The sequence below is a fragment of the Mustela erminea genome, chromosome 15 (genome assembly GCF_009829155.1).
Source record: "Mustela erminea isolate mMusErm1 chromosome 15, mMusErm1.Pri, whole genome shotgun sequence".
Taxonomy (NCBI): domain Eukaryota; kingdom Metazoa; phylum Chordata; class Mammalia; order Carnivora; family Mustelidae; genus Mustela; species Mustela erminea.
In genome coordinates this window covers 68,547,121-68,691,299 of record NC_045628.1, presented here as the reverse complement: position 1 = coordinate 68,691,299, position 144,179 = coordinate 68,547,121, and the positions used below count along the sequence as shown (strand labels likewise).

The 144,179-nt window shown below is 38.7% G+C and overlaps 2 protein-coding genes across 2 annotated transcripts; one reads left to right on the top strand and one right to left on the bottom strand.

Annotated features, from left to right (window-relative positions):
- The first annotated feature begins 42,128 nt into the window (after positions 1-42,128).
- RFXAP (regulatory factor X associated protein) lies at positions 42,129-51,029 on the top strand. The gene is made up of 3 exons (XM_032314812.1): positions 42,129-42,901; positions 47,377-47,484; positions 49,574-51,029. Exons 1-3 carry the CDS (start codon positions 42,419-42,421, stop codon positions 49,682-49,684), a joined length of 702 nt encoding a protein of 233 aa, XP_032170703.1. The 5' UTR covers positions 42,129-42,418; the 3' UTR covers positions 49,685-51,029.
- Positions 51,030-58,793: 7,764 nt separating this feature from the next.
- Positions 58,794-133,767, bottom strand: SMAD9 (SMAD family member 9). The gene is given in 9 exon segments (XM_032314649.1): positions 58,794-62,744; positions 67,802-68,058; positions 74,540-74,761; positions 76,329-76,397; positions 76,400-76,423; positions 80,282-80,545; positions 86,561-87,196; positions 123,376-123,585; positions 133,363-133,767. Coding segments are annotated over 7 exon segments (1,392 nt in total). The 5' UTR covers positions 86,973-87,196; positions 123,376-123,585; positions 133,363-133,767; the 3' UTR covers positions 58,794-62,600.
- Positions 133,768-144,179: the final 10,412 nt, after the last annotated feature.

Genomic DNA, 144,179 nt, shown 5'->3' with positions numbered 1-144,179 from the left:
CTTCCCAAAAGATGTCCATGTCCTAGTCACTGGGACCTGTGAATGCTATTTTATTTGGGAAGCGGGTCTGTGCAGATTGAGATTAAGTTAAAGATCTTGAGGCAGGGAGGTTACGCTAGATTATCTCGGTGGGTACTAAATGCCATCACATGTAACCTTGTAAGAAAGGAATGAGAGGGGCAACTGGTTGGCTCAGTTGGTTAAGCGTTTGCCTTTGGTTCAGGTCATGTTATGAGGGTCCTGGGATCAAGACCTACTCTGGGCTCCCGGCTCAGTGGGGAGCCTGCTTCTCCCTCTTTCTCTGACAATCCCCCTCCTTGTGCTTTGTTACACTCTTTCTCTTAAATAAATAATCTGGGAGAAAAAAAAAAAAAAAAGAAAGAAAGAAAGGGACAAGAGACAGATACACAGAGGAGAAAGTCATGTGAAAATGGAGCAGACCCTGGACTGATGCAGCCAGCAGCCAAGATTGCCCGTTGTCACCAGAAGTCAGGAGGATTAACGGAGGGTTCTTCCCTAGAGCTGCCAGAGGGAGTGTGGTCTTGCTAACACTTTGATTTCAGACTTCTAGCCTCCAGAACTGTGAGAGAATTTCACTGTTGTTTTAAGTTATGCTGAGCCACCAACTTACCGGCAATTTGTTGCAGCAGGCACAGAAAATATGGTGCAATTTTCCCTCAAAGAAATTATAGACAAAGAAGTGCAATAATGCACATTCATACATAACAACAGTATGAAGTAGCAAGTCACAAGTACAAAGGGTTATTCTTGAAAGTTTACTTTTGTAGAAATGTATAAGAAGGGGGGGTGGAAACCCTAACTGGTAATAGAAAGATCTCTTTGAAAGGGGATGAGTATTAACAATGTGATGAGCACTGGGTGTTACACATAACAAATGAGTAACTGAATACTACATCAATGTAGATGTACCATGCGGTGGCTAACTAAACACTAAAAAAAGTGCAGTTTTACTACAACATACTAGATGAGTGCCTAAAACTTACTATGTTCAGTCTGAAACATACTAACTGTAAAATGTTGGCAAGACATACACATGACAATGAAATTTGGGAAGCAGGAAATGTGGGATGGCCCAAGAGAGAGGTCAGGGCTGGACATGTAGGTGGAAACATCATCCATAGATGTGATTGTTACAGCCAGTAGATTGGGTAAAATTTATGAGAGATAGGATACAGAATACTCATTCTTAAGTAGAGAGGGAAGTATGGAGAATGTGTCTCTGGGGAATGTAACAGAATTACCCTGGATTTTTCAAAGACATGCCATTGTGAGTCAAAGTGTTACTGACACATCCCTCAGATATGCTAAGGAGGAACAAGGCTGAGAGGAAATGGTATAGACAGAGGTTCCCAACCAGCATGTCCATGACACTATGCCTTAAATGGGCTGCAGGTCTATGGCAAGAAATTAACCTCTACAAGCTTCAGTACAGCTAGTAGATTTTTTTTTTCTAGTAGATTCTTGAGGGGTCAGAGGTCTCCAGTCTCTGTCAGTCATGAACAGCTTCACTGTGAAACTCCTTGCAGAGTGGCCAAAGCAGAGCAGGATCTGATGATGTACCCTGTGGAACCCTCATGGTTTCATAGTGGCCATCAAGAATTTGAAGAGATCATTGGGGCACCTGGGTGGCTCAGTGGGTTGAGGCTTCGGCTCAGGTCATGATCTCAGAGTCCTGGGATCAAGCCCCGTATCAGGCTCTCTGCTCAGCGGGGAGCCTGCTTCCCCCCTCTCTCTCTGCCTGCCTCTCTGGCTACTGGTGATCGCTCTCCCTGTCAAATAAATAAATAAAATCTTTTTAAAAAAAGAATTTGAAGAGATCGTCATTTTAAAAGTCTTGCTTAGGGGGCGCCTGGGTGGCTCAGTGGGTTAAAGCCTCTGCCTTCGGCTCAGGTCATGATCTCAGGGTCCTGGGATCGAGCCCCGCATCGGGCTCTCTGCTCTGTGGGGAGCCTGCTTCCTCCTCTCTCTCTGCCTGCTTCTCTGCCTACTTGTGGTCTCTCTCTGTCAGATGAATAAATAAAATCTTTAAAAAAAAAAAAAAGTCTTGCTTAGAGGAAGACAAACTATAAGAGGCTCTTAACTATAGGAAATAAACCGAGGGTTGCTGGAAGAGAAGTAGGTGGGGGGATGGGGTAACTGGGTAATAGGTATTAAGGAGGGCACATGATGTAATGAGCACTGAGTGTTATATGTAACTGATGAATTACTGGACTCTACATATAAGACTAATGATACAATGTATGTTAACTGATTGAATTTAAATAAAATAAGTTATAAAAAAGTCTTGGTGAGGAATTGCAAGCCATCCATGTTCATTCTATGAGGTCAGCATTAACCTGATACCAAAATCAGATAGAGACTCCACTAAAAAGAGAACTATAGGCCAACATTCCTGATGAACACGGATACAAAAATTCTCAATAAAGTACTAGCAAACCAAATCCAACAGTACTTCAAAAGAATCAACCACCACAATCAAATGGGATTTATTTCTGGACTGCAAAGGTGGTTCAGTATTCACAAATCAGTCAATGTGATACACAACATTAATAAAAGAACCCATATGATTTTTTCAATTGATGTAGAAAAGGTATTTGATAAAGTACAACCACCATTCTTGATATAAAACCAAGTATGGATAGAGGGAACATACCTCAATGTCATAAAGGCCATATTAAAAAACCCACAGCTGATATCATCCTCAGTGGGGAAAAACTGAGAGCTTTTCCTCTGTGGTCAGGAACAAGACAGTAGTATTTAACATACTACTGGAAGTTCTAGCCATAGCATTCAAACTACACAAAGAAATAAAAGACATCCAAATTGGCAAGGAAAATGTCAGACTTTCACTATTTGCAGATGACATGATATTCTACATAAAAAACCCAAAAGACTCCACCCAAAACCTATTAGAACTGATATGTGAATTCAATAAATCCACAGGATACAAAATCAATGTATAGGAATCTGTTGCATTTCTAAACACCAATAATGAAGCAGCAGTAAGAAAAACCAAGGAATAAATCCCATTTACATCTGGGCCAAAAACCATAAGATACCTAGGAATAAACTTAATAAAAAAGGCAAAGGTAAAAAGATCTGTACTCTGAAAACTAGAGAACACTTATGAAAGAATTTGAAGATTACATCAAGAAATGAAAAAATATTTCATGCTCATGGTTGGAAGAACAAATATTGCTAAAATATCTATATTACCCAAGGTAATCTACATATTTAATACAATCCCTGTCAAAATACCAATAGCATTTTTACAGAGCTAGAATAAACAATCCCCAAATCTGTATGGAACCACAAAAGACCCCAAATAGCCAAGGCAATTGTGAAAAAGAAAAGCAAAGCTGGAGACATCACAATTCCAGACTTCAAGTTGTATAACAAAGCTGTAGTGATCAAGACAGTACGGGACTGGCATAAAAATGGACACACAGATCAATAGAACAGAACAGAAAATCTAGAAATGAACCCACAACTATATGGTCAATTAATCTTCGACAAATCAGGAAAGAATATTCAACGGAAAAAAAGACAGTGTCTTCAACAAATGGCATTGTGAAAACTGGGTAGGAACATGCAAAAGAATGAAACTGGACCACTTTCTTACACTATACACAAATTCAATATGGATGAAACACCTAAGTGTGAGACAGGAAGCCATTAAAATCCTAGAGGAGAATACAGACAGTAAACTTTCACATCGCTTATAGCAACTTCTTACTACATATGTCTCCTGAGGCGAGAGAAACAAAATCAAAAATAAACTATTGGGAATACATCAAAATAAAAAGCTTCTGCATAGCGAAGGAAAACAATACACACAACTAAAAGGCAGCCTATAGAATGGGAGAAGATATTTGCAAATGACATATCTGATAAAGGGTTGGTATCCAAAATATTAAAAGAATTTATCAAATTCAACACCCCCAAAACAAATAATCTAGTTTAAAAATGGGCAGATGACATGACGGGACGCCTGGGTGGCTCAGTTGGTTGGACGACTGCCTTCGGCTCAGGTCATGATCCTGGAGTCCCGGGATCGAGTCCCGCATCGGACTCCCAGCTCCATGGGGAGTCTGCTTCTCTCTCTGACCTTCTCCTCGTTCATGCTCTCTCTCACTGTCTCTCTCTCAAGTAAATAAATAAAATCTTTAAAAAAAAAAATTAAGGGACGCCTGGGTGGCTCAGTTGGTTAAGCAGCTGCCTTCGGCTCAGGTCATGATCCCAGCGTCCTGGGATCGAGTCCCACATCGGGCTCCTAGCTCCGCAGGGAGCCTGCTTCTCCCTCTGCCTCTGCCTGTGCTTACTCTCACTCGCTCTCTCTCTCTGACAAATAAATAAATAAAATCTTTAAAATAAATAAATAAATAAATAAATAAAAATGGGCAGATGACATGAATAGACATTTTTCCAAAGAAGATATACAGATGGCCAACAGACACATGAAAAGATGCTCAACATACTCATTATCAGGGAAATACAAATTAAAACTATGATGAGATATCACCTAACACCAATCAGAATGGCTAAAATTAACATGGGAAACAACAGGTGTTGGTGGTAGTGGTGAGGACGTGGAGAAAGGAAAATCCTCTTATATTACTGGTGGGCATGTGACCTGGTGTAGTCACTCTGGAAAACAGTATGGAGGTTCCTCAAAAAGTTAAAAATAGAACTCTCCTACAATCCAGCAATTACACTGTTTACCCAAAGGACACAAAAATATTAATTCAAGAGATACATGCACTCCAATATTCATAACAGCATTATGAACAATAGGCAAATTATGAAAACATCGCAGATGTACATCAACTGATGAATGGATAAAGAAGATGTAGATGTAGTATATACACAGACACACATATACATGTACACAATGGAATATTACCTAGCCATAAAAAATGAAACCTTGCCATTTGCAGTGTTTTCGATGGAGCTAGAGACTATTATTCTAAGCAAAATAAGTCAGTCAGAGAAGATAAATACCATGTGATTTCACTCATATGTGGTATTTAAGAAATAAAACAAACATGGGGGAAAGGGGGAGGAAAACCAAGAAACAGACTCTTAATTACAGAGAAAAAAAACTGATGGTTACCAGAGGGACAGCGAGGAAGATTAAGGAGGGCAATTGTAATGAACAGCACACATTGTCTGTAAGTGCTGAATCACTAAATTCTACATCTGAAACTAGTATTATACTGTATGTTTAACAAACTGGAATTTAAATAAAAACTTGGGAAGAAAAAGAATTGCAAGCCATTCAAGCATAAAACTATTGTAAAGAAGTTACAATCACAGATGCAGACTCAATAAAAAGTTTGAAAATGCTCTGGAAGGTTTTCATTCTATTTTTCTTATCATACATATGTAATATGAAGAAAATACAAGTTGTTTTCTGCTAAATCTCCCACACAGCCACCTCCAAATCCCCTCCTGTTTACCCTCAGTGTCCTATATTATTATTTAACTGTGTGGGCCATGATATAAAAAAGTTTGAGAGGCACTGATAGAAACAAGCGCTATAAAATCAAATCTTTCTGGAATATCTACATTATAAGAGAGGAGGCAGTGAAGAGTAGGTATCCAGCATTTGGGAGCCAAGCCCTGCCTCAAAAGGTATAAAATTCCCCAGAGGAAATGGATTTAGATGCTGGGCCATCAAAACAGATAAGACTTGTCCAAAATAGGTGAGGACTGCCAAATGTCACAGAAAAGTAGAAACAAAGAAAAACATCTACTGGATTTGATAATTAGAAAGCACTACAAATATTAGCAAGGTCAGTGACAGGAAAGGTTAGAAAAGGCCACACAACAGGGAGTTGGGGCACAGATGGGAGAAGTTGTAGACAGGAAGAATAAACTGCCCTTTTAAGAAGGTGATTGCTAGAAAAGTAGTGGAAGTGGAAGGGATCAAGATCAGGGGATGTCAGACTTGGGTATGTTTCTATCATAAAGGTAAATAGCCAGCCCAGAGGCAAATTTAAAGATGAGATCTTTGTAACTGCATACACTTGATAGACAAAGTTCCTGAAGAAGCTGGAGGAAATGAAATTGAGCCCAGGTAAAGAATATATCTTGGATAGATGTCCACTGGTGCAAGAGAAGGCAGACAAGGATGGTGCAAATAATTTTATCAATCGGGAATCAGGAAGTTAAGGTGGCTGTGCCTGGGTTATCTCTTTTCTCTGTTTTCCAGGGATATAGATAGAGACATATTAGAAATGGAAAAACTGGGTTTGGCAATTAGAAGGTCGTTCATGACCTCCGCAAAGGCAGTTTTAGTGCTTCATTGAGCAGCAGTGAATGGGGTGCTAGACTAGATGTCCTGAGATAGAAGTCCCTGATTTTAGATATAGCTTTTTACTGAATTAGTTCTTCGTGAGTGAAGATTAACTTTTTGGGACTTATTTTGGGACTTATTAACTTTGAGACTTATTTCCTCATAATGAAAGTGCCAGAAAAAATGATGACTTCAGCCATGTCCAACACTTACAATATTGTCTACTATATATAAGGCACAGGGTTGGCCAAGTATGAAACAAAAAGATATAATAAGAGGCAGGGATTGGGTCCTCAAGGGCACTGTCACCTCCAAAAGCAAATTAATACTAGTAATAAGTCATCTTATTCCAAGAAGTGTTTCTTCCTGGATCAAGGTCAGCTGTCACTTGAAAAGGCCTGAAATTTATATTTGAATGGAAAAAGAATGTGACCAACTTCTAGCATGATTTTTAGATCTCCTCATTGAACTGAAAATTTCAAGACCTTTGGCTACCTAATAAGGTTATTTCTCAATGTGAGAAATCTGAGAAAGAAATGAGTCACATATTTAGAGATCGAAAAAAGTGGGAAAACTTGGTATTAATTTGAATACCATGAGTATTTTCTGACTCTGTCCCTTGGATGTTTAGCACAACATGCTAAATGGAAAGTTGTGACTGCACAATGTTACATTTTTTTAAAGATGAAATAGACTGTGCCAACTCCTGAGCTAAAGGAACAGAAAATAAAGACACACATAATAAAGACTGTCGAAATTTGGTATAAAAAAAAAAAGATGTATTATGTTATCTGATACATCTTCCCATCAACAGGTTCATTATAATGCATTCTTTTGTTCCATCCTATTCAGAATCTCTAGCTGTCTGTTTGTACATTGATCTTGCACTTCCCACCACAAATCTTCCCACCACAAATCTTAGAAACATTGACAAGCATCTTCCCATAGTCTAAAATGCTTCAGTATGAGGAGGAGGACATTTCTATTGCTTTAATCTTCATTAAAAAAAAATGCTCACATGGCTAATTTGTTCAGTTATTAGTCTTTGGTATCTTGTCACTCCTTATGACTATAAGGATGTCTATGCTGAGTTCCTGTACCCAAAAAGGATCTTTAGTATAGCTCCGATTAGATTCAAAGTGCTACCAAGCTCTTTGTAGAAGAAAAAGTATGTTAGGAGTACAGATTATTCCAGAGGTGTGTCCACACCATTCTAATCCATTATTATCAAGATGTACGATCACCCACAATTGGTAATCAATTCTCTATTGTGGCAAGTTAGTTTGTGATCTTTTACTTCACCTCCTCCCAAAGTCCCTGCTTCTATGTCAAACACTTCTAAGACTCTCCCTAAGAGCATCCAGTTGCTTCCCTGTTTCATGTCCAACACATGACTGTGTTGAATGAGAGGCAGCTGGGCAGCCAACGGACTGCAGAATTGAGTTCAGAAGACCTAACTGTAAGCCCCTCTCCTGCCACTTATTCGCTGTGTAATGTTTATCAATTACTTAATCAGAAGCTCAAATAATTCCTCTATAAAAGAACGATTAATAAAACCCACCTGATCTATATCATGGTGCTGCTATGAAGAAGAAAACGAAACAGATGACACAGAACATTTTATAATCTGTTCTTACGACCTGACTTGCTATGGTGGGACAATAAAGGCAAGCAACCTGAGCACTGGTTTTCTTCCCAAAGTGGACCAGACCTTTCCTTCTGCCGGGACTGCTTCCTCTTTTAAGCAAGACCACCTGGGACTATCCCTTGAAGGTAAATGGATTCAGGGGACAACCCTGCTTCTTACACATCTATCCTTACATTCTGGTATCTCAGGGTGGGGCACTGGGGCTGGGATTTTTTCTGTTCTGGAGCCTTATTAAGTATGGAAGTTAGAACAGCAATTTTAAGCAGGTTTTTATTTTCTATATAAAAACACTGTTCAACAAGGAATTATTGGTGTTCACATCAAACAAAATTATGACATTTAAATTGATCAAAGCCTCCTGTTTCTGTTGAATGTACATATTAGTCAGTGCACAACTCCATCTCATTTCAGAATCTGATATGAGACCAAACCCAGTCCAAGAGTAGCAGAACATGACAGACTACTGGAATTTTTCCCAGCAAAAGTCACTGCTGTTACCTCTATATAATCTGATGAGCTTCAATTAAAACTCCTGAAATAAATTTTCAAATATTCTGAACCCACAGTTATTCCCTTAGTCAAATTAGGATTCCAGTGATAAACAAATTTCCTATGCTAGTCAAGATCAGTTTATGACTATGTATCTGTCCCTGGAGTAAAAACTGAACCATTACAACTTCAGAAAATAGCATCCAGTATCACCAGTATGAATTGCCCTATTAGTATATACCTGACTGCAAAGATAGAGCTATCTCCTCAAAAATCAATGTTTTTTTAAAAAAGTTACCCTATATTAATCTTTTACAAATAATATGAGACATTTTATGATATATTACAATACACAATTACTTCTTTTAGAAAGTATTTTTATTTTTTTTATTTCATTTTCACCACATGATTCAAAATAAATAGCATTCAATTACAAACAATGTTGTCAGATGTATTACCCCATTTTAACTTCAAATTACTGTCCCTATATCACAGATAAGGTCTCCAAGTCGTAGCATAATGCTAGTGCAAAAAAGATTTCTGAAGGAATCAATCAATCAATTAATCAATCAATCAGTTTTAAGTGACCTGCCCAAACTTTAATAGCTAGGAAGGTCAGATTTGAGCCTATATAATTTTGGCCCACTATTCTTTACACTGCATCATACCCCCTCTGCTCTTGCTAACAAAAAAGTTTAAGCTAATTGTCACATACCTATAGATTCACAAGCACTTGCTTATGCTTCCTCTTGAGCACATATGGAAGTGTTGATTCCAGATTCTAAGAGAATATACTCAAATGTAGTTCATTATGATTAAGAACTAGAAATTCTCGGGGCGCCTGGGTGGCTCAGTGGGTTGGGCCGCTGCCTTCGGCTCAGGTCATGATCTCAGGGTTCTGGAATCGAGTTCCGCATCGGGCTCTCTGCTCAGCGGGGAGCCTGCTTCCTCCTCTCTCACTCTCTGCCTACTTGTGATCTCTCTCTGTCAAATAAATAAATAAAATCTTTAAAACAACAAAAAAAGAAAGAACTAGAAATTCTCTTATCTTTATCTCTTCCCTAGATATGCTCCAAAGAAAGTGTAAATTTTACATTTCAAAACAGATTATTCCCTTATTCCAATACTAGAACTTTTACCATTGTTGGGAATCCTATCAAGTCACATGGAGCCATGCAGTTGCAGGCTCAGGAGTTAGGTGGGAATGTAATTCATCAATAATTGCTTTAGAAATCAGCCAGATATGTTATATACCTTGTGCATCCCTTTCTCAGTAAAATATAGTGTAGGAAGGATATAGCAATCATGGAATAAAGAGACATCACTATCCTTCCCACAGAGCAAAATTTCTTCCAAAATCTGAAGGCCATAATTGAAAGGACTCCTCTATCAGGCTATTGCTAGATGTGATATTATAATATCATCACACTAAAGAGAGAGAATAGAGTATAAAGCATGATGAGGAATACAATGACCACTAAGAAGGCCAAGAGTCCAGTTCTTAGCCCTCTTCATATTTTAAGTATAATCACAAAACAAACTGGGCAGACACCAAAGTGAAATAAAGTATACCCTGACATATCTTTATTATTACATATCTTTATGTACCACATATCATCCACAAAATAATGACCTATTTTCTCTTGCACTAAGATCAGGAAAAGCCAAATAGCACCACATTACCTAATGAGATCACACCCTGAAGAATATAACTTCTAGCACACCCCATTTGTTGACTGGCACTGAAAAGCCGGTAAGATTTTACCTTACGAAAAAAAAGATAATCAAAAATTTGTATGTATTACATTCATTTTTCAAAGCAACAGAATGCTGAGATCAATTTTCACGTTTTTACTCACACATTCTTAGACTCAGAGTGAGGGTTAGGACTCACAACCAATTCTTGAAACATATGGGTCGAGTGGGGTATTAATGAAGCCCTAACTATGACATTGATAATCTTTATAATCAGTCGCCAAACACATTGGATCCACTGCGATGTAGTTATTAAAGACATTCAAGAGTGGAAATGTATGATTTTTCATTTTTCCAGGGAACTTATAAGAAATGTATCCTCTATCCCACCCTCTCTGCCACTATAAAATGCAGAGAAACACTCCATATTTCTGTTGCTCACTTCCATGTGATGTTACCCTGAACACTGCAAAGCCTTGAGCTGTACATATATTTTCAGGGCTCCTCAAAGGGGTGGGCTGTGCTGGGAGAATGCATGAGAATCACAGAGCTATGTAGTTTTCAACTGAAAATTCCTTGCCAGTTTCCTGGACTGGGGATGTGTGCAGCCCTATAGTAAATGAGTGAAAGGGCTATGGCAAGTCTAAACTGGATCCTCACTTCCATACGGAGTCTCCTTTCCCTGGCCCCCTACACACAGAAAAAAAGGAACAGACGTCATACTTAATATTGGTTCATCCCTGATCTTTTAAAAACCGATGCTGATTGTCAAAATTGTAAAGATTTATTTTTAAAAGTCAAAATCAGAGATTAAGTTCATATACCTTTTACCAGGAACAAGGGTTTAATATGCTATGTCCTAACTGAGCAACTTAAAAATATTTATATACACTTAGGTGAAAGATAAATTACTTTGGTTATGATGTTTTCTAGCCAATTAAAGATTTAGCAGAAAACTTTGTTTAAATGTTTGTTGTTTTACATAATTTTACACTCTATGAGTTTTTCCCTACCTTAAAACATATGGCATATTAAAACTGCTCTATGACAGGATTACATAGTTCACAGGAAGAGTAGGAGATGGTACTGTGATGAGTATTATACAAGGTGTTAAGAGAGTGTAGACTAGAAGCAGAGGATGCCCATCAAATTCAAAGGGGGTAAAGGTGCAGGTAGAGAGTTTCTATATTAGTTCTTAGTGGTTCTTAATGTTCTGATGTCTGTGAATCCCTTCCCTGCCACACTGTATACACAGATGAAATTCTGCATATAATTCCATCTGAAGCTATCTATGGAAACTGGGTCATGTATTCTAAACTCTTAAAGTTCCTTTATTTACGAAATGTATAAAAACTAATTTACTTCCCATTTCCCATTTCTCCAAAGGGTGACATACAGGAAACAGAAACAACTTCCTATCTTCATTTCTAATTAATAAAGCATTAATTTTAGTCTTGCATTTGCTTAGTTATTTTTCTTCATAAAATATTTATTCAAAGATGCTTTTTAAATTCCTCTAAGATCCCAAAAAGCAGGTGGGGAAAGCAGTGTTAATTTATACTTCATAGGTCAGGCAACAGAGAGCATGGAATTAATTTTCAGAGATAAAACTAGAAACTCTTTGCCCTCTGGCTTCGCTTTCTTTCTGCTAGCTCAGCTTTCAAACTGCCCTCTGAACACCCCTTTGGGAATCCATGGAGATGGAGAAACTTGGTGTTTGGGTTTTACCTAGGATAGTTACTTGTTTCTTGGTTTTACATGTTGGGTTTCTGTTAGTACTTGGATAAAGAGCTAAAGTTATTTGGTTACATTAAACATTTCTTAAGTAGTGCACTTACTTCTTTATTCCATACAGTATTTATTATTTATTGTATAATGTAAAAAATGTAAACACTTGGGTAAAATATCAAACCTATGATATGAAAACTACATAAAGTGTCATCATAAAACCCCAGATTAAAAGAAGTTAGGCCCCTTCCTTGGTAAGATTCCTGAACTTACAGGAATGAACAAGTTGAAATGAAACAAGGACTGGTCTCTGGGAGCAGCGTGTACTGAAATAATGGGTTAAGTCTCGAGTAAGAGCTCAGCTCTCTTTTCTGGATGGAACAGACCAAGCCTACAGAAGACAGCAAATGAACCAAAACTGAATAAAGGTTATTAAGAAAAGAAGGGAAAGTTCAGGCAACACTTAAGCTGGTGTTGGGAGGATGGGGGAGTGTGGGAAAGCAGTGCAGAAAATTGTTGAAAAGGAAGAGAATTGAAGAAAAGAAAATATAGAAAAATATATAAGGAATTAAACAAGACAGATTTATGTCTCATTGTTCATGGGAGGGAGAAGGAAAGAGAAAGGAAAAGAACGATTTCCCCATTTTCAGTACCACGGACTAAGTATATGCTGACAATTAAGACTGGAAATAGCAAGTGGAAGTGAGTTTAGGTCACAGAACATGCAACTAGACGTGCTGTTGGTATGTATACAAAAGATGATAGGTGATGAGGATGAGATGTGGAGGAACTTGACAGGAAGTAGGGATGGAACTGACTGGTCCTCAGCCTCCCAACACAGGTTGTTTCAGTATCCAAATGGACATAGCATCCCTCATGGCTACTGGACTCAGAGGGGCTGGGAGGGATGATGTGCCCCTTCTAGTTGCCTGACTGAATTTCCATGCTTCTGACCCTAAAAGAAAATGACTGGAAGGAGAAGTGAGATTTTGCAATAGGAAGTTTTGTCTCCAGGATGGCTAAGTAGAGAACAGTATAAATAGAAAACAAAGGTTCATCTCAGCATTTGCACATTCTTTCTATTCCCTTAGGTTACCTTTTTTCCTCCTTGAATCACTATCATGACAGTTTTTCATAAAACTGGTTTCCTTTGCCAACATGGCTTCTTTGAAGTCAATAGATGATATATCAAGTATCCATCCCATCCTGATTCCCAGAAGCCAAGGAACAGTAATTGACAGTGATGGAGAGGGAGAGCGGAAGGTCAGTTGATTCCCAAGGGGATGGTCTAGATGGGGAGATGTCATCAATAGAGGTACAAAGTTTTTTTCCTTCATTCCAAATTTTTCATATTTTACTGCAATAGGGATCAAGAAAGAGTTCTTGCTACTCTTAAGAGTAGCTTTTCTCATCAAGCCTTTTCTTCCAGAGTCCTCAACAGTTGCCCACCAACCCCCCTCCTTCACGCATACCTCCATACTCACTGGGTATTTTTGCCTGAGTACAGCACTGAGCTCAATGCTAAAGGGAGCATATCACAATGTCCTTAGTGTAAAGGGGGGCAATGACAGCTGAGAGGAAGTGGGAAAATAAGAGCCCTGGAAATCAAGCAGGAAGGTGCTAGCCCTCCTACACCGTTTAGGGACTTTATAGACTGGGACAAGATACCTACTGGATTACTTCAATTTTCTCATTTATCCAATGGAGATACTAATATGAATTTCAGAGGGATTTTATGATGATTTAATGCCATGTACTTTTGAAATTATAAAACCCCTACAATGGAATATGGTAGGTGGGGGAATAAAATTCCAAACAGAATTGTTTGGATATTCATAGCAGATAGCACACTCCCCACCACATGTTACAGCTGATACTTTCCTTATGCTTTTACTATTTATAACAGATATACAAAGACCTAAATTCACAGTTCCATGTAAATAGTCTCAGAATTTCTTCTCAGGTAAAGTAGGCCAACAGTCAGCTCAGTAGAATTTTGTAAGCTAAAATTTTAAGTCACAAATATTAAGTCTTTTTTCTTAGAAAAGGGCTTAAATCAGGCAAGATTCAAATAAATAATTTCATTTATTGAATCATGGGATAGACCAAAAACTTCCCATAGAGATGGGAAACTCTTATATCCTTAGCCTCAAAAAACTTTTGATTGTAACCATATAAATGTCATTGTGAGAACTGAACTTCTTCATGTATTGCTATCCTAAAACCCCTTACATCACTGTAAAGTCCCTTCCAACTCTAAAAATCTGAATACATGAATAATTTTTGAATGCAGCAAGTTTTTAGACTTGTGAAAAAAGCCAATCTCATTAAAAGATTGCAAAAGAATACTGATTCCATTCCAAGAAAGGCATTTTATCTGAATTGTTTACAGCACTCCTTATTCATACTCGTGAATAATGGGTGTAAAAATATAGACCCCCCCCAAAAAAAAACCAAAACCTGTCAAAAAATGTGAATGTCTTTAAAAACGCCTTTATGTGAAAAATCGTTAATATAAGTTGGTGAGGCATGAAGTAAAAAAGAACTGCACAGATAAGGATAAATAGACATTATTCTTAAAGCAACTTATGTAGGATTTGCATTTATTTAAAATTCAATGATTGCTAACATGTATTGGCGATTTGCTTTATAGTAGGTGTAATAATAGCCACTATATCTTTTTTAATGGGCTAAATCCTCACAACAACCTTCTGGGTTTGACAAGCAACCAAGCTATTTTCCACAGTGGCCACATTTTTTTTTTTTTAATTCCTTTTAAGGTATTCAGTTTGAACTCTGTAAATAATGCAACATAGTACTTTGATATTACAGTATTAACATAGTGATTGGTTAAAGATCTCCAAATCTTTGTAGTAACATATTTTAAGTTGAAAAATTATCTCGGAAGATACATATGAAATTGCCAAACTCATAGAAGCAGAGAGTAGAATGCTTGTTGCCACAGGTTGGGAGCAGGGGTAAGATTTAGGGAAGTATTACTCAAAGTTCCAGTTATACGCAATGAATAAGTCCTAGAGATCTATCATACAATATAGTGCCTATAGTTAACAATACAATGTATTATATACTTAAAAATTTGCCAATAGGGTAGATTTTATGTAAAGTGTTCTTATCATACACACATACAAAACAGTCTAATAGTAAATACCAACGGCAGGAGAAAATTTTTGGAAGTGATGTGTATGTTACGGCATAGATTAAGGTAATGGTTTCAAGGCTGTATGCTTACTCCAAACTCATCAAGCTCTATGAACTAAATGTATATAGCTTTTTGTATGTCAATCATACTCAATAAAATCATGGCTTTGCACTACAGGAAGCAAATAACCACAGTAATTTCAGGCATCTAGATGTTCCAAATATGAAAAATTTTTGTAAAAATCAGGAAGTTACAAATATACAATCTTAATTTTTTTGAGGGGTAGAGATGCTTCTAGTTACCTGAAAAATTCATTTTATCTCCTGTCTTGACTGTTGATATCTCCTGGTCCTTCCAAGAGAACACTTGTTAGAGGAGAAATAAAATTATTCTTTCAAGGCTCTGAGGGCCTCATTACAATCCAAGTCTGTTGTACATGACTACTATGAGGGTTTTGACAAAAATTCAAGATCTCAGCAGGGAAGTGTAGGTAAGGAGAATGTTGCCTGTTTCTTTCTCTTTCTGGCATTCCTACTCTTTCACTGCTTCTATGAAATCCCAACATCCTTCCCATAAACTGTTTCCTATAATCTCAACCAGAGTAGGCTTCTGCTGTTGTCACCAGAGAAGTCACCATTCTCCTGGCCAACTCCAAAAATGTTCTTTCAGGCTTCAGCATAGATGCTGGAATTTTTATTCTGCCTTGTGCAGGAAGCAGAAATTCATCTGCCTTTACTTCCATTCCTTTCTTCCCCTACTTCAAATGGTAATGAAAGGAATGAACCCATTTTACTTATATATAATTATTCATTCTCATAACCCTGAGTTTCCTTATTTTCAATAGTTTCATTTTATATGGAATTTTGTGATTATATTCATAGTAGTTATTTATGCCTCAAACCCTGTACTTCATTGATTTTGGTTTTTCTACTCTTTAATTCTTCATTTTGAATCCCTCAGTCAGCAGGGCATCCACAAGCAGTTACTAGATCTTAGTCTTTGCACAACATACTTTGGCTGAGAATGAAATTCTTAATTACATTTCCTCCTTTTAAAATATTACAAATTTTCCATTATCTTTAGGAACTCAGTATTGCAAGAAGTCTGAAGAAAATAACTTAATTTTGGTCTCTTTTAAAGGAAAGCTCTTTTCTTCCTCCCCATTGGATATTTGTAGGATATCATAAATATTTTTAAATATTTTTGATGAAACATGTCTACTTTGGATATTTAGAATTTAGACTTTTCTTTGACTATAATGAACCATTTTTCCAAACTGATTGCTTTTTTTTTTTTTAGCATATTAGAGTTATTATTTCTCCTGTCTCAGTTAGGATATAACCAAAGATGTAAAACCAGAGGGGATATTATTTATTACCGGGGCAGGGGGAGCTTTAGAGTCTCAGGAAAGTCTTTTCTTGAAAGAAGCAGCACTTCAGATGCATTATTTCTCTGTTTCTACTATGGTTTTTCACCTAAGTTGGCAAAGATAGCAAAGTTCCATGTGTTTCACAGACCAATGGCATAGGAGCTTCAAGCTTTAAATTGTTAACGTCAGGGTCAAGTAAGTATTACCAGATCTTACTTCCTAAATTCTATTCTACATTCAGGGCAAAGGAGGATACTTTAGAAAGATTAACCTTAAATTCATGAGGGTTGTCAACAGTCTTGAATCACCCCAACTATGCAAACTCAACTTGGCCCCAAATTTGTTAATTCCATGAGTTCAAACTCAGGTTTTGAATTTTAGGTTTCATACTAAAATTATGAACTCAACCATAAAATGATGATAGATTTTATTAACAAAATAAAAAGAACAGATGAGCATTATTATTGAAAAATATGTCAACTTCTTAGATTACACTAGAGAAATAACTGGAAAAAATTATTGCTTATCCAAAGAAAATAAAAATTCTGTTTTAGAATTTTGTCTCTAAGGAAAATGACTGCCTCAAGTACCACAGAAGAGCAGAAGAGAAATTAAAATAAAGAAAAGGGGGGCGCCTTCGGCTCAGGTCATGATCTCAGGGTCCTGGGATCGAGTCCCGCATCGGGCTCTCTGCTCAGCAGGGAGCCTGCTTCTTCTCTCTCTCTCTGCCTGCCTCTCAGTGTACTTGTAATTTCTCTCTGTCAAATAAATAAATAAAATCTTTAAAAAAAATAAAGAAAAAATAAAGAAAAGGAAGAAACAGGTTAAGATAGAGAGAAAATAGTTTCTTAGAGTAAGGTTGAATCTTCAGGAACATATTAAAGAGAAATTAAACTGAAAAGGAGATCGTAGTGGCCTTCAGATATAAAAGAGAAAGGAAAATGCAGTAAGTTCTGATATTAAAGAGGATCTCAGATATAGGGAAAATGTTTAGTTATTATTAGATCAGAAACAATGAGTCCAAAAGTTTCAAAATTACCCTAAAATCTGTTATGGACTGAAATGCGTCCTCCTAAAATTTATATGTTGAAGCCCTAACCTCCAATGTGACTATATTAAGAGAAAAGGTCTTTAAAGAGATAATTAAGGGTAAATGAGGTTATAAGATAGGGTCACTGATTCAACAGGACTAGTGTCCTCACAAGAAGAGGAAGAGATATCAGGGTTGCAGGCACAGAGAAAAGGCCATGTGAGGACAAAATAAGAGGAGATACCTGAGAACGCATGAGCTCTCACTCTCCCTATATATAGAATAGACTGTGTGAACACAAAGCAAGATGGAGCTACCTACAAGCCAAGAGAAAAGGCTTCAGAATGAAATCTACCTTGCTGAATCTTGATCTTGGACTTCACAGCCTCCAAAACTTTAAAAAATAAATTTCTTTTGTAAAAATCACCCAATCTGTGGTATTTTTTATAGTAGTTCTAGCAGACTAATACAAAGTCTGAGGGGTGAAAAAAAGTACTCTAAAATAACACTCTTGAGAGACCTAGAGTCCAGAAAAATATTAAAAAGTAGATTCTTATAAACAATGAATCTTGCAACACTGAAAAAAAAAGTAAATTCTTAAAATTGCTAATAGAAAATCTATGGTAAAATCAATGGATTTTTCTTGCATCCCCTTCGATACCTCTCTAATCCACATATTTCTAAGAATCTGATTGTGTCAGTCCCTTATCTAAACTCTACATGCACACACACAAAAGCCCAAACTAATTAGCTTGGAAGATAAGCCTTTTCAATACTGAATTGTTTCTTGATAGATCCCAACCCTGTACCCTGGTTTCCAGTTGTACCAAACTACATGCAGACCTCTGAGCATTATTAATGTTAACATGTAGTCCTTCTGCCTAATAGGCCCTCTTATCCTATTCTGCATGGATCTTGGAAGACTCAATTTAAGTACCAATTTTATGAAGCTCTTCTTTACTCATCCAGATAGAATTATCCGTGCATTTGTACCACCTATAACATTTTATTTTTCTTAACTATTTCTCACATTACATTTTAAGCCAGTAGTTACCAAAAGAGGTAATACAGCCCTCTAGGAGGCATTTTAAAATACAAAGGGCACTTTTTTTATTTTTAAAAATATTTATTTATTTATTTTTATTTACTCAATATTGTACTCAGTTAATACAGCACAATATTGTTTTTTGGAGTATAATTCAGTGATTCATCACATATATAACACCTAGTGCTCATCATAAAAAGTGCCCTTTTGAATAGCCTTCACCCATCTATCCCATTCCCTGCCCCCCATCAACCCTCAGTTTGTTCTTTATCGTTACAGTCTCTTATGGTTTATTTCTCTCTCTCCCATCACCCCCCCCCTTTCCCATATGGTCATCTGTTTTCTTTCTGAAATTACACATATGAGTTAGATCAAATGATATTTGTCTTTCTCTGACTTATTTCACTTAGCATAATACATTCTAGGCTCCATCCATGTCATGGCAAATGGCAAGTTTTGATTTCTTTTTGATGGCTGAGTAATATTCCACAGCAGGCATATGTACACACACACACACACACACACACACCATTTTTATCCATTCATCAGTTGATGGACATTTGGGTTCTTTCCATATCTTGGTTACTGTTGATAATGCTACTATAAACATAGAGGGGCATGTACCCTTTCAAATCTGTATTTTTGTACCCTTCAGGTAAATGCCTAGTAGTGCAAATGCTGGGTTGTAGGGTAGTTCTATTTTTATCTTTCTGAGAAACCTCCATACTGTTCTCTAAAATGGCAGCACCAGTTTTCATTTCCATCAACAGTACAAGAAGGATTCTATAAGGGCCATTTTTGTTATCATAAGGGTCAATTTTGTTATCATAAGATTGGGGCTTGGAGGACCACTATAAACATAAAGTGGGATGTCTCGGGGATGCTAAACATCTTACAATCTGCAGACAGTCCTTTATAAAAAAAAAAAAAAGCATCATGTCCAACTTTTGAATATTCCTTTAGATTTCCATATAGGTGAAAAATTTATAACTGTCTGAGCTGAGATTCAAACTCTGGTTTATATATCACCAAAAATATGACTGCACAGGAATATAACCACTACATAAATTGAGGAAAGAATCTACTTGGGTTTTGTTCAGAACTTTACAAAGTTGTTCCCATTTTCAGAAAGTCAGGTCACTGACAGTACCACTGTGAGCGGTATTTGAATCACCAACACAACACAACTAGATCAGTCTGTATTTGTAGCCTTAGAATCATGGTGATTCTAAGTATATTTACAAATTTCCTTTTTTGGATCTTATTTCAAATGTCAAACATAACTTTAAAATGAAGGCAAATTTTCAGTTAAATATTTGAAATTAGGTACAGCTATTTGAACAAATAAACAGTCACCAATGTGCTTACTTTGCCAACTCATTTTCCTAATCAAGCTAATAAATCCATCAAGATTAAGTGAGTATTTTACAAAGGAACATGCTCATCAAATTGGAAAAGATACATATATATTTTATACATACATATATTGAAAAATACTGAAAACTGCAATACCATCACTGGAATGTTTGATAATGTTCTACACAAAAGAAGACAAGTCTCAATGTTTTCTTCAGAGCAACATAAATGATCACAAAATATGGTATGCTACACAACATTCAAGAAAAATTAATCTTAACAGCTGTATAAAAGATGATAAAAATACATCATATTTAATGATTTCCTCTATTCCAGTGCACTGTTGCCTTAAGAAGTTTACAAAAGTTGAAACCAACTGAATAATAAATCTTTATTACAAGTAGATGAAAGCATCCTGTCTCAGAGAGGCTTTACCACTTGCATATGTCAAGTTTGAAAGGACAGAAGTTGTAAAGTGTTATTTTCAAGATTACTGACATGAATAAAAAAGAATTGTCAATTTTGAAACCTTCAAAATTACTTAAAAGAAAAAAATACTTTTCCAACATCATTGCTTATATAACAGATAACAGAGCATGAGTAATGATCGTTTAGAACCAATTTAAAAAAGATGCACACATATATGCACAAAAACCTCATAGAAAAAAAGATCAGGACTGTGGTGACCCAAGGCAAGGGACAAGAGAAGGGGGAACTGGAGGAAGGAAGGTGGTCAAAAGGTACAAACTTCCAGTTATAAGATAAATACACATTAGGGATCTGAAAGCAAACACAGGCAGTAATCTCTTATACATGGGCCTTAGCAACATATTTATGGATATGTCTCCTCAGACAAAACAAACAAAAGCAAAAATAAACCATTGGGACTATACCAAAATAAGCAGCTTTTCCACAGTAAAGGAAACCATCAACAAAATGAAACAACAACCTACTGAATGTGAGAAAATATCTGCAAATGATAGATCCAATAAGGGGTTAGCATCCAAAATATATAAAGAACTTATACAACTCAACACCAAAAAACAAATAAAAACAAAACAAAACCCAACAATCAGATTTTAAAATGGGCAGGCACCTGAATAGATAGTTTTCTAAAGAAGATACACAGATGGCCAACAAACATATGAAATGATGCTCAATATTACTCATCATCAGGGAAATGCAAATCAAAATCACAATGAGATATCACCTTATACCTGTCAGAATGTCTGCTATCACAAGGACAAGAAATAACAAGTGATGGCATGGATGTGGAGAAAAGGGAACCTTCGTGCACTATTGGTGGGAATAAAAATTGGTACAGCCATTGTGAAAAATAGTATGGAGGTTCCTTAAAAAATTAAAAATAGAAATACCATATGATCCATTAATTCCACTACCAGATATTTACTCAAAGAAAACAAAACTACTAATTTAAAAAGATACATGCACCCCTTTGTTTGATATGGCATTATTTAGAATAGCCAAGATATGGAAGCAACTCAAGTAGCCATCAATAGATGAGTGGATAAAGAAGAGGCAGTGTATATATCTATATATTTTTATATAGAGAGATATATATCTCTATCTATATACATGCAAACACAATGAATGTTACTAAGCCATTAAAAAATGAAATTTTGCCATTGGTGGAACATGGGTAGGGGCCTAGAGGATATTATGCTAAGTGAAATAAGTAAGACAGGAAAGACAAATTTCATATGATTTCATTTATAGATAGAATCTAAAAAACAAAACAAACAAACTTAAATACAGAGAAGAAACTGGTGGTTGCCAGAGGGGAGGTTGATTGGGGGATGGGCAAAATCAGTGAAAGGGATTAAGAAATATAAACTTCCAGTTGTAAAATAAATTACAGAGATGAAAATTATAGCATAGGAAATATAGTCAATAAATAACACTATAATAACATTGTACAGTGACAGATGGTGACTACACTTATGGTGAGTAATGCACAGAATTGTTGAATTACTATGTTGTACGTCTGACATACAGCATACAATGTACATAACAATGAATGTCAACTGTACTTCAATAATAAAAAATAAGTAATATGGATGTAAGTACAACATGTGACTATAGCTAACACTGCTGTATGTATATAGGAAAGTCATTAAAAGAATAAATCATAAAAGTTCTTATCACAAGGAGAAAATTTTTTTCCTTTGTTTTCTTCTTTCTTTCCTTTTTATTGTATTTTAATGAGAAGATGAATGTTAGCTGAACCTCTTGTGGTAATCATTTCATAATATATGCAAAATAAGCCATTATGCAGTATACTTTAAACTTTATATAGTGATGGGCCTTAGCAAAGGCCCATCAGTATATAAAGTATACTGTATATAAAGTATATAAACTTTATACTGTATATAAAGTATATAGTATATAAAGTATATAAACTTCATATAGTGATCAATTATTCTCTCAATAAAACTGGAAAAAATATAAAGCACAGACACTCCTAAGTTTCCTTTTGCTTTTAAAACTTTAAAATGCTGTTGGTTTTTAAATTGTGTGCATTTAGTTCATTAGAAAATAGTATGACTTTCCATCTCCACACATTTAACCCTTAACAAAAGGTACAATTATATTAAACCTGTATCTGTAGAAAAGATGAGTTCAGGAAATAAATTTAACAACAAAAAACAGTGCGCTTTCTTTGGGAGTAAATAAAATGATATATGAAAAGGTACTCTGTTACTCTTACTTTCCTCAACACGGTTCTGAACTTTGCCTACCTGTCAGGAATACAACTGAAAATGATTTTAATATCTGAGATATTTCCTCATCTTCAGTCATTCTCATACACTCCCACAATGTATACCTTCCTGGGCTACCACCTGGAATTTTTTTTTTAATTCAACTCATGTTTAACTCAGCATTTATGTTAAATGGCAAGTCTTAAGATCATGAATTTGATGTACTAAACTTAAATTACTCATCAAAATAAAACTATTACTATTAAAGTAAAATAAAAAAATATGTAGGTTAAAAAAACACAATGGATTGAAATGACAAATAAATGACATATATTATCTTGGGTAAAAATACAATTTTATAAGTTTATTCATTTTTCTAGTAAATTCACATTAAAATAAATTCTAATTTTGAATGCCATATCAGCATAATTAAAAAGTGACACTATATATATTGAAATATAGTTCTCTACAAAACTAAACACAATTTTTCTTATAAATGTTCCTTACTTCTGCTCAGGTAATTATAATAAAATTCTTAATTTAGTAGGGCAATTTATATGTCAGATTTTAAAATTATATATAATTGTATAATAAATATATAATATGCATCACAAATGCATATAGAAATAATTTGTTTCATACATATATTTCTACTTTGTAATGTGTTCTGATCTGATTTACTATGTGTCATTAGTATTTCCAATAAATATCATAGTTTGCAAATAATAACTGAGGTGCATCACATATACGTAATACTTAAATTGAAGAACTGATTTTTCACAAAATGTTCTAGATAGAAGAATAAAAGTATGCCTTTATATATACCTTATACTAAGTGATAACCATATTTGCAAATGTGAATATAAAAGGACATCAGAAAGAAAGAAGTACCAAATGTATTTAAAAAGTCATTTTGTTATTCATCAGTAATACTTACTGAGAATTATTGAGATAAAGTCCACTGATCAACTAATGTTCAAAAGTAATACCTTCAATGACAGATTACCCACAATCTATCAAACGTCTCAAAGAATCTGAATGTCTTATCCAAATAAGATGGTTCTCCAATAAATTAAAAAAAAAAAAAAGATTTGCAAGCGACTGGGTGGCTCAGTCATTGGGCGTCTGCCTTCAGCTCAGGTCATGATCCCAGCATACTGAGAGATGAAGCCCCACATCGGCTACCTGCTCAGCAGGAAGCCTGCTTCTCCCACTCCCCAACTTGTGTTCCCTCTTCTCAATGTTTCTCTCTCTCTCTGTGTCAAATAAATAAATAAAATCTTGAAATAAATTAATAAATAAAAATTTAAAAATATTTGGGGTTCTGTGGAATGTTTGATATAATCAATGAAAAAAATAAACATCAAATCTGAAATAACGCAAAAGAGTGAGGTATATCTTCCAAGCCATATTTGAAAAGGTCCTTCTCTTTATTTAATTTATAATTATTTTAACTTATATTTTATATTTTAATATGTATATTTTTAAATATGCAGAAAAGCTGAAAGACCAGGACAATAAACACCTATATCCCCACCACCTAGATTCAACAGTTATAAGAATTTTCCCATAATCCGTTCCTATGTTCATGTATGTATATTTTGCTAAAACATTTCAAAGGAATATACAGATATCATGCTACTTTATGCCTAAATTCTCAAGCATAGATCTCCTACATATAAGGATATTCTCTTACATGGCCATAACAGTATTATCACATCCACAACAATTTGGAATAATTATCTAATGTCATTTTCAAATGTCTCCAATTGTCCCCAAAATACCTTTTATAATTGTTTTTTGTTGTTTTCAATAGGGATCTAATCAAGGTTCACACTTTGTATTCGTTTGTTATGCAACTCTTTCATTTCTTTAATCTAGAAAATTTCTTGAATCTATCTTTAAAAAAAAATAAAGTGACCACTAGGCCACTTGCGTTTCACAATTCCACATTCTGGATGCTTCTGATTGTCTCCTTATGGTGTAGTTTAACTTATTGCTCCCTCTCTCCTGTAAACAGGAAATTCATTCTATGGGCTTAATTAGATTCATGTTAAAAATTTTTGGCAGAAAACATCATATAATGCTTATCCTTCATATTCACTCACATAGGAAGTAGAAAAGAGCAATTCTTATCCTATTAAACTAATGCTATCACGTGGATCAAGGGGAATCATCAGATCTCTCCATTGGAAAGGGACATTTAGAGCATCAATGACCTCCTTCTTAAACCTTAAGGAAAGGGGACCAATCTCATTAAAATTGAAGGGAATTTTCTTTTTTCAATAAATGAAATACTTAAAAATAACCTTGCTCACCGGGGACTTTTACAGTTTTCAGCCTTGCAGTATTATCTATCTAACATGAAGACAGATTAAAAATACTTGACTCAGAAATATATTGCTCTCATTTGGATGCAATAATAATTAGACTCAGTTAATAAGCAGACAGTTAACTTTTACAATAGAAGATTCTGAACTTTTTAAAACAGTTTTAATGGTTTTAAACAGATGTGAAATATGTCAGCAAGCATTTCCAAAAGAAATTAATTGATCTTCAAAAGGACTTTTGGACAAACCATGATTTAACCAATCTTTTTAAAAAGGTTTAGGATCTAGCTAAGACTTTCACACCCACCTATTTGAAAATGACCTATATTTTGGCAGTATTTCCTGCTATCTTTATAGCTGAGAGTGGCTTTAGTGTGCTCATTGTCATGTAAACCAACTGCAAAGATGTGACAGGACATTTTAAACTAACTTTAATAGACAATACAAAATATTAAAACAGGGGCGCCTGGGTGGCTCAGTGGGTTAAGCCGCTGCCTTCGGCTCAGGTCATGATCTCAGGGTCCTAGGATCGAGTCCCACATCGGGCTCTCTGCTCAGCAGGGAGCCTGCTTCCTCCTCTCTCTCTCTGCCTGCCTCTCTGCTTACTTGTGATCTCTCTCTGTCGAATAAATAAATAAAATCTTAAAAATATATATATTAAAACAGACATCTCATTGAATTTCAATGAAAGATAGTTTTCAAATATTTCATACTTTCATGTTAAAAATTTTAAGTACTCTTATAAGACATACATGTTACAAACTTATGTTTTGAAACTATGTGTTAAGTTTTTGGTTACTTGTTTTGTTTTGTTTCTGTTTAACTCTGATATTGAGGCCCCAGAGAGAGGCGTTATCTCTCCATAGCCTCTTGTATGACTACTTCTTTTACCAGTCTATTTTTATTCATTGTTGCTTATTAAAAAATAGTCTTTGACATATTTTTAATTTCTAGAAGCTGGATATATAACTTAATAAATTATGGAATTTTTGATAGCGTAAAAGTTTTCTGAGATATCTTACTACTACTTCATGTCATAATATAGAAAATAATTTCCCCTTTCATTTAAAAATAATGCCCAGGAGCGCCTCGGTGGCTCAGTGGGTTAAAGCCTCTGCCTTCGGCTTGGGTCATGATCTCAGGGTCCTGGGATTGAGCCCCACATCGGGCTCTCTGCTTGGCGGGGAGCCTGTTTCCTTCTCTTTCTCTGCCTGTCTCTCTGCCTACTTGTGATCTCTGTCAAATAAATAAATAAAATATTTAAAAAATAAAAAATAAAAATAATGCCCAACTTATTCTTCGTCACCTTCTTCCTTTGACAGCCTGCAACTTCTCTTCACATGTTTTCCCTACTTCAGTTAAATGTTTCTCCCTCTTTCCTATCACATACAAACTAATTTGGTTTATTTTAGCTTATCCTAAACTATTCCTATTCTGGGGGCCACCATGTCTCTGCTCTTTTTTTGTTCTTTAACCCTTGTAAGGAAAGACTTCTAATCTTCTTATTCATTTTAGTAGATAAAAGCATCTAACTACATCATTATATTTTCCAGGCTAATTGTCCCTGAAAATTAAAATGTTAGATACATTATTTGCTTATATATTATTTTTTGTGTATGTATCTCTTTTTTTTAATTTTTTCAATTTATTTATTTTCAGAAAAACAGTATTCATTATTTTTTCACCACACCCAGTGCTCCATGCAATCCGTGCCCTCTATAATACCCACCACCTGGTACCCCAACCTCCCACACCCCCGCCACTTCAAACCCCTCAGATTGTTTTCAGAGTCCATAGTCTCTCATGATTCACCTCCCCTTCCAATTTCCCCCAACTCCCTTCTCCTCTCTAACACCCCTTGTCCTCCATGATATTTGTTATGCTCCACAAATAAGTGAAACCATATGATAATTGACTCTCTCTGCTTGTGTATCTCTTTTATATTGCATTTAGGATAAAGTTGATTCTTTTAAAATTGTGGTTGAATATATATGACATAAATTTTCCATCTTAACTACTTTAAATATACATTTTAATAGTGTTAAATATGTTCACATTGTTGTCCAACCAATCTCCAGAATAATTTGGTCTTGCAAAACTGAAACTCTATACCCACTAAACATCTCCCCATTCCTCTCTGTCCCAGCCCCTGAGGACAATGTTAATTTTTAAATTGTGTATACAAGTAAATTATATTAAATGTTAATTAAACTAAATTAAAATTTCATTTTGAGGTAGAGAAGGAATTTTACAAACTATTTTTTAAAAGAAAGAAAGGTCGACCAACCTTGGGTCTAATAGAGTGTGATGGTGAATTTTATGTATCAAGTTGACTAGGCTAAGGGATAACCCAGATAGGTGGTAAAACATTATTTCTAAGTGTGTTCATGAGGGTGTTTCTGGAAAAGATTAGCATTTGAATCAGTAAACTGGGTAAAGAATATTGCCCTCACCAATGTGGGTGGGCACTATCCAATCCCCTGAGGGCTAAACAGGAAAAAAAAAAGGCTGAGGAAAGGTGAATTTGCTCTGTTGAGCTGGGACATCCATATTCTCCTGCTCTAGGACACTGAGGATCCTCGTTCTCAAGTCTTAGAACCTAGAGGGAATTACACCACCAGCAAGCCTGGTTCTGCAGCTGGCAGCTGGGAATCATGGGACTTCTCATGTATAAGCCATTTCTATAACAAATCTCAAGAACTCTGACTAATACAAATAGTCAAGGACCATTACTCTAAGCTACTTGAACGAAGAGTTTCTTATTTATCTTGGTATTTCCAAGGCTTATAGCACTGTGTAAATAACACAAGTTCAATAAAAGTTGTTAAAAACAAAACCACACACCCCAAATGGCATCACTTAGATTAAGATAGACATCACAAGGTCCCAAACTTAGTATCTAACTAGTTTCAACCCACCAGAAATACATGGGGATTTCCTGGTCAGCAATAGGAAATTTACAGACAGACCCCTTAGCAAGGTGACTTTGCCTAAAACCATGAGGTTAGGGGAAGGCTCCATAGCTCAGGGGTTAGGGCACTGGTCTTGTAAAACAATGAGGGGTTTTTGCTAATAATTTCTTTTTTCCCGCTCCCTACCATTAAAAACTTTCCTTTTCTGTAGCTCCTTAAAGCTTCCCTCTACTTGCTAGATAGGAGGCTGCCCAATTCATGACTCCATTAATAAAGCTAATTAAGACTTTAAAATTAGGGGTGCCTGGGTGGCTCAGTGGGTTAAAGCCTCTCGGCTCAGGTCATGATCCCAGGGTCCTGGGATCAAGCCCTGCATACAGCTCTCTGCTCAGCAGGAAGCCTGTTTCCTCCTCTCTCTCTGCTTGCCTCTCTGCCTGCTTGTGATCTCTGTCAAATAAAGAAATAAAATCTTTAAAAAAAGATTTTAAAATTACTCAGTTGAGTTTTTATTTAAAATTTTATTGGAAAAATTAATTACTGATATGCTGAGTGAAAGAAAACAGTCACAAAATACCACACTTTGTATGATGCCATGTAATGAAATGTCTAGAATATGAAAATCAATAGAAAAAAATATATTAGTGGTTTCTTAGGCCTGGGAGAGGGAAGTGAAGAAAACGACCTGCCAGTGAGGACTATAAACCACTGATGAAAGAAACAAAGAATGGAAAGATAACCCCTGCTCATAAATTGCAAGAATACTGATAAAATGTCCATACTACTTGAGCAATCTATAGATTTAATGCAATCCCTATCAAAATAATATACCTCAATTCCAAGATATACTATAAAGTTGTAGTAATTTCAAGATATACTACAAAGCTATAGTAATCAAAACAGTATGATACTGGCACAGAAACAGACATATGGATCAACAGAACAGAAAGCTCAGAAATAAACCCACCCATATATGGTCAATTAATCTGCAACAAAGAGGCAAGAATATGCAATGAGAAAAAGACAATCTTTTCAAAAATGGTGTTGGGAAAACTGGATGGCTACATGCAAAAGAATGAAACTGGACCACCTTCTTATACCATATACAAAAACTCAAAATGGATGAAAACCCTAAATATAAGATCTGAAACCATAAAAACCCTAGAAGAGAGTACAGGTAGAAATGTCAATTTCTCTGACATTGGCCATAGAAACATTTTTCTAGATATGTTTCCTGAGGCAAGGGAAACAAAAGCAAAATAAACTATTGGGACTATATCAAAATGAAAAGCTTGTTCACAACAAAGGAAACAGTCAACAAAACTAAAACACAACCTGCTGAATTGGAGAAGATGTTTGCAAGTGACATATCTGGAAAAGATTAGTATCCAAAATATATAAAGAACTTATACAACTGGACACCAAAAAACAAATAATCCAATTAAAAAATGAGCAGAAGGCATGAACAGACATTTCTCCAAAGAAGACACACAGATGGCCAATAGACACATGAAAAGATGCTCAACATCATTCAGCATCAGGGGAAAACAAATCAAAACCACAGTGAGATATCACCTCATACCAGTCAGAAAGCTAAAATAAAAAACACAAGAAGTAACTGTTAACAAGGATGTGGAGAAAAAAAAAAAAGAACCCTCTTACACTGTTGGTGGGAATGCAAACTGGGATAGCCACTGTAGAAAACAGAATGGAGGGTCCTCAAAAAATTAAAAACAGAAATACCATATAATCCAGTAATTCCCCTACTGGGTATTTACCTAAGAAATATGAAAACACTAATTTGAAAAGATATATGCATCTTATGTTTATTGCAGCACTATTTACAATAGCCAAATTATGAAAGCAACCAAGATGTCCATCAACAGATGAACAGATAAAGAAGAGGTGGCATATATCTATACAATGGAATATTACTTAGCCATAAAAAGAATGGAATCTCACCATTTGCAACAACAAGGATGGATCTAAAGGGTATAATGCTAAGTGAAATAAGACAGAGAAAAACAAATATATGATTTCACTCATATGTGGAATTTAATAAAGAGAAAATGAATAAAATAAAAAAGAAACAAAACAAAAACAGACCCTTAAATATAAAGAACAACCTGATGGAAACTGGAGGGAAGGTGGGGGGATGGGTGAAATAAGTTAAGGGGATTAAGAGTACACTTATTATGATGAGCACTGAGTAATGTATAGAATTGTTGAATCAATATACTGTACTGCTGAAAGTAATACAACACTGTATATTATACTGCAATTAAAATTTAAAAAATAAAAATAAATAAAGATTCCCAAATTTAGACACTTACCAGCCATTCATCACCTAAAAACATACTAGTTCTACCTAACTGTCTGTCTCTGCTACCTGTCCTTTTTCTCTCACGAGGAGGCTGTGACATTTGCTTAGCTTGAAGACTGACACCATAAAAAGTTTCAAAAGAAGGCAAGATTGGTTTTCAGTGCTCTACTTTTCACAAAAAGTCCCCTAAAATTTTGAAGGCAGATGCTTTGATCCACAAGATAAAGGGATTTCCCTTACTTTGCAGGAACACTCAAGTTGTATTTAGACTGAAACCAGGTCTGTGGGTGGTATGAAGTCAGTATTTTGGTTTGGGTGTCACAAGACCAATTCTATTTATGTGTTTGATGAATTCCAGAAAACTCTCCTCTTCAATTCACTCTCCGGAGAGACATTTCTGTCAGTGGGTTGATTCCACCCTGCTCTGTCTTTCAGATTAAAAATTACATGTTTTGCACATCTTCTAAGTCACCATTTGTTTGTTCTCAGCTCCCTGAGAACAAATATTTCTGTAATTGACCTTTGATCACCTTCATCTATACAAGATTATTCTCTAGTGCTCAGACCTCCTGGGTGGCTTTAGAATATTGCATTTCAAACTTTTATCCTTGGTCACACTACTTCCTTAGGGAGTCCATTATTTTTAGTCAGAAGGTCCCTATCCCCAGTTTAATTTGTTAAATTGTGTCTCCAATCTAGCTTCATATTCTCAGCTTTTCTCTTGGAATCACTGTATTCAATGACTACTGCTTTTGTGTCTTCTGAAAAGATAGTATCTTCCTCCTTAGAGATGAAGGTTCTTTTCCTAAACACCTCTAATATGTAACTAATGAAGAAATGAGGCCTTTTACAGTATGGTTTCTAGGCTCAGTAGGCAGGGACTCTCTGATGGCAATGAGGGGTCTAAAATAGTTTTATTATCTTTTAATTACTTTCAAATTCAGTATTATCTCAAACTATTACCTACCTATTTTAGTGCAATTCATACAAAGCTGTCTTCACAGGTTTGATGATAATGATGATGGTAACGTAAATTGAAGGCACTAGCGATTGCTCAAGGTAATGGTACAAAAACTGGGTTGATGAAGGGATGACTTAGAACATTTCTGAATGAAAAATGGCAGGGATGAATGAGAAAATAACAGCAGACCATGAAAAAAATATATATGGACAATCTAAGTGGCACAAGTTACGACTTCCAAAATTAAAACTACTTTCCTTCCTATTGTCTCACAGTTCTCAGTGAGCCCCCAAAGATGAGAATAATATATGGTAAGTGCCCGTACATAGGTGCCAGGACACCAGTGTGGCTCCAAACTGGTTCTATAACCTGAAACCCATTCCCCACTATCATCATCCCTTTACATATAAGAGAAGTTAAGAGTGTGACAAGAATGAGAAAGATTGAAGAGGACTTTTTTGAAGGGAGTTGCAGGTGAACTATGTGTTTCCCTCATTGCATCTTTCAAGATGAATGTGCTGAGCTTAAAAAGAACATTTCAGAGAAACTGCACATATACCCTAGAGTTCAGGGGGGTGACAGGTATTGTTAACAGACTCTTCCTTAAAAATGGATGAAGCACCCATAACCAGTAAGGAGATTGAAACAGTCATTTAAAATCTCCAAACAAACAAAAGCCCAGGGCCAGATGGCTTCCCAGGGGAATTCTACCAAACATTTAAAGAAGAACTAATTCCTATTCTCCTGAAACTGTTCCAAAAAATAGAAATGGAAGGAAAACTTCCAAACTCATTTTATGAGGCCAGCATCACCTTGATCCCAAAACCAAACAAGGATCCCATCAAAAAAGAGAGCTATAGACCAATATCCTTGATGAACACAGATGCGAAAATTCTCAACAAAATACTAGCCAATAGGATTCAACAGTACATTAAAAGGATTATTCAGGGGCACCTGGGTGGCTCAGTGGGTTAAGCCGCTGCCTTCGGCTCAGGTCATGATCCCAGGGTCCTGGGATCGAGTCCCGCATCGGGCTCTCTGCTGAGCGGAGAGCCTGCTCCTCTCTCTCTCTCTCTGCCTGCCTCTCTGCCTACTTGTGATCTCTCTCTGTCAAATAAATAAATAAAATCTTAAAAAATAAATAAATAAATAAATAAATAAAATAAAAGGATTATTCACCACGACCAAGTGGGATTTATTCCAGGGCTGCAAGGTTGGTTCAACATCCACAAATCAGTCAATGTGATACAACACATCAATAAAAGAAAGAACAAGAACCATATGATACTCTCAATAAATGCTGAAAAAGCATTTGACAAAGTACAGCATCCCTTCCTGATCAAAACTCTTCAAAGTGTAGGGATAGAGGGCACATACCTCAATATCATCAAGCCATCTATGAAAAACCCACCGCAAATATCATTCTCAATGGAGAAAAACTGAAAGCTTTTCCGCTAAGGTCAGGAACACGGCAGGGATGTCCATTACCACCACTGCTATTCAACATAGTACTAGAGGTCCTAGCCTCAGCAATCAGACAACAAAAGGAAATTAAAGGCATCCAAATCGGCAAAGAAGAAGTCAAATTATCACTCTTCGCAGATGATATGATACTATATGTGGAAAACCCAAAAAACTCCACTCCAAAACTGCTAGAACTTGTACAGGAATTCAGTAAAGTGTCAGGATATAAAATCAATGCACAGAAATCAGTTGCATTTCTCTACACCAACAACAAGACAGAAGAAAGAGAAATTAAGGAGTCAATCCCATTTACAATTGCACCCAAAACCATAAGATACCTAGGAATAAACCTAACCAAAGAGGCACAGAATCTATACTCAGAAAACTATAAAGTACTCATGAAAGAAATTGAGGAAGACACAAAGAAATGGAAAAATGTTCCATGCTCCTGGATTGGAAGAATAAATATTGTGAAAATGTCTATGCTACCTAAAGCAATCTACACATTTAATGCAATTCCTATCAAAGTACCATCCATCTTTTTCAAAGAAATGGAACAAATAATTCTAAAATTTATATGGAACCAGAAAAGACCTCGAATAGCCAAAGGGATATTGAAAAAGAAAGCCAACGTTGGTGGCATCACAATTCCGGACTTCAAGCTCTATTACAAAGCTGTCATCATCAAGACAGCATGGTACTGGCACAAAAACAGACACATAGATCAATGGAACAGAATAGAGAGCCCAGAAATAGACCCTCAACTCTATGGTCAACTAATCTTCGACAAAGCAGGAAAGAATGTCCAATGGGAAAAAGACAGCCTCTTCAATAAATGGTGCTGGGAAAATTGGACAGCCACATGCAGAAAAATGAAATTGGACCATTTCCTTATACCACACACGAAAATAGACTCAAAATGGATGAAGGACCTCAATGTGCAAAAGGAATCCATCAAAATCCTGAGGAGAACACAGGCAGCAATCTCTTCTACCTCAGCCGCAGCAACATCTTCCTAGGAACATCGCCAAAGGCAAGGGAAGCAAGGGCAAAAATGAACTATTGGGATTTCATCAAGATCAAAAGCTTTTGCACAGCAAAGGAAACAGTTAACAAAATCAAAAGACAACTGACAGAATGGGAGAAGATATTTGCAAACGACATATCAGATAAAGGACTACTGTCCAAAATCTATAAAGAACTTAGCAAACTCAACACCCAAAGAACAAATAATCCAATCAAGAAATGGGCAGAGGACATGAACAGACATTTATGCAAAGAAGACATCCAGATGGCCAACAGACACATGAAAAAGTGCTCCATATCACTCAGCATCAGGGAAATACAAATCAAAACCACAATGAGATATCACCTCACACCAGTTGGAATGGCTAAAATCAACAAGTCAGGAAATGACAGATGCCGGCGAGGATGCGGAGAAAGGGGAACCCTCCTACACTGTTGGTGGGAATGCAAGCTGGTGCAGCCACTCTGGAAAACAGCATGGAGGTTCCTCAAAATGTTGAAAATAGAACTGCCCTATGACCCAGCAATTGCACTACTGGGTATTTACCCTAAAGATACAAACGTAGTGATCGAAAGGGGCATGTGCACCCAAATGTTTATAGCAGCAATGTCCACAATAGCCAAACTATGGAAAGAACCTAGATGTCCATCAACAGATGAATGGATCAAGAAGATGTGGTATATATACACAATGGAATACTATGCAGCCATCAAAAGAAATGAAATCTTGCCATTTGCGACAACATGGATGGAACTAGAGCGTATCATGCTTAGAGAAATAAGTCAAGCAGAGAAAGACAACTATCATATGATCTCCCTGATATGAGGAAGTGGTGATGCAACATGGGGGCTTAAGTGGATAGAAGAAGAATAAATGAAACAAGATGGAATTGGGAGGGAGACAAACCATAAGTGACTCTTAATCTCACAAAACAAACTGAGGATTGCTGGGGGTAGGGGGGTTGGGAGAAGGGGGTGGGATTATGGACATTGGGGAGGGTATGTGCTTTGGTGAGTGCTGTGAAGTGTGTAAACCTGGTGATTCACAGACCTGTACCCCTGGGGATAAAAATATATGTTTATAAAAAATAAAAAATTTAAAAAAAATGGATGAAGCTATCTTCATAACACAATGAAAAGCTAGGAGCAACAGAAACCAGCCACTCTTCCAACCATGATGGGGCAAGGTAGCTGGCCTTGAGTTATTCTGAAAGGATGAGGTATATGGATCCCAGCAGAAAGATGCATGGAAATGGTATCACCAATATCAGGAAAACAGAATTCATTGAAGTATCCACCAGGAATAAAGCCAGCATTAGGGCATCTGCTGCATGAAGGGTTATAACTGTGGACTACAAAAACACCTGCCACATAAGCTTTCGTTCTTCAAAAGTTCCCCTTATCCCTATGCCTGACTTAGAGGGTTCAGAAATAGCAATTGTAAATAGGGAAGAAAGTGGAGGGTGGGAGATAAAGAAACCAAGCCCACCACCACCCAGTCAGTTTCAAACTTGGTCAACCTTGAGTTATGGTGGAGGAGAGAAACTTTAAAGTAAATGGAGAGGGGCACCTGGGTGGCTCAGTGGGTTAAAGCCTCTAACTTTGGCTCAGGTCATGATCCCAGGGTCCTGGGATCAAGCCCTGCATACAGCTCTCTGCTCAGCAGGGAGTCTGCTTTCTCCTTTCTCTCTGCCTGCCTCTCTGCCTACTTGTGATCTCTGTCTGTCAAATAAATAAATAAAATCTTTTTTTTTTTTTAAAGTAAATGGAGAAGAAAATGAAGTTTTGATATATTTCCCTGGGGTTTTTTAAATCTTAAAATGAGTCTGTTTATTAGTAAACAGAAAAATAATGGGATATTCCCAAAAGATTGTCTGGGGGTGAGAAAGAGCAGATGCAACACGTTTAAAGAGAACAAATAAATTCTTCCAAACCCTACCATTTCAGCTCCTTTAACAAACTGCTTATCCTGATGTTATCCTTAATTGAGCACTTATTAACTGCCAGAATCTTATGTCCTATAATAGAGTAAATCTATGAGACAGGCCAGTTCTCACTGTCTCCTGGTAATTTAGGAATAATATTCTTTTGGAGCTTATTAGAAAGAAATTCTTAAGGGATTTCATAAAGAAAATGAAAAGATGAGCTCCAATGATTAGAAGCCAGCACAATCGCATTTTCAAATGTTTGGATAATAGGTAATCCTTTCCCTAAGATAATTCTAAACCCAATCCTCCTAAGTGGACCCTTAAAGTCAAATAGAAGATTTCTTCTTTGAGAGGCAAAGTACTTACTGGAAAAAGTACTAATGAACTGAGGTAGATTTACACACAAATGATGATGGTTAAGCTCCTTTCTTCCTGTCCAAGGCTGGGAGGGTGGCAGCAATGTATTGACATGGGCATGTGCTTTTGCAAAAGAAAGTAAGCGACTTAATCTTGAGACCCCTGTCTCTTTCTACTTGGACCTCCCTCCTGTCACATTTCTTCTTGTGCTTGGTGGTGTTGAAGAGAATCTAGACATGTGGAGACCTGACTGGGGGAGGATGAGTTGGGGTTGAGGATGAGTTAGTTTGGGTTTAGTGGGATATATTTATGTGGTTCATAGTCAAAGGATTGCTAACTCTCTCTCTCTCTCCCCCACTCTCCCATGTAGTCCAGGTTTTCAGGAATGTTCCTCCTGCCTATACTGTACTGACTTGCTGGGCATCGAGACAAGAAAAGTGTACAATCGGAGGTCGAATCACAATATGAATGTGACAAATGTCCTGTGGCTCTTAACATGAGACACTGGAGAAGAAAAGGGGTTTGAAAGGTATGGAGCCACAAACCAACTCATAGAAAATTATTCTAGTCATCAAATGTGTAAGATCATAAGCACAGATTTGGTTTCCATCAATAGCTACTCAAAAAGAAGTTCTATCCTATTATATGGCATATGCAATTATAAACATAACATGTATTCCCCCCTCTTTTTTTGATGGGAATTGTGCAAGACAGAATTTACCAGAATACCATGTTTTTAGGCATAAACCTAGCGGTACTACCAACAATACGTACATCAAAAGGCAAAATGCATGTTTTATGTACCATATGATTGTGACTCTTTCCTTGCTTCCCTATTATATATCATGTGTCCTTTAAAATCATCTCAAATTCCCTTGATGAAGCTATCATGCTAAGACTTGTGCCAAAATAGAGCTTAAGGCCACCAGACTAAGGTGTCTCAGAGTGAACATTACTTCATACATTGTGCTACCAGAGTTAGCCTCTTTAATCGGTCATTAGAATGTTGTTTTGTCTAAAAAACTATCTACTAGAATGGACTTTTGATAAAGTAACCTACCCACACCTCTAAGATCTCTCATCTCTGGAAAAAGTAATGTTGCTATAAATTGATGGGATGTAATTCCTTATTTCAGTTAATCTTTAAAAAAAATCCTAATTAGAAAAACAATTTAGTTGTATAATTTAAACTAAACCATGAAGCCTCCAGGAGATTTTATGTCCTCCCTATCTCCACACATAGCTCAAGAAGGATGAAAAGATAACCTGTTTCTCAATGAAACCCAGACGTTTACTGTCATAGCAAATGGGTCCAGATGCCAACTCTATGTTCATATAGATCAAGTCTTGCCTCTCATTGTTCTTCCAGTCACACTATTTCCATGAGAACAAACTTCTCTGACTTACTTAGAAATAGTTTGAAAAATGTTTCCCTGCTTGGGGTGCCTGGGTGGCTCAGTTGGTTAAGCAGCTGCCTTCGGCTCAGATCATGATCCCAGGGTCCTAGATGGAGCCCTGCATTGGGCTCCCTGCTCAGGGGAGACCCTGCTTCTCGCCCTGCCTCTCACTCTGCTTACTTGTGCACTCTCTCTCTCCATCAAATAAATAAATAAAATATTTATTTTTTAAAGTTCCCCGGCTTATGTTTAAATGAGAACTCAGTTTGGTAGTGTGAGCATCTAATAACATCACAAGTGTTATGAATACATATCACATGGGGATAGAGGAACTCCCTTGTTGTAAATGAACCAGCAGAGGTCATCTTATAAATATTTCACTGCTGTTCTGTATTTTATTTATATTTAGGTAAGGCATTTTGTGACAACTAAGTTAGATTCAAGGATGACTGGGGTATGAAAGATCAAATACATAGGCATTTAACCTCTGACTAAAGTCAAAACATCACACACTAATGTCCAAGAATATTTCTTCCCATAGAAGTCCTCTACTCTTACACTGATAACCTTATCATCAAAGTATTACATACCCAGCAACTCTTTGAAATCCTCTTTCAAAGGAAGTTATCTCCTGGCTTTCCTAAACAAAATGCAAACAATGTATGTGGAAGTTAAGCATAGTCTGCTTTTTGTTATAGTCATGCATTATCTATGGACTGATAGATGCAAGAAATACAAATACAAATACAAAGAAATACAAATACAAAAATGAACTCTGTGTTCATTTCATTATCTTAATATGCCTTTTACCATTCTGGAAGCAAAGAATAAATAATTTTTTTTTAAGATTATTTATTTATTTATTTGACAGAGAGAGATCACAAGTAGACAGAGAGGCAGGCAGAGAGAGAGAGAGGCAAGCAGGCTCCCTGCTGAGCAGAGAGCCTGATGCGGGACTCGATCCCAGGACGCTGAGATCATGACCTGAGCCGAAGGCAGCGGCTTAACCCACTGAGCCACCCAGGCGCCCCAAGAATAAATAATTTTTTAAAAAATAATTGAATGGGGGCACCTGGGTGGCTCAGTGGGTTAAACCGCTGCCTTCGGCTCAGGTCATGACCCGAGGATCCTGGGATCGAGCCCCTCATCGGGCCCTCTGCTCAGCGGGAAGCCTGCTTCCCTCTCTCTCTCTGCCTGCTTCTCTGCCTACTTGTGATGTCTGTCTGTCAAATAAATAAATAACTTCTTTAAAAAATAATAATTGAATGAAAAAAATAATATAAAATATAACATGCAATATAGATTATCATAAACAAATTTCTCATCTCATGATGATTCATATCATCAACAAAGTTCTCATTGGGAAGAAAGAAGATACTAGGTGGAATGGGGGAAGGCAAGAAAGACTACTGGGGTAGGATCTTAACTGGAGTTATTAGTAATCAGCATGAATTTATGATTACATATAGATACATACATAAATATATATATATATGTGGATTTTTTCCCCTTTACCTCTTTCTGCTAAAAGTGCCTACTAAAAATGAGCACACCTAGCACCCAGATCTTGGTGTCTAGACATCATTCTCCATGAAAAAGAATCAGAAATCCTAGGAGAAAGGAGAAACGAACTGCAGCTGGAAAGGTACAAGACAGGTCTGGAATGCCTTTTTGTGCCAGAAAGTAAGGAAATGCTCAAAAGGATATAGGATGCAACTTGAAGGACTACTACCAGCCAAATCTAGAAAGTCCAGCCAAATCAGAACAATTTGAGCAGCAAAATCAATAAGGTAAGTAAGAGATTGTAATTGATTAAATAAAATAAAACATTAATCTATGAGTCTATACTGACAGTATATAAACAATAAATGAATACGTAAAGTAAAAGGGAAGGCTCTTCTTTACAGTAAAATACCAACTCATAAATACAGAGAAACGGTAGAATTGAAAATTATTGTTTTGTAATGATCGTAACATTCATTCAATCAATATCACAAGCATGATATATGGTACAGTTAAGTACTTTATTTTCCTCTGAAATAATAAAATAAAATCCAAGACCTAAAGACTTATTTCCATACAAGAATTCTTAGATAAAAATGAGGGTCATAATTGCTTTTAAGACCATTCTACTATGCTGTAATCACAATGGTAAAGTTCTCTTCTGGTGAAAATTGGTACTGTGTGAACACCAAGTTTCATAATTTGAAAGGACACCTAGGGTGACTGAAAAAAGGAAATTAGAATGATTCTTTTCATAAACTCCCAACACATAGCATATATTACTCCTCAGGGAAGCATAGAACTGTTGTCTAAAAGCAAGAAAGGAAGAAAAAATAAGCTAGAGAAGGCAAACTAGTCTACAGAGTTTGAAAGAGAGGAAAACAGATGGGGAATTCTGGTTCCAGTTGTATAATAATTTTATTTGAATTACAAATTACATAAAAGCCATACATCATTTTTTTTTTTTAAATTTCAAGTCTTTATTTGAGTTCTAGTTGGCTAACAAATAGGGTAATACTGGTTTCAGGTATAAAATTTAGTGATTCATCACTTACATATAACACCCAGAGCTTGTCACAAGTGCCCTCCTTAATATCCATCACTATACATCATTTTCTTAAGCAAAGGAAGAAGGCTAAGTCAGAGTTAAATACAGTAACACTGAAAAATGGAATATTAGGAGGAGTCAATTGGAATATTAGGAGTCAATTGGCTCCTGCTGGCCTATATCATTATACTGTATGCTTACCATGGGTGGGTTTCATGATATGTAATTTATCTCTCAACAAATTAAAAAGAAAATCCTGTTGTCATTTATTAAATACCATAACAGGAATTTGTACTAGGATTTAAATAGCACTGCCCTCAGTGACATGCTGGTAATTTTTTTAAAAAAAGAGTTAACTGATAGAAAAATGTTTAGCACACGATTTACAAATAATGATAAAAATCACAAGTCACTTTATTGTAAATTCCATACACCCACACATCAGTGACTTGTTACTTGTAAAACCCACTGTCAGTTTTATAATTATTTCACCAACAGCAGTAACAGCAGTGTCATGAATTCAAACTATAAATAAATGCTTGATTTTTATCCAAATCAGCAAAGAAGTTGCTCACATCACTGACAGAGTGTAGTTCAGACATGAATGTTGGCTGATATTTTTGCTTATATTTATGAGTAAGACAAAAGTGAAACAATGAAAATGTATGCTAGGACTTCACTTGTTCTTCATTGATGTAAGCAACTACTTTGCTGAAGTCACGGTAGTTTTCAAATACTGAAAGAATATTTATTTCCTCAATTTTGGGAAGCTATTGACAATGTGACAGCCACAGATCAAATGTTTTAAGTTGAATCTTTGTTAACATTTTTACAATCCCTTTAAGTCTGAAGACAATCGGACATTTAGTAAATCGAGATCCGTTTTGTTTCATTTGGCAATTTCCATTGTGTACATACTCTTACCATGGCCAGTTTCAAGCAACCACTGTGACATCAATGTATGCAGAGCTGAGAGGTGCAGTATCACATCACTCCATAGTATTTCCACATACAGATACAATAGACATAACTATTCTTATAAGCGTTGCTACAGTAAAACACTCTAACACAATTAGAAAGTGATAAGTTTTGAGGCTTTTAACTTTTGTTTTGAACATAATTTAATTGCTGATGCAATTTAATTTTTAGAAATGAAGGTGTTTAGACTCCCGCTCATTAAACTCCTGATATTTTCACAACTGGCTCTCATCCACCGGGTCTAGCACACCACTGACCGCGCCTCTGGCCACCGAGAAAGCCACAGCTCACACAGGCTCTCACTAACTCGGCCTGGTCACAACAGGACGGTGCCACCCAGGTCTGTCGAATTCCAAACTTTCTCCCATCTACCGTGCCTCTCTTTGAAATGTAGCTGGTGATCTACTCACACATGCACACCCAAACACCTTAATGTGAGTGGGCTTATCATTGGTTGGAGAGCATTGCTTTCCTTAGCAACAGGTGGAATGCAAAACCCGACTACGCAAGGAGGAAGGAATACTTGGAAAGAGCACAACTACTCGACGGCTTCGTACAAGACCTCGCAGGATCGGTCCCCCCGCGAGATTTGGCTAATTTAAGATTTAACAACCAGCATCTGTGCCACAACTGGTAAAAATGATAGATCGTCTATTGAGGGGTTGTTTTTTTCTTGTTTGTTATTCATTGCTGCTTTTCGCACATTTTCACTGAATTTAATGAAAACAGTATTAAAGGCTTACCTCAGCGGTCATAGCCAAGGATAAACATTAAAAATCAAATAAATACGTTTCCAGGAGAGAAAAACATATTTATCGAGAACAAATCGCTTAGCTCTCAACACAAATAGAACTTGGGCCCCAGTCTGGCCCACTCCTTCACCACTGTATCATTTTCAAATCGGCCGCCTCTGCCGTCCCTGACTGCTAACAAGCGGTCCCAGGGTGTGACATCACCACATCCCGGCTTCACCTCTCCCCCTTCACGCAGCTGGGGACAAAATATTAGGACAACTAGCGTCCGAACGCCACAAGTCATAAAACGCTCGGGAACAACTTTAATTTACACTGTGGAGTTCCAGTTCACAAGTGGTTTTGAAACTTTTTGAACAGTAGGTTTCAGCAAAAAAAAAAAAAAAAAAAAAAAAGCGCCGTCTTACCCAGCGCGCCCGGGACACTTCAACTTCACACAGAGCCTCCACAGCAGCGGCGGCGCCAGCGAAGCGAGGCGTCTCCCGCCAGCGCCAGAGCCGCACATGCGCAGCAGTTCCTTCACTGGCGGCTCAGCGCCGCCCCTCAGAAACGCCAAGTTCCCTGAAAGGCACCCGGCGTGGAAACGCTCACGCGCAGGCGCAGTCGGGCTGCTTTAGCGGAGCCGGAGATTTTTTTTTTTTTCCTCTCGCGTGTCCTGGGTCTTTGGTTTGCGAAGTGCCGTTGGGCCCTACAGGTGCTGAAGGGCCGGGGTCGTGGACCCCCATAAGGTGTCAGCAGCACGGAGGTGCAGGGTGTTGTCGAGGGTGCGGGGCCGGGCGCTGCCAGCGGCGCGCTCCGCCCCGGGGCCCCGGCCCCTGCTCTGGGCCAGGCCCTGGCTCCGGCCCCCGTCCCGGCCCCGGCCTCGCAGTTTACTCTGCTGGTGATGCATCCCTGCGGAGGGCAGGACGACTCTGCGGCCGAGGGCGTCCTGAGGCAAGCTCCGGCCCTGGGGGACGGCGCCGGTGCAGGCAAGTCCATTAGGTACCTGTGCGAAGTGGCGGGGACTGGAGAGGAGGAGGCAGGGGAGGACGAAGCCGACCTGCTGGACACTTCCGACGCCCCAGGAGGAGGCGAAAGCACCGCTAGTTTGGAGGATCTGGAGGATGAGGAGACCCACTCTGGCGGCGAGGGTGGCAGCGGGGGAGCCCGGAGACGGAGCAGCGGCGGGGGCAGCATGAGCAAGACCTGCACCTTCGAGGGCTGCAGCGAGACCACGAGCCAGGTGGCCAAGCAGCGGAAGCCTTGGATGTGCAAGAAACACCGCAACAAGATGTATAAGGACAAATACAAAAAGAAGAAAAGTGACCAGGCCCTTAACTGCAGTGGGTCCGCCCAGCCTGGCAGCACGGGAAACGTCAGACTGGAGGTATCAGACCTTAGATGGGGTCTTGGGCAGTGGGAGGTGGTTAGAAAAAACTCTAACGCGAAGCGCATTTCCAGCACTACCCACCAGGTTGCTGGGTCTGGACTTGTGGTTGAGAATTAGTGAGCGCTTGTCCTAAATTAAAGTTTATACACACATGTGCAAAGCCTTAACAGTTCTGTTGCATCCTTCTGATAGATGAATAAATGTCAATGGAAATGATGTGATACATCAGCAGATCTGTCATTTCAAAGATCTGGGATACGGGCTGGAAGGACAGATAGTAGGTGATTGGTCTGGTTCATTGCTAAAGAAGCAGGCCAAGAGACTTAGGAACCTAGATGAGATTGTACTTTGGAGAAGGTGATCTCTTCCTGGCTTTATTACCCTCCCTATTCACAGCTTACTTTTATCAGTATGCCTATTCTTAGTAAGCCGCTCCTAGTACCCCTATGCTTAGTAGTACTCTGACCTTAGTGTCCTGTTCTCTGTTAATCTTATTCTTTGTAGTCTGTACTCTGTACTCTGTTCTTTGTACTCTCAGTAATTCTATTCTCAGTAGCCTTATACTTAATAGTCTTGTTCTCAGTACTCCCATGCTTAGTACACTGTACTTAATACCTTATTCTCAGTATCCCTGTTCTTAGTACCCTGTTCTCATTAGCCCTTTTCTTAGTGCTCCTAGAAAAGAAAATGGAATCATAAAGGGGTGTAATTCTCAGGAAGATTTTTGGAGTTTTTGCTTTGAACTGTGTTGAAGGTTAAAGCCAGTGCTTTGGTGTTGACTTCTGGCCACAAATCTCCATTCCATCATTTTCTGTGTGTGACCTTGAACAGGTTATTAAACTTTTTTAAGCCCAGCTTCTTCCTCTGTAAAATGGGTATTAAAATGGTACCTGGTTCATAATGCTGCAGTGAATATGTGAGATATTCCATATTGAGTGTGCACACAGTGTCTAGCAGATAGTAAGTCAGTAAACCTTAGCCATTATTATGGTCATTATTAATGCTATACTTTGAAGTTGTTATAGATAAGCAGATATTTCATCCTGTGTGCTTTACTCCTTCTAATAAAAGCTATAATCCCTCTGTACATTTTCATTGAAAAGTTGAATTTTATTAAAAATGATCCAGAAAACTTTTTAAACTGAAAGCTATCCTAGGATATATTCTAAAACTCTTTAAAAATTTTTCATAGTTTTTGCTGGACTTGAACAGCTGCCTCATTGCTAAAATTTTAGAGTTTGGAATTGCTTACAAATGTGAAGTCCTAAATATTTTTAAAATCTATAGTATTCAGCATGACTATAGTACCTATAGTAATTACTATAGATTAGTATTATTATAGTAATCTATAGTACTCAGCATCACCTACTGATTAGGGTCTGAGTGACTTCTCTTTCCCTTTTATCCCATTGAATCTTAATCTGTTTAGTGTTAAAGGACTTATTTGAGAATCTGATGAAACCTAATGAACTCTTTTCCTAGAAAAATACACACAGGTAGGTATTTAATTTTGCATACACATTACAAAGTTAAGGACCCCTGTGGCTTAAAATCTGTATCCACATTCTTGTAAAATATATTTTACCAAATCTTGGATTATAAGTAATTATGGAAATAAACATTTCACTTATTACAAAATGAAAGTTGGTAAGAGTCATGTTTGCCCTCTGTACATTCCAAATTCACTTCAGAATACAGAGAGAGAAAATGATATAGTTTTTTTCAAGAAAGAAGTACTTTATCTATAGCTACCTTCTTTTAACTGTCTAGCTTTTACATCTACTGTTTAAGGACAATGTATAAAAGGCAAATAGATACTGAATTAAGTCTCCCCCTCTACCTCCCTCAAAAAGAACCTTAATAATTTTCCTATTCTAAAATAATTTGCATGAAGAGAAATAACTGCTATAAGCAAAAATTAATACCCAGCTATACCATTGTCTTATGTAATGGGGACACTTTACCAGTTCTGAGGAGATATCAAGATCTGTAAGTCTTTATCTTTGTCCAACCGAGTGTAAAGAAAATAACCAACAGTTACCATCAGGATATAATAAGAGCGAACTATATAGTTTTACTTTACTAGCGGAGAGGAGGATAGATCCTTACCAGCTGAGATACTCTGGAAAGGTTTTGCAGAGAAAATATAACTCAGTAGACACCAGAAAGTGTGGCTAATAGTTTAAGCTTAATCAGCTAAGTTTCTTATGTGCCAGGCATGGAGTCTCACACCCTTCAGCAGTGCTACACAGATGCTATATTTTACACACGTGGAAACTAAGGCACAGAGAGAGTAAGTAACTTAGCCTAGGTCATATAGCCAACAAGTACTCAAACCCAAGCAGTCTGATTCTAGAGCCTTCATTCTATCCCCACTCTATATTGCTTCCCTCAAATTTTGGTAGATAAAATAAAGAGAAACACATCTTAGTAAAGGAAGGGAAGTGTGAATACAGAAAACACTTTTGGGAAGAAGCAAGGGGACCATTCTAATGAAAGAATATTTATCTGGAAAATTCATGGAAAATAAATTTGGAAAGAGAATTTGAAGCCAGTTTTTGTATGGTATTGAATGTCAGACTATGGGGTTTGGGTTTGGGGTCTTCAAATGAAGTTTCTAATTAGGAAGTAATAGAGACTCTAATGGGGTGGATTAAAGTTGAGGCCTAGAGATTTAGAGATTATTTAGGAGATCATTATAGTAGGACTGATGAGTGGTAATAGGGGGTCTTTTGTAGTAATCTAAAAGCAAGATTAGAATTTAAGGTATTTAAAATCATTTACATAAATCAAGTTAAATAAGGAACAAATGTATATGACATTTAGTCATGCATCTAAAAATTATGCTATAGGAAAGAAACATAAAGGAACTAGGGATAAAAGAATAGACTATGGGAGTGATCATTACCCATAAATATCCTTAAAAGGGCATCATTTGGAAGAAGCAGTAGGTTTATTTTGGGTAGCTCTATGTAAGTAGGACATTTAAGTAAAAATCACAAGAGATATGTATTTCAGCTCAGTCGAAATAAAAGTTTACCTAAATGTTGGACTTATTTAAAACTAAACGGGATGCCTCAAAAGTTGGTAAACTCCTTAGGACAAAAGGTGTTGAAAATTTTTGAAAAGGGAACCTCAACATTGTAGAAGTTTGGACTAGCTGACTCAAGGTTATTTTTACTACGAGTTTTTGTGATTTTGTAACATTCACATTGTGAATCTGTGTAGTACTTTGTTTGGAGTTGTGAGAATATAGGGTACTCTGCCATCAAGTCAGTTTCATGATTCCACTTCTTGTGCATATAAAAATGAAATAGTGCCACACATAGTTAATCCTGTGGAAAGAGAAGAAGAAATTATTTTTGGTTTTTTTGGGTAGGAAAATGCTCTTTTTATAGTTTTGTTTTTGTTTTTTTACATTTTTCGGCCTAAAATGTTTAGGGATTGAACATTTTTGTCACATCGGGTTGATAAACTTCCTATAATGAAGAGATAGTGGCTATTCTAACAGAACTCAGAGGCCAGTAGAGGGAGGTCAAGAGAAGGAAAGAGCTTCAGTAACCACCTGAAGAGCAAAGAGAGAAGAATAAATTTACATATAGCATGAGTTTATGTAAAACATTTATAATTTTATATTTGCTTAGCCATCATTTTTGGATGTAATCAGTATTGTATCGTGGTTTTATAAGAGTCAGAATATATCTCAGTTAACTCCAGTATTTAGTTATGCCAGGAAAAATGTGAGTTTCTAAGATACTGTCAAGGAACTAGGGATACATATTTGGTAGCTAGGGCTGCTGAGTTTGTTTGGGTAAGGATATCTCAAAGTATGGTTTTCATTTTAGGATCTAGCTATTTTGTCTATACCAGTGGCAGGAGATTATTTATACCAGTGCTTTCCAGTTTTTCCAAAGCCAGTTTGTCATTTTTCTCCTAGTGACTTACAAATTTTGAAAGCCTGTCCATCAGTTGCTTCTTTAATATTTTACTGCCTCCCCCCATTTAATTGTTGTTGTTAACTGGATAAAAAACTATCAGTGTTTCTAGCAATAGGTAGATTGCCTTTGAGTATATATTCTACCCAAAGGAGGCAGACTGTTTTGGCCTGGATAGCTTTATCTGAAGAGAATGTTCAATTTCCACTTGGTATTTTTTGTAATACTGAAAACAGCTCACAGGTAACTCTTTGCTCCTCCCACCTCTACCCCATTTTTGATTTTGAGACCTTCAAGAGACTGGAGATCTGAGGTTAAAGAAATTGTAGAGGGGTGGGAGTGAAGAGTGTTCTATAAAATTAACTGCCAACGTCTTATCTGTGACTTAATGAGGGCTTTCCCCAAAGTTTTACAGGAACTGGGCAAGAAGGAAGAGAAGCTGAGGACTCATTCATTACATCATTAAAAGCGTACAATCATGGATTATTATATTATGTGAACTGTTAATCCTGTTTGCATTTTTATCGTTTATCCCAGGAAAGTACAGATAACATACTCTCCATTGTTAAACAAAGAACAGGAACCTTTGGGGATCGTCCTGCAAGACCTACTCTTTTAGAACAAGTGTTAAATCAAAAAAGACTGGTAAGTATCTGTAAAGTACTTACAAATTTATTATCAGAAGTTGTTAGAATTATTTAGATTTTTGAGATTTTAAAACTTGCTCAACTGGTCATCAGAATGAATTGTTCCTTTGCTAGTACACCCTGGAATCTCATAAAGCTTTCCCAAAACAAACCTTTAATCCTTTATCTTCATAGACTAAACCTTGAATATCTGAGCAAAATGGGGTTTTAAAGCAGACTCTGTACTGAATTCTGTGGTTTGTGGAAGAATGCATTAGTGGTATGGAAATAGAATGAGACCAACATTTAATAGGGGTTCCTATTATAAATTTGCTAGAAGACATCAGAAATCAATCAAAAAGCAGAGATTTTTCAATAAACATGGAAATAATTGGGTAATAATTTGAAGACAAAAAGAGAATTTAGCTCATCATATCACTATACATCAAACTAAATTCCTGATAAAGGAAAAAAAATACAATTGAGACTTAATCTTAAAAATCTTTTTCTAGCTTAAAAGAAGTAGAAGTATGAGGTAATGAATGCTGTAGTCAAAAATGGTGATAAAAATGCAAACTTCAGGCAGCACCTGGGAGGCTCAGTCATTTTGGGCGTATGCCTTCTGCTCAGGGCACGATCCCAGGATGCTGGGATAGAGCCTCATAATGGGCTCCTTGCTCAGTAGGGAGCCTGCTTCTCCCACTACAGCTCCCCTGTGCATGTGTTCCCTCTGTTGCTCTCTCTCTGTCATAAATCAAATCTTTAAGAAAAAAATGCAAATTTCAAACTAACATATTGGAAAAATATTTGCAGCACATATAAGACACTGTGGTTAAGATGGTTGACATTTTTAGTTTACAAAATATTCATAGAAATTGATGAGGAAAAAATGTTGGCTTCACTACATTGCAAAAGTATAAACAGGAATAAAAGCAGAAATGCTACCATGAAGTGATATGAAAAGGTATTAAGTATCAGTAAAAATCACAACAATACAACAAATGAAAACTATTTAAAAGACATCACAGTGATATTGGGGGTTTCATGAAATGGGCACTCTCATTCTATTGGTGGTATTATGTATGTATCAGAACTAGAAAGAAGTTGGGCAATGGTATCAGGAGTCTCAGCAGGAAATAAACCCTATATATGGGTAAAGTTAAGCATGAAGATGTTGCCAGAAATGTAATTATCACAAATAGTAAAATAGTAGTTAAAACAACCTAAATGTTCAACAGTTTGATAATAGTGGAGTAGATTATTGTGCATTTACTTAATAGGATATTGGTACATCTTTACAAACAATTTTTTATTGAAGTATAATAAATAAGTTTTAAAGAAATAATTAGAAAATGTACTGTGTTCTAATGTTAAGTTTTAAAATCAGTATTCAACGCTAGTATTTCTACCTTGCTCGGTTTATCTTTTTTAATTTGGGGGATCCAAAGTTTATTTCCCTCATCACTTTATAGAAGTATTTTATTTAAGTAAAAGCACACTAACTGTATTCATTATATGACTATATTTAAAAATGGTAGGTGTACAAAACTGTATTAGATCAGTCATATTCTGCCTTTTCTGAAATTTTTGTAATATGCTAATACTATTTTCATTAATACCTGTACACACACACATTCTTTTTAATTTCTTCAGAAAGACTTAATAGGCTAGTGGAGAAATTGAATCCTTACATGGATTTCCAACCTGGCATCTAATTGCCATTTTCATACGTGGCCCCTTGTTTTTCTTACTGTGACCTTGGACCAGTGCTCTTCTTGGCTGTTTGCTCTTATGTTTCATAGATAGTATATATGCTGGCATAACATAAAGCATTTCATTTCCTTTGTGTACACAGTCACCGATAAGATTAGGCTTCACCCATTACTGTAGGTTTTAGTATTTTGATGTATGACATCGAATTTTATTATTCTAAGTTTGCAGTTTAATGCAGTGCATCAGGTGCAAGTGTGAATTCAGTTTGGGCATATTTTGTTTTGTAAGCATATTGTGCCTTGTGTAGAGACATCAGAGTAATTTTATAACATGAAGGCAATCTACTCCCATAAGAATAATGCTAATAAATATATTTTTTTCCTTTTTTTCCCAAGTCATTACTAAGAAGTCCAGAAGTGGTGCAGTTTTTACAGAAACAGCAACAACTATTAAATCAGCAAGTTTTGGAGCAAAGACAGCAGCAGTTTCCAGGAACATCAGTTTGAAGGAATTTACCAAGAAGATCCACATTTTTTTTTTATTTTGTTGTAGAAGATGGACATATTTTTATACTAAAGATAGATGGGATTAGATATGCCAGTAAAACATAAACAGTCATTTCCCTGTAAATATGTGTGTACATTTTGGGATAAATAAGTATTGCCCTTTGTGCATCTAATCCTTTCAGATTACCATGAATTTGAAGAAACAGTTTATCTTTCCAAAATAACATTAAATTACGATTTTTTTTAAAACAAAGTATTCCTCTTCAGTCATTGTTACTGAAGGTAATGAAGCAGTTACTTTCTGTGGAAGTCACAAAGCTAAGAGATACTAATTTTTGATCATTTAGTTCAGTGGTCTTAAATGGATGGATATGTTTTTAATTGTCACAATGATCTTAAAAACTTGGTATTTAGTGAATGGGTCAGGAATCCTAAATGTTCTACAGTGTCTGGAATGGCCTTTCACAACTAATAATTATCTCACCCACAATGTCAGTAATCCTCCTCTTAAGAACACTGATAGTTGTGATACTACTTGTGATGATAAAATGTCGTTGGAGCACCTAAAATTGGGTTCTTGAAATAACTTTTTCTTTACAGTTAAGACTGGAGCTGTCAGAGAGGTAAGCATATTTTAAACGTATAAGGAAAATGATCATTGTTAATTATCTATGAAATTAGGATGTGCATTTCTTTTCAGAGATGTGCTGGTAAAACCTAGGAGGGGGTTAACTACACTGGAATGAAAGCATCTCCTAAAGTTGGCTTCTCATTTCATGTTACCTATTAGTGTTTTCTCTTTTAAAGCAGACTTGTGTGTTGAATTTGTAAACAGCATAGGTGTATCTCATTCTACCAATGTCAGGGCAAAAACAATTTTTTAATATTAATTTCCTTTTCAAAAAGAAATTCTGAAAGTAAGAATAACACTTCAGCATTTTGTCAATGTTTTTCAAAATTGAGCTTATTTAATATCGTGTTATTCCTAAAGTAATGTTCAAAGAATGATGATGGGTAATCTGGGTAGATACTTTTTTTCTTGTGTTGTCTCCTAGGAAAACTTAAAAGGCAAACCTACCGATAAGAATAACAAATCAAATGTCAAGAGAGTATTTCCAATGTTAGATAATAAATTTATGTCTCTTAGGTGTAACTGTGCAAAAATGTCTTCATTTCTTGGGTTTTAAACCCTGTAATGTATATTGAGTTAACCTTAGTCGCGGCTGTTCTAAGAAGTACTTAAGGAGAGAATCTTTTTATATTTTAGGTGTTTTGTACCTGTATATCTGTGCAAAAACATAGATTTTACCAAAATTATTCATTAAAGCCCATTGTAGACCTTTCAGTTGTCTGATTCACTTATTCTGTTCTTTAGTTTTTTCATTCTGGATGCAGAGGAATTCATTTATACTTGTTATTAACTATTAGTTCTCTTACTCATGGTTTTGGAACCTTTATTGAATCCCTACAGTGTTAAGTTAAACTTTATAGTGTGGAAAAAAAAAAAAAAGTAAGGGGCACCTGTGTGACTCAGTCAGTTAAACATCTGCCTTTGGTTCAGGTCATGATCTCAGGGTCCTGGAATCAAGTCCCACATGGTGCTTCCTGCTCAGAGGGGAGTCTGTTTCTCCCTCTGTCCCTTCCCCTGCTTGGGCTCACTTGCTCTATCAAATAAATACACAAAACTTTAAAAAAAAAAAAAAAAAGAAAGAAAGAAAAGAAATCAGCTTATCTTTCAAGTGGAATAAGAGGGATAGGAAAGGAGGGGCAAGTAACAGGACAGAATGCTGAATTAAAGTAAGAGGGATTGAATTTATGTATAAATAAACATCTATCTCAGTATATGCTTACAGATAGCTCATTAATGAAACAGTACGGTTTTTACTTATTTGGGGTAGATTTACTGCAGTGTGTCCCCACGTGTTTATCCCTTCAGGTACTCCAGACCTGTGCAATATAACTGACACTTCTCCCACCCAGAAGTTGACTTTATTCCTCTATCCCTTAAATCTGAAGGACTGGCCTTGTGACTTGTGTTAGCCAACAGAATGCAGAAAAAATAATATATGCCAGCTTTGAGTAGATTTCCAAGACTTTGAACCCTTCTACCTGTTCTTTTAGAGACCTACTCCGCTGCTGTGGTGAACAGCCGGACATGTGAGTGAGGCTGTGCTCCACTAGCTCGCCCCCAGCCACCCTGCCAGCTGACTGCAGATGCATTTGAACCCAGGCCAAATCAACCAGACCTAGCCCAGATTTGCAGAACCCCCCAACTGATCTGTAAACTTGTGAGCAATAATAGCTGTTTCTGATTATAAGCCACAGAGTTTGGGGGTCCTTTGTTACACAGCATTCTGGAGAGCAGGTAACTGATAGACCTAGCTATATAGTTATTGCTGCCTAACAAATGACCCCCAAATTTAGTAGTTTATTAATTTATTATTATCTCTCATAGTTCTGGATATGATTACTATAGTTTTAAATAGCTGTACAAATGCTATCAAGCTAGGTGCTTTCTTTTGCAGTTTATAGGAAGAAATGTTTTTACTAATAAATCTTCATTTCCATATATTTAGCACTTACTTATAGTGCAGTTTCCCCCTGGAGTTTCCTGCCATCCATTCTGAGGCCCAAATGTAAACTTCCCTCACAGAGGTGCATGAAGAAAGTAGATTATAATCTAAAGACAGCATGACAGAATGATACCAATTTTCTAGCATTTTATAATTTTTTAAAACAATTCTGGTTACTTACTCTTCCAACAATCCCATGGTGTATGCACAACGGTTATTGTGTGGATGCAGAAGCAAACTTGCAGAGGTTGTCACTTGCTCAAGATTGCACAACCAGCTGGATTCAAATCCAGGACTTTTAAGTTACTCACTGCACACTGTTGTACGTCGTGTGAGCCGTGTACGTAATCATGGGGAGGCCTGCGCAGTTTTGAGCATGAACTTCACATTTGACCGTGGAAGTACTATCATAAATAAATAAAGCCTTTGTACACTAACCCTTGAGTTTTGGAATATGTTAAAAGACAAATATTACTTACACCCTAATTATATTACTTTAGAAAGTACTTTCATGTAATAATTCATTTGAACCTCAAGATATGGCAAGTATTATCCCTGTTTTTGGATGAGGAAAGAAAACTCAGAGAAGTGACTTGTAAAACAGGTCTAACTGTTGGATGTAGAGCCAAGACTTGAATTAAATCTTGTCTCCAGAAATGATGCTCTGCCCACAGTAGAGTGTTGTTGCTAAATTAAAAGCTAACACTTCCAAGTGCCTAGTTTCAAACACAGTAGGCACTTAAATATATGCTAAATTTTTTCAAGTCTCTGTATGCACACACATATAATTTTATATAAATACATCAATGTAATCCTAACGCATGTACTGAGGATTTCTGGTTTAGGTTCTCCCTTTTGTTTAATTTTTTGGTTCCCCACCATCAGTCTTCCATGCACTGCTCACCTTCTAGATAGCCCGTGTCAACAACCTAGCATGTATTCTTCCTTATTTTTACTGTTTTGTGAATCTTAAACACACATATATACACATATAGCAACTTGCAGTTACATAAAAATGTGGGCATATTATACACGTCAGCATATTACTTTTTTATGCTCCAGTACTCAGAAGTCCCCCCAAATCACTTCTGTGGCTCTGATTCATTCCTTTAGATGGCTGCAGAGCATCTCATGATAGGAATGTGTCATCACATTCAATCATTCCACTGTTGATGCCATTCACTTGGTGTCCAGTTGTCTGTCACTATGAACAATGCCTCCTCCCTGTAGTGTATCCTTACGTACTGGTGTGCACTGGCAGTTCAATGGCCTTGGAGTAGATTTTCATAATTGGGATTGCTAGGTGGAGGGAAATACATAGATATGTGCTTTCTTAAGATACTACATTTCTTTTTCCCCCAGTCTCTATCACTGCAAATGTCTACTAGCAGCAAGGGAGAATTTCTTTTCCTATTTTTGCCAACAAGAATTACTGTTCTTTTTTTTTTTAACTCTTCCTTGATAGATATGTACTGCTAATTGTTACATTTATTAGCATTTCTCTGAATAGTGGAAAATTTGAGTACCTCTTTATATATGCTTGTTATTTAGATTTGCTCTTCTGTGAATCGCCTAGTCATATATTTAGGCTCCGTTTTTCTACCCAATGTGCAAAAGTCTGGTGCATATAATAAAAAGCCTGTATTTTTTTCAAAAGATTTTATTTATCTGAGAGAGAGAGAATGAGTGGGAGGCGGGGAGGAGCAGAGGGAAAAGCAGTCTCCCTTCTGAGCAGGGAGCCTAAGGTAAGGCTCGATCCCAGGACCCTGGGATCATGACCTGAGCCAAAGGCAGGAAGGAACTTAACCAACTGAGCCACCCATGCAGGTGCCCCAACTCTGTCATTTTTGTTCATATTTCCCCAAATCTAAAATTTGCCTATCTACTTCTTTTGTGGTATTTTTGCCACACAAGGTTTTAGTTTTTGTAGATTTCAACATATATGACATTTCTTTTGTGGCTTTCAGGTTTCCAGTTTTGGTTTAAAAAATCCAATTTGGGGGGCGCCTGGGTGGCTCTGGGTTAAGCCGCTGCCTTCGGCTTGGGTCGTGATCTCAGGGTCCTGGGATCGAGTCCCACATTGGGCTTTCTGCTCAGCAGGGAGCCTGTTTCCCTTCCTCTCTCTCTGCCTGCCTCTCCGCTTACTTGTGATCTCTGTCAAATAAATGAATAAAATCTTTAAAAAAAAAAAAACGCAACATATTTTAAAAATCCAATTTGGGATCTTTCAAATGATTGTTGATTTATAATGCGCTGTTTCTTTGTCTAGAATTAGAAAACATAATTAGTGCAGGTATTGCCAAATGGTCCTAATTTCTTTTGTGTAACTAACTGACATGGAAAATTTCGTATTCTTTTTTTTTTTTAAGATTTTATTTATTTATTTGACAGAGAGAGATCACAAGTAGGCAGAGAGGTAGGCAGAGAGAGAGAGAGGAGGAAGCAGGCTCCCTGCTGAGCAGAGAGCCCGGTGCGGGACTCGATCCCAGGACCCTGAGATCATGACCTGAGCCGAAGACAGCGGCTTAACCCACTGAGCCACCCAGGCGCCCTTGTATTCTTTTTTTTTAATCATTGTGACTCCTTCAGCTTCTCATTTTCTTTAGCTATGAAAATAAATATAATCATGACAACAGGTGCTGTTGAATGGCGCATAACATTTATTTGTGTTCAGACAACCATTTTTTTAAAAAGGTAACAATTTTATTTTAAAATGGGCTGAACTGCCCCACTATAGAAAAAGGTCTGATTAAAATGATTTTATTGAGTTTAAAGTTAACAAATTTCTTTTAAAACTATTTTAGTGAAGATATTTAATAATTAGAGAAGTTGATCTCATCTCCTACTCAGGACATGGACTACTTTCCTCTATCCGCCCAACATTTATTACTTGCCCTCCGAATAATCATTTGTAATGTTCAAAAGCATTAGAGACTAATGGTTTTTGTTATTGTATATTGCAGCAAAAGAAACAAATCTTCCATCTTCATAGCTTTACCCTAGTGATACAGAAATACAGGCAAGCTTTCTTTTCTTTCTTTTTTTTTTAAAGACTATTTATTTATTTATTTATTTATTTGACAGACAGAGATCACAAGCATGCAGAGAGGCAGGCAGAGAGAGAGAGAGGAGGAAGCAGGCTCCCCGTGGAGCAGAGAGCCTGATGCGGGGCTGGATCCCAGGACCCCGGGATCATGACCCAAGCCAAAGGCAGAGGCTTCAACCCACTGAGCCACCCAGGCGCCCCACATGCAGGCTTTCTTAAGATTTGTAAAACAACCAGAAGTTATAACTAGTGAGATTTTGTTTTCCTCTCTTATGATTGTACTTTGTATCATTTACTGTCCTCAAATTGGAACCACAGTCAGCACTAATAAGATTTTATACCAGTTGCCTTTGAAGATCTAATAACAAACAGGATATATTAATAGTATTATATTAATATTAAGCATTTGCACAAAAATGTATTACTACTTATTATAATTATATAAAAATACACATAAATACCTGAATTTCCTCATCATGTTGAACAGACTCATCTATGAGGGAATTGTAACTGGGACAGCATTACTTCCTACAGACAGTGAAGGAGTCTGAGTCTTGGAGAACGATCAGTATTTTTCAAAGAGCATCATCAAAAGTTGTCTGCTACTATGAAAACTCAGGTTTGCTTTCAGCAGGGTAGTACTCAGAGATCCTTTTTTCTAGGCTCCTATTATATTTACAAAGCTGATCTTTGCTTTCCAGGAGAGACTTTGGCGGGGGGCGGGATGTGCTGGGTGGCTCAGTTGCTTAAGCAACCTACTCTTGGTTTCCACTCAGGCCATGATCTCAGGGTTGTGAGTTGGAGCCGGGTGTCCAGCTCTGCAGCATGGAGTTGGCTTGAGTCTTCCCTCTCCTTCTCCCTCTCCCTCTGCTCCTCCCCTGCTTGCACTCACACTCTCTAAATAAATATATATACTTTTTAAATAAAATAGACTTCATGGCATGAACACCTTGCCTTTTGTGTTAGTGAGTGGACCCTTGTGTCCAGGAATGTGCCTGAGAAAAACCAAACATTCCTCCCATATCCAAGCACTCTTTTCTCTTCCTTACAATGAAACAATATGTTACCAGGTTTCCTGCGTCTCTTCTATTTATCATTCATGCAGCAACAGTCAAAACTGTCCTTTACTCACTAGTCCCACACGTTTGCTGCCTGTAAATAGGGCATAAAGTCCATCCAGTATCTCATTTCTTGAACACTTCTGGCTTTGTCTGCAGTTGGAAAATGACTATAGCCCCTGGCCAGAATGGGCATTGCCTATTCTAAACCAGTATGAGAACTTAAAACTGAGGCACGTGGAGCAACTCTCACATGCTCACTTTGGAGAGGAAGGCTGGGTGCTTTCTGACCAACAAGCACTTGGGCCTGAACTCCACTAGATGCAAGGTGAAGGTCAGATGCTGGGATCACCACAGTGACTGTGCCAACACAGCAACACAGGACCAGCAGTGTCCTCAGACACCAGTGCTACTTTTCTGTCTACACTGTACCCTCGCTGTGAAATGGAATAGCTCACCTCTGCCATTAATAATTGGAAGCAGGAACTGATCTATTTCTAGCATCCAAAATAGCAAGCCTTCCCACACAGTCTAGGAGACAGACACAAGTATTTTGAACCGAGATCTCCTATGTAACTAATGAACTGGCATATCACCTTGAGTCTGAATACTCATCAAAACCAGAGTAGCAACCACACCGGAATACATGGGAAGTGCTTTCAGACAGGCATGTCCAAACTTGGTGAGAAGCAGCTACTCTCACCTCCTTTTCAGCTCCTCCTCACCTCGCAGGCAAAGTTGGAGCTGAGCAGTTGCAACTCCTGGTTGCCCCATCAGAATTCCTTATGCTTCTTTCTAATCTTTACTGAAATTCACATTTGAAAATAAGTGCTTGGACTAAAAACAATGATAACTGTTTGTTTAACTGTCAAAGTTACCTTTCTTTGCTACTGCAGGCAACTGAGTAACTATTTCCAAACTAAATCATACGCATTCTTCTCTTACCCCACCAGTAGAGCAAGGTCACTGGACAGGCAATTGGAGGTTTGCAATTATTTTATTTCAAAGAGAAATGAGGGGAGCCTTGGTGGCTCAGTCAGTTAAGCATCTGTCTTTGGCTTAGGTCATGATCCCAGGGTTCTGAGATGGAGCCCAATAACGTTGGGCTCCCTGCTCAGGGGGAAGTCCGGTTCTCCCTCTACCCTGTACCCCCTGCTCATGCTCGCTCTCTCTAGCCTGTGCTCTGCCTCTCAAACAAATAAATAAATAAATATAAATAAAATATTTTTTAAAAAGAGGAGAAATGAAATAATTGCTGATTTTTAAAAAGAGGAACTGGAAACAAATATCATTTCTGCTTTTACAATGTGAATCCCAAATGCCTTTCTAAACAATAGCTGGAAAATGATGAACATGACTAGATACAGTCCTTGCCCTTCAAGAGCTCCCAGTCTGGTAGACAGTTGGACAAGTAAACGGTGTGGTGCAGGAAGTAATAACTGACCACTGAAGAGCACAAATATGATAGCAGCACAGAGAGCAGGCATCCAACCAGGCTTAGGAGGGTCTTGGGTTACTTGCTAAGGCAAATGATGGGGAGGAAGAAAGTTGGATTGGCCCAGAAGCCTTACCAGGTACCCACCCAGGGCCTGATGGAGATGTTGCTGTTTGTTCCCCCAGCAAGCTGCCACAACCAACAGTGCACTGACCTTGGCTGGCATACTCGTTCATCTTCCTCCACAAACTTGTAAATTCCTTTTTTTTTTTTTTTAAAGATTTTATTTATTTATTTGACAGAGAGAGATCACAAGTAGACAGAGAGGCAGGCAGAGAGAGAGAGAGGGAAGCAGGCTCCCTGCTGAGCAGAGAGCCCGATGCGGGACTCGATCCCTGGACCCCGAGATCATGACCTGAGCCGAAGGCAGCGGCCTAACCCACTGAGCCACCCAGGCGCCCTGTAAATTCCTTTTAAAGGCAGAAACTGTTATCTGTCATTGCATCTATGTTGGCTGACGTATATGAACCATCTGATAAAAGAATATGCACAGGTTTCTAGGATGAAAATATCCCTTCTCAAAGATAAGTCAATGTTTAAAGATTGCCTTGTATGTCTAGGCCATGATATATTAAAAACAATCTGTATAGTTAGTGTTTGAAATGCCAATACCAAATATTAGAGGCAAGAACAGGGTCAGGAACCATGAAGATGCAAAAGCAGACAAGATGTAATCATGGTTCTCCATAAACTCACAGCTGAAATGGGAGGTCTCATAATCCCTGCCTACATCTGAACCACAACAACCTTTCATTCATTTACAGTTTTGAAGTCCACAAATACCTCTTTGAATAAAGGGTGCATTTCTTAAAATGATAAAAAAAAAAAAAAAGGAAAACTTTGATCAAGTTTAATGAGAAGGCTAAGCTTTCTTGAAATATTGACACATTTTTCCCCCTCCATTTTAAGACTAGAAGAAAATGGAGGGAATTGAGAATTTCCTCCTGGATTTTATTTTATTTTTTCCTCATTAGTCATTTTTAGCACCTTTCCTGATACATAATATGTATGTACAACGAACAGATGTTTACAAGAATAAAATGGTTCTTTCCTTTATATCACAATATCACTTAATATTTACCACTACCCAGAAAAAAAGCTCCTATGATAGCCTCTCTAAAATTACCACAAAGGATCTCCAAGATTCTATGCTTAATGCTGGGGACACCAAGATGTTTAATTCAAAATCATTACTTAATTTCTCTGTAGCATACTGGATTTTAAAAGCATCTCATTTTCAAAATAAGATGGTTTAAGATCACCTAAAATCCATAGGCAGTGACCTTTTTATGATGTTTGTAGGGAAAAATGAGCCAGAAACATATAGGTACAGTATTGTTTATTATAAACAATCACATAACAGTATGAGTGTGCACTTGAAGGATAATTGAAGCCTAGATATGATCGACAAAAGCACTATTTAAACAGAAATAGTTTCTTGTTGGTTTGTGTTACATTTAAACATATGTCAGGATCCTCCAGTCTTGTCATACGGTTCAACTGCTAAAATCATAACAGGGGAAGACAAATTTGGAATGCACGTTATAGTTTGCTTTAGTTGTTGAATACATATATCCAAATACTCAGGACATATTCAAAATTAAACAAGTGCTTAAAGTCTAGCAGGTGATGTTTATAAAATGTTTTTGTTGTTGTATTTAATCCCTTAGAAGAAAATGAAAAAGGGATTCTAAGTGCTAGTGCTTTTTTGTTGTTCAGCTTTTCCTGATTTATACTGAATGTTAAAAAAACATAAAAATAAAAAAGGTAACTGTTGAAAAATGACATCTTTACAGTTCCAAAACACTGGCAGATAGTAAAATATCATCTAACTAAAACAAACTTCTCATATCTCAATTTTTAAACAGGAAAAGAATAGAAAACAGGCTTAAACAACACAGAAAATGTTCTGGGTCTCAAGAGCAGGCTAAAACATTGTTCTCTACTGCATGACCCTTGTCCATGGCAACCTTAAAAATGTGTGGCGTGGTTGGTGCCTTTAAATGGCTTAGCACGTCCCCTTCGCTAATTATCCTCTAAAAGAATGTTATCACATTTTTGGGGGGACTGTCCATCTCAAGAAATGAATACTACATGAGCAAACTTAGAAGTCTGAAAAAAAAAAAAAGGTACATTACAACTTTGGACAATTCCTGACAGCAAAAACGTTCAAAGGCTGATGAGAAGGTGACTAGTTACAGTGACCAAAGGGTTAACTTTTCTGAATTTCACTCCTATCCGAATATGGACTTTTGGAGAGACAGGACCAGTGATGATGCAAATGTACCACTTTAATCATTTGTTTTTCAAAGGATGAGCACAGGCTTCCTGGAATATTTTGTCCTGGTTTTACCAAACCTGCATGGCCATCCAGGTTACTTAATTTTTAAATGTAATTTGTAAGCAACCAGTTATGATTAATTCTGCAAAGGCATAAGGTTATCGCTACCAGGGGATGAGTTTGAGCATTTGTGAAGAGATCAAAAAAGCTATATTCGCTCTCTTGAGAAAAATCACGTGTCCTTATGCTCTCACAGAGCTGTACTCATGTGAGGAAGACTCACTGTATTAATGCCTTTTCCAAGAAAAGAGGAAAAGGGAAAAACCTGGAAAACAGGGAAGTCAGGGGAGAAAACAAACAACTTTGGGGCACGGAAGAAAAGTAGCATTTCTCCAAGGAAGACTTCATCTCTTACCTGATTGCTCAGAAGAGAAGGGAACTAAGTTTCAAAACAGAAATAATTAAGAAAGGAGTTACATCTTTCTGAGCAAAGGAAAGATCATAGGTTTTGTTGTGTTTTAAAAGTTCTGAAACATGAAGATGTCTACACAGGTTTACTAACGGACTCTTAGCTCCAGAGCCTGGGGCTGCTTCTGGTTTGCATCTGATTCCACAGTTACCCAACACTGTACCCGGCCCATACAGGGGCACAATACATAGTTGTTGAACCAAGGAACTACGGGGTTTTCTAAACACTAAATGGACCACCTAGTTTTAACGTAGAATGTACTGTTTTCTATTGCATATATGAAAGTCTCTATTAGATAACACTAGTTCTTACAAGAGGTGACAGTAGCAGCTCACTTGCATATCTTTTTCACAGGATCATTTCTACCTTGAATACGATTTAATGAGAAGCAACTATTGTGTGCGCTAAAGCTAAAAAGAGTTGACAGAATGCATAAATGAAGAAACCTCTTGGATTACTGAAGTACCGTCTGTTACAAGCATAATTACCTTCTTAAATTATACATTTTTAAGAGGGTGTGAAATATTTTTTGAAGCAATGCAGTGTTTAGTGGGTGGGAATTTTATATATATATATATATATATATATATATATATATATATATATATATATTTTATATGAAAGTACCTAGAAATGTGGGGAATTTTCCTCTCCTCTCTTTATCATCTGAGAGTAAATAAGAACAGGTTTTTAATACCATATATATCTATTTTTTAAATGTTCCTTTCTACAGTACCACTGTTCCCCAGAAATTACAGGGGTTATGAAATTATTATTCTATTGAGGAAGTTATTTCCAGGTATGAGGCTTCAGCTTTGTAAGAGGTTAACAGCCATGACCAGCAGATCGAGACACCAAGTTACGAAACCCATAAATGTGACTCCGGCAATGTGTCCAGATTCTCTCAAAGGCTTCACCACCGTTTTAGTCATCTGTAAATAGTATGTGCCAACATGTAGGCAAAAGGAGTGCCCTCGCCATGAAGTCTTCTAATGGGAATGTGAGAAGGTGTGAGAAAACATCCAATGCTTTCGCCCAACCCTCTTCCTTTACTGCTTCTTCCCCACCTAAAATTTACACACAAAGTCCTCTAGCTCACTAGGCAGACTCAGATGTCTGCCAGACTGCTTGAGTGGAATAACCAGGAAAACAGGGGCCCGATTTCCAATGTGGAAAGCAAGAGTCTTCCTGGGTGATTTTTGGACTAAGTTCTGGTCTTACTTTGCAATTTGGGAATATAGCTCATTTCATGCCATTTTCATATGAATATTCCCATGTATTAGACTCATTATTTTCTTCTTAATAGTGGTGGATCATGAGGCAACATGACTCCCAGCTTCACAGTCTCTTTTCCAATCACAGTTTAAATGTGTTTCAAATGTACCATTAATATCAGCACCATAGTTCAGCTATAGGTATTTCAACTTGGGAAATAATTTACATGGCTTATCTTACATAACTCATTTTACAAGCTTGGTGTTTTTCTGTCCCCCTTCTTGCCAACAGCACTAAAAGTGAGACTGTTTAAATGCTATGGGTTTGACTGCTTTCTTTTGTCTGAAAGCGTTACTTGCTCTGGTGCCGCTCGTACCCCAATTTCTAAGACACAGTTTCGATATTTTTCTGATAGGCCACACAACATACCTTATAATGACATGGCTGACTAACGCTGCCCTTTTTTTCTGCCAACATCTTTCAAATTCTATCGACACGGTTGCTTTTCCTTTGTTTCCTCCCACAAAAGAAGCTGCTTCTTATTATAGCATTGGCATGAAAAACCTGCTTTCCTAATCACGTGGTGCAGGCATCAGGTTAACTAGAAATTCTAGTGCAAATTAACTGGTGATAAAAAAAAAAAATGAAGAGTATATATTATATGTATTTACATTATGCACTTAGAAACTTCAGTTAGTTGCAAATCTGAAATGGTATCTAAGCCACTGCCTGCAATAGCATTTACTCTACAGAACTGTGGATTAAGACATGACCGGCTGTTAAGACACTGAAGAAATCGGGTTATGTGGAGAGCCCATCTGAGTCAGAACTTTGTCCAACCACTGCAGTGGTCCATGAAGATGAATCTCAATCCAGCAGGGGGTACTCGTGACATCCTGGCGATGATACTCAGCTCCCCAGCCCTGGAAAGCAAGAACAGAGCCCAGAGTGATGGCGGCAGACTTTCAGTCAGCCTCTAGAGGTGAGAGATAGACATCAGTGCGTAGAGCCCACGCGCCAGAGCAGCTCCTGAGACCCTGGGAGAGCGTGCCCTCCACCTTCCTGTAAGCACAGGACAATTTGTGCATCAACCAGACACCCGAAGAGGAGTCCAAATCAAAGGATTCCCTCAGGGCTCACAGCTCAACACATGGACCGAGAGGGGTCTGGTCTCTAGGCACACCGGAAACACTGGCAAATCATTCTCTCTTCCACAAGGGAAGGGGCCTGACTTTATGTTCGACCCCTTCCTGCTGAAGACAATGTTTTGCACAAAACGGATGCTCACTACAGACCAGTGACTGGATCTCAAAGGTGTAAAGACAGAAGTGAGGGTGTTATTGATTATTCTGGGTTGGTTTACAAAGCTTTTTTCTCCTCTCTCTCTTTTAGGCTCACTTTTGGCAATTTCCCATTTATTACCATTCACAGAAGAGACAGTAAAAATAAATAAAAAATAAATTTGCCTATCTTTATTCTCTGTACATTATACATCAGGGACAAGTTATTTTAAAAATAAGAAACATCACACATCACTGTTATTGGGAAGAGTGACTATCTGTAGTTCTTAAAAAATTAGATTTCAACACAACCATGCTGCCTGACCAACACTTCACATTCGTGAGCACAAGCCTCAAGTGCCCCTCTTGATGCCACCTGCAATGGAATGACTGTCCCCGAGTCACTGTGCTCTCCCACTCCTCCCCACACCCCAAATGTCTGCTCACTCCTGCTCCTTTTCCCCAAAAGCTCTAACACCTACTCCCCAGTCTGTTTGTGAATGATAACTTCTTTTTAAAAATTCTTTATTTAAATTCAATTTAGTTAACATACACTGTATTATTAGGTTCAGCGGTAGAGTTCAGTGATTCATCAGTTGCGTACAACACCCAGTGCTCATTCCATCAAGTGCCCTCCTTCATGTCCATCACCCAGTTACCCCATCCCCCTACCCACCTCCCCTCTGCCAACCCTCAGTTTGTTCTTAAGAGTTCAGCATCACTTATGGCTTGCCTTCCTCTTAATTTTCATCTTATTTTAACAAGACGTAAAGCAATCAGAAGAGTTTCCACAGCACCTGTGCCAACACACTCACCCTTTCTACTTCTCAGCAAAGATTAATTATCTGCGCTTCCAAATAAGCCAGTCCATCCAGTTGTGCATAAGACTCAAATGCCTTCCCAAGGACATCATTCCCACAAATCTCCCCATTCTTCCCTACAAGATTTTGTTTTATGCTGGATCATTCCCATCTACATAGGAACATGCTGAAATTTCTCCCATCTTCAAAACACTTCTGCTGACCCTACCACTGCCACCACTTACTGCTCTATATCTTTGACTTCCTTTCTAGCGAAAACCCTCAAACAAATTGTCCATACTGGCTGTACCAATTCCTCTCCTTAGGGCTCTGTCCTAGAAGCTCTGATCTTCTCTGTTGGTTTTTTTTTCCCCCCCAAAAGATTTTATTTATTTATTTGACAGAGATCACAAGGCAGAGAGGCAGGCAGAGAGAGAGGAGGAAGCAGGCTCCCTCCCGAGCAGAGAGCCCGATGCGGGGCTCGATCCCAGGACCCTGGGATCATGACCTGAGCTGAAGGCAAAGGCTTTAACCCACTGTGCCACCCAGGCACCCCTGATCTTCTCTGTTTAACTCAAACATTGGCAGTTCCATCCAGGCTCATGGATAAATACTGTGCAAACACTGACAATTCCTAAACTGACATCTCCAGCCCAGCCCTCTCTCCCTAAATCCAGACTGGTACCTCTGTCTCCTTCACATCTCTGCTTTGACACGTGTCAGACATCACAGAGGTATTCTCACTAAAACTGAAGGTTTTACCTTCTATCTACACCTGATCCACCTGTATCTTCTCCCTCCCGGGTGGCGACAACTTTATCTCTTTAACTCCTCCTTTCACCTTCCCCCATGGAATCACCTGCACAACTCAGAATCCTTCCCCTTCTTACACCTTCTATGAGATTGCTCCCCCTAGTGGGCACAACCATCATCTCTCACCTGAATACTGCAATAGCCTCTTAGCTGGTCTCTACTTCCATGCTTGTCTGCATGACACCTGCAAATCACATAGCAGCTGCAGTGATCTTTTAAATGTTTAAGCCAGGGGCACCTGGGTGGCTCAGTGGGTTAAGCCTCTGCCTTTGGCTCAGGTCATGATCCCAGGGTCCTGGGATCAAGGCCCGCATCAGGCTCTAGGGAGCCTGCTTCCCACCCCCACCCCGTCTCTGCCTACTTGTGATCTCTCTGCCAAAAAAAAAAAAAAAAAATCTTAAATATTTAAGCCAGATCATGAAATCCTAGGCTCAAATCCCTTCAGAGGCTTTCCATCTTTTTAAAATAAAAGCTGAAATCCTGGGGCACCTGGGTGGCTCAGTGGGTTAAAGCCTCTGCCTTTGGCTCAGGTCATGATCCCAGGGTCCTGGGATCGAGCCCCTCGTCGGGCTCTCTGCTCAGTGGGGAGCCTGCATCCTCCTCTCTCTCTGCCTGCCTCTCTCCCTACTTGTGATCTGTCTGTCAAATAAATAAATAAATAATCTTAAAAAAAAAAAAAAAAAAAAGCTGAAATCCTTGTGTTGGATCTCACCCCCAGCCCCACCCCCGATCCCTGACTCATGCTCCAGGCACCCAGGCCTCCTTGCTCCTACAAATGTCAGGGTAAGCTCTTGCTGTAGGGTTGGCCTTTCCTCTGTGCCTACTGCTTCCCCTCCAGATACCCTTACGACTTGACTCCGCCGTCTCCTTTAAGTCCCCATGGAGGTCCACCCTGTCTATCTTTATAAAACTTGCAACTGACCCCTACACCAGCACTCCAATTCCCCATACTCTGCTCTGTTTCTCTTTCCATTCACGTACTTTATTATAGCTGTTGTTTACTGCTTGTCTCTGCCTTCTGGAATATTGATTCCATGAAGGCAGTGATTTTGAGTAATCACTGATATATCTCAATTCCTAGAATGATGCCTGGTGTGACCCAGAGTAGGTGCTCAACAATATCTTATTGACTGACTGACTGAGTCCTAGAATCAGTAAAAATCAAAGCTAAAAGATGCCTTATAGATGATCTAGTCCATCCCCTCTCAGTGGAAGCCACCAGTGTTTAGTCCTATAATTTCTTTTTTTAAATTTCAATAATGTGTTTTATTCAATTCAATCTATCTAAAATATTATCCTATCAACACATGATCGATATGAAATTACTAATGAGATATTTTACATTATTTTTATCTGTACTGTCTTCCCCCCCAGCCCCAGTTTTGTTGAGATGTAATTGATATATACTGTTTCAGTTTTAGGTGTGCACACAATGACTGGATATACATACATTGCAAGATGACCACAATACATTTAATTAACATCTATCACCTCACATACTTACCCATTTTTTCCCCACGATGAGAAATTTTAAATTTCTTTAAACTGATTGTCTGTTGCAACATTATTAACTGTTTTCTGTGAACTGTATAGCTTTATGAAATAGATCTAGCTTATCTTAGGACAATCAGATGTCTATGCAAGCTTACGTGACAGTGAAATAATTACCTCTGATGTACTGGCATTTCATCCTAACTTTAAAAACACGGACCTGGAGAAAATAACTAGGAGCCAAATGATTGTTTATTAATGGCAATTTAATGCCCTCTGCTGGTTCCAAAGCATCAGAACATTTAGAAAGATCTCCAGGTATTTGCTAATAGCTTTACAATATAAAAATGCTTTTAAAGCTTAGCAGTAAATTTGCTTTGTCATCATGAAAGAAAGGGTTTCAAAAAGCCATTTTTTAAATTGGAAACTATATTCTTATTTTTAAAATAACTACTAAAATTATAAATACAATAAAAATAAGAGTATAGAAAAATAAGACAACTTTTTTTCATGGTAATCTTAAAAGATTAACAAATTTTACTGTGAAAAAAACCTGGAACAATCTATACCAATTTCCTGGGTGGATATGTGACAATGTGAAAACTGTCACATAGACCCAGAGAGTCTGATACACAAGCTAAGATTTTGAAATTTCAGAATTATTCGCAACTGCTTTGCAAGAGATGAAACAGCCAAAGACTTCAGTGTGCAAATCCAGTGGGTTTTCCTTCCCACTAACTTCCTCAGTTCTCCGAAGCCTTCACATCAACGTTAATAAGATTTAATTCGAGAAATTCAATAAATATTCATAAACAGAACAGCTACTACTCGCTCAGAATTAATCAAACCCAACATAATATCTATCCCAATTTGTTTATGCCTTTATGGGCATAAACTTATGTAAAGCAGCTTGTATTAGAGCCACTACTGTCTGTTCTGTAGCTTTTTTATAAATATGATCTCTTCTGTTGACCTGTATGCTAAGAGTAAGAGCAATGTTTTATTTAAATCAGATAAATTCAACATTAACTGACAGATAACAGTGCTCAGCACTTTGAGAGATGAGAAAAAAAAACTTTGTGGCATTAAATCCTATAAAATCATCATTGTCACTTTATCTTCCGCATGAAAAAAATCAGATAGCCACCTTGTTTTTCCTTCAAAAGTAAAATCTTTTAGAATTTTCTTAGGGGCGCTGGGAGGCTCAGTTGGTTAAGTGGCTGCCTTCAGCTTGGGTCATGACCCAAAGTCCTGGAGCCCTGTGTTGGGCTTCCTGCTTGGCAGGAAGCCTACTTCTCCCTCTCCTACTCCCCCTGCTTGTATTCCCTCTCTCGCTGTGTCTCTGTCAGATAAATAAATAAAATCTTAAAAGAAAAAAAAAAATTTCTTGTAATTGCTGAACGAGAGTGGATACTCCTGGAGGAGCTCTTCCTAAAAATACCTGAACAGAGTTCCAAAAGAAACCCCCCAAACCAACAACAACAACCCTGTTTCCTACTCAAATGGGCGGTATAGACGCCACACACCCAAGGGATGCTTTTTGGTTTGTTTTGTTTGTCCTCTTCTATCTTACTATCTGAAAGCAAGCATCCTTACCTTAACAAAGCTCATGCGGATAGTGCACATCTTCGTTAACTCGTAGACGACTTCAAATCCGTGGTGAACCGACTGCGCCAGCAGCTGAGCGAAGAGCTGGTTGTTGAAGATCTTGAGGCTGCAGCCGCTGGGGATCTTGCACACAGTGGCTGGGTGGAAGCCGTGCTGATAGTTGCAGTTCCGGCTCTGTACGAAGATGCTGCTGTCGCTCACACACTCGGCGTACACCTCGCCCCCGACATAGTATAAATGCACACCTACGAGGTAAAAACAGCGTCCCTCAAGCACCAGCATCGTGTTTAGCTTCTGATTAACACCATTCCCTTCTCACTGCAACCTTGTGGTATGTGACTATCTCTCGTGAAATTAATTTTAATATCACCAGCCAGAGTAAAAGAGTGATCAAAATGCCCACTTGTTCTAATTATACTGTGGGGTTTTTTTCCCATGAGTCCACTTAAAAGCGGATTGCACCCCATGTTTATAACGATTGCAAAGGCTGTCGTGCACTGCTCCTTCTGTCACTCTCGAACTCACGCTTATTCACTCTCATAATATTAGAACCAAAATAAATACACAATACAGAAAACATCCTTCAGGTCCATGTATCAATAAAAAAATAGAAACTGGGCACAGATAATATCAAGGAAATGTCACTTTCCCCTTTAATGCATACACTAAACCCTCTTCAGAGGAAACAATAAATGACGTTTACTTTTTTTAAGTTTACATTTTAACAATTATGAATCCATTTGTCTTAATAAATACCTCAAAGAGATTTATTTCATTTTAGAGCTTGTCACTTACTATTATAGAAATAATGCCTGCATTTTACTTAAGAACAAAATTCTTGTCACTTTTTCAGATATAAAGACTCTCGGTCAAAATGTTGCTTATTTTACTTTACATCACATTTTTGGACTTAAAAAGCAAAACACCATCCTGAGATTGGTGCTGCCCAAAATAATTTTCATTCCAGATTAAATCTGAGTTGACTCTCTCACTCCAGGTCTCTGGGTTTAAGACTTAACATATATTTATAGCAAGAGACTGGCATTAGATAAAACAAAGATGGCTCCAGTCTAGTGAACATTAAATACCAGCACAGTTTTCCTCCAGCCTTTCAGCAGAAACAAAATTCTCCAGAATTATGTGTCAACGTGATGGTAAATACAATTGTCATGGGGTCACAAAGGGTTCACAGAAATGATCCAGAATACACAGAGACTGATATATCTTGGATCTCCTCTCTTTTTTTTTCCCAGCTTTCCACTCCCTTTTCTTTCTCATGTTCATTCTCTCCCTGAACAGCCTGGGGTTAGGCACCCTCGGCTCTGGGCCGTGAGAAGCAGGCAAGAAGGTCCCCTTGGCTGGGATATGGTATCTGGCTGCACCAACGTGTTGGAGGTGAGGCTGGGGCAAATACAGTTCCCAGTCCCCATGAGCTCCCCGGGAGGGCCACCCCTGTGGTGGTTATGGTTGTTCAAAAAGAGAGAGAGCTGGTGGGGAAAGAGCCAGAGAATGAGATGGTCCAGTGTTCAGGATGTATTTGAACTGAATGACCTTCAAATTTATAATCCTCCCAGAACCTACTAAGTAGAATCGATAGGATTTTTGTTACCTGACTCTGGTCTTTATTTAGGGGATGATTTTCAATCCTGTGGAAGTACTATCCGCAACCACAGCACAGTTGGCAGAATAAGGAAAGCAGAGTAGAGGCTGGGCAGACAGGCAGGAGTAGTGTCCCGAGCAAAAAGAGGGGGCAGAGCCAATGGAATGAGCACACAGAGGCCTGAGTTGGCTCTGAACAGTAGGACAAGGGTGGAATTCAACCCCCCGCGAAGGAGCTTTGGCTAGAGACAGTGGCATCCAAAGAAAAGTCAAAGGTGTGTGGGTGGCTCAGTTGGTTAAGTGACTGCCTTTGGCTCAGGTCATAACGCTGGAGTCCCAAGACTGAATTTGGTGTAGGGCTCCCTGCTCAGCAGGGAGTCTGCTTCTCCCTGAGACCCTCCCACGCTTATGGTCTCTCGCAAATAAATAAATAAATAAAATCTTAAAAAAAATAAAATAGTCAAGTAGGCAAATGATTTTATTTGCATCCACTTGACAAAACAAAACCATGGCTTTAAACGATGTGTATTTTATTTTATTTTTTTTTTTAAAGATTTTATTTATTTATTTGACAGAGAGAAATTACAAGTACACTGAGAGGCAGGCAGAGAGAGAGAGAGAGAGAAGGAAGCAGGCTCCCCGCTGAGCAGAGAGCCCGATGCGGGACTCGATCCCAGGACCCTGAGATCATGACCCGAGCCGAAGGCAGCGGCTTAACCCACTGAGCCACCCAGGCGCCCCCGATGTGTATTTTAGATTCAAAATCTCCATAAAGAACAGTGAGCAATAGGATAATGCTCTTCCTGAGATGCCAAAGAGGAACCTGGCAGTGTGGGCCTCAGGGAAGCTCTTCCTACTTCTCTTGAGCTGCATCCCTCTATCCAGGCTTCCCATTTGTGTGTGACTGCCTCCCGCCTTCTAGGAGATGAGGGAGTGTGGAGTCCTGTGCTATGGTTACTTAGGGTCAGAGGCACCGTGGGCTTGAATTGGGTCTGCCAAGGCAGACTGCAAATCTGTTCCCTTTGGTTCCTCTTCCACAGTCTTGAACAACAGAGAAATGACAGGAAAGATAGGGAGGAAGGCGGGCTGCTTAGGTTGCTGAGGTGGTTCTTAGGCTCTAGACTCTACCAGAAGAAAGAGAAAGTTGAGTCCCGGAGTAGAAGGAATGCACAAATGCCAGTACAGAAAGTGAATCTCATTACCCTGTAGACCTGCTCAGAGACTCTGTTACCTCTTCATTCCCTTTAGAATAATCCCAAACTTGCCTTTGTTGCCCTGTCTTCCACACACCATTTTAAAAACTTTGTTGCCCTGTCTTCCACACACCATTTTAAAAACATGGCTGAATATCAGGATCATTTAGAGCTTTAAGAAAGTGCCTACTTCTGGGTGTAATAATGGTACTTATATTTAGAAATCCGTTATATAGATAGATAAATACTCAAATCTATCATGAAAGGATATGAAGCTGGAAATTTACTTTAAAATATTCTTGCAAAAATACTGTGAAGGGACAGCAGATATGAATGCATTCACTGTGAATCATTACGGAAGCTGGAGAGGGTGATAAGAATATTCTTTACATGATTCTGTGCACTTCTGTATGTGTTTGACATGTTCCAAAATAAAAAATGTTTTAACACATGATGAGAAAAAATTTCCAAATCCACACCAGGGCTTTGGTTCAGGGTGTTGTGCACTGCACAATTCTAGGGTGTGCTTCATAGCCTTCCAAGATTTATAGCATCATTATACAGCTTCTCCAGAAGATGGCAGTAACTTCTCTTGAGAAAGGGGCTTCTTAAAATTCACACAAAGCCATCACTGGCCTGGAGGCAAGGTCAGTTCCCCAAATCTGAATCTGAAAATTTTAAGTCTGTTTGGACAATATGATGAACAAACAGGGTGGGGCCCAAGTGGACTACAGAGAATGGCCCACCTCAGTACTCACTCAGCCCTTCTGCTGGGCTGGGCTGCGCCCCCTGTGATGTTTCTCAGCACCACCTTAGCAATCCTGGCCTGACCTGACAGGCCAAGTCCCACCGCCTCCATCCTCACATGAGCAAGAAAGCCCAGGAGGGACAATTTAGAAAATACAGGGATGCAGAGAATAAAACTCCTCCACAAATGCACCGCCCAGAAATAATCAAAGCTAACATTTCTTATATACCTTTCAGTTTTCTCCTTCACGTGTGTTTTTAAACCTTTCACCCTTGGGCCGCCTGGGTGGCTCAGTCGTTAAGCCTCTACCTCCAGCTCAGGTCAGGGCCCCAGGGTCCTGGGATGAGCCCGCATAGGGCTCCCAGCTCAGCCGTAAGCCTGCTTCTCCCTCCTCCACTCTCCCAGCTTGTGTTCCCTCTGGCTGTCTCCCTCTTTGTCAAATAAATAAATGAAATCTTAAAAACAAAATGTATCTCTCTTCCCTCGCTAACAATTTAATTTTACTGCAGTTGCCAGGGAATCCTTTTAAAGTGAAAATTCAGATCTGTAAACTCCTGTGACCTGGTCCTCTCCCCTCCTCTTCTACAACTTCCCCATTTTTCTATCCACTTTATTCCACTCACTCTGACTTCCTCGCTGTTCTTACAACGTATATACCAGGCAGGCTTCAGGGCCTTTGCACCTGCTGCTCCCTCTGCTTTGAAAGCTCCCCCTCCATGTGACTAATCGCACTTTTCTTTCTGCTCAAATGTCACCTGGTTAGGAAAGCGTTCCCTGGCTATCCCACTTGACTTCCTAACAAGTTCTCCCCAATCTCTTCCCCTCCTGTGTTTTCCTCTAGACAAATCCTTAGAGATACATAACATTATTCCTTTTCTGTCTTTCCTTGGTTATGTGTAACCAATGAAAGCCTGTTATTGTTTGTTTTTGTTTGTTATTTTTCTTTGTTTCTAACTGCTGTCCCTAATGGTGGGACAGTTTGGCTAAGAATAGATTCTCAACAAAGATTTGTGAGATGAATGCCTATCTCTGAAATCTAAGTGTCTCGATTAATTAACTCCAAAGAGCAAGTTAACTTATTCACTAATGATTGGAGGCATTTTGCTGCAAATTTATTCAGGCTGGTGTTCCAGGAAGCCATGCTGCTCAAAACCAAACAATCCAAGGGAGCACCTAAGAAGCAGTCCTCTGACTTCATGAAAGACCAACAGCTTTTCCTTTACAAATATTTGACGCTATTTTTTCCCCATGCTTTATGGCATGGTTTATATCTCCTCTAAAAAAGAATCATTTTCTCAGTAAAGCACTTCCAAACAGCTTTCTGAAAAAACTGACGTTGCCTTGGGGAACCACATGAGGGTAGAGGTCACTGAGCACTTAGGTGGACTTCCTGATTTTCATAAAAGGCTGTCATTCCTAGCTCTTGTTCCTATGGTTTCTTAACCTGGGGATTAGCTCTCAGGCAGGAACACATAGAACCTCAACTCCCATGTCTGCATCAGCAGCCCCCTCAAAGAGCTACTTGCAGAAAGATTCCCAGGAGGCATTCAACAGTCCTTTCATGTTTGAATTGTATCTTTGGACCAAGTGGCATCAGCAGAAGTCTCATAGGCAGACCAGTCCAGAAAGCCCCTCAGCACACAGCCAGCCCCACAATATTATGTTGTAATGGTCTGCCTTTAAATTTCACCTGAAGATTCTTATAAAAACCATTTGAAAGTAAAGTTATAGTATCTGAGAAATGCATTTAAGAATTCAGTCAAAGGGAAAGTATTATTTCCTTTGAAAAATGGCCATGTTTCTTCCTTTGGGATAAAAATTACATTATAGTTGTGTTTCCATTTTTGACCTCCCTGTCAGAAAGCCTAGAGCACAATTTTAATCACAGCCACAATGCTAACCTTTAGTTCCTTCTCCTTCCTTGCTACCCCCAACCCCCTCTTCCTGATTTTCTACTTTACATTTATCATTTCACTGCAAAGTTTTCCTATAAGCCATCTCAAAGCCACTATGGGAAAAAACAAAAACAAAAACAAAAGCCACTATACAAACATATAGGATATAAATAAACAAATATCATCATTAGAACATCAATAAAGGGGCGCCTGGGTGGCTCACTCAGTCATTAAACATCTCCCTTCAACTCAGGTCATGAACCCAGCATCTTGGGATCCAGCCCCTTATCGGGCTCCCTGCTCAGCGGGGAGCCTGCTTCTCCCTTGCCAGCTCCCTTGTGCTTGTGTTCCCTTTCTTGCTATCTCTCTGTCATAAATAAATAAAATCTTAAAAAAAAAAAAAAGGACATCAATGAATAAATTCAACCTGTTTCTAACCAATGGCTTGTAGGTTTTCTATGACAGAGACATTAGGAAGTATGCTAGGAAGAATATTAGAATGTATCACCAGGTACAATAATGAATCTCCCCTGGAAATCTGAAAGAAAAGATTTGTGTCTACCTTCCTACGGTGGTCTGAGGGCTGGATGGAAAGGGGAAAGATAAAATGACTCTAAAGTTTCTGTACAACTATGATTCCATGGTAGTCTGACATAATAGTGGACAACCAGGTGTCAAACATTACCAGCTACTCTAATGTAAAGAAGATGATTTAAAGATACACAGTGAGGGCTCACATTCAGATGGGATTTTCTACCACTGATCACACCGATGAGAAAGGCTTCAAAGCTTCATTGGCCAAGCCTCAAGGAGGCCTGTGTCCTGGCTTCATAACAATCCTGAGCACAGGAGAACCCCAATTGCTACCAAAGGTTTCCCTACATAAACTGTCGTGATTTTCACTACCTAGCTTCTAAGTCTCCAAAGGTCACTTTACCTGGTAGAATATAATCCCCCACCAGAATTCCTCCTCTGAAGTTTTCTTATTTAGCATCTTTAGGCAATTTGAAAATAATTCATGATACTTCTATTTAGTAATTTCATCCTGCTTTCACATTTATCCTCTTGTTTGTCTTACCACTTTTGTCTTAATACTTATCCTAATCCACCCTCTGAAAGATGCTACGCTGACCCTAGAAGTAGAGAGACCACGACCTTGCAGCCTCAGGCCTCCTGTTGGCTCACCAGCCTGAGACCATCCTGCCAGGTTAGGTGGCCACCCCATGGCTTGTTTCTCTCCCCACGTTTTAGCTCCAAAGAACATATACATGAATGACATATTTGCTTTTACCCTTTCCTATGTGTCTCCTGGTGTTTTCTATTGTTGAGTTTCTGTTTACATTAGAAAGAAGTCCGAGACAGAATCTGTTCCTGTTATTTGAAGGGTCTGTGAATCCATCTATAAGTACGCTTCGGGAGGAGGCCTGGAACGTTTCCCCAACTCGGTTGTTGAGTTCATAGTAGGCAACTGAGCACCAGTGCTGCGGCTCCTCGTAGCAAACTGGCCGGAAGTCTGGAAGGAAAAGAACCAGAGAGCACATCACTCCCATCATGTCTGGCTTCCCATCTCATGATCTCACCTGGACAACATTCATGCTCTTAACCAGGAGAGGTGCTGCAAGACAAGGATGCTCTCTGTGATCTCTCCAAACCTGTCCCCTGATGGAAGATCTGTATGGGGAGCTCATCTTGTCACCATACGTGTGACACAGAGGCCGCGATCCTTGTGACTCTCCCATGGTTAGAGCATTTGTACTCATATGTATTAATACTGAGGGGGTCTGACAAACAACAGTATGAACAGATTAATGTAAATTCCATCACCTGGAGAGGAGACAGCTCCAGGGAAGGGGACAGGTTGCCTCCTCTCTACATGTTAAAGATAACATATCACTGTCAATAAACTGAATAGAGTCCCAGTGACAAGAGTATCATTTTCCAAAAAACTAAGGCTGAAAAAATAATAGTTTGAATATGATGAAAGCCAAATAAAAAATACTGGACAGGACTTAAAATTACTTAAGAAAGAAAAAAAGAAAAACTACATAGAGTCACATTCTCCATTGTATATATATGGAGTACTTATACGGCATAAGGTATTTTTAAAGACAGCACATGTTTCATCAGGAAATCCATGAATGTTATGTTTTCACCTTAAAATTTTCAAAGTAATTAAGTTGCCAGTAACCAACCAAAGTTCAGAGTTCTTTCTTTGCCATGCACACTCTGTCTTTTGACTGATTATATTCACTCTCTTTTCTTTGAATATCCTAGTAATTCTTGTACCTACAGTGTGTTCCTATGTACACTGAAACATAAATTTATGAAACATAAGTTAGGGGGTTTTTATTTGATTTACAAAAGAACCTATACTTATAAAAGACTTCACCCCTGCAGACTTCAAATCGTACGCTCTGTTAGACCCTCTCTACTCAGGTGTGGTTCCTGAACGGTAGACTCTGCATCACCTGGGAACATGTGAGGAATGTAGATTCTTGGCTCCCACCCCAGATCTAAGGAACCAAAATCTGCCTTTGTGAAAGATCCCCATGTGGCTTACATGAACATTAAAACTGAGCAACATTTATTTACCTAGCCTATTTTAAGAAACAGATAAAATTCTGTAAAGACCCTATTTACATATTTATGTATATTTACATATTCATGTACATTTACATATTTGTGTATATTTACATATTTATGTACAGCGCCCCACTAAGCTAAACCAAAGACACCACTACAAAACTATAGTATAAACACAACGGGGATAAAATTGTTAACTTAAACACCCATTTCTGTAATAAACATCAAGAACTATACGCATCTAAATGTTAGGTTAGAATAAAAAATTAACTTACTCTAGTAACCAGGATGACAAACTAACATTCACTCTATGGTGATGAGGAATGCCAAAGTTAGAATGCAAAGCCCTGCTCTCTGCCTCTTCAAAGACATGTGAAATAGCAGGCTAGCATGTTTTGGTTGTTTTTTTGTTTTTTTTTTTTAATTTTGTTTTGTTTGGAGTAATAGGAAATGCTCTTGGAAAACAGCTACATTGAGCTGTTCATCTACAAATTTACCTCCATTAGGCACTGACAGCACTAAATGACTATCAGCTGTGGCATCCACGGGTCGGCCATTCTGGGTCCCTGATAAGGTGGAGGTGGTGTGTCAACTAAAAGAAAGCAGTGAAACTGATACAGGACACTAAGACAGCTCCAGCCTTTCTCGCTGTGAAACTCCTGGGCCCAGCGCATAGTGCTGCCGCTGCAGAGAGACCAGTCAGTCATCAGGCTATTCCGCAGGGACACTCTAAGGAATCTGTTGTCCTGACATGCTCAATAAACGGTCGATGAGTTTTCCCTCTGACTTGGGAGTTACCAAAAGAGTTGTAAGTTGCAACGACTTCATAAGATTTTCAAATCAAGGAGCTATTCTCCTAGCTTTCTCAATAGCACAGGGGTCTGTTGCCCGGCTTTCAAAACAGAAAGTTAAACCTTCTTTGAGCTTAGTTTTCCAAGTCCTCTGCTGCCATGGATGGTACAATGACCGCAGGGAGGCGTGGTCTCTGAGATCCAAATGTGCCTCCAAAATGCACAACAGTGGAAACCTGATTATAACCTTGTGCCCAAGGCATGCGGAGCAAGGCTCCTCTCTCCAACTATCAGTTCCTATAATGGGGCAGTGATCATGCTTAGGCAAAGGCTGTACATTCGGTAGATAAGATCTTAGGAGAAAGTAATTCACAACCCAGTAAAAACACCTACAGCGGAGGAAAACCTTTTTAGTGAGAACCTCAGAATAACTGTTTCCTCCTGTATACATTCTTGATGTCACTTCGTAATCGCCTTGTTATGTTAGCAGTGGGTAGAGTTCGGTGGCATAAAAAGTTGAATCAGGGGGCGCCTGGGTGGCTCAGTGGGTTAAGCCACTGCCTTCGGCTCAGGTCATGATCTCAGGGTCCTGGGATCGAGTCCCGCATCGGGCTCTCTGCTCGGCAGGGAGCCTGCTTCCCTCTCTCTCTCTCTCTCTGCCTGTCTCTCCATCTACTTGTGATTTCTCTCTGTCAAATAAATAAATAAAGTCTTTAAAAAAAAAAAAAATTTAAAAAGTTGAATCAGTCTGCCTTTGTTGAAAACTGAATTTTGTCCATCCAAGCAGTTCGCACACTTAAGCATGCATCAAAGTCACCAGTGACACTTGTTAAAGATGCAGTTTCCTGGTCCCACCCTCAGAAATTGGAGTCTGGAGATCAATGGCTGGATGTGGCCATGAACATTCCCCAGGCACTGCCGGCAATTCGAATGCAGACCACATCGTGCAACCACGGGTAAGATGTTTTCCTGTGGGAAAATAAACTCTGAGCCTGATGAAAAAGTTATAGAGCAAGGTAGCTCTTCTGCAGGTCCCAGAGTATGTCTATCTGTAAAACTCAGGGACTGCACACAGAGTTACCGTATCACCATATCTGCTCCTAGGCATATGCCCACAGGTGCTGAAAACAGGGACTCAAGCAGATGCTTGCCTGCTCGTGTTTGGAGCAGCATTATTCACACCAGCCAAAAGGTGCAAATAGCCCAAATATCCATCAGTCATGTGGTGTACCTTTATTTTGGAATAGTATTGTTTAATCACAAAAATGAAGTAAACGACACAGACTAACAACATAGGTGAACTCTGAAAACACTATGCTAACTGAAATAAGCCAGACACAAAAAGACATATATTGTATGATTCCATTTCTTTGAGGTACCTAGAAAAAGCAAATTCACAGAGACAATAAGTGCACTGGAGGTTGCCAGGGACAGGAGGAAAGGGCAGGGGGAAGAACTGGGAACTACTGCTAATAGGTACAGAGTTTCTGTTTAGGTGGATGAAAATATTTTGGAAATAGATGGTGGGAATGGTTGCACAGAACGGTGAATGTGCTTAATGCCACTGGATTATACACTTAAAATGGTTAAAATGTCCAACTTTATGAGATATGTATCTTCCCACAACTTTAAAAATTAAGAAGTGAAAACCACTACATTGCACACTTTAAGTGTGTGAACTGTATGATGTATGAATTATACCTCAATAAAGCTGGTAAAAAAATAAGGTGCTGAACTATTAAATTTCAGAACCTCCTTTTAGTTTCACTTAGCTATGGGTCTGTTTTGCAGGTTGTATTTTGCTGTTAATCGTTCAGAAAATAATTATTTTCTTTGAAATTAAAAGAGCCATTCCCTCCATGAAAATGAACCAGCTTCTGCAGAGGTGCTGGGGTCCGTCCTTCATGGGTGGGAAGAGGGGAAAAAATATCAACCTTTGAGTTTCACCAGTGCAAGAAGACAAGGTCAGCACAGGCAATCTTTACAGCACAGATATGTTTCAAGTAAACAGGTGTTCTGTGACATAATTATCCTCCTGTCCCTTAACCTTGGCTCTGTCCTCAAATGACTTCTCTTCCTGTTGTATCCCTCTCTTGGTGAATCCAGCTCCTTGTAAGACAGCAACCATCTCCTCCCCACTGAGTGGATGACTCCTGAGCTCCCTCCCTGAGTCTCAGCCTTCACCCCCACATCAAGTTCTATTAAGTCTGTCTCCTCAAATCCATTGTCTTTTTCCCCTCCCCACATCCTTTTCTTAGTTCAGGTCCTTGTCATTACTTGTCTGGACCGTGACAGCCTCATTGCTTACTTACATGATTGTTCTCAATAGCTACTGCCTCCTGAAGGTCAGAGACTCTTGTCAGACTCAGTCGTCATTGTACCTCTCGCAGTAGCACAGTGCCTGGCACTTAGTAGGTGCTCAGTCATTACTTACTGTCTCAGTAACGTCAAGAGCTATAACCCTAGGCTCTGGCCCAGTTCCAAATGCCTGTGTGGTGATTTGTTTACTCTGCAATCAACTGATGAGCAAACACTGTGTTTTAGGACCTGTGCTACATATATAAAAGAGAAGATGACTGCAGTTGAATTGGGGGGGAACATATAGGGAGGAATTATATAACGTAGTGTGATAAATGCAATAGTAGATGTGTATGTAAATAGTAGCTGTATTGCTGAGGGAGCAAAAGGCAGAACTGAATAACTCAGAAAGGAAGGGGCACCTCCTTTTCTGTCTTCCCACATTTTATAAGTTCTGTGAGGACAGGGACATTTTTTACCCATCTTTGAATTCTCCTTCCAGCTCCCCAAGGCAATGCCTGTATATAATAAGTGTTCCATAAATATCCATTAAATAGAGGAATATATGAACACATGAATGAGACAGATTGTAACATTTAGCGCCAGATGAGTTTAGGCTGGCCTCTAAGAATTTGTCGCTCAGGGTATGAGTCATCTCACACTCAAGAGGTGCATATAACTCTTCTTCATGATCTAACTTGGACCCACTTTATAGGAGCGGCGACATGTGCAACTGTGGCAATGTGCTTGATTCTCCCTTTTGCACAGGATGTCCCTTCCATTGGCTTTTTCAGTTCAGCAAACGTTTACTGACTAGCATTTTGAAGACTGACTAGCTCTGTCTTCAAAATGCTGTGCTGGCTTCACACAGCACAAAAGGAGAAGCACGGGCTAGGTGGGGCCCAACTCTGCCCCTGAGACGTTAAGCATTCATCTTTTGGAGGCTGGGACTCCCTGTGTTACTGAAAGAGACAGCCAAAGCAAAGGCCAAGCATGGACCCCTCACGTTGCTTACCCTCAGGTCAAGTCTTTCTCCTTGGGTTAGAGAAGTATTTTATCATCTTATTTCTGCTACCTTAAAAAAAAATCCCTGGAAATGCCCAGAGATGCTGTTCAAATCCGTTTAGCATCTTCCAGGGGGTGAGAACCAGAAACCAGAGCAAAGGTATGTGTAGCTCCAGGATAACTGCTCCCAGCTGGCCCTGATCATAAAGGTGGGCAGGTCCGAAGGCCCACGGGACATGGCCATGTAAACGGCAAAGCTCCATATGAAAGTGAATAAGTGACTGTAATTAGGACGGTCCCACCATAACTGACTGTTGGGTCAAACTCCACGTGGAGGGACAGCGGCTTTCACTGACCTGAGTGTTGATAGGGGCTCTCTGGCTCCGAGGGACTCTCTGGGGAGTGAGGGTAGCCAGCGGTGCACGGGGACTGTGTGAACACGTGCCCAGGTCCCGGAGAGGGAGGGAAGGCCGAGCAGGGAGGCTGCTGGAAAGAGTCCGGATAGGTGGCGTTGTGCGGCATGAGAGGCTCACTGTGGAGGGAGGCACTGCGGAACTTGGCCAGAAGGCTGAGCTGGGGGTTATATTCACTGTGCCTTGGCACGAGGACGGGAGGCAGCACTAGGATAAGAAAGGAACGAGTGGATTAGAACTGAGCATTGGCTCCTCGGCACAAAATCCAGTGGATGCTTGCTGTTTGTGTCTGCCCATTTTCTTCATGATAAAACTCTGTTTTCTGGGAACTGCCCACCCACCATTCTTTGTGCTTATTGTGAAACTGTCAATTAAGGTTCCGTCGTTTCCCAGAAAGTGAGCTGGTGAAGCGAACTGAACACCAGTGTTTAGTACTTAAACACTCTCGCAAACTGAATATTAAACAGAGTATCACAGTAAAAAGTTTAGAGGAGAATCATTCTGAGGTCAGCACACTAAAGAGACTGCCTATTCATTCCTACCACAGAAATTACCAGAGCTGCCCTATTATCTGGCCTTCTGCAGGACTAATTGTTTGTGTCTTCCTTTGATTCTGCCAATGAAGTGGTTTGGTTTTTTTAAAAGGCAAAATTGGTTTCTAAGTGATGCCCAGAATATTTTTCTTTCAGAGACCATGTTGAATTATTCAGACGGGCAGCCTAGTGCTGCTAAAGTTAAAAAAAAGAAAAGAAAAAAATCTACTTGTCTTTATCAGAAAGCTCTTAAAGGTACCTAAAAATGAATAAGAAAAAGATAAACAGTAATACAAAGCGAATCAGTAAAAGATAAGCATCAATAAAAAAAACTTCTAAACAAAGCCCTATGTATGTTTTTTCTGGGTTCCACATTTAAAAAAAAAAAGTGGTTTTGATCCTGATTCTATACAAAAAGTTAGGAATGCATGCAATTTTCAAGGGCAAGTATTATCCAGGCATTCCTAGTTCTTACTGACTTCTAAAGTGTCACAGTGCCTGGCAGAAAGAAGATAATCAATAAATGTGGTACAACCTGTGACCAAAATAAGTTCCAGAAAGAGAAGCAGAGGAAGGAGGAAGTGGTCAAAGGAAATTGCAAAGCTCTTCTAAGGGAAAATATTCCTTACCCCTAGCGCCAAAATGGAAATCAAGTGAAGAGCCAAAAATAAATAAATAAATAAATAAACTACAATATAGATATCAAAGATTTAAAAAGAGGAAGAAAGAAGTTAATATAAATTAGCTAAATCCTCATCTTTTGTATTAGTGAATGAAATTACCTGAAGGTGAAAAGTTCCGAAACAGATATATAAGCATATTATATTAGGATTACCTCCATAATTTTCAGTAATTAATGTATAAACATTAATGTATATAATGTATAAATAAAATGTATAAATATATTATCTAGAGTTATCTCCATAATTTTTAGTAATAATGGAGGGAACAAGCAAAAGAACTAACCAAGAATGATTAAAAGAAGTTGTTTCTGGAGATGGATGGGGTAGCTCTTGTTTTTAATAATATTACTGATTTGTTACCACATGCAAGTATTGATAAAAACTTTGATAAAAAGTCAATGTTTTGGAATAAACAGATGACAATACTGATAAAATAACAGTAAGATCAATCACAAAGTCTACCACTTTTCTGCCATCATACATTTATCTCTTTCCTAACAAGCAAGTTAGAAAATAAACTCAAACAGGTAAATAAAGTTTTAAAACTAAACCACCCCAGCTGAGGGTGGCAGAAAAACAAATGAATTCTTCCCCCTTAAAAAGCCGGTGTAGGGGTGCCTGGGTGGCTCAGTGGATTAAGCCGCTGCCTTCGGCTCAGCTCATGATCTCAGTGTCCTGGGATGGAGCCCCGCATCGGGCTCTTTGCTCAGCGGGAGCCTGCTTCTCTCTCTCTCTCTGCCTGACTCTCCGCCTACTTGTGATTTCTCTCTCTGTCAAATAAATAAATAAAATCTTAAAAAAAAAAAAAAAAGCCGGTGTATGTGTCTACGTGTATAATGTATGACATTATAGAACCCTCCACATCATCATCTAAAAATGAGCTGGATGATAAGCCATCATTTCCTTTTATGTGTTCCATGAGACCAAAAGATGGGAACAAAAAGATGACCTGCTTCATGAAAGCGGGGGGCTGACAGAGGCCATGGTATATGGCCCAAAAGGGGGGACCCAACAGAGTACATGGTATATGGCTTCTTCTGCAATGACACTTCATTACAATGCTAACAAGGCTCAAAACAAACACTCATTTTTCTTTTTTGGATGAAAAAGAATTGGAATAATCTCTGTAACTTCAGTTGTAGTGTAAAATATCTATACTGTATTCCTAACATTGTTAAATATAATGCCTCACACCATCCAGAGGCAGAAACTTCTATTTCCTCACGGGCCAAAGATCTGAGACACCAAAAAATAAAAAATAAAAAATAAATTTAAAAAAAGGTTTGTTTTCCTTTTTTGAAACAAATGTCTTGATAATGTATTTTTTACCGTTCACCTAAAACCCAAGGCAGTGATTTCCGTAAAGAAAACCAATGGTAATCAACACAGCTGGCATTCAGCTTGACTGGCTAGTTTACCTTAGATATGCACTGGTCACATTTTTAAATATTTCCACTCAAAACATAGCTGTTTTAGTCCATCTGGACTGTTACATAGAAATACCATACAGTGTGTGGCTTATAAACAATAGAAATATATTTCTCACAGTTTCCGAGGCCGGAAATCCAAGTTCAGGGTGCAGCATGGTCAGGTTCTGGGGAAAGCTCTCTTTGAGGCTACAGACTGGGACCTTTCGTGCCCTCACAGGGTGGAAAGGGAAGAGGGATCTCTCTGGGGCCTCTTTGATAAAGACACTAACCCCATTTGTAAGGGTCTGTCTGCATGACTGAATCATTTCCCAAAGCGACTGCCCCCACCTCCTAGTACTATCACCTTAAGCATTAGGTGATATAATGCCTCACACCAACATATGAAGGGAGAGGGTGCACAGAAATGTTCAATCCTTAGCAATAGCTATTCCTCATTACTAAATTCTATTTCTAGATCATAACTGCTGCTTACAAATATGACATAGTACGATTACAGACATTGGTTTCAATTTTATACCACCTTTTAAATACAACCCTGTCTTAACAACGAAGCACCACTGCGGGGAGAACAGTGGCAGGAGTTATTCCTGCCGCATACTGGGTGCAGAGCAGAGCTGAAAAAGATTTTGTATCTCTTTCAAAACTCGTGTGGTTTTTATATGTGGGTATTTTATGTAGAGAAGAAACTGTACTCCTGAAATAAGCTCCAGTTGCATGGCGTAAAATCATCACACACTACAAAAACACTGTTTGCCCAGAAGCTACTAGACGCCGTGCAAAGTGAGATTTGGGGACTGGTAACACTTCACCAGCTGCTAGGTGCCAGTCAAGGAAAATACAGTATGGAGGTTGAGACTGAACTGTTTTGAAACTTATTAAAGTTAGCAATTTGACAGGGTAATTTTATATCTGTTGAAATGCAGATATAAAATATTTTATTATAGTAAAAAAAAAAAAAGCAAACCTACGCTTGCCTTTTTATTTTTATCTTCTTAAAATTTCATTTGCCATGTAATTCGTTTGCATTACGAAAGTACTGATATTTGAAGGATTGAAAATTTAAAAATTAAAATAGATCCTTCACTACAGATAGTTAGAAAGAACTTACATAAATGATATAAAAGGTTGTGTGAGTAATAAGAAAATCAGAGTGCAGCCTTCAGTGTTCCTAAAATGGGGGAAGGTTGTCAAAAAAAATGAGATTTCAAATGCAAAAAAACTTAATTAAGCTTTATGATAACTAAGAACCCAGTAAACTTGCTGAATATTAGCACCCTCACTGTTCTCAAAATATTTACTTTAAACATGGCCAGAAAGTTAAGTACAAATTTGATTTTTCTAATAAAAAAACAAAAACAAAGGAATAAAAAAAATCCTGGATGGCTTAAATATTACCTTAAAATTAATACAATCTCCACCCATCTTTCATTTTGGAAACTAAAACCTAAAATATTATGATATGAAATCCATCTGCCATATGTAAATATATTCACATTACCATTTCTAAAAAGAACCTTACATAAACTAAAACACAAACTAAGCTTTTAAAATTAGGTGTTCTAGGGGTGCTTGGGTGGCACAGCTGGTTAAGTGTCTGACTCTTGCTTTGAGTTCAGGTCATGATCTCAAGATCGTGATCTCAGGGTCCTGAGATCAAGCCCCACGTTGGACTCTGCAACTCAGCTTGGGAGTCCGCTTAGGATTCTCTCTCTCACTGCCCCTCCCCTGCTCATTCTTATGCTCTCTCTCTCTCTCTCTCAAATAAATAAATCTTTTTTAAAAAGTTTAAAAATAAAATTAGGTTTTCTAGTATTCAAAAGGAAAGCCAGAGACATTTAACAAGATACTTCTTGCAATGTACATTTTACAACTACATTCCTCAGAAAGAGAGAAATGATTTCATAATGAACATTTTTTCATTGGGTATATTCTAAATGCTTAATATAACTCAAATCTTTGAAACAAAAAAGGTATCAAACCATTGTCTTAAAGTTGGACCTGGATGACTTTTTTTTTTAATATTTTATTTATTTATTTGACAGATAGAGATCACAAGTAGGCAGAGAGACAGGCAGAGAGAGAGGAAGGGAATCAGGCCCCCTCCTGAGCAGAGAGCCCTATTCGGGGCTTGATCCCAGGACCCTGGGACCATGAACCAAGCCGAAGGCAGAGGCTTTAACCTACTGAGCCACCCAGGTGCCCCAGATGACTTTTTTTAGTAGGCAGAGAATCCAGAGAGAAGCAGGAAAGAAAAGAAGAAGGCTAAGACCTATATGATCTAGTGGAAACCCATGAGATTCACCAGGACTTTCTCAACAGTCTCATACAGGGACTAATCCTGGGATGAAGTGACGGCCAGAAGTGTCTATACGCAGGCAGTTTTACAATAGGATGGCAAGATCTGGAAGCCTGAAAGTCACCTCACAAAGACCACTGGCAGCTGAGCACAATTTCTCCAGTAAGGTTAACTGAATTTTGGAGCCAGGCGCAAGCTGGACCCCCACCATGGCCCACATGCCTAGACAGAACCATCTTTTAATGGACATGGGCCATTCCCAGAGCTCCTAGGCCAGCCCTCTGGTCCCCTGGGATGAGGCAAACAGCCAAACAGGGAGAGGAAACTTCTATTAAATCTGCATCCCAGCAGCCACAGAAACACTCAGTCCAACAGGAATGGACTCCAACTGTTCCAGTCAATGTGAAGGACAAAGGTAAACTCCAAACTTCAAATATACACACAAAAATGTGTGTCCACACACACACATGCGTGACGGGTTTCAGAATATCTTCTTATATTTAAAGCCACACTTAAGAACAATTGTTAGTCTCTCCCAGCCCCTGTTCCTTTCATTCCCTGAAAGGATTTCCAGCTCTTCTTTCACTGGCTGTTTGCAGACCCAAATAGGAGATACTTCCATGTATCTGAGCTTGCGGAAAGCGGCAGCAAAAACCTTCTTTAGGGGGCGCCTCCGTGGCTCAGTGGGTTAAGCCTCTGTCTTCTGCTTGTGTCGTGGTCTCAGGGTCCTGGGATGGAGCCACACAGGGCTCTCTGCTCAGCAGGGATCCTGCACCCCCACCCCCGCCTGCCTCTCTGCCTACTTTCGATCTCTCTCTGTGTCAAATAAATAAATAAAATCTTAAAAAACAAAAACAAAACAAAACAACAAAAAAACCTTCTTTAGCTTAGTTTGGTTTCACTGAGGGAGATAGGATGAGAAGAAGGGATTTTTTTTTTTTTTACAGTTAATCATATCAAGGCCATATTAAGATCTTCAAATACCCCAAGAACTAGAAAAACCTGATGATGATAAACTCCAAAATACATCCAAACTTCATTTTTCATAATCACACAAAATTTAACATGTATACTAAAATTATCTTCTTTCTAGATTTTTCTGACTACAAAAACAAAAGTCTGGATTACTTCCTCAAAACTGAACCTTCCCCTCTTCCTTTGTTTCGGTGGTGTTGGGGGTGGGGTCTTCGTCTTGCTGACGCCCCATCACTCCTCATCAACTGGGACACAGTTCCTCAACTTTTAAAACAAGGGATGATGACATCAAGAAGAAAACTCACCTGGAGTCTCCACCCGGCGGTAGTGATAGGGGTTAATGCACACCTCTTTCTGCTTGGAGCCAAATGGAAACTCACAGCACTCCAGCGGCTTGAGCTCGTGATGGGACTGGAGATCAGGCCAGCGCCACACGCGGCAGTAAATAACATGGGGCAAACCCTTGCGGTGGGACACCTGCAGCCGCCCATCCAGAGACCGGGGAATTGTCACACATTTGCTGGGCTGCCCTGGACAGCTGAGGGCCCTCTCCAGCTCATCCATGGCTCCTTTCTTCTTCTTCAATTTCTTCACTAAGGAGTCTACCGCCTTCTCTGCCCACTTTTCCTCTTCATCTCCTTGCTTCCAGCCTAGCAGTCTCTTCACTGCTGGGCTGGTGAAGGAGAAGAGGGAGCTGATGGGGGTGCTGGAGTGCATAAGAGGTGAACTGCAGGTGTCCAGGGCCAAGGGAACTGAAGAGACGGCCCGTTATTGCCTGCAGGGCCTGAGGGAAGAATGTAGCAAGCAACTTTCCAGGGATGTCATAGGTACAAACTCTCCAGGGATGTCATAGGTCTTTCTTTTCTTCTGGAAGTAACTGACCGAGTCAGCTTGGGAACTCGGATGACTTTCTCCCAGGCCCTACAAGGGCCTGGCCAACTCTGGAAAACAAAAACAAAAACAAAATAACAAGACAAAGTTCTAATTAGCTTCATCAGGGTAATTTTCAGAAAAAATTAAACATTGGATATAAGAAGAAAATACACTTCAAATGTTTTAGACTTGGAAAGTCTTAGTTATCTTTGATTCTTTCTCTCTACGATCCCCTTACCCAAGTCTTGGTAATTCTGCCTTCAAAGTGCCTTCCAGATTTTGATATTTCTCCATTTCCACCAACATGTGAGGTCTCGCCCCCCTCACCACGCTCCTGGATTACTGCAACAACCTCTGAAGTAGCTTTTCTCTTCCAATTCTAATCCATTTACTCCCCAACACAATTTTTACCGAGTCATTTCCTATTTAAGAAATTACAGTGACTCCTTCATTTCCCAAGTATAAACTTCTCTCCCTGGATTTTGAAGGCCTCTATAATCTTTCCACAACATGCTCATTCTTCTTCCTTTCTCAATTAGAGTTTGTGCAAGTAATCCATCTTCACTGTTGGAAAAATATATAAATGGAATAGAAAAAAAAATGAGGACACTAATAATCCCACCATTTATGTACAAACTACTTTATAGGACAGTGGTTTTCAAAGGACCAGAGTTCCCATGAGGGGGCTTCCAGGGTCCTCTCTTTTCCAATTACATTTCTGTGTGTGCTAGATTTTCTTCATGTGTTTCAACTTAAAAAAATATATCACAAATGATGATATGCAAAAACAGATATGAGAATCCAAGTGTCTTCTCTTAACCAGGCATTAAAGAGATTTGCCGAGATATGAAACAGTAACAGTCTTTTTAATAATTCTTTTTAAATATCATTTTTAAATAAAAATGTTTTTGTTAATATATAAGGGGTTTATCATTCTTTTTAAATGAATCAATAAGGGGTGCCTGAGTGGCTCAGTGGGTTAAAGCCTCTGCCTTCAGCTCAGGTCATGATCCCAGGGTCCTGGGATCAAGCCCCACATCGGGCTTTCTGCTCGGCAGGGAGCCTGCTTCCTCCTCTCTCTCTGCCTGCTTCTCTGCCTACTTGTGATCTCTGTCTGTCAAATAAATAAATAAAATCTAAAAAAAGAAAAAAATGATTTTAAATGAATCAATAAATATGTTTAAGTTTCTCAGTCTTAATTCTGAAAATGGTAAAGGCTGATATATATGAGCCACACAAACAAAGGTTCTTTGGAGTTCTCAATAATTCTTAAGAGTAGAAAGGCGTCATAAAACCAAAAAGTTTGAGAACTGGTTTTTTTTTTTTTAGAAGTTATACATACTCATGGTACAAAAAATGTGTACACAAAAGTACTGTTGTCCCATTTGTTATTCTGCCTGAAAATCAGTTGAATACTTCTTCACCCTGTCATCCAAAGGAGACATTCTTTCCTCATTATTCAACAGTCCCTTTTAAATTTCCTGAGGTAGAACCACACTTCCTCTTCTGTGAAATAGTTGGCTCAAACAAAACCCTCTCCTTCTTCCAGATTCTGGAAACCAGCTACCTTATTAAAGTTTAAAGTGTCTGTTGGTAACATTTTGGAGCACGCAAACTCATTTCAGTATGTTAGAATCAATCTAGCTCAAAATCTCCAATGACTGCTTATTTGATATGCAGTAAGTATCATTTTCTCTTCCACTTCCCTGGAGGGAAAGTTGTACCTATCCGGGTACAATTATATAAACTTCTCCCAGCAAAGGTGCTACATAAACCCCTGCTGTCGTGAGAGTTGTCAGCCCCCCCGCCAGGGGAGGAGGATGTCAGCCTGGTTACAAGCAAATTGATGAGTTTAATAAATATAAAGCAGCACCCGCATCACTTTGTTCTTCATATAGACTTTAGCATTGAACAGAGAGGTAAACTCTGAGGCAAAGGAGACTTGAGGACTTGATAGCTGGGTTTTCTCACTTGGCAGTTTGACTTATGCTCTGTTTTATTTGGAAAGGTTGATTTTGTGGCTTAACGATCATGAATTTATAAAAAAATAGTTAAGTCACCGTGTTCAAGGTCTGTTTATTTAATCAAGACAGGCTGCCTTAAAGCAATGGTTGAAGAGGATTGGGAGCTTGAAAGAGAAGTAACACGGTGCAGAATGACCTGAACCCCCAAAGAGCTTTGATTTCTGCTTAATTTTACATGGGACTTCCATGAGTACATTGTGAAATAAAGCTTGAAGTTTAAGTCAGGGATACATAAAAGCTTTTTACAAAATATTCAGCAGAGTTAAACCAAATAACCCTTCAAAAAATGTTTGCTCCATGAGACAAATAATGGTTCTCTAAACTGGGCTTTGCTGCTGTTGTTTTAAACCACGGGTTCCTAACTATTAATGACACATGAAATCAATTTAGTCAAACAAAATAGCTTTTGTACAACAAAATAGACTAGACTGTAGTGCAGCTTACTAAGAAAGGGTATTATTTCATTAACACCCTCACTCACAGGCGTGTGCTCTGTGTGAGTGTGTACGAGCGTACACGCGCTTATGCTGAGGGTCACTAAGCAATTTGCAATGCACAACGCAATGCGGTTTGCTACTGTGGGTTACAATCCAGAAAGACTGAAAGGCACTACCCTTAAACCAGAGATCCTGAAACCATGTCCGTTCGAGGCTCACCTTGGTGAGTGACTTTCTGGGCCACCATCTCTCCTCATCTGTTGGGGGCAACACCGAGACTGGTCAAGAACGTAAGGTCTGTGGAACCCTGTCTCTGTGGTCTGATCTCGTGCCACATTCTGAATCTTTATGATAGCCTCATAGTGGCTCCAAAACTATGTTTTTATTGTTATAAGGCCCAGCGCCTGTCCCATTATACAGCAGCCCTGGCAAGGAGGGAGACCCCAATGAGTCAAATTCAGAATCTCAAAGTATTTCAAACCAAATGTGTAATAAATGCCTCTGGGTAGGGAAGAAAGAGGATAGAAAATATCAGAAAGTTAAAATTTAGTAAAGCAATGGGTGGGCAGGCAGACGTTCAAACAATATTCTCTATACTTGCTCCTATGTTTGGTATATATTTTTAATAGAAAAAGTAAACTCAAAAAGGGAATCGGACTTGGATTCTCACTAACACTAAAACTTTAGTTCCTATTTGTCCAGGTTGCCACTTCAGGCTCATTAAGGCTGTTCCAATCTCACTCACACAAAGTTTTTGCCACCAGTAGAACAAAGAGCCCCTTGTTTATTTCCAGCTGGCCATCACCCCGGCATCAACAGTGTAGCCACCCCGTCCCCTCCGCCCCATGCAAGCTTGTTTAGGAGTGTCAACCTGGCTCAGAACAGCTTTCCACTGTCAGATAATTTAAATGCCCATAGACTATCTGCTCAAATTACTGTGGCCTCCTGAAAACACCAGTGCCCAGGCTCACCCTGTAAGTAAAAGAAAACACTCCCAGGGAAGTTATTAAAAAGTGGTTCCACAAATAGGAGTGGAGCTGTTAATATTGCATGTAGTTCCTCTATTCCTATAAAACTACAAAGAAGAATGAAACAAAACAGATTCTAAAGATGAATGTATGTGAAGGATTTATAAACAAAATCCTGACCAGAAAATTTCTGCAACATCTAATGAGAGCTATGGAAGCGAGATGCCAGAGGTGGCTACACGAGGAAGAGTCCTTGGCCCAAGGCTGGGGGTTCTAGAAGGATTCTGGAGATGATAACTGAGTTGTACTTAGAGGATTTAGGTCACAGTTAAAAAATAAACTAACTTAAAGGGCGCCTGGGTGGCTCAGTGGATTAAAGACTCTGCCTTCCGCTCAGGTCATGATCCTGGGATCATGACCCCCATCGGGCTCTCTTCTCAGTGGGGAGCCTGCTTCCTCCTCTCTCTCTCTCTCTGCCTGCCTCTGTGCTTACTTGTGATCTCTATCTGTCAAATAAATAAAATCTTTAAAAATGAATGAATGAATAAATAAATAAATAAAATCTTAAAAAAATAACTAATTTGTCAGATTAGGATAATTTTCTACTAATTCTTTTTGCGGTTAAATTCTCACTTTCTGGGGAACCCTCCTACACTGTTGGTGGGAATGCAAGCTGGTGCAACCACTCTGGAAAACAGCATGGAGGTTCCTCAAAATGTTGAAAATAGAACTACCTATGACCCAGCAATTGCACTACTGGGTATTTACCCTAAAGATACAAACGTAGTGATCCGAAGGGGCACATGCACCTGAATGTTTATAGCAGCAATGTCTACAATAGCCAAACTATGGAAAGAACCTAGATGTCCATTAACAGATGAATGGATAAAGAAGATGTGGTATATACACACAATAGAATACTATGCAGCCATCAAAAGAAATGAATTCTTGCCATTTGCAACGACGTGGATGGAACTAGAGGGTATCATGCTTAGCGAAATAAGTCAAGCGGAGAAAGACAACTATCATATGATCTCCCTGATATGAGGAAGTGGAGATGCAACATGGAGGGTTAAGGGGGTAGGAGAAGAATAAATGAAACAAGATGGGATTAGGAGGGAGATAAACCATAAGTGACTCTTACTCTCACAAAACAAACTGAGGGTTGCTGGGGGGAGGGGGGTTGGGAGGGGGGGTGGGGTTATGGACATTGGTGAGGGTATGTGCTATGGTGAGTGCTGTGAAGTGTGTAAACCTGGCAATTCACAGACCTGTACCCCTGGGGATAAAAATACATTATATGTTTTAAAAAATAAAAAATAGAAAATAATTCTCACTTTCCTAAGAAAACTCTCTATCCCTTGCCACAAAGCATCTATGTGGTCTTTCTGAGCCCCCTCATTTCCTCATCTGCAGATCAAGGGGTGGGGTGCTCACCCTCCCTGTGAGGGTCTGTCTGAGCTATAGTTCCATGACTCCATGGCTGTTGGCTGTACCTGCCACATGGGACTGTGTGACTCATTTAGCTGCTCTTGACGCTACATTGCTACTCCCCCCACCCGACACCCAGAATAGTCCAGTCTGAGACTGAAACCTTTACTCGTGAAGCTATATTGCACAGAGTGGAGCAAAACAACATTCCCCCCTCTACAGTTGTTAAACTGACCCTTTTCACAGCAAATGTCATCTACCAACACCACATGATTTTCACTTGTCTTTCCAGATTTTTGTTTCTTTCTAGAATTGTTTTTATTACCACTAAGGAGTAAGAGTGAAAATGTATGCTTGGTATTACTGTGTTTGACATCACTTGCAGTGTCTTCCTTAAGGCCTTCATCACCCCAGGTCTCCACAAATGTCATCTGTTGGCCACAAGAGCTTGCCTTCTGTGGACGGAAGGACAAAAGCACTATGCCCATCCCTCCTCCAGTTTACTCATGGTCTACTTCATGCACAGCATGAAACAGGACTTTCTTTTTCAGGCATATGAGATTTATAATAGACCCCACTAAGGGAACAACAAAACTCCTCATTTCCAAGTTTTTAAACAGGACCACTTAAAAGAAGCACAGCACTGACCACATGCATATACCATGATGTAACTGTACATAATTCTACACTAAAATCCAATTTGCCAAGCTGGAAAACAGTTGGGAGATATGAACCTTTCATTTGTAATCTGTCAGTCTAAATCAAACTCCTGTTAGCAGTTACTGAGATTATTTTTACTTACTGGCCTTCTTAGAAGATTCAATTGGTGATTTTAATTCTGAAGAAAACAAAATTCAAAAAAATTACCATTTTAGATGAACATGTCGGCTCTCTGTCCTGGAGCATGCCTAAGCACTACACACAAAGAACCTCTGAACAATCCTTCATGGGCACTGCTTCTTGGTCAGTGTGGCCAAGAAAAGTCCATATCACCTACCAGGCTGGTTGCCATCATCAGCCAAGGGGATCAGGAGGCATTGGTCCATTCTGCAAGGGCCCATTCCAGAAATACTCACCATGACAAAATGTTACTGTTTCATTATTTGCTTTGTTTTTTTAATTTTTTAATCTTATCAATTTGACCCTATAATCCATGGTATCCCTTCTATAAAACAGTTTTATGAACCAAATTCAGAACTTGAACACACTTGCCAAAGGAACATTTAATCTCTTAAAGGAAAAGGCTGTTTCCTTGACTACTTTTATAATACTTTTTATATAGTAATATAATACTTGATTATTTTTTATAATACTATCCTACTTTTATAATACTATTTGTATATTAATAATTAATATGGTGATAACAAGTGTTTTTGAAGTATAAAAGCAGATCCAAAAAAAGTCTACCTAGAAAATAATTGGCTGTTATTATCCCTATTGTCATATATACATAATGTGTTATTACTCTATATACCTGAAGAGAAATCAGGCTTCACACACATACACACACACAAATGCACTGGACGTATATTTCATTAATTTGATTTTGTCCTCACTTAAGTTAGTCTGTCATCCCTATGTGTTTCAAAAGAGTGACAATTACAAGTTTGCTTTGTAAGCTATAAATAACTACCTCATACATGCACCAGTTGAGTATCACTGGATAAATATATCAATTGCGTAAATGTGGAAAATGTATCATGATTTCATATTCTGGAAAAGAGACTTTTCTAACTGTATTCAGAATTTTCCTACAAATCTGTGAGAGGGCAATTCCTGTTCATAGTCTGTTAGTTAACATCTTGTTGCAGGACAGAATATCTTCTGACCACAGTACCAACGAAGATGACAGAGATGCATCTTTATAATAGAGGCTCTATTCAAATGGGCCATGATAGGACTCAGGTCATCTGCTGGACATCTGAATTGTCTGCTCATTTTGAGTGATTGTACATATATGTTTTTCTAGGGAGACAGTTCATGGGTATTTTTCTACAAATTCTGAAAAGAACCTATGACCTCTGAAAGGTTAAAAAAACAAAAAACAAAACAAAACAAAAAAAAACCACTGAATTAGAAGAAAGAAGAAGGTAAGAAAGAGAAGGGAACAAGCTGAAGGGACGTAAGACAATTGTTGACTATCCCAACTAAGATGGAGGAGAGCCTTAAAGACTAGAGTCGGAGGGTTTTGGAAAGATGGAAGAGTATGAAGCACCAGATATCTGTCTCCCCATCTAGACGAAGATTATTATACTAGCAAGATAACTTAACTATTCTGGAACTCTAGAACCAGTTGAAAGATTACAGCTTCTAGGGGAAGATTTGGATGGCGAATGTGGCTAATATGGGTCAATTGCAGTTCTTAGCTCAGTAGCAGTGACCAACCCCCTACCCCTTGGCAGGCAACTGTGCATATGTTCCTGCAGCACCTTGTACTCACTCTGCAGGAGCCAGGGAAAGCAAAATGGATCCTGTCCTCCAAACATCAGGTATCTGTGGTCTGACCGCTAACTGCTGTTTCTGATCACAGAATTGCAAATATGAAGGTAGCCGCTAGATGTGTACGTCCCCCCACTGTTGCAAGTCTCTCCTCCTCTGGCCACAGTTACTTCCAGGGCTTTTAAATAGGGCCAACACCCTTCCCCAACCCCCCCATCTTTTTTTTTTCTTCTTTTAGGAGCCAGACAGACATTAAAGGCTAGGATATGCAAAAGCCACTGCATATATGGGGAAAAGTAGAAAGTGACTCTGCATATCTAGGAAAAGAAGCAGACTCAGAGAAGACCTTGAATTTATACCCCAGGCTGATCCTTGGCACAGAAACTGCTTACAATATTAAAAACCAAAACAAAACCAAAAGCAATAACAAAACCCCACAAACCCTGGCAAAGGCAGAGAATCTGATTTCCAGATTCACCACATTATCAGATTCAGATGTTCAGGCTTTGACAACAACAAATCACAAGCATACAGAGAAATAAGAAAGTATGGCCCATTCAAATCAAACTGTTCCCAAGAAAGACCCGATGGCAGATCTACTAGACGAAGATGTCAACCCAACTAACTAAAAGATGCTCAAAAAACTAAAGGAAGATGTAGACAAACTTAAAAAAAAAAAAAAAAAAAAAAGAGTATGAATAAATGGAAGTATCAATAGAAATAGAAAACCTAAAAAGAAACCAATAAGAAATTCTGGAACTGAAAATTACAACAACAGAAATGAAAAATTCACTAGAGGGATACAAATTAGGCCAGTAATATCAAAGTGCTCAAAGGAAAAAACGATAAACTGAGAATCCTGTATCAGGAAAAACTGTCCTTCAAGGGTGAAGGAAAAATTAAGACAGTCCCAATAAACAAAAGCTAAGGGAGTTCATTACCACTAGACCTGTCCTGGAAGAAAAAGAAATATCAAGGGAGTCCTGCAAGGTGAAATGAAGGACATGAGACACTAACTTGAATCATATGAAGAAATAAAGATCTAAATAAAGATGAATGCATAGGCAATTGCAAAAGCTAGTATTACTGTAACAAAGGTTTATAACTTCACTAGTTTATTGTCTACATGATTTAAGAGACCAATATATATATTTTTAAAATATTGTCTAAAAGCTAGCACTACTGTAACTTTGTTTTTCAACTCTACATATTGCTTTCTGTGTAATTTAAGAGACTGATGCACTAAAATATTAGTTTATGTCTTGAGGCGTACAATGTGTAAAGATGTAATTTTGTGAACAACTGAAAGGGATAGGCCTGGAGGACTGAAAAAGCCGAATTTTATATGTTATTAAAGTTAACCTGGCATGAATTCAAATTAGAGTATTATGACTTCAAGATGTTCAAAGCAATTCCAGTGGTAACCAAAAAGAAAATAGCTAAAGGGGCGCCTGGGTGGCTCAGTGGGTGAAGCCTCTGCCTTCGGGTCAGGTCATGATCTCAGGGTCCTGGGATCAAGTCCCACACTGAGCCCTCTGCTTAGTGGGGAGCTTCTTCCTCCCTCTCTCTGTCTGCCTCTCTGCCTACTTGTAATCTCTCTCTTCTTGAAAAAAAAAAAAAGAAAAAGAAAAGAAAAAGAAAATAGCTGAAGAGTATACACAAAAGGAAATGAGAAAGGAATTTAAATATTTCACTTAAAAAACCCCAACATAACACAAAAGAAGAGAGCAATGCAAGAAATAAGGAACTGAAAAAGCTATCAGGCATATATAAAACAAATAGCAAAATGGCAGAAGGAAGTCTCTCATTATCACTAATTATTTTAACTGTAAATGGGTTAAACTTTCCAACCAAAAGACAGAGATTGGCAGAAGAGTAGAAAAAAAAAATGATCCAAGGAGACTCACATTGGATAAAAAGACACAAATGGATTGAAAATGAAATGTTGAGAAAAGATATTTTATGCAAACATCAATCAAAAGAGAGTAGGGCTAGCTGTACTAATACCAGACTAAATAGACTTTAATCAAAAAAAGTTTACAAGAGATAAAAACTTGATATAATTAATAAAAGACTGAGTGTGTCAGAAAGATAGAACAACTATGAACATTCATGCAAAAAATGGCAGACCAGCAAAATTTATGAAGTAAAAACCAATAGAATTGAAGGGAGAACAAGACAGTGCTACAACAAGAGTTGGAGATATCAATACCCTACTCTCAATAATGGATAGAACAACCACACAGAGGTAAGTAAGGAAACAGAGAACTTAACACAATAAATCAACTGGATCTAACAGACATTAACAGAACAGCCTATCCAACATCAACACCATACCCACTCTTCTCAAGTGCACATGGGACATCTGCCAGGGTAGACCATATGTTAGGCCACAAATTAAGTCTCAATAGATATAAAAAAATAGATTTCGTGCAAAGTATCTTCTCTGACCCCAACAGGATGAAGTTAGAGATCAACAACGGAAATAAAATTGGAAAATTCACAAATTTCTGGAAATCAAACAATACACTCAAACAAGCAACGATCAGATTGAAGGATCAGAGAAGAAATCTTAAGGAAATTAGAAAATATTTATAAATAAATGAAAAAGAAAATGCAAAACACTAAAATTTATGAGATGCAACAAACACAGTGTTAGCAGGGAAATTTATAGCTAAAAACACATTAAAAAATAAGAAAGATCTTAAATCAACAATCTAACTTTATGATTTAAAAAACGAGAAAATGAAAAACAAAGCTAATGAAAGGAAGGAAATAATAAAGATTCAATTAGAGATGAATAAAACAGAAACCAGGAAATCAACAAGGGAAAAAAAAATCAACAAAACTAAGAGCTGGTTCTCGGCAAAGAGCAATAAAATTGACAAGCCCTTAGCTAGATGGACTAAGAGAAAAGAGAAGACTCTACTAAAATCAGAAAAAAAGGTGCAGACATTACAACTGATTCTACAAAAATTTTTAAAAGAGTATAAAAGAATACTATGAAAATCTGTATGTAAACAAACTGGATAATCTAGATGAAATGGGACAAATTCTTAGGAACACAAAAGCTACCAACAAAAAAATAAAAAAAAAATATGAACAGATCTATAACTGGTAAGGAGATTGAATTAATACTCAGAAATTTCCCAACAAAGAAGAGCCCAGGACCTGTTGGTTTCACTGAAGAATTCTACCAAACCTTTAAAGAAGAACTAATACCAATCCTTCTCAAACTTTTCCAAAAAAAATTGATGAAAAGAGATTTCCTAACTCATTCTATAAGGCCAGCATTATCCTGAGACCAAAGACAAACAACACACTACAAGAAAACTATATTCTTTGTGAGCACTGATATAGAAATCCTCAACAAAATACTAATTAAATTCAGTGTATTAAAAGGATTATACACCATGACCAAGTGGGATTTATTCCTGCAATACAAATATGATTCAACGAAGAAAACTCACTTAATATACCACATTAACAGAATGAAGCGGGGGGTGAGGGGATGACATGATCATCTTAAGTGAAGCAGAAAAAGCATTTGACAACATTCAACACCTTTTCATGATTAAAAAAAAACAAATACTGAGTGAACTAGGAATAGAAAACAACTATTTCAACAGAATAAAAACTATATATGAAAAACCCAGAGCAAACGTTATACTCAACAGTGAAAGACTGAAAGCCTCCTTCTGAGATTAGGAACAAAGCAAGGATGTCCACTTTTGTCTCTTCTATTCAACATAATACCGAAAGTTCTAGCCAGAACAACCAGGCAGAAAGAGAAATAAAAGACATCCAAATTGGGAAGGAAGAAGTAAAATTATCCATACTCACAGATTATTTGAACTTTTATTTGGAAAACTCAATTTCACATAAACATACCAACAAACAAATGAACCTGTTAGAATAACTAAATTCAGCAAAGTAGAAGGATAGAAAGTCAACACACAAAATTTCTAAACACTCAACAATGAACAATCAGAAAGAAACTTACCAAAAAATCCCATTTACAGTAGTACCAAAAAGAATAAGAGAGGCCTCACCAGAAACCTGCTGCTCATATCTTATCTGCTGTGTTGCTTCCATTCTCCCCAAGTGCTTGGTTGTCTGCAGAATTTCCAAGAGTAAGATGATGACTTTCCTCTTCAAAATCACTAAGGAGTGCTCGCTTCGGCAGCACATATACAAAATCACTAGGGAAGTATTCTTTCATTAGCCAGATGCTGTGCAGAGGGGAGGAGGTCCCAGAAACTGTCAAACATGCTACAAATAAGCAATAGCCTGTGAACCCCTTTAAAGAGTTGGGCAAAGAGAAGGAGAAACTTTGTTATGCAATAGCAAGAAGACAAAGGAACAGAAGGACCCTCACTGCTGGGAGGAGACGGTAGCCACAGTAGAACACCACCACGCTGTACATGGCCTCCCAAGTGCTTCTCCACCACAAAGATGTTGCTGCCAAAGAACCAATTGAGATTATGTGTTTATAAATGTCCAGGAGGCCACTGCTCCAATGCTGCTCAAGCCACCTGGCCCACTGTGACGCCAAAGGCCACAGGGGCATTGGTGAGCTGAATGAGGCTATGAATAAATTTGACAGTAAGATAATCCTGGACCCCATGATATTCAGTGGGGCCAGGTTTCAGCATTCACTTGAGTAGAGGCTGGAGAGGATCATCAGTGCCTCCCGTGCTCAGAGCCCACTGGTCCCTCATGTGGTAACAGGCATGAGGGGATCATGGCTGAGTATAACACCCTCCAACAGGCCCTCCAGGACCTGGCTCAGTGAGCACATGAATAACCACTGCAGAATGCAGAGCTGTAAGCCTCTGAAGATCTCCGACAACATCATCACAGATCAAGATACGGATTCCTCATAAGAGAATGTATATTCTTAGGAATTTCTTGTGTTCTCAACCCTGATCTAAATATCATTATTGTATAGACCCCAAGGAATCTTTGATTTCACACATAGCCTGACTGGGGAGAGATATTTACACGTGGGATTTAGAAGATTTTGAAGCCTGTGTATTAGTATGAGCTAAACAGAGTATGTTACTTTTGAACATGCAGGGAGGATCCTTGTTTTTGTAAAATGCTATCATATTAAATATTCTGCTTTGTTTTTTATTAAGACATGATCAGTTTTGAAATTCAAGGAAAAAAAAGAATAAAATACAGAGGAATTAACTAAGGAGGTAAAAACTTGTACAAATGAAAACTATAAACCATTGTTGAAAGAAATGATAGAATACATAAATAAATGGAGATACATCCCATCTTCATGGATTAGGGGCTTAATATTGTCAAGATGTCAATACTTTGTAATCTACTGATTCATTGCAATCCTGACCAAAATCCCAAAGAAGTTTCTGAAACTTCTTTGAAAATAGAAATAGAAATAGAAAAACTCATCCTAGAATTAATATGGAATCTGAAGGGACCCTGAATAGTCAGAATAATCTTGAAAAACCAGAGGCCTCACATTTCCTAATTTCAAAACTTACTACAGAGCTACAGAGGTCAATCCGTGTGGTACTGGCATAAAGACACACACACTGATCAATGGGATGGAACAGACTCTCCAGGAATAAATCACCACATATGTGGTCAAATAATTTTGACAAGTGTGCCTTGTCAAAGACTATTCAATGGGAAAGGACAATCTTACAAACAAATGGTGCTGGGAAAACTAAATATCCACATGCAAAAGAATTAAATTGGATCTTTATTTCAGACCATACACAAAAATCAACAAAAAAAGGATCAACTATTTAACTGTAAGACTTAAAACTATAACCAACTTTTAGAAGAAAGCATAGGGCAAAAAATTCATAACACTGGATATGGCAACAATTTCTTCAACATGACACCAAAGGCATAGGCAATAAAAGAAAAAACAGACAGCACTTCATGAAAATTCTAAAAATTTGTGCATCAGAATAAAAAGGCAACCCACAAAATGGGAGAAAATATTTAGAAATCATATGTCTAACAAACAATTAATATCCAGAAAAAAGACTTTCTAAAACTCAACAACAAAAATCCAAACAACACAATTAAAAAGAACAAAGGACTTGAACAGACATTTCTCCAAAGGAGATAATACATGCCCAGTAAGCACATAAAAAGATGTCTGGGGCACCTGGATGGCTCCGTCGGTTAAGGGTCTGCCTTTGGCTCAGGTCATGATCCCAGGGTCCTGGGATTGAGCCCCACATCATATTATCATAGTAAGTTTTCACATGCATTTCCTCACTGAACCACTGCAGCAAGTATGTGTGGTTATTATAACCCTACTTTCTATTTCAGAAAACTGAGGCACATTGAAATTAAGTAACTTCTCCAAGATTACAGAACTAGTAAGTAGTAGTGCCCAAATGAGACAGGAGGAAAGCAACAGTGGGTGTCTCCCGCGCTGTGCTTAGACTGAGGGCAAGAGAGGAGCCAGACCCAAAGCTGAGTCTGACCTCTGTACTAAACTGGAGGATGGTGACAGAAGGGGCATGTATGATAGGAAGACAGGAGAAAGCTGTTCAAGCTCCAAAATAATGTGACTCTAAAGGGACATGCAGTTCAAGTGAAGAACTGGCTTTCTGTTGTAAAAGGACCAGCTCTATATCTAAAGAATAAACCACATCCAAGCTTGTTTTGTTAGCCAGCATTTACTCATTTGTATATTTCCAAAAATAAAAAATAAAAAAAATTACCTGCCACCAATGTTTACTTTGTGCCAGGCACTGCCTCGTGGTAAACAACAGACATGGTCCTTGCCCTCACAGAGCTTAGAGTCTTGTCAGAATATTAAACAAGCAAATATTAACAAGGCATAAAGTACTATATGGAAAGAAACACACTGTTAGTGTTGGGATAGAGCAAAGCAGGGGTGAGAGCCCTTCTTGAACCCACTGGGAAGACTTCACTGAGGAAGTAAGAATTAAACTGAGAGGGAGAGGTAGTGCCAGAAGCTGTAGAGTGAGACTTCCAGGAAAAAGCCCTAAAAGGATGACACGGGTGTGGGTAGAACTCGGTGCCCTTGGGAAACTGCAGGGAAGCCCGAGTAGTCAGGGAGGAGTGGGCAAGGAGGTGCACAGCTGGAGGTGAGGCAGGACCTAAGGATTCAAAGTAGTTGTGCTGGACCTTGAAGACAATGTATGGAAAATAGGTTTTATTTTAACTGCAAAGGGGACCCTTGAATGGATTGCAAAAACAAATCAGTTTAGTGATCTAATATTTTTTTAAAGATTAATTAATTAGTTAATTAATTTGACAGGGAGCTCACAGGTAGGCAGAGAGGCAGGCAGAGAGAGAAAGCAGACTCCCTGCTAAGCAGAGAGCCCAAGGTGGGGCTCAATCCCAGGACTCTGAGATCGTGACCTGAGCCGAAGGCAGAGGCCTAACCCACTGAGCCACCCAGGCGCCCCCCCCCCCCCCCCGATCGAACTTATTCTTAAATGATCACAATGGTGGCTCCTGTGAAGAACAAATGGGATGGGAGGGGAAGCAGGGAAACCAACTAGAAGATGCCATAAAGTTCGGGTGAGAGGCTGCGGAAGCTCTAACGGAGTGGCGGCTGAGGAGGAAGGCCGGAATCACAACAGTGTGGCTTTGTTTTGTTTTAAGATGGGGATTCTAAAGCGCATCTTACAGGTTAAGAAGAATTCATCAGTAAAAGGGAGACTTTCCGTGTTGCAGAAGAGAGAGAGGACGTGGGACCATGGATGGAAGAGACGAGAGGACAGCGCAGGTCTATCCATCTGGTCCCAGGAAGAATGGAGTATTCCGTCTGAAAGACTAATTAAGGCCCTGACAAAGTCTGAGTTAAGACTGGGAGGGGCGGAGGGGCGCCTGGGTGGCTCAGTGGGTTAAGCCGCTGCCTTCGGCTCAGGTCATGATCTCAGGGTCCTGGGATCGAGTCCTGCATCGGGCTCTCTGCTCAGCAGGGTGCCTGCTTCCTCCTCTCTCTCTGCCTGCCTCTCTGCCTACTTGTGATCTCTCTGTCAAATAAATAAATAAAATCTTTAAAAAAAAAAAAAGAAGACTGGGAGGGGCGGGGTGAGAGACTGGAGGAGCAAGGAAAGGTGGGAAGTACCGAGAGAGTGGGAAGGCAGGACTGTGCTCTGATTTACGGGACAGAAAACAAAAGGCAGACTCCTATAGAGGCCAGTCAGCCAGCATGACTGACAACAAGCCTTTCTAGGGTCCTACTCCAAATCACTTTAGGAAAAAAAGAGACCTACTCTTAGAAAATAAACATTGTTCATTGCTCAGACTGAAACCTGGTTCCTTTAACCACTGGGCTCTCTCCCCTTTTGATAAAAGGAGGTGACAAGAACTGGATAAAGATCCAGGACAGCCAAGCGCATGCTTGGACATTTTACCTATAAGGGTCGCAAAAATATCACTACAATAAACTCTCAAAATATAAGTTGGTCATGTTCCTGCTAAAGTAGGCAGTGCCCTCAGGTGGGGAAAAAGTAACACCCACAGATTTTTTGTGTGTATGATGTGCGTGCTACTCATCAGCCCTTGGCAGTGAGGAAGAAAGAAGAAATTCTGAAATGGTGATACACAGTATTTGTGTCCCTTACCAAAAGATGTGATTAACTCGGTTGTCTTTTGAACACTTTAATAGCTCAGCAGAAGGGGCTGGAGATAAATGCTTTCATTACTCGTGAAATGGACAGCAGTTGCTTTGGGGAAAGAACTACTGTGGCTGGAAGAAGAGTGAAAGACATGTTACTTCTGTACGTTTTTGTATTTTGTGTCAACTGCAAAATACCTCCAGAGTCGTAAAGACTCCAACAGAAAACAGAAGTCAACTACAGAAAAGCGGAAAGTATTCTGCCCACTGTTATTGTAGCACTAAGTTTTTGTACTTGAATTTCTTTCTGTATAAACTTTTTGTTAGTAAAGATTGATTTTTCCCACCCTTCCTCAACATATTTTTTAAAGGCTTTTTTTTCTTTTTTTTAAAGATCGTATTTATTTATTTATCTGTCTGAGAGAGAGAGAGCACAAGCAAACAGGCAGAGTGGCAGGCAGAGGCAGAGAAGCAGGCTCCCGCTGAGCAAGGAGCCAGATGTGGGACTGGATTCCAGTTCCAGGACCCTGGTAAATGACCTGAGCCGAAGGCAGTGGCTTAACCGACTGAGCCACCCAGGCGTCCCCCTTCCTCAACCCATTTTGAAGCATATCATGAGTCTCTCTGTGGGAATCACATATTTTGGTTCTGCCCTTGTTAAAACTCCAGGAAGACTGGACTTCCCATATCTCTTCAGAAAGTGGTGTGCTATCACTCCAAAATGTGGTTCCATGTTTCCTTCACTCCAAAATAAGTCTTGCATTCCCAGTTAGAGAGCAGGTAGCAACTATCTATCACAAAGAGAAATGATCCATTCATCAAGAGCTCTCGCTTGTCCTAAAACTTGAACCTCAGACACAGAACTCAGCAGAGCCAGGATTATAAAAACAATGTAAACCTTTAACTCACTGTAGGACCCAAACTGCAACATAGACTATGTGTTACTTAAAGCCTATTCTTAATTTATACCCAATTCTAACATGCTTTACCATTCGCATTAGAGTACTTTGATTAAAAATTCACTAGGCACAAATGTGTATCATCGCATTACTGACAGTGCAATTCTTTCTTCTCTCTATATTTGTAACTCTTAATGTGTTTATAAAACATTCCACAGCCTCTAGTAGAACAAGAATCAAGGCCAACTATTTCAGCATGAATGATTTATCAATTATGAATTGAATATCTTTAGAAATCTATTTTTACTGAATTGTTTATATACTGGCAAACAACTGCTGTTCTAAAAAAAAGAAAATCAAACTTTCTGTCCCTTAGCAATCTCAGAAGAATAAATCAGATCTTTTGCAATACAAGGCATCTTAGAGGTATATTACTCCAAGCAATCCTGACCCATGAAAATCTGGGTTTACCACAAATATAAATCTGATAAAGACATTGGTCTGACAAAATGAATCATAATAAATGTAAAAGTATTAGTCAATTTAGAAAAATCTGATCCATATAAGTTTTTTCAGGATGTCCTATTTCACACATATTTACCAAGTTCTTTAGGCTGCAGTTCCTAGAGTTAACTGCTAAACCTCACAAAGTTTACTTCTAAACAGATCTAATTTTTTAGTCAGAAAAATCCTCCTTCTAAAATATATTTCTAATTTTAAAAACATGTTCTGTCCACCTTCTCTAAGTGTTTTTATTGGGCACTGGAGAATACTCTTGTATTCTTGTATTTGCTAATCTTGTTAGCAAAGTGTGGAACAAATCAGTGAAACTCTTTGCCCATCAAACACCAAACCTTAAAACTTTGAGTTTTGTAACTGTTCCAAGATTTTTTGTAAACAATACAGTATTATTTTACAGATGTAGTCAATAACCCACTTTTTAAAAAATGTTCCCAGCATGTCCTTCTGAAAACAGATAAGCTATACTATTCTAAATATCAGATAATATCCACATAGATTAGCTTAGCTCGTCTGGAAAACGGGTACTCCCGACTTAAAAAAAAAAAAAAAAAAAAAGATGATTTAAATTGGTTTTGTAGGAAATGAGGTATATTTCCACCTTTTCGTTGTTGTAAAGTCATCTCAGGACAGCTTGGATGTTATTTTTTAACCCTGAGGAGTGTTTGGGAACAACAAAAATGAGTTTCCCTTCAACAAATACAAACATTCATTCTCATTTACTCTCTCTCCCCCTCTTTCTACTTCCCTCCCCCTCCCCAACCATCTTCCTCCCTGTTTCTCTCAGAAAATGCAATTCAGGGGCGCCTGGGTGGCTCAGTGGGTTAAGCCGCTGCCTTCGGCTCAGGTCATGATCTCAGGGTCCTGGGATCGAGCCCCACATCGAGCCCCACATCAAGCCCCACATCGAGCTCCACATCGGGCTCTTTGCTCGGCAGGGAGCCTGCTTCCTCCTCTCTCTCTGCCTGCCTCTCTGTCTGCTTGTGATCTCTGTCTGTCAAATAAATAAATAAAATCTTTAAAAAAAAAAAAAAAAAAGAAAGAAAATGCAATTCAGCCCAAATATGGGGGAACGTGATCATGAGGCACAGCAGGAATAGTATATCACAACCACATTACACAGAGACACAGAAACACTTTTTTTTCCCCTATTTTTCACGTTTTTAAAATTCTCCCTATTTTTCATTCAGAGCCTCTTGTATATCAACACACAAGTAACGTATATGAGGCATACTAAAAAAATTTTCTTACTAACTTTCATAACTCTAATCTATAATTATTTTTATTATTATTATTTATTTTTTTTTTAAGATTTTATTTATTTATTTGACAGAGAGAAATCACAAGTAGATGGAGAGGCAGGCAGAGAGAGAGAGAGGGGGAAGCAGGCTCCCTGCCGAGCAGAGAGCCCGATGCGGGACTCGATCCCAGGACCCTGAGATCATGACCTGAGCCGAAGGCAGCGGCTTAATCCACTGAGCCACCCAGGCGCCCCTATAATTATTTTTAAATACAACAAATGACCTTTCACTTTCACTCTTTCCCATTTAGGTCCTCTGAGAAATACCAATCTAGAGAAGAATGAATGACTTACCAAAAACATTTTACTACCCTCCCTTGTGCTTAGGCACACTACAAAAAGTAGGAATTACTTCTAAAAAAACTCTTAAAAATATCCTCTGGGAAGCCATCCTGAAGTAATTCTCAAAAGTTTTTAGATTTAGTCTCTACCATGCACTGGGGCTGTGTTGTGTGTACTAAAACCACACAGTGGCTTCTCAGATTAGAAATCTTCATTACCTAAGGAATTAAAAAAATTTAAGTCAGGATACAATGCCATTAAACTGCTTCAAAATATTTGGAGTCCTAAAAACATAATAAAGGATACTTGTGGGGCTATTTTAGGCTTTACTAAATGGTTTATGGGAGGGCACTGTTGTATTTTATCCTTATTTTAAACATAGGTGGCAACAGGGTGATTTCATCACAGAGGGTCTAAAACGCCAGCCCAGCGTGTTTTCTTCACTGTACAGGTCTAGTGAGACCCACAAGTGAAACTGATACCCGAAGGACCGTTGCCCTATTTCCTAGACCAGCGCTGGATGGACTCTAGGGTATGAATTTGAGCAACTCCAACTTGTTGCCTTTTTTCCAGGCAGAACGCTCTGCAAAGGCAGACATGGTATAACTGAACATGACACCAACTAGACTCCTAGTATTTCTGCAAGGAAATTCATCTACTCCTTCCACTCCACATCACATGTGTTAACTGCTACTTTCCCTCTGTGCAGGCCTTTACATGTACAGTATGGATTCTCACTGTTGAGAAAGGACTCCAGAAACTAAACACAAAACAAAAAACTGAATCTGCGCTGGAGAAGAGTAAGCTCATCCATGTAATGAGCTCTGTATATTCTCAAGCCAGAAAAACACACACCCAAAAGAATGACAGAGTGTAAGACAATGCTGCAAAAATTTTTGTTAACGATGATGACAATTTTGTTGAAATATATACAAAATGGCACTGTTGGGTGACTAAGCTTGATTGTACCACTAACTTGGAAGATTAAGCTGTAGGGAAGTTAGAGCCTAAGACAAGTGCCTTAGAACATTACAGTTGAGCACCCATAAACCAAGAGGTTAGCCATGAATAATGAAGTTAGTCATTGTGCAGAGCAAAATCTCTCCCTATGTAGATTCAGTTACTGCCTCCAGACTAGTAAGTAGATTTTTACATGCTAAGGAATCATGAAACACAGCAAAAGCCAGGAGCGGAATGCACCAGGAGGGGAAGCACTATCTTAGCAAGTGCAAAGAAAATACCAGGAAAGATATCTTCTACCTTAAAATGACAGCAAGGCCTACAAACAAGCTAAATGAAGTTCTTACTAATGCAGTCTTAGATTTAAGGCTGGGACTATAATGCTGCATTTTGCCAAAAGTGAACCAAAATTTTTCACTGAACAGCCTATTTTTTGTACATTTAACCAATCCTTTGAGCCTTAAAATTGATATCATCAACCATCCTTAAAAATTTCAGTCTTTTTAGAATGAAATGTGTCATACTACTCAAGGACAACATAGTTATTTTCTCAGTATGTTTAACATTTACTTCCCAGATAATTTCTCAGTAATGCTTAGCTTTAAAATAATCAAGCACAGGCCACAACTGAGATAGATCAATAGTTGCATATTTAAGCAGCAGAGGGAAGAGAATAAAAAGGAAAATATATTTTTAAGCTAAGAAAATGTGAAGACATCCTTAGGCAAATGCTCAACAAATTGTAGGATGACTCAGTATTCTCTAGTCTTCTAGAAGTCTTGGCACTTTATTCAGCAAGAAATTTTTAGTTTTAAAATTAGAACATACAGGGGCGCCTGGGTGGCTCAGTGGGTTAAGCCGCTGCCTTCGGCTCAGGTCATGATCTCGGGGTCCTGGGATCGAGTCCCGCATCGGGCTCTCTGCTCAGCGAGAGATTTTTTAAATCTTTAAAAAAAAATTAGAACATACATAAAAATAATTAATGTATCCTCATTTGGTTTACTAAGTTAATAGACTTCTTGCTGAAAACCTAGTTTTGTCTGAAATGTCAAGGGTTGATAAGAATGTGATTAACCACAATTTGTAATAGGTGAAGTATTCATTTTGGTAACAATTTGCCATCATTTTTTAAAGTTGAATTTTTTTTTTTAAGATTTTATTTATTTATTATTTTATTTATTTATTTATTTATTTATTTTATTTATTTATTTATTTATTTTAAGATTTTATTTATTTATTTATTTATTTATTTATTTATTTATTGTGATCTCAGACAGAGATCACAAGTAGGCAGAGAGGCAGGCAGAGAGAGAGAGAGAGAAGGAAGCAGGCTCCCCGCTGAGCAGAAAGCCCATGTGGGGCTCCATCCCAGGACCCTGAGATCATGACCTGAGCCGAAGGCAGAGGCTTTAACCCCTGAGCCACCCAGGTGCCCGTAAAGTTGAATTTTTAATATCATAGGATCTAGCAAATTTCACAGCCCAGTATATATACCCTAGACTGGTTTTCAGTCCTCAGAGAGAAATGATTACTGAAATTAGTTCATTTATTGAGTTTACTGGATCTGTATTAGTTTTTTTCTAAATAGGCTGGATTTTATCAGAGCGACTGGAGAAAATATATCTTAAAGCTTTAAAGTGATACATAGAGAGAGAGAGATATTGACATGTATGTCCTGTCAAAACCATTTGAAAGTCACTATCCTAATGACACTACTGGACAAAATATAATATTCATAGCAGTATCATTCAAAGTAGCTAAAATGCAGAAACAACCCAAACGTCCATCAACTAAAGTATGGATGTATGAAATCTCACAGTGGAGTATTATATAATAATAAAAATATATTAACTACATGCACAAGGATTAATCTTAGACACATTATGTTAAATTTAAAAAGAAAGCATAGCCTAGAAGACTACACAGAACATGAAATCATCTTTCTAAAGTTTAAAGATAAAAAATATCATAGATATATATGTGAAGAAATTATAGTTAAACTATCAGAGAAGTGAAAACACAAAATTCAAGCTATTAATACTTGAGGCAAAGGAGCAGCACAACAGGTAGATATAGCATTATTAATGTTGAATCTTATTATACTATCATATATTATTAAAATGTTCATAATTTTTATACATGTATCACATATTATTTTGAAAGTATGAGGGCGCCCGGGTGGCTTAGTTGGTTAAGCAACTGCCTTCAGCTCTGGTCATGATCCTGGAGTCCCGGGATCAAGTTCCGTAGTGGGCTCCCTGCTCAACGAGGAGCCTGCTTCCCACTCTGACCCTCCCCCTTCTCATGCTCTCTCTCTCTCAAAAAAAAAAAAAAAAAAAAACCCTTAAAAAATGAAAGTATCAACTATTATATAATAAAATATTTAATAAATTTAAAACAAAATATCAGAGGACATGTATAACATGGTCCTTCTTGTTAATTAACAGTATTCCTCAGCAGATCAAAATTTAAGAACCAAAGTCCAATCAAAGATTATGAAAAAGACCCTAATCTACAATCAGAAGAGCCTCAGAACAAGGAACAAAAAGGTTAAGAACGAGCCTCTCTTAAGCATCCACTAAACACAAGTTATAAACTAACAAGCCACCCATGGAACACTGAGTGAGCATCTAAGAATTAATTATTTGTTATGGATTACTAGCCCTTCCTGGACCTCAGTCTTCATTCTCGCCTTTTGTACTTCCTGACCTCCATCTCCCCTCTTCAAAGTTCGCTCCCACCCATAGAATCTTCCCGATTGCCTTTGTGAATGTGATCCCTACCATTGCTCATGATGCTAGTCTGTACTTTCCATGTGCCCCTCACCCTGCATGGCCTCACGCTGATTCTGGTCCTGGCAGAGAACGTCACCTCCTCTGAGGTTGTTATCCCTTTCACCTCCCTGTGAAGTCTCCCTAGAAATCCTGAACCAACCCGTTAAAAGAGGCATTGAGGGATGCCTGGGTGGCTCAGGTGATTAAGTGTCCGAAATAAAAAGATGGCAGTAATCTAAGCCCTTCATGATATATGTACCACCCCAAGAACACTCCTTGGCTGTGATGTATGATCAGTTCATTTACATCACTCTCTTTTTCACATTCGTGGCAATGATGGCTGTCAGCTTTCTCTGCCTGATCTGGTGGTGAGGGACTCTATAAACGGCCTAGCTGCCCCCCACCCCATCTCCTGCAGGCAGTTCCAGCCAGCACTAGTTGGCCTTAGGTCAGATTAATCAGCTAATCCCTCTATCACTCCATCAACCTTAAGCCCTCAAATCCATGTCTTCCTCAGTTTCCCAGGTCATCCTTTTTCTAATGAGTCCCGATGCTCTACATCCATATAGACTAACTATCCCTCTACTATAAACAACACTGTAATTATCTGGATCTATCCCTTACTAAGTTCCCCTGAGGGTCTAACACAGGTTTCTCATTCTCAGCACTACTGCATTTTCTCCCCTTGATTTTAATGATTTGGGGCTGTCCTGTCTGGCAGCATCCCTGGTCTCTGTTCGCTATGTGTCCGTAGTACCGCCCTCCGCAAGCTGCGACAACGAAAAAGTTCTCCAGATATTGTCAGGTTTCCCTTGGGGGGCAAAAATCACCCTCTGTGTCAAAAATCACCCCTGGTTTAACATAAATCATAATTCTGCTTTAAAATCTTTAAAAATTCAGATTTAGATTAGTGTTAAATGAAAATGAAATGGAATTTCAGACAAAGATGTGTTTACCGTGGATTTAAATAATCAGAGGGAGGGAACTTGGTCTGCTAACGGCTGCACATTAAGTTTGGAAATCTGGGCATAGAAAATTTAGTGATTGATTGACTGATTGATTGATTTTTTTTTTTTTTTTTAAGTTACCCAGGGCAGTTGTTTAGGCTGAAGATAACAGAAGGCTCTAGATCATGATTTCTGTACTCAGATATTAACCCATTGGAAAGAAACAGCATTTTCTTGGGCAGCTTGAAACTCTGTGATTTAGGGTTATTTTGAACCACCTTGGCAAAAGCCAAAGGGCTTAGACATGAGTTTTTGTCACAGAAAGAAGAATCACAGTTCTACCTACACCAAAGAGTAACAGTTACAAAATAGATTTGAAATGACTTGGTTTTAAATTGACAAATATAAAAAAGAAAACTGACCTCTCCCTCAGTCTCTCATTCCAATCCTACCCACTCTCTTACCAGTCCTGTGGACTGTTTACTTTCTAAACATCTTTCAAAAACCATCTCTTCCTCTCCATCTCTCTCACTTCCTTCCATCTCTCCCAAACTTTCTTCAAATCACCAGGTTTCTAATACACACCTCTACCAACACTGTCTTTTTTTTTTTTTTTTTTTTAAGATTTTATTCCTTTATTTGACTGAGAGAGAGACCGTCAAAAAGGGAACACAAGCATGGGGGAGAGGGAGAAGCAGGCTTCTCGCGGAGCACACAGCCTGAGATGGGGCTCGATCCAGGACCCCGAGATCATGACCTGACCCAAAGGCAGACACTTAACAACTGAGCCACCCAGGCACCCCACTACTAACATTCTCATTTAAAAATGTACCAGAAATCGGGCGCCTGGGTGGCTCAGTGGGTTAAGCCGCTGCCTTCGGCTCAGGTCATGATCTCAGAGTCCTGGGATCGAGTCCCACATCGGGCTCTCTGCTGAGCAGAGAGCCTGCTTCCCTCTCTCTCTCTCTCTGGCTGCCTCTCCGTCTACTTGTGATTTCTCTCTGTCAAATTAATAAATAAAATCTTTAAAAAAAAAAAAAAAAGTACCAGAAATAAAAAATTATTTTAAAAAAAAAAATGTACCAGAACTCTGTGTATGTAGCATGTTTATAAATGTTAAGAATTTCCTATCTTCTCTTACTTTCCCTGTCCTGTCTAGCCTTTCCTTCTTTTCTTTCTCACTTCCTTCTTTAATTGGGATAGAAAGGGAGTTTTTCCTCTCCTTGATTTAAAAAACAATTCATGGGGCACCTGGGTGGCTCAGTGAGTTAAGCGCTGCCTTCTGCTCAGGTCATGATCCCAGGGTCCTGGGATAGGCCTGCATCTGCCCAGCAGGGAGCCTGCTTCCTCCTCTCTCTCTCTGCCTGCCTCTCTGCCTACTTGTGATCTCTCTCTGTCAAATAAATAAATAAAATCTTTACAAAAAAATAAAAAATAAAAAATAAAAATAAATAAGTAAAAAGTAAAAAACAATTCATGTTCATGAAAAAAAAAACTAAAAATGAAAAAAAAACCTCAAACAACCACTGTTCATCCACACAGAGAGAATAATCATTGTTAACATTTTTGTGAATTTTTAAATCTTTTTTTATAAACAAAACATATTTTAAAAGAGCATTTGTTTATAGATATGTCTCACAGTCTGCCTATTTCAATGAATGATATATTGTAAGCATTTTTGTTATTAAATATTTTGTTTCTTAAAGGTTTTTGGTAGTCAGAGTAATATTCGACTTTTAATTTTAATTCTAAGTTGCATTTTTACTTCATTTGCAATACTTTCTTGTGCTGTAATTTGGAAAAACACAAAACAGATTTAGAGCACTCCCTGTACAGAAAACTTTCTGGAGTTTCAGAGTAAATGCTAAAACAAAAACAAAAACAAGACCTAGATGCATTTTGTCTTTAGTCATATGTAAATCAGTCAAGTCACTTTACAGTTCTAACTACTTAAGTTTCATATCAAGCTACTATTCTTACAAAAATTAAAACATACACAAATATTCTTTTAGTTAAATTTCATCTGATCAATCAAAATTCCCAAATCTTCATGTGCTTCTTGATATGACTACTATTACAAATTTGAACTTCTTCTTTGTTTTTTTAATATTTTATTTATTTATTTGACAGAGATCACAAGGAGTCAGAAAGGCAGGCAGAGAGAGAGGAGGAAGCAGACTCCCCACAGAGCAGAGAGCCCGATGTGGGACTCGATCCCAGGACCCTGGGATCATGACCTGAGCCGAAGGCAGAGGCTTTAAACCACTGAGCCACCCAGGCGCCCCTTTTCTTTCTTTTTTTTTTAAGGGATTTATTTATTTAAAGATTTTTTTTTTTTTAAAGATTTTCTTTATTTATTTGACAGACAGAGATCATAAGCAGGCAGAGAGGCAGGTGACGGGGCGGGGGGGGGGGGGTGCGGAGCAGACTCCCTGCTGAGCAGAGCCGGATGAAGGGCTCCATCCCAGAACCCTGAGATCATGACCTGAGCCGAAGGCAGAGTCTTAACCCACTGAGCCATCCAGGTGCCCCTCTCCAAATTATGTTAAAGTGAAGTTTACATTACATAAAATCATTCATTTTAAAGTGAACTATTCAGTGGCAGTTAGTACATTTACAATGTTGTACAACTACCTCTAATTCCAAATCATTCCCACCACCCCAAAGTAAAACCCTATAGCTATTATACAATTTCTCCTCATTTCCAGGTCCTACCCCTACCATCAGGCCCCTGACCCTGGTAATATTCTACTTGCGCTCTATTTCTATGGCTGAAACCTATTCTGCTTATTGCATATAAATGGAATCATGCAATACCTGGCCTTTGTATCTGGCTTCTTTCACTTGACATGGTTTCAGAGTTCATCCCCATGGTAGTAGATATCAGTATTTCATTCCTTTTTATGGCTAATATTTTTTCATTGAGTGTGTGTGTATGTGTGTATGCATATATAGAGAGCAATTTATTCATCAAGTCAACCATTAATTGACCTTTGAATTGTTTCTACTTTCAGACTATAATAAACAGTACTGCTATGAACATTTTTGTACTGGTATTTGTTTGAGCCCCTCTTCTCAATTCTTTTGGGTATAAACCTAGGAGAACTGCTGGATCACATGGTAATTTTATGCTTAACATTTTGAGAGACTGCCAAGCTATTTTCTACAGCAGATGAACCATTTTACATTCAATTTCCCTAATGGTTAATAATGTTGAGCATGTTTTCACAAGCTTATTGGCCATTGGTATATCTTCTGAAATGTCGCTCAAGTCCCTTACGTCTTTTATCTATCTATTTATTTATTTATTTTTAGGATGGGTTCCACAGCATAGAATGGAGCTCAACCAGGGCTAGAACTCACAACCCTGAGATCAAGATTCAGACGCTTAACCGACTAAGCCACCCAGGTCCCCCCCTTCCCCATTTTTAAATTGTGTTTTTTTTTTTAAGGTTGCTTTATGAGGTTTTTATTTTTTGAGGGTTTTTTTTTTTTGAGTTTTTAAAAAATACATTCTGGATATATAAATACTGAGATATATGATTTGCAAATATTACCCTCTTTCTATATGTTGCCTTTTTGCTCTCATGATAATGCTCCCTGAAGTGCAAAAGTTTTTAATTTTGATATCAAATGTATTCACGTTTTCTTTTGTTGCTTATGCTTTTAGTATCATATTTAAGAATCCACTGCCAAATCCAAGGTCACAAAGATTAACCCCTCTGACTTCTTTAAAGAACTTTATAGTTTCAGCTCTTATATTTAGGTCATTCATCACTTTCAGTTAACTGGAAATAGTGTCAGGTAGGGGTCCAACTTCATTGCTTTGCATTTCGCTATCCAGTTTTCCCAGTAACATTTGTTGGAGACTATTCTTTCACTACTGAATGGTTTTAACACCTTTGTCAAAAATCAGTTGGCCACAGATGCTTGGATTTCTGGACTTTAAATTCTATTCCATTGATCTCTATGCCTGTCCTTTGCCAATTCCACAGTTTTCATTACTGTACCTTTTTAAGATGTTTCAAACTAGGAAGTGTGAGCTTTCCAACTTTGTTCACCCTTTTTGAGACTGCTTTGCATTTTACTCATTTATATTGTTCATTGTCTCTTTTTCCTCCCCCCAACACAAACTCTATTAGGATGTGAATTTTTTGTCCACCTCTGCACCCCAGCACATAGAGTTAAAGCCTAGCATGTAGCAGGTGTTTAGTATTTGCTAAAGGAATGAATGGGCTCTTGAGAAGATAGAATCATTCACAGCTCCCAGAAAAGAGTGGGGGTGGGAGGAGGAGAGGGGAGGAGAGGAAGAGATAACCATGGGTGAGCAATTCTGGTCAAAGACAAGTTGAAAGGGCAGGAAGGAGGGGCGACTTAAGGCCTCAGGCTCCAGTGCCAAGGGACCCTTTCAAAACCATACTGGCAGGAGGGCATGGGCAGCAGTAACCATTCTGGTGTAGGAGTCAGTCTTCAGCAATTCAAATGTACTAAATCTAAAAATCATGTAGTTAATATCATGTTGAACACTTTATATTTTTTGAAGATAAGATGAAACAGAATGAATAACCATGAATTGTTTTCTGTGGACTGAAAGGACAAATAGCTTTTGCATCTTATCTCAAGAGTCTGCACAGCTTTTAGCATATGTAAATAAGTACTGTTGATAAGTTAATGTAATTTCACAATCATATCACACAACATTCCTTGAAATGTAAAAGTACCATACTGACCTTTAAAAAAAATTCTGAACAAAATCTTAAATAAATACATCTATCACATTTAGTCAAATGAAATAACTGGGTAGTGACATCAGCAAGTCTGAACACTATTGTTACTAATGGGACCCAAGCCAGTGAATAAAGAGCAGAGCTAGAGTACATGTAGAACAGCTCACGATAAATGCATTGGCAAATTTTCTTTGGTGTTTGTTACTTTTTTCAATTTGCAAAATTTTTAAAATGTAAATCATTAAGGAAGGATGAAGAAATCATTCCTCTTGAATATATATTATATAAACTGCCACTGAGTAATTGCATTTTTCTTACATAATAGCAAATACTGCTGCCTTGAGATTAAACAATATATGCCACTCCACAAATAAAGCCATATGGTTCCATCTGTTTCTAGGTTCCATTACAGTACACCTACTGGTTAAAAAAAAAAAAAACTGTTAACCACATGATGCAAATATGCCTCTTATTTAACCTGTTAAAAATCAACAAAGTGTTATCAATATAATTTGGCAGAGTTTGATTTATTAGGGGATTTAGATATGCATCTCCTTATCCTCTTGGCGCTGATGATGATTTAACACAATATGTGAAATATATAAACTAGTACTAAAGCTGCATATCTCTGGGATTTGCCAGGTGCTAATTGCTCTACTCATGCCTCAGGGAAAATGCACAATTGCCCCAGGCAATCATCCTAGGTTTAATTACCATCCGGGAGTTTTATTCCCTGGACAGCAGTGACAGCCTGGAGAGAGTTTTGCCTCAACTTGGTCTTCATCTTAGCAACTAAAAAAAAAGACCATGGGGCGGTTCACCACCACCCTTACAAAATCCACTCCAGCAGGTGAAATTGCTGTTTCTCCTTCAAATGCAGCTCGGGTCTTGTAGGCCTCCGTGACGTCCCCAGACAGAATTCTCCTCTCAGTCAGTACCTTACACACATGACGATTTTCACTTTGGATCATAACTTGTCTGTTCAGATATCTCTCTTCTATTAAATGGCAGAGTCTTTAAGAACTTGACTATCTTGTTCACCTGTGTAGCACCAATGTTTTGCCTAAGATTGGCACTTAATAAATATTTATTACTAATTATGTTAAATGACTATGTCACCTAGTGCCGATGCCTGGGAAATAGTAGATGTTTAATAAATTTTAACTACCAGAAAATTTCTTCCTCTCCTCTACTCAAAATTTTGCTTTTTCCCCCCGCTTTTCATCACCATTCTGCTGTCAGAACTCAGCTCAGGCTCTCATCACCCTAGGCTACTGGTTCTCTCTGAGGGATGACTTCACTCCCTGTGAGTCTCTTGGCCATGTCTGGAGACATTTCTAGCTCCACAAGTTGGCTGGAAAGAGAGGGTCCCACTGGCATCGAGGGCATAGAGGCCAGAGACGCTGCTAAACATCTCAGAGAACAGCTCCCATAACTAAGAATTGTCCTGCCCCCAGTGCCGGGAGGCACTGCTAGATTTTTATTTCTGGTCATTCCCCTCTAATCCTGTTCATTCTCTCCTCTAATCTATTCTTCCTATAATCTTCATTGATTGAGATATAATTGACATAAAGCATTATATTCATTTCAGATGTACAACACAGTAATTCAATACTGTATATATTACAAACTGATCACAGTAAGCACAGTTGACATCTGTCACCAGTTTTTTCTTGTGATGTAACTTTTAAGATCTACTCTCTTAGCAATATTCAAATATAGAATACAGTATTATTAACTATCTCACCATTCCGTTCCATTCCATGGTTTATTTTATAACAGGAAGCTTGTACCTTTTGGTCCCCTTCACCCATTTTGACCACATCACATCCCAAGCCTCCAGCAACCACATATCTATTCTATATACCCGGTTTTGGGTTTTTTTTTTAAGATTCTATTTATAAGTGAGACTAAAAATATCTACCATCCTTTTCTTGTTCAAAAGGTCTTAATTTTTTTTTTTAATGTCCTTAGTGTTTTTGGTTTAGTTGTTGCTGGAGTTTCAACACTATCAATACATCAATATGTCAAAAGTGGAACAAGAACCAAGTCTTAAAAATTCCCATTTCTCGGGGCGCCTGGGTGGCTCAGTGGGTTAAAGCCTCTGCTTTCGGCTCAGGTCATGGTCTCAGGGTCCTGGGATCGAGCCCCGCATCGGGCTTTCTGCTCAGCAGGGAGCCTGCTTCCTCCTCTCTCTCTCTCTCTGCCTGCCTCTCTGCCTACTTGTGATCTGTCTGTCAAATAAATAAATAAAATCTTTAAAAAAAAAAAAAATTCCCATTTCTCATGTAGGTGTTTTACAACTCTCATGAACATTTTTAAATAAGGAAGACACTGAGGGGAAAAAACCAGACTCTAAAAGATGACAGCTAATTTTTCTTCAGTGATCCAAATTTCTAAACCTACAAAGGCCAAATCTCCCTTCTAATTTCATTTGCAGTTTAAATGCTGTTTCACTGGAAGTTATACCACACACTGAATTGTGATCTCTTATCCTGGCTAGATAGCCTCTAATCTAAACTTGATTTGTTCAAAATTAATGTGATCTAAGGCTGGTAGGCTTTAAAAGCAAAGACTTTTTAAAAAATATATGTGATTCCCTCCATTTATATGACCACATGTTGTGAATTAATTCTTAAATGTAAAAAGTCACATACAGAAGTAGGTGGAAAATATATTTACAAGATGTTTTAGAAATTTTCCATTCAAAATAACATTCCATGTAACTCATATAGCTGATAAGGATTTACATCCTGAATATATAAAGAACTCTTATAACTCAACAACCAAAAAACAAACAGTATAATTCAAAAGTGGACAAAGCACTAGGAATAGACTTTTCTCCAAAGAAGATAATATAAATGGTCAACAATATGACTGCATGATAACATCAATAGTCATTAGGGAAACGCAAATCTAAACCACAATGAGATACTACTTCATAATCATTAGGATGGCTATGATCAACAAAACAGAAACTTATAAGTCTTGGCAAGGATATGGAAAATGACAATCTTTGTGTACTGTTAGTGAGAATAAGAAATGGCTCAGACACTGTGTCAAACAGTTTGGCAGCTCCTCAAATACTAAATGTAGGATTACCAAATGACCCAGTAATTGCACTCCTAGATATATACACACAAAAGAACTGAAAACAGGTATTCAGATGCTTGTACACCAGTATTCACAGTAGTATTACTCACGACAGCCAAAAGGAGGGAAACAACCTAAGCGTCCAAGAACAGATGACCGGATAAACAAAACGTGGTAGATATGCACCAAGCAATAATATTCAGCTTTAAAAAGGAAAGAAATTCTGATACAGGCTACATAATGAATAAAATTTGAAGAAGTTATACTAATAAAATGAGCTAGACACAAAAAAGCAAATTTTGTTTGACTCCACTTATATGAGGTAACTAGGATAGGCAGGTTTATGAAGATCTAAAATAGAACAGAGGTTACTAGGAACTCAGAGAAAGGGGAATGGGGAGTTCTGTTTAATGGAGACAGTTAACGGCGTGGGAGGGTGAAAAGGTTCTGGAGAAGGCTGGTAGTGATAGCTGCACAATAATGTTATGAATTTAATGCTACTGATTTGTATACTTAAATGGTAAAAATGGTAAATTTTATGTATTTTTACCACAATAAAGAAAAGCCTTACTCCAAATGTTATAATAATTTGCTTCATCACTACCTTCAAGGGATTTTACAAATAATGTCTCCCTCTACAAAAATCTGAGGGTATTTTTTTTTTTATCTAATTTCGAGATGGAAAATAATGTGCCATTGGTACAAGGAATCCTTGAAAGAAACTAGAATCCCCCATAACATAAAATGCTAGGAAATCACACACACCCCAGGCCCAATTATATAGGATAATCTCCTTCCAAAGCCCATACTCAGTGAAAGACAAGCACAGTTTTGTACACTCTTTGGCATTCTGCCTGCCTTTCAGATCCTTTCTTCCACTTAATGCTGATTCATGTAAACATATCAATTTTCTTTGATGGCCATAGCTTAGGAGAGAAAGGAAGTACTATTTTTAAAGTATCATTTGCTTCTACCCTAAGAAAAAAGAGAAAATATGGAACAATGTCCAGAAAGCTTTTTTTTTTTTTTAAAGATTTTATTTATTTATTTGATAGAAATAGACACAGCGAGAGAGGGAACACAAGCAGAGGGATTGGGAAAGGGAGAAGCAAGCTTCCTGCTGAGCAGGGAGCCCGATGCGGGGCTCGATCCCAGAACCCTGGGATCATGACCCGAGCCGAAGGCAGACGCTTAACGACTGAGCCACCCAGGCGCCCCCAGAAAGCTTATTTTTAAAATGAAGTGTATTTTTTTATCCCAGAACCAGCCAATACCAATTTTGCATACTATCAATCAACATTATTGAGCTTTATTTTCTTGGAATTTATATTATTTTTATAATATAAACTATAAAATTCCTTGAAAACAAATAATTGCGTTCAACAAACATCCACAGATTCAACTGTGAGCATTCTGAAAGAAAGCAGAAATCTAAATCTTTCCATGCACCAATACATCTGATGTGTATTTATTAAAGATTTTCTTTTTATGAAAGATTTTATTTATTTGAAAAAGAGAGAGAGCGTGAGTGTGGGGCGGGAATGGAGAAGGAGGGGAGGAGGGAGTAAGGAGGTAGGGGAAGGGGAGACAAGCAGTTCTGCACTAAGCAGGCAGCCTGAGGCTTGATCTCAAGACCCTGAGATCAAGACCTGAGCCAAAATCAGGAGTCCGATGCTTAACCAACTGAGCCAGGTACCCTACACCTGACATTTAAAGTTGTAATAAAACCTAATAGTCCAAAATCTATATGACTTCAAATCCATTAGGAGGTCCACAGATTTTGAAATTCACTCTTTCGTAAAACTTTACGATCCCTCCTGGAATAGAAATGTAACAGAATCTACTGCAAGAAAATATTATTGGGCTAATAAATTTATCCTATAATACACAACTAAGTACAAGAATATCTGAAGTTAATTTTTATCCTCATTTCTGGATTTGGATTAACTGTGGCCCAGAGTCACTACATAATGACTGCAAGGGTCACATTCAGTAAAAGCCCACGAATATATCAAAACCCTCATAATGCCTAACGCACACACGCAATCTCATTTTATTTTATTTTTTATTTTTTAAAGATTTTATTTATTTGACAGAGAGAGACACAGCGAGAGAGGGAACACAAGTAGGGGGAGTGGAAAAAGGGGAATGTGCGCCCTATGCAATCTCATTTTAAAACAGAAGTCCAAAAAACACTTTGATTTCTTTTTATGTTAATACTGAATTTCACATAAAACAAAAGTCCCTGACTAAAAATGATGTGTTCTGACTAAACCCAGACAGGGTTACCGTGCTAGGCAGGCTTGTACTCATGACAGGAAGTCCTGAGGTAAACTGGTGTCACCGGCATTTATACTTAATATGCCACTGGGAAAGTTTTGATTTACATTCACCTAAATCCCTGGGATACGGTTCTCTCAACCACTCCTCTAGTTTGACTTTTCAGCTAGAATGTCAATGCTGACTGGACATTATTTCTTAAGTTTCTGTGAAAATTTAGAATTATTTTTTAAAATAAAGACTGGGGCACCTGGATGGCTCAATGGGTTAAAGCCTCTGCCTTCGGCTCAGGTCATGATCCCAGGGTCCTGGGATCAAGCGCTGCATCGGGCTCTCCGCTCAGCAGGGAGCCTGCTGTCTCCTCTCTCTCTCTGCCTACCTCTCTGCCTACTTGTGATCTCTGTCTGTCAAATAAATAAATAAAATATTTTTAAAAATACATTTAAAAAATAAAAAATAGGGACGCCTGGGTGGCTCAGTTGGTTAAACAGCTGCCTTTGGCTCGGGTCATGATCCCAGCATCCTGGGATTGAGTCCCACATTGGGCTCCTTGCTCCGCAGGGAGCCTGCTTCTCCCTCTGACTCTGCCTGCCACTCTGTCTGCCTGTGCTCGCTCTCACTCTCTCTCTCTCTGACAAATAAATAAAATCTTAATAAATAAATAAATAAATAAATAAATAATAAAGAGAATTTTTTTATTGTTGCAGAGTACCACTTCTTTTGGAGACAGAATTATGATTCTTTTGCCTGTTTGATATTTTATTTATGACAAATGTCGTGAAAGGAAAGAGGAATAGACATTAGAGCAGCAAACAGGGGATCTAACAAACATGCCTAATCATTTGGGCCGCTTTTAAAGTAGATTCAGAATGCTATAAATTTTTTTTTAAGTAGTATTCTCAATATTTAGAACATGATTAAGGGCACCTGGGTGGCTCAATCATTAAGTGTCATGATCCCAGTGTCCTGGGATTGAGGCCTGCACCAAGCTCCCTGCTTAACCAGAGGCCTACTTCTCCCTGTCCTGCTCCCTCTGCTTGTATTTCCTCTCTCGCTGTGTCTCTCTCCATCAAATAAATAAATAAAAGCCTAAAAAAAGAAAAAAATTAAGGGTAAGTAACTCATAAGACTGTTGTAAGAGAACATCAACACTGTCTTGAAAAGGTTACTGCCTGGGGCGCCTGGGTGGCTCAGTGGGTTAAGCCGCTGCCTTCGGCTCAGGTCATGATCTCGGGGTCCTGGGATCGAGTCCCACATCGGGCTCTCTGCTCAGCAGGGAGCCTGCTTCCCTCTCTCTCTCTCTGCCTGCCTCTCCATCTACTTGTGATTTCTCTCTGTCAAATAAATAAATAAAATCTTTAAAAAAAAAAAAAAAAAAAAAAAAAAAAAAAAAAAAAAAAAAAAAGAAAAGGTTACTGCCTAAGTTTCTAGCATTCCACACTACGTTCTTCTCATTGTCAGCATATGTTTGGAGATATTATATACCACCCCACAAATGTGGTCTTTTATTATTCAAGTATAAAAGGGCCCACAAGGTAACTAGTGTCTCCAGGAACAGGATGCAACATGATATAATGAATATTTGGGCAAAGAAGACTTGAGTCTGAATGCTAGCTCCATCACTAAGTGTGACCGTTAAGTAATTAACCACTTTGATCCTGTTTCCTCTGCTGCAAAACTGGAACAAAAATTATTACTTTTCGTACTGAAAGGAAGCATGCAAAAACAGTCTGAAAACCGTAAATTAATGTAATGATAACTATTTTTTATTATTAACAAGTAGTTCTACTTCTGCTTATTCCTCCTACATGCCTTATTATAGAAGTAAAAGGTGCCAAAAAAGAAGAAAGGAAGAAAGATAAAGTAAAACAACCTCAAAGAAAGATCAGAGGCAAAAAAGGAAAAAAAGAGGATCAATGTTCACATAAAAAGAAAAACAGTATCTCAACATACTAGCATTGCATTAGGAATCAAACTTATTATTATTTATTTAATGGCATCATTTTCTGCCTACTCAGCATGAAATGCTACTATTCACCCAGCAGGGCTAGGGGACAGATATTTCTGAGGCCATAATTTATACTTTCTATATAGTTCCGAGGGAGAAGGCGAGAAGATAAACAGACCCTGAGAGACATGAGGTGATCACTGTATAAAATCTGACTATCCAGCAGTTCCACCTGTGCAAAACCTAACTGAGAACAAGCGACAAGCAAATGTCTACCTGCCAAAAGAGGTCTTACGGAATCTGCACAGAAAAGCTCACACAGGACCTATTTGCAACTGCCTTTGGCTACATTTAAACAAGCATGTTTGTATGATTTCCAAGTTTACAGCAAATTAGAGCAGCACACTGGGAGAAGGATGAAGAGATGCTCCTGGGGGCACGTGACAGCAAAACGAAATCAAAGCTGGCAGCTGGACCCCAAGGGAAGGGACCAAAACAAGCCAAACCAAACCAAACTGACAAACAGAAGAACTACTGAAAAACAGACAGCAGGTCTCAGAAGTACAAGAGTTTGAGGTCACTGGATCTGGGAACGACCAGACCTTCCTTCCAGCTCCAGCCTTGCTTACCGAGCAATTTGTAAACGGTGTTCTTCAGAAATCTGGAGACCGCAGAGGGACTCGGTCAGACGCAGCAGCAAGACAGCAGGGCAGAGCTGGACTCCAGGGGGAGGGCAAAGCTCTCGACTTTGTCCCTCTGCAGATGCCACCATCCACCAAAGCAGCCCTCTTCATTCAGCTTTACTTAATGAGGCTTCTTTGATAAAAGGGCCCTGTTGACTTAAAAAAAAAAAAAATTTTTTTTTTTTAAATTAAAATTTGACCACCACTGACTTCTACACTCCAGGATCCTTAAATGCAATACATTCCAATGTAGTAATGAACTCCATGCCAAGACCTGGGGAGAGGGATGGATGGACAGACAGAGCAGAGAGGACTTGAAGGGTAGTAAAACCATTCTGTATAACACTACACTTGCCCGAGCAAGAAAAAGACTCAGAAAAACCCCAGGGAAATCTTATTTCTCTTCTTCCTCAAGGCCACATTCAATAGGTCATTAAATCCCCTGGATGGACCCTCCCACATATTTCGTAGCTATGCCCCATCCTGGACATCCCTCATGAGTATGTCCTTCTGGGCCTCCCCATATCCACTCACCCCCAAAAAAGTACCCTCCCCGTTGGGCCACTATTGCCCTGTCTTTCCAAGTCCAGAGCAGATCCTGTCACACTTTTTAGTGACGTACCTTGCTGTGAGACCGAAGCAGAATGGGACGGAAACTATTTCTAGGGCTTGGGATTAAAAGTGTTGTATTTGTGATTTAGAATGTTTGTCACATACATGTAGTGGTACCTGGGTGGCTCAGTGGGTTAAAGCCTCTGTCTTCAGCTCAGGTCATGCTCCCAGGGTCCTGGGATTGAGCCCCACACCAGGCTCTCTGCTCAGCAGGGAGCCTGCTTCCCCGTCTCTCTGCTTGCCTTACTCTCTGCCTACTTATGATCTGTCTGTCAAATAAATAAATAAAATCTTTAAAAATAAAATAAAATGTTTGTCACGTACATGTATATATAGATTTGTCCAATTTCTTTTTTTTTTTCTGAAGATTTTATTTTAAGTAATCTCTATACCCAATGTGGGGCCCCAACTCACAGCCCCAAAATCAAGAGTTGCATGCTCCACTGACTAAACCAGCCAGGCACTCTGTCTCCAAATTTCTACTATGCGCATGCATTTATATTTTACATGGAAACCACCCATCCCCCCACCTCCAAAAAAAACAAAAACAAAAACAAAAAAGGAGTATCCTGGGTAAGAGTTAGTACTTTTAACATCACTTTCTTTTTTTTTTTTTTTTTAAGATTTTATTTATTTATTTGTCAGAGAGAGAGAGAGAGAGAGAGTGAGAGCGAGCACAGGCAGACAGAGTGGAAGGCAGAGGCAGAGAGAGAAGCAGGCTCCCTGGCGGAGCAAGGAGCCCAATGTGGGACTCAATCCCAGGACGCTGGGATCATGACCTGAGCCAAAGGCAGCTGCTTAACCAACTGAGCCACCTAGGCGTCCCTTTTAACATCGCTTTCAAAACAGGCTCTTCAAAATCTTTCTCCTCAAACTACATTCTCTGTCTCATCAATCCTCATTCCTTTTGTCTTCACTGCCTCCCCTCTGCCCTGGGGCCTGTGCATAGTGACATCCTGGAAACCTCCCCACGGCCCCAGGCAGCAGCGTTAATCAGCTATCCACAGCTCTCCTGGGCTTCCACAGCACCCGGCATATATATACCTTCTTGAAAGCACAGAGGACACTTGCTTCTTTATATTTGTTACTTGTTTTCCCCAGAGACACCCAGCTCCTAGGGAAAACCCCAGGCTATGCCACAGAATGGTCTGAATTGCCTAACGCTAGGTTTGGCATACAATAAATGCTGCATGAATGAAGGTAAAATCCAGTGTGATTATCAATAACAATATCTACTGTATTATTAAGGCCTATGTAATTAGGCTACCTTTCGACCTACAGCCCACTGCTTTGCTGATGTAAGATAACAAACTCCTGGGACAGGCAGAACCATATAATGCATTTTCTCCTTCCTGTGCATAGTCTTTCTACTTAAGGTGCTGTCATATTGCACACTGACCTTTATGGAAACACCTGCAAAGTGTGAAATGGCTATAAATAATATTTTAAATGTATTTTTTTAAATGGCATGTGGGTAACTTTTAAAGTTTTACTGATGCATGTGTGTTGTGGGAGGTTGAGTTTCCTGACCAAGGGCTGCTTGAGTGGTGGAGATTATAAACTGAGGGAGAAGTTATCACTGATAACTGTGTTCAAGATTGCTCTTTGGGAAAGTTCAGATTTTTAATTGCCAAAGACATTCATGCAGCAGTGGAAATGGTGTGTCAACCGCCATCTCACCAGCTTTGCTAGGTGTCCATGTGGCCACTTAGAAGCACCACGCCCCTTCCATTGGTCTCTAATCTCCTTCACACACAGATCTGATGATGTGATTCACCCGTTCAAACCCTTTGGGGATTTCTCTTTTGCCCACAGGTTAAAATTTAATAGTTTTCTCTTGCTTACAGAGTAAAATCCTAATGCCTAACCCTTCCTTCTGCCTTCTTCTACAGTATCTTAGGGAAGAGAGAGGACGGTGGTTGAAGGAAGAAATGAAATCGAGCAAGAATCAGCAATGAGCCAGACATCTATGCTAGATGCTGACCCCTTCTCTCTCTGATAGTACAGTTGTAGAGACAGGAGCGGAGACAGAATCTAAACACATTAATGCCAGACAGGTGATAGATTACAAATGCTATTAAAAGGACCAGGGGTGACTTCCTGTAGGAGGGGCCATGCACGCTCACTCTTGAGCCAGTAGAGGTTAAGAGGGAAAACCAGAGAAGCAAAGGCTCTTGTCCCCACAGACACATTAGTACAATTCCAGGCCCAGGGATGTCTTCAGCGTCCTTCACTTCTGAACAAGGACCTGGTGCAACAATCTCTATTCCCCTTACACTTTGGATTTCACTTTTATTTTGACTCCTAAAACCCCATATGGGACCACTATAATTATCCTTGTCATGGGTGATTCAAAATACACACACAGTAAAAATGGAATTCTAACCAGGAAAAATATACAGAAATCCAAATAGATTGCTCCCCTTTTTTTTTGCATAAAGATACTACTGGGTAGGGCGCCTGGGTGGCTCAGCGGGTTGAAGCCTCTACCTTCAGCCCAGGTCATGATCCCAGGGTCCTGGGATTGAGCCCCGCATCAGGCTCTCTGCTCAGTGCAGAGCCTGCTTCTCTCTCTCTCTCTCTCTCTGCCTGCCTCTCTGCCTACTTGTGTTCTCTGTCAAATAAATAAATAAAATCTTTAAAAAAAAAAAAAAAAAGAAACTACTGGGTAAATATTTTGATATTTGCTTTCCTGATTTCTCTCTCTTTCTAATTAGGCTATGAAATCCTGATTTTATTTTCCTTTGGTACTTTATTTTGTTATATGGTCCTTAGGGTTAGGGGCCTCCTAGGCAGTGCAATTACTCAAGGCACAGAGTAAACAATGATTGAGTGAATAAACCTATATAAGCTGCTCAGATTTTATCTAACTTTCTAGTGTAATGACTGCATCAACAAAATCACATTTTAAAACCCTAAACATAATCCATACAATGTCTTGAAAAAAAATGTGTATTTGCAGTCAGCTTAAATTAATGACAACAGAAAGGAAGTGCCACTCCTTTGAAGTAACACCTAGGCACTGACTTGCCATTGTTTGCAAACATAGCCCACACCTAATGACTGCTTTGTGTCAACACAATTAACCAAGAAGCCCTAAGGGAAGCGTTTCTGTACACAAAGGTTTCTCTTTGACAAACACCTGATCTAATTTTTGCTCCTAGAAATGAATTTCTACTACCACCACATAACAAGGAAAGAATAATATCAATGCATCAGCAAGTTAAGGAAAACCACAGGAGAACTAAAATCTCTTTAGCTTCAACACATTTTCTCATCTTCCACATTCACTGGCTTCTAATAGTCACTCATATCATTAATCAAACCATTAATCATAACTAACAATAATCCCATATCATTCTTCATAACCATTAATCACCAGCAGTGCCATTTTGTGAACATGTTGTGCCAATTTCTGGGGAGTCATTAGGAAACTGGAATTCATTTTTCCAGACAAACAATGTTCTGAGTGCTGATTAGATTCCCTGGCCAGCCCACTGAGACCCTCTGAACTCCTAATTAGCTTCTAATACTGCTGACACCAGCCTAAATAAGCAATGTCAGTCTTCGGCATGAGTAAGCTTGTCCAAGCTAAGGTGTCTCGAATCCTTAGAACTACCCCAATGCACAAGATTTTCAATGAACACTTTTTCCTATGCAGTCAAACTCCAGTTCTCTCCTGTGTGATTCCCCGCAAAGAAAAAAAGGAATATGGATTAATGGATTTAGAGTGAAGTGTGAAGAGAAGTCAAACATTCTACCATGAGATGGAAAACTCTGATGGAATCTGTGAATCCTTCTTAGAGTTATTTTCTGAAATGTGTGGCTCCCAAGTCAGTTAAATTTAGATACAAGAATTCAGAAAGCAACTCCCAGCACTTCAGTTGAATTTCACCATCCATCAAACTCTCCATTAAAAAAAAAAAAAAAAAATCTGCAAATCTGCTCCAGACCTTCCACAACCCACAAGTACTTAAGTTAAAAATCTTTCACGCCTTCTGATAAACGGTCCCAAACGACAGTTCCACATCAATCTCTTACCCTACCCATGTCACAATGTCTGCATTTCATCAAATCAAATCAAAACATACAGTTACATACACACTAACTAAAGCAACTCAACATTTGACCAGCTTCCGAGCAATTTAACAGATTAAAAAAGAAAAATATTAGGCTACATGGAAAAAGATATTCCTTGGGATAAAGCAGAGTTGGGATCAAGCGAGCTCATGGCCCAGCCTAGCTGTGGAAGCACCCTCAGAAGCAGTGAATGTAAGCTGTTGCTACTCAGTGTTCACACTTCCACTACTCCCCAAGCCTCCCTCTAGATTGTTCCTGAAGCAATCTCTAATGTCAAGCCATCTGGGTGGCCCCCAGAACACACGCTCACTTTACAGATTATTTGTGCAGTGGTTGAAAACTGGAGTTTTCTCCAGGTCATTGGAGTTCTGGGATGAATGGTCATTCTTAGTGATGTCAGTGTTTATAAGTCCAAGACTACTTTTCACTAAACCCATTTCATGACTGAGGAATACATGTTTTCCATGTATAGTCCTTCAAAATTAAATTTGAAAAAGGGGAAGGGGAAGTGATCAAATATTAAATTTCCCTATGCGGAAATTCATATACTAAAGCAATGCTACCTACCAGTGATATCTGGTAATCAGAATAAAAAAGAGAGAAAAAATGTGACATTTAATACTACCCCCCCCCAAGAAAGAAATCAGAATTGTCTTTATAGGAAAAATCAGACTTTGTAGGACTCCTTTACATTTATTTTATGGGTTAAATTTTTATCTTTGAATTAAATAGGGTTAGAGAATGAAGGGGAAGAACCAAAATATTTTCAATGTTTATGACTTCTAAAATGATACAGAACATACACATTTATAATTTGTTTCTTACTGTTTCTGCATTTCATCTTAAGTTATGAATTTAAATTTTATGTCAGAATCTCTTTGAATCTCAGAAAATTGGTTTTGAGTTGATTAGACTTCCCAACTAAAACTGTAAAATTGAATGTATTATAGGGGCATGATATTTATACACAAATTATATTTTTATATTACACTATCTCTATTAATTCTGAGTCACTTAAGAGAATATGACGTATTTTAAGAAATGATTTAGTATCGTTTATTAACACAATGAGCACGGAACAGAAAGGAGAGTCAGTTCTCCAACAAGGCTGATTGATAAGACTCTTTATACAACCAACCTGACCTAAACAGAAATTCATCTCAGTAGCGGTCTGCTTTTTCTTTTGTGACCATAGTTTGAAACACATACATTAAAAATGGTATCACTTTTTATGTGGCTATGGGGTTGGGGAGAGGGGTTAGCGATTTTCTGTGGAATTACATTAGAGTTTCATTGTGGTAGTCATATCACATCAAAATCTGGGGTTTTTGTTGTTGTTGTTGTTGGTTTTTTTTTTTTCCTAAATGGTTTCCATTGTGTCTTTAGTGAATCTGATATGGAAAATCGCTAATGCAATAAGAGTATCACATAAGCTTTCCTGACTGTAATGCTCAGCCACAATATTCAGAAGAGGCTTGACTGGACTGGAGGCTTTTCAGGGCCAGCTCTCCACAGCCTCTGAACAAAGTCCTCAGCTCAAGTTCAACACTGGCTTCTTGAAAGATGCACCGCTAAGACGTACTGTATGGGGGAAACTCTTTTACAGATTTTATTTCAGAAGAAAAAACAAACAAACATGGGTTCAGTGAAAGATGTGTCACTTAATTACTATTTATTGACTGAGCACTATGCTAGGCACTGTGGGCGGCATTAAGGGAAAGGAAAAGATGAAGCATGGTCCCTTCCTTCACAGATCTTGAGAGCACTGACTGACTAGCAGAAATAAATTAGCACATGAGTAACTTCATATAAGACGAGACGGAGCAAGAGTGGAAAATGCAAAGAGGCATAGCAGCTCAAAGGAGGAGACATCTGAGACCAGGACCATAAAAAAGTTCGTGAAGGCTGCACCTGGACAGGACCACAGAACATGAGGAAGATGCAGCCATCCCTTAGGATCTGATGCTACGCTGGGAAGCAGGGGATGGCATTTTAGGCCTTAGCATGAGTACAGATGCAGAGAAGAAAAAAGACAGGGCATGACGGGAAATTATAATATTATAATTCATTATCTTAATGAATTATAATAATTTAATGACAGCTTGAAATCTAGAAGGAGGGGTAAGAGCAACCTGGAAAAGTGGTCTGGGGCAGCTGGAGGCTGCCACCAAAGGAGAGTAGTACAGGGTGTTCAGGATGGTTTGGGGTGCAAGTGTCAGGATGCATTTCTTTGGGAAGATTAACATCCAGCTTGCACCGGTATAATGGCTTCTAATACTAACAGATATTGTGAAATCTTAACAACATTGGTTAGCACACGTTCCTTGAGACACAATTTACAGGAATATTTATTTTAAAAGGTTAGTTTATTGCTAAGGGATAACTGTTTATTTTTTGTTATGTGACCACTCACAACATGGACATTCATGAGCTAACAGAAAAAAAAAAATCTATAAAGCATACTCAAACTGTTGTAACTACTCATGAATTCATTGTTTGCCTGTTTTGTTCTGTTTTTTTTGCGTTAGAATAACTTTTCAACTCACTAGCAACAGTAACCAAGGAAATAAAAATCCAACAACCTAAAATTACAACTGTTTGAAGAGATTCATGCTTTCAATGTACTGCTATATTTATTCTTTTATTCTGGACACTTCCTTGTTTCTGAATTCCTCTCCAAATGTTAGAAACAATAACAAAATCTGCACTAAGGTTTGATAGAAGCTTAAAATGTAATTAGTATGTTTTGCAAATTTTAAGTCTTCATTTTCTGTAACATTTACCTTCCCTTAAAGCAAAATACATTCTTTGAATATGTATTATTTCTGACATAATAAAGCAGTAGATGATGAAATTGCTGTTTTCTTTATTGCAAAGGGAATGTTAGATATAAACTAGTTAGTTGCCTACATGCTATACTGACCACTCCTGAGACATGAGCTCTCCAATTTGGCAAAGGAAATCGCACTCTCATTAATCAAAATTAAACTGTTTGTAACCCTGAAAGTGAATATTTTAATCTTTATGAAATAATTTCTTGACAGATTTTTTTTCTGCTCCAGCTGACCACATGGACAGAAAAGATAAATAATTTTGCCCGTTGTTTATTACTTATAGATATCCTTGGCAAGGTTTCATTTAAAAAACAAAACAAAACAAGAAAACCTCTTCTTTCTCATTCCTTGTCTTGGGCAATCAGGGATGCAGTAGTTGATATCTGTAAACATTCTCTGATTAGCCATTAACTGAAGATATAGAAGAAAAATATTTTAGAGGGAGAAAAGTCTAATAGTTCATGTTGACTCTAAGACACTGATGACAAAGGTGTGGGAATTACAAAGTACTTAGGGGTTTAACCTAAAATTTGTTTATACCCTTCATCTTCAGTAAACACTGTACTGATAAAAATGAGTTTGTTCAGGTCAAGAATATGTTGACATTCTCTTAAACATAGCTTAAAACCACAGAGCTGAAGCATAAAACAACTCAGACAAAGATAGCCAGTCAAGCATAAAAATGGGAGTTGGTTGTGTCAGAAGAGATTAAGAGGCTCAAGGCTGTCTGCTGAAGACAGTTGTCCTGCCATCAATGAAGACAATTATTATCACTACAAGTTCCTTTTCTGATATATTATTTTAAACTTTTGTCATATTATATTTAAAATGTTCCTTATTTATAAACTATTACATCATTTTCTTATCTGCAGTGTCCTTCTTGGACAACCACAAATTTGAAAACAGTCCAAAATCTTGTTCATGATTTCCTACAAGCATAGAAAGACTCACTTACTGAATGTGGAGTTTGGAGAATGTGTTTGGGCTTTACTTTTACTTCCTTTTTAAATATAGATCGCTATTTTAAAAATATAAACATCCAATGGCATTCTCTCACACCGGCAGGACTCCTAAGACAGAAGATCTGTTTGTAGCATGAACATTTCACTCCCTCAGAAGGATGCCCTCAAAGCTGTGCTCAGTTACGGCCAAGGAGATAGCATTATTAAATGCCGTATGACTTGACAGTTATCCTCTATTATTCCTGCTAAACCACACTTCCCAAAAGATCATCCGAGAAATCTGGCAAACCACTGTAATGACACTTGTAAATTGGATCCATTAAAAGCAATCCACAGTGTCCTGTGGGTGTGCATCCGACTGTTAATTACTGGGTAAATAATGTACATGCAATTTTATTCCGAAACTAGATATACAAAAAAATCGTAGGCTATTTCTCAGAAGTACCAGTTCCAACCCAGAAATAAGTCAACGGAGGATTTCTAAATTATCCTTTGAAATTTCCACTGTCAAGGGTGGGAGGAGGAAGGAATAGTAACGGGAAGAATTGTCAGCGATTAGCCATCCATAAAAATGTTTTCCCCGCGCTCCTCCTTCCGATCACAATGCTGGCGTCAGTTAGTCTCCTGTATCTGTTCCCCACCTCGCCCCCCTCCCCTCTGCGGAGAGCTGGCACCGAATGGCAGGCGAAGGAAAAGACAAACATCCCAGCTCCCAACACAATCCAAGCGCTAGCCCGGAGACACTTGAACATTCCTAACTTTTTTTTTTCTTCCCACTTCGCGTGCCTCAAAGGTAAGCAGAGTGAAAAAGCCTACCAAACAGAAGGCCAGGGAGGCCAGCTGAGTCACAATTACTACCCCCACCCCGCTTTCTCCACTGCCCCCCCCCCCCCACTTTCGGCCACAACAAACGGTTACTCAGCTCTGAGTCTGGGTCTCCGCGGCGCCTGTCCTCGGTGCTCGACCCCCGCGCGGTGCCCAGTCCGGGCGCCGGAGAGCTAGCGCGCATCCCTGCCCACGCCCTGGGCCACAGCACCGCTCGGCCGGCGCCCCCGCCGCGGGACCAGCATCCTCCTACAGGTCCCAGGTGCCCGCTGCCCGGGCGGCTGCGGCGGCGGGGAGGGCGCGCGGCCAACTCTCCGGTGCTGTCCCCTCCGGCCCCACCCCACCCCAAACAGGCTTCGCCAAGAAATGCGGGGATGGAGAGTACAAAGAACCCAAGCCACACACCAAAGGGCCTCGGAGACTTCCCTCGGGGAAGAACAACTTAGCCGCACAAGCACACACACACGCGCGCGCGCGCACTCGTCCAGCGCGCGCTGGGGAGGGCATCTCTTACCTGTCCCCACGATGCCACTCATCCCTCCCCCCACCCCAGGTCCGGCTCCCCACCCCACCCCCCGCCGTGGGTCCCCAGCCGCCCGCTCCAAGCGCCGCGCACTCACTGCGTGGCTGCGCGCGCTCAGCGGCTGCAGGGCCCGGCGGCGGCGGGGACCGAGACAGCGGCTGCGGCGGCGGCGGCGGCGGCGGCGGCCCCAGCCGGCGTCAGTCAGACTGGAGCCGCGAAGCCTCATCGCCCGTATTAGTGCGCCGACCTGGAAAGCGGCCAGGAGCCCTGCGCACGGGTCCGCCCCCGCCCGCCGCCGCGCGCCCTGGCCGCGCCGGGAGCCCGCGAGACGGGGGGAGCGCGGCCACGTGCGCGGAAACTTGCGGCGGGGGCGCTTCGGCGCGGCCCTGCGCTGCCTCCCGGTCCTCCTGCGGGACCTCACGCCAGCCTCTGTGGGTGACTAAGCCCCGCTGGAGGGCCGCGGTGGGGAGGCTCCCGCCAGCCGGGTCACCTCGCGTCTCTCGCTCTTCCGCCACCCCTGAGATTTCTTGTGTCTGCCTGGAGCCTGAGGCCAAGGAGTGTTGTTACCAGAGCAAGAGGTACAAGATCAACAAATCGGTTTGAACCGGCCCCCCGCCCCAGACTTATTTCTGACACGTTTCTGGGCCCTGATGGTTACTGTTACTTGCCATTTATTGCTTACTAGCTTTTCAGGCTAAAGGGAGCCTTACATCCTTACACCAGTTGCACCAGGGCAACTGGTTTGCACTGGCTTTGAGGAAGTCCCAGAACCTAAGTCAGGTTCGGTGTCCTCAGCCAGCCTCCTGCTCCCTCATCAGCTTGGGTGGAAGAAAATCTGCTCACTGTGAGTGGTGAGTGGTGGTAAAAACTAGTCATGTAATTATGTGGATTGTCACTTCTTTTTGTGTATTTATTTGCTTAACAGACTAGCATATAATACCTAGTATTATCTAATCTAATAAAGATAGAATCCTATGAGTGCTGAACAACGTTAGTGTACAAACTTCTTGCCTCAGATCCTGGCTACCCCCTAGATAGCCTGCTTTTTTAGGTCACTGTGGACTCCTAGAACTCACTCAGAATACATTTAGGCAGGGCCACAAACATGCTGATGGCCTTTGATTCCCCATCACCTAGTTCCTCTTCATGGAAAACGCATTTAACAGCAGAGGCAAAGGTAACATTAAGCGACAAGAAGACAGTATTCCCTTTGCTCCTGTGTATAGGAAAATTGGTCCTCCATGTAATGTAAATGCAAGGCTTTGAATTTACCTGCTTGTTTCTAGTTCTCAAAGCACTGCACTTTCTTCCCCCAGCAGATACTATTTTTGCATTACCATACTGTTGTGGTTGAGCAATGACCTTGTTTAAAACAGCGTTTGTGGTTGAACCTTAACCTGGAGTTTAAGTCCTCATTCTACACCTGGCCCATTTACCTTTACCTCTGCTCCAGGTTGGGTGTTAAGTTTGAAAATGCTGAGGGAGTGCAACACCAGGAGACATTTGGACAGCTTAAAAACTACAGGTTACACTTGATGTGCACTTTACGGCAAGTAAACTAATTAGATCTCAGGACTAGTGACCTTGTGGCTCACGTTGTTTTTTGTTTTGTTTTCAATGTTACTGAGAAAAGAAATGGCCCAGTCACTATTTCAGTTTCTGTATGTGCATTAAACAATGCAGAGGACACAATGCAGAGCAAGAAATTATAACCTCCGCAATGCTAGCTCATGCTTCTGGCATGGAGTCTTTTTCAGTTCACAGAATTCTCTTGGCTCTTGGCAGGACTTGGATTTGCAGATTCTTTGAGTGTGTGTAGTCTGCTTTTTCTGTACATTTTCATTTACATACCAAGAAATTTTGGCACTTAAAAGTTAGCCTGTCACTTATACAATTCCTATCATTTATTTCTGAAACCTAATATAGAAAGTTAATCTATGGGGCGCCTGGGTGGCTCAGTGGGTTGAGCCTCTGCCTTCAGCTCTGGTCGTGATCTCGGGGTCCTGGGGTCGAGCCCCGCATCGGGCTCTCTGCTCAGCAGGGAACCTGCTTCCCCCCTGCCCCCGCCTACTTGTGATCTCTCTCTGTCAAACAAACAAATAAATAAATAAATAAATAAATAAAAAGAAAGTTAATCTATTATATACAAGAACAGTAAGATCTGGTGAGTTCCAAGGAGAAAAGGCCCACTCCAGGAAAGAAGGCTCAGTGTTGGACACTCCATTTTTCAGAAGCTGACTATCCATGTAATTGAAAATCCAGACTCTGCTAGATTTTTTTCTTCTTGGTTTCTTGATTAGCTGCAATCTTAGGCTGACTAGAACTTACACCAGAAAACTATGTGATGGGAATCATAGGACGGGTGAGACTCAGTCACAGGTTGTGATTTAGTGGAATCTCCAGTAAAATATTGGTTCAAGACCTGAAAACCATGGTGAAACTAAGGTCCCCGCTTTCTGAACTGCAAGGACTTGATGCAACCTGAGCTCCCGCCACAGCCTCATTTCATGTGTTAAGATGCTCAGCGTAGGATGTGATTGTGACAAAGGTTGTAGTAATCCATGGATACAAAGATTCCACTTTGTTCATCTGCTGTACCTGATGTTTGATCTAGTACTGTGGTCCTACTCAGAGCCATAACTAGGAATTGTTGCCTACACACCCCTCCCACTTCTAGTTTCTTTTATACATTTCATTTGTAATTCTGTCTTAACCCTGCACTTTTTTGACTCCACTTTGAACTTTTTTTCAAGCCATTATTCAGTCCATAGCCAGTTTTTTTTCTTTAAAGATTTTATTTATTTATTTGACAGAGAGAGATCACAAGTAGGCATAGAGGCAGGCAGAGAGAGAGAGAGGAGGAAGCAGGCTCCCCGCTGAGCAGAGAGCCCGATGCGGGACTCGATCCCAGGACCCAGAGATCATGACCTGAGCCGAAGGCAGCGGCTTAACCCACTGAGCCACCCAGGTGCCCAGTCCATAGCCAGTTTTAAACACTTTCCTGAGCACAGGTGCCTGGACTAATCACATGAACGCAGAGCGCTGGTCCTAAGGAAACTAGGTCTCACTAGGGAAGACACACATATCAATGATTATCATACAGTAACCCTGTGTGTCATTTAGGGGTGAAGGCACAAGGGAGGTGTCAGGGAGTCTCCACAGAAATGAAATTTCAGCTACATCTTGAGAAGTGAATATGATTGACCACTAGCTCATAGTCAAAGAGCCCCCTATATGCATAGTCTGGGGGGATTCAGCTCTGTAGATGCTTTCTTTGCAGCAGAGTGCAGCTGCATTGGAAAGGCAGCTCAGAATGCCTACTATGTGCAGAATAGTAGGTCTACATATGAAAACCTCAGTGTTCCTAAAAGAATGGTCAAACTTGTTGGATAAATAGGAAAAACAATGTTAGAAGATCAGATGAGTTCAGGCAAGTCAAGGTGGTATGGCCGTAGACAGAATAATATTATTAGGAATATCACCAAATAAGTATTTTGGGATACTTATTTGGGACAAGGGAGTCCTAAAGCATCTTCATTTGGTGGTGAAGAGTGAAAGCTATCTCCTGTTGTGATCTTCTCCCTGCAAGGACCAGGTTAGTCTTTATGCATGTCACCTTGTTTCCCCCTCATAACATCTCAGGATGAGAATTATTATCCCATTTGGCGGTTGAGGAAACTGAGGCATAACCAAATGTCCCCAAGTGTCTGACTCAGAATTCACGCTCTAGTCTGCCTGACTCCAAAGTCCACACATTTAACCACTACACCTCATGTCTTCCTGGTACTTGAAGTTGAATTGAAAAGTGATCTAATTCATCCATTCATTCAAGTTGTTGCTTAGTAACATGTTCTTTAGGGACTAGAAGAGACTGAATTTTTTTTTTTTTTTTAAATCTTCTTAACCATTTTAAGAATACAGTTTAGTAGAGTTAAGTATATTCACACTGTTGTGCAACAGATCTTTAGAACTCTTCATTTTGCAAAATTGATCATTTATAACCATTAAGTACTATTTCCTCTCTTCAGTTTCCCCACCCAGCCCTTGGCAACCACTTTTCTACCTCCTATTTCTATGATTTTGACTATTTCAGATACTTCATATAAGCGGTATTATATTGTGTTTGTCTTTCTGTGACTGGCTTATTCACTTAGCATAAGGTCCTCGAGGTTCATCCAGGTTGGAGGACAGGTTTTCCTTCTGTAGGTCTCCATAATATTCCATTGTATAGATATACCACATCATCTTTACCCGGTTTATCAGTCAGTGGCTTCCACCTCCTGGTTAATGTGAATAATGCTGCAGTGAACATGGGTGTGCAAATACCTCTTTTAAATCCCGTTTTGAATTCTTTGGATTCTTTTGGGTATATACCCAGACGTGGGACTGCTGGATCATATGGTAATTCTGTTTTTAATTTTTTGAGGAACCTCCACATTGTTTTCCATTTGTCTGCACCATTTTACATTCCCACCAACAATACACAGGAGTTTCAATTTCTCTGCATCCTTGCCAACACTTGTTACTTTCTTTTCTTTTAGTAGTGGCAATCTTGGGATGCCTGGGTAGTTCAGCCTGGGTGGTTCAGTCGGCTAAGCGGCTGCCTTCAGCTCCGGTCATGATTCCAGTGTCCTGGGATCGAGTCCCAGAATGGGCTCCTTGCTTGACAGGGAGCCTGCTTCTCCTTCTGCTTCTGCCTGCCACTCTTCCTGCCTGTGCGTGCTCTCTCTCTCTCTGACAAATAAATAAATTTTTATTTATTTGACAGACAGAGATCACAAGTAGGCAGAGAGGCAGACAGTGAGAAAGGAAGGGAAGCAGGCTCCCCACTGAGCAGAGAGCCCGATGTGAGCTCAATCCCAGGACCCTGGGATCATGACCTGAGCCGAAGGCAGAGGCTTTAACACCCTGAGCCACCCAGGTGCCCCAATAAATAAAATCTTAAAAAAAAAAAAATGACCATCTTAATGAGTATGATGTGATATCTTACTGGGATTTTGATTTGTCTTGCTCTTAATTTTAGTAATGTTCAGTATCTTTTCATATGCTTGTTGGCCATTTGTGTATCTTCTTTGGAGAATCATTTATTCTTTTGACCATTTTTTAAAAGAGCTATTTTTTTTTTCCCAATGGGTTGTGGGAGTTTCTTATATAATTTGCAAATATTTTCTCCCCTTCTGTAGTTTGACCTTGCACTCCTTTGATGAACAGAAATTTTTAAGTTTGATGATGTCACATTTGTCTATTTTGCTTTTGTTGTCTGTAGTTTCAGTGTCCATATGTTAGTCCCCACTGCTAGTATATATAAGTAAATTGATAATGATATGTTTATCTTGTATCCTGTGACCTTGCTGAACTCACTTGTTAGTTCTTGGATTTTTTTTTCTTTTTTTTAAAGATTCCTTGGGATTTTTTCATGTAAACAATGACTCATGTCATCTACAAATATGGACAGTTTTATTTTATTTAAACAATGACTCATGTCATCTACAAATATGGACAGTTTTATTTCCTACTTTCTCACCTATATCCTTTTCCCCTTTTTCTTGCCTTATTGCGTTGATTAGAACTTTCAGAACTATACTTAATAACAGTGATGAAAGTGGGCAGTCTTGCTTTTTCCTGACTTTAGAACAAAACATTATTATTTTTTTTTTTTGCTATTACTTTTTTTTTTTTTTTAGATTTTATTTATTTGAGAGAAAGAGAGATCATGAAAGAGAGAGAGGGCAGAAGGGAGAGGGTCACAGGGAGAAGCAGACTCCCTGCAAGGAGTCTGATTGCAGACTCTGTCCCAGGACTCCATACTGAGACTCCAGGATCATAACCTGAGCCTAAGGCAGTCACTTAACAAACTGAGCCACCCAGGCGTCCCCACTATTACATTTAATGTTATCTGTAGATGTCAATTCACTTTATCAAACTGAGGAAGTTCCCTTCTAGTCCTGTTTTTCTGAGGGCTTTTATCATGAATGGATGTTGAACTTTACATTTTTTTCTGAAATAATTGATAAATAATTTTTCTTTTTCATGTATTATGATGTATTATAATTTTATTATACACAATGTATTACATTGATTGATTTTCAAATATTGATCCACTCTGGCATCCCTGTAATAAGCCACACTTGATCATGGTGTATAATTTTTTTTACATACAGAAGAATTTTATTAGGTAATATCTTACTAAGGATTTTTGTGTCTATATTCATAAAAGATATTGTTCTGTACTTTTTTTTGTACTTTCTTTGTCTGGTTTTGATATTAAGGAAATATTTCATGAAATGAATTGGGAAGTGTTTTCCTCTTTATTTTCTAGAACAGAGTATGTAGAATTGGTGTTACTTATTTAAATGTTTGGTAGAAGTTTCCAGTGAAATTATCTAAGCTGAATATTTCTTTTTTAAATTTCTTATTCAAGGGGCACCTGGGTGGCTCAGTGGGTTAAGCCGCTGCCTTCGGCTCAGGTCATGATCTCAGGGTCCTGGGATCAAGTCCCACATCGGGCTCTCTGCTCAGCAGGGGGCCTGCTTCCCTTCCTCTCTCTCTGCCTGCCTCTCTGCCTACTTGTGATCTCTCTCTGTCAAATAAATAAATAAAATTAAAAAAAAAAGTTTAAATTTCTTATTCAATTTCTTTAATAACGTGGAGCTATAGCTATTCAAATTATCTGTCTCCTAGGCGCACTGTACAATGTGTTTTTCCAGGGAAGTAGTCTATTTCATCTAAGTTGCCAAATTTATGTGTATGTACTTGTAGTATTCCCTTATTATCTTTTTAATGTCTGTTGGATCTGTAGTGATACCTTCTCTTTCACTCATGTTACTGATGACTGTGTCTTCTCTCTTCTCTGCATTGAGTGCTATAAATTAACCTCTCAGCTCTTCTTTGGCTGTGTCTCACAAATTTTTTATATTCTATTTTCATTTTCATTCATATATATATATATATATATGAATGAAAATGAAATGAAAATGAAAATATATATATATATATTCAGTCAAATATCCATCCCTCCCTTGGGACTTCCTCTTTGACCCTTGCGTTATTTAGAATGGTGCTATTTAGTTTCCAAGTGTTTAGGTGGAGATTTTCCTGTTCTGTTTCTGCTGTTAACTTTTAGTTTCATCTGTTGTATTGGAGAATACACTCTGTGTGATTTTGGTTCTTTCATTTGTTGAAGTTTGTTTTACGGTAAAAGATATGATCTATCTTGATATATGTTCCATCAGCATTTGAAGAGAATATATATTCTGCAGCTGCTGGGTGAAACTTTCTATAAATGTCTATTAGATCCTGTTAGTTGTTAGTGGTGTTTTCTATATTATTGCTGATTTTATGTGCAGTATTTTTTTTTAATCATCTGTTGAGAGAAGAGTACTGAAGCCTCCTACTATAATTTGTCTATTTTCCCTTTTAGTTCTATCAATTTTGGCTTCACATATGTTGTGACTCTGTTTTTTGGAGCATACACATTTAAGATTTCTATGTGTTCTTGGTTCATTGAATCTTTTTATGATTATTATATAATGTTCCTTTGTGTTTCTTGTAATTTTTTTCAAGCTAAAGACACTCTATCTGATACGATAGCCACTCCTGCTTTCGTCCTGGATTCAGGTTTATATGATATATATTTTTCTATTGTTTTAGTTTAGATATGTCTATGTTGTTATATTTGTAGTGAGTATCTTGTAGATACACTATATAGTTGTGTCATGTTTTTAAATCCTCTCTGCCAATCTTGTGTCTTTTATTTGTTGAATTTAGACCATCTCATTTAATGTAACATATTATTCATTTGTTGGAGCTTATCTGCTATTATATTTTTTGTTGTATGGTTGTTCTGTTTTTTGTTTCTGTTTTCTTTTTCTGCTGTTCTGTGGGTTACTTGGACAATTTTTAGAATTCCGTTTTGATTTATTTGTAGTCTCTTTGAATATATGTTTTATATAGCTTTTTAAGTGATTGATTTAGGTATTACATTATGTATACATAATTTATCACAGCCTACTGTTATTTTACCAGTTAGAAGGAAATAAAGAAACATAAGCTCTGGTCTTAGTCCTCTACCCTCGCTTATTTATAATTATATAATTGCGTTATATATTCCTCTACATACACTTACAACATCAGACAGTTATAATATTTGCTTTCACATTCAAACATAATTTTAGAAGTCTAGGGGAATAGGAGAGTCTTTGTATTTACCAATATTTTGCTTATCATAAGCTTTCTTCCTTCTTAATGTTCCAAGGTTCTTTTAATGTTTTCTTTCCATTTAGAGAACTTTGTTTAGTTAATGCTTTGGTAGGTCTGTGGGTGCTAAGTTCTTTAAGCTTTCTTTTGTCTTCATCTCAGATTGCCTTGATTTTCTCTTTCATACTTGAAGGATTTTTTTTCCCCTAAGTGTAAGGATCTGTATTGAAAGTTCCTTTTTATTAGCATTCAAAAAATACTGTGCCACATCCTTCTGACCTCCATGGTGAATGATGGTAAATTCTGTAATTCTCATTGTTTTCTCACTACAGGTAACATGCTATTTTTTTTTTTCTGATGGTTTTCAAGACTTCAAGAGTTTTCTGTCTATAGTTTTCAGAAGTTTAATTATGATGTGTCTTTGGGGAACTTATCCTATAAGGAATCTGAATCTGTAGGTTTATGTTTCTTGTCAGGTTTGAGTTTTTGGCCATTATTTGCTCAAGTACTTTTTTAGCCCTTGCAGGAACTTTGATGACACAAATGTTAGATCTTTCTATAGTTTCAAAGGTTCCTGAGGCTTTTTTCTTCCTTCCTTCCTTCCTTCCTTCCTTTCATTTTTTTTTTTTTTTTGGACCAGATTGAAAATTTCTATTTATCTTTCAGGTTTCTGACTCTTTCCTTCATCAGCTTCATTCTACTGTTGAGCCATCCACGAGATTTTTATTTTAGTTACTATGTTTTTCAACCCTGAAATTTCCATTTAGTTTTTGAGATCTTCTTTTTCTTTACTGAGATTTTCTTTTGTTTTCTTTTCTTTTTTCTCTTTCTTTCTTTATTTTTTTCCCCCTAAGGCTTTTTGTTTTTTTATTCATTTCAAGCATGCTTATAATTGCATTGTAGCATTTTTAGGATGGCTGCTTTAAAATCATTGTCAGATAATTCTCATATTTCTGTATTCTCAGTGTTGGCGTCTACTGATTGTTTTTATTCAAGTTGAGATGCTTCTGGTTCTTGTTTTGACGTTTGATTCTATCTTGAAACCTGGACTTTTTTTTTTTTTTTAATTTTTTCTTAGACTCTGGATCTCATTTAACATTTAAACCTTTCATATTAAATAGCTTTTTCTGACACTATTCCAGCAAGGGAAGAGGGAGCATGTCTGTCTTATTATATTCTCAGGAGGAGGTGTAACTACAGATTCTGCACTTGGCCCTTATGGATACCAAAAGGAAAGGGAGGCTACTTATTACTGTTAGAAGGATGGGAGTTCTGGCTACATGGTCTTCATTGTGACTGTGGTAAAGGTGGCTTTGTTACTGGTAGGCTACCAGAGGAAATGAGGTCTCCTTTGACACCATCTCATGGTGGTGGTGGTGGTGGGAAGGTGAAACAACTTCTTACCCAGTAAGGAAGGGATGGGAGTGAAAGAGAGGATCCGGTGGTGTCTCCACTAATGTCCAGAGGCAGAGGACACATTACTGGCTGGTGGGAACGTAAGTCCTGCTCCCTACTTGGCCTTCTCTGACTCAGCCTGCTAAGGGTGTTCAGGTGCCTTATTACAGCATCATGAACATACCGGTGTCAGCTCCCCGTTCAGCCTTTGCTATTGTCAGCCAGGGTGGGACCACTATATTTTTCTGTAGTGTTTGATTGGAATGGAGGTTTTTTGTTTTGCTGATCTTGCTCCTTACATGGTCTTTTGGCAAGAAGAGAGATGCATTTTAGGGACTTTTTCTTTTTTTGTGCCCATCAGCATTTTTAGGTGACTGCTTCACCTACAAGTCTGGGATATATGAGACAGAAAGAAAAGCCAAAGAAGTCACCACCATGTCCTTCCATATGTCTCAAGGTCTCTAGACAATCTACCTTCTTTTTGTGCCTTTCAGAGTTTACTTATGTTTCTCTTATATAGTCCAAGGGTATTATCTGTACTTAGCAAGAGAGATAGATAAAGTCATTTACTCCACCTTTCCAGAAGTAGGAGTATTTATTTTAATTTTTTTTTTGTCATGGAATAATTATCCTGATTTAAGTGGCTCTTCCACTAAAATTTTCAAAAAAATATTTCTTTAGATCTCAAGGAATACAGCAAAAATTGTGAGTAGGACTGCTATTGTAAGTTTATTTCAGAAGAATGACAAAGAGCAAAAGGAACTGAGAGGACATAAACTATCTTCCCAGGTGGAGGTATTATTACTTCTGTCAAAGTTGTACATCGTGCATAGAAAGTCCCATAGAAATATAATAACTTAGGGAAAATTCTAGTTTTGAATGGCAAGGATTTAAGTTTTCCACGGAACATATCTGGCTCCTTGATTTTGCATTATTTGAATTGCTATTAAATGCTTCATATTTTCTTTCCAAGTTGACTATTTGAGGGTAGACAAATCTTAAATGTGGTACTGCAATTGATTTTCTCCTAAATGTATAATAAATCTGTCCAACAATTCTTAAAAGCCAGGCATTCAATATGTACGTCCTTACTGAGCAAATGATAGAATGAACAAGTGATTTATAAAATATATATATATATATATATTTTTAAAAATTTATGTAATTATTTGAGAGCGAGCACAGTGGGAGGGGCAGAGAGGAGAGGAGAGAATCCCACTCAGGCTCCCCACTGGTCCCAGGACCCTGAGATCATTACCCGAGCCAAAACCAAGAGCTAGATGCTCAACCAGCTGCACCCCCTAGGCACCTCCAAAGTTCCTT

Excerpts from the sequence above, each read along its gene's own strand:
- RFXAP (XM_032314812.1), top strand. The coding sequence starts at position 42,419 with ATGCATCCCTGCGGAGGGCAGGACGACTCTGCGGCCGAGGGCGTCCTG. Across the intron at positions 42,902-47,376 it reads CGGGAAACGTCAGACTGGAG|GAAAGTACAGATAACATACT; the intron begins GTATCAGACCTT and ends CGTTTATCCCAG. Across the intron at positions 47,485-49,573 it reads TGTTAAATCAAAAAAGACTG|TCATTACTAAGAAGTCCAGA; the intron begins GTAAGTATCTGT and ends TTTTTTCCCAAG.